The sequence below is a fragment of the Biomphalaria glabrata genome, chromosome 2, assembly GCF_947242115.1.
Source record: "Biomphalaria glabrata chromosome 2, xgBioGlab47.1, whole genome shotgun sequence".
Taxonomy (NCBI): domain Eukaryota; kingdom Metazoa; phylum Mollusca; class Gastropoda; family Planorbidae; genus Biomphalaria; species Biomphalaria glabrata.
This window is the reverse complement of record NC_074712.1, coordinates 15,525,334-15,644,965: the sequence shown is the minus strand read 5'-3', so window position 1 is coordinate 15,644,965 and position 119,632 is coordinate 15,525,334. Positions and strand designations below refer to the sequence as shown.

At 36.3% G+C, this 119,632-nt stretch overlaps 6 protein-coding genes across 11 annotated transcripts; all 6 read right to left on the bottom strand.

Annotated features, from left to right (window-relative positions):
• Positions 1-20,093: 20,093 nt before the first annotated feature.
• On the bottom strand, positions 20,094-30,421 carry LOC106076745 (epithelial membrane protein 1-like). Its single transcript, XM_056019334.1, has 5 exons — positions 30,268-30,421; positions 24,884-24,990; positions 23,158-23,273; positions 22,279-22,428; positions 20,094-20,788 (listed from the first exon to the last, which is right to left on the bottom strand). The coding sequence occupies exons 2-5, from the start codon at positions 24,964-24,966 to the stop codon at positions 20,619-20,621; spliced, it is 519 nt and encodes a 172-aa protein (XP_055875309.1). The 5' UTR covers positions 24,967-24,990; positions 30,268-30,421; the 3' UTR covers positions 20,094-20,618.
• A 5,409-nt stretch (positions 30,422-35,830) lies between these two features.
• On the bottom strand, positions 35,831-41,539 carry LOC106076757 (uncharacterized). Of its 2 annotated transcripts, none has more exons than XM_013237582.2 (5): positions 41,353-41,539; positions 39,821-39,917; positions 39,196-39,305; positions 37,606-37,755; positions 35,831-37,337 (listed from the first exon to the last, which is right to left on the bottom strand). In XM_013237582.2, the coding sequence occupies exons 2-5, from the start codon at positions 39,901-39,903 to the stop codon at positions 37,171-37,173; spliced, it is 510 nt and encodes a 169-aa protein (XP_013093036.2). In that variant the 5' UTR covers positions 39,904-39,917; positions 41,353-41,539; the 3' UTR covers positions 35,831-37,170. The 2 variants fall into 2 exon arrangements, with proteins under 2 accessions (XP_013093036.2, XP_013093028.2); XM_013237574.2 differs by having other exon boundaries at positions 39,821-39,925; positions 41,353-41,538.
• Positions 41,540-54,321: 12,782 nt separating this feature from the next.
• On the bottom strand, positions 54,322-62,770 carry LOC129924503 (epithelial membrane protein 1-like). Its single transcript, XM_056019335.1, has 5 exons — positions 62,614-62,770; positions 57,857-57,972; positions 57,378-57,496; positions 55,555-55,704; positions 54,322-55,330 (listed from the first exon to the last, which is right to left on the bottom strand). The coding sequence occupies exons 2-5, from the start codon at positions 57,937-57,939 to the stop codon at positions 55,164-55,166; spliced, it is 519 nt and encodes a 172-aa protein (XP_055875310.1). The 5' UTR covers positions 57,940-57,972; positions 62,614-62,770; the 3' UTR covers positions 54,322-55,163.
• Positions 62,771-65,792: 3,022 nt separating this feature from the next.
• On the bottom strand, positions 65,793-72,855 carry LOC106071171 (epithelial membrane protein 2-like). Of its 3 annotated transcripts, none has more exons than XM_013231213.2 (5): positions 72,716-72,855; positions 69,204-69,311; positions 68,317-68,462; positions 67,272-67,421; positions 65,793-67,103 (listed from the first exon to the last, which is right to left on the bottom strand). In XM_013231213.2, exons 2-5 carry the CDS (start codon positions 69,284-69,286, stop codon positions 66,934-66,936), a joined length of 549 nt encoding a protein of 182 aa, XP_013086667.2. In that variant the 5' UTR covers positions 69,287-69,311; positions 72,716-72,855; the 3' UTR covers positions 65,793-66,933. The 3 variants fall into 3 exon arrangements, with proteins under 3 accessions (XP_013086667.2, XP_055875304.1, XP_055875303.1); XM_056019329.1 differs by having other exon boundaries at positions 72,677-72,819; XM_056019328.1 differs by lacking the exon at positions 72,716-72,855 and adding an exon at positions 71,573-71,604.
• Positions 72,856-74,297: 1,442 nt separating this feature from the next.
• On the bottom strand, positions 74,298-99,839 carry LOC106071284 (uncharacterized). 3 transcript variants are annotated; one of them, XR_008776444.1, is made up of 6 exons: positions 99,697-99,839; positions 98,384-98,486; positions 97,636-97,733; positions 95,229-95,378; positions 94,207-94,447; positions 74,298-74,696 (listed from the first exon to the last, which is right to left on the bottom strand). XR_008776444.1 is itself a non-coding variant. In XM_056019336.1 (5 exons), exons 2-5 carry the CDS (start codon positions 98,464-98,466, stop codon positions 94,281-94,283), a joined length of 498 nt encoding a protein of 165 aa, XP_055875311.1. In that variant the 5' UTR covers positions 98,467-98,486; positions 99,697-99,839; the 3' UTR covers positions 93,797-94,280. The 3 variants fall into 3 exon arrangements, 2 of the variants coding, with proteins under 2 accessions (XP_055875311.1, XP_055875312.1); XM_056019336.1 differs by lacking the exon at positions 74,298-74,696 and having other exon boundaries at positions 93,797-94,447; XM_056019337.1 differs by lacking the exon at positions 74,298-74,696 and having other exon boundaries at positions 93,797-94,447; positions 99,667-99,803.
• LOC106075661 (uncharacterized) lies at positions 74,737-82,596 on the bottom strand. The gene is made up of 5 exons (XM_056019338.1): positions 82,453-82,596; positions 81,764-81,866; positions 80,811-80,908; positions 80,264-80,413; positions 74,737-74,927 (listed from the first exon to the last, which is right to left on the bottom strand). Exons 2-5 carry the CDS (start codon positions 81,844-81,846, stop codon positions 74,761-74,763), a joined length of 498 nt encoding a protein of 165 aa, XP_055875313.1. The 5' UTR covers positions 81,847-81,866; positions 82,453-82,596; the 3' UTR covers positions 74,737-74,760.
• Positions 99,840-119,632: the final 19,793 nt, after the last annotated feature.

Sequence of the window (119,632 nt, the reverse complement as noted above, 5' to 3'; positions counted from 1 at the left end):
AAAACTTTATAGATTTATGTCTGGTAGAACTTTATAGATATTTGGCTGGTAGAACTTCATAGTCTGGTAGAATTTCATAGATCTATGTCTGGTAGAATTTTATAGATCTTGTTTTGGTAGAATCTCATAGATCTTTAAATTACTGCCTAAGTATATCCATATCAATGCAATTCACCTAACAATGCTATAAAGAAATGACGATTCGCTTCTAGGATGTAATAAATTGAAAAATGTAAATAGAATTGACAACATCTGTTATTGATGTTCAAATCGAGTTGCAACAAAAAAAAATGTTTTTCAAAATGATGTCTTCAGTCAAAAAGAATGTTTACATAGGAGGCACACCAGAGCTATAGCTGCACTTTAATGTAAGGAGTGCAAGATTCCCATTCGTTTCATTTCCTTTTCAGTGAATTCAGCAGAAATAATATTTATTTAAAAATAAATTTACAATCAACCTTCAAAATAGAAAGCCCTAATATTCAATAAATTAAAAAGGAGTATTAAAGGATTTGAAAGAAAGTCATCAAATGGCTGAGCGGTAAAGCGCTTGCCTTCCGAACCGGTTTCTGGGGTTCGATCCTGGTGAAGACTTCTCTATTTTATTTTGGCATCTTCGGGCGCCACTGAGTCCACCCTGAGTCCACCCTGAGTCCACCCTGAGTCCACCCAGCTCTAATGGGCACCTGACATTTGTTGGGGAAAAAGTAAAGACGGTTGATCGTTGTGCTGTCCACATGACATCATCGTTAACCGTGGGCCACATAAACAGATGACAAATATCACATGAACTTATATTATCTGCCCTATGGACCACAATGTCTGAACGGGGAACTTTACATACATCTCAATGAGATTAGTTATTTGACATCGTTTGTGTAAATTAATTAAAAACTTAACCATTTGTTATTGACAGCTACAAAACAAAAAAACATTTTATTCAAATTTGTCTTCTCACGTTTCTTCATTAGTACTTTTCTTTAAATGGACACAAAAAGGGGGCGGTAGGCCAAAAAAGATTGAGGACCACTAGTTCCTAAACTTTTTTGTCTCGCAGACCCCTTACAAGTTTTTTGGTAGCATTTTTGAAAAATTCATCAACTTCAAATGTGTTTTTATCACTCATTTCTAGGTTGTATGTTTGTATTTGTGTATCCTGTTTTATGTGTTAAATTCTGACAAGAAATGCTGAGATAATAAGTTTTGTTTTGATCTGATTTAGATTTGTCACCTTGTAGATGCCAGTTAATCACATTCAATTTACGAAACAAGTGTGTTTAATAGTTTCGTTTATAAATTGGATCTTAAGCACACAAGAGCTCCGTAACAGTGTTCAAAAGAGAAAAAACAACAACACTGAACCATATTCTTCGAATACAAAATTTAATAAAATACTCAGAAAGACACAAAGATAAAGGCACATTCCTCGTTCCATATGCTAGGACAAATTTGTACAAATACTCCTTCCCTAGTGCTATTAGAGCATGGAATGGGTTGCATGAGCTGGCAAGGAAAACCGGTGACTTGGCAGAATTTAAGTCATTGGTTAATATGCATGACTGAATGCATGACGCGTAGGACGTAATCATCTTTTTTGAAGTAACGTCTGTATAAGATAAGATAAGATAAAATATTGTCAAAGTCTTTCGACTACCCGCGTACTTCAGTGTGAAGGAGCGATTAAATAAAGTTCTTGGCAAAGAGAAAGTTCTTCAAGGATTTCTTGATTGATAATAAAAGGAACATATGATAATGCTTCATTACCAGGCAAGGTTAGCTCGTCCAGCTTTACGGAGAAATTTGTTTGCAGCTTTCAATGTCGAAACTCATTTCATCAATACACTTTGTTGCTTACATGAATTCTTTGCGTGATGCCAGATGCAGGTTTGTGTAAAAAAGGTTAATAAAACTTCTTTGATGGCTGGCTAAATCAATTGTTCACCTATAGCAGGTGATTTTTACTGATTTTGGTGCAAGTAGAGATGTTGTAAGACGCACGCTAAAGCCAACATTTTATCCACAGTGGTTCTATTCAGAACTGATTGTTACAAAGTATTTCAAATCTTTATCTTATTTTTCAGGGCTCCAGGGTTTCAGGGTTCATCAAATTTAAAATAATCAACACTGTACAGTCTATATTTCTATTAAGATTCAACCCTGTTTGATATTAGTTCAGACACAATTAAAGACATTTCTATAAGATATTAACATAAAAAAATCATTAGGCCTACTCATTAGTGTTCATATGATTAACTAAAGTACAAATCATTTGTGAGTTAATTCCATTAATGGGAAATACAATTTAAGACTCGACCTGTTTAATTTTGACCCACTTTTGGAGACATCCCCCCCCCCATTTATATCTCAAAGACACTCAATTCCTTTTTTTTTCACTCTTGTAGACACCTTGGCTTAGCCCTCGGCACCAAAATCAGACTGATGCGCTCTCTGGTCATGGCCACATTTTTATATGCTTGCGAGTCGTGGACGTTGAATGCAGAGCTTGAGAGGAGGATCCTAGCAATGGAATTGAGATGCTACAGAAGGATCCTAGGCATCACATTCAAAGACCGCATCACAAACCAAGAAATCAGAGACAGGGTTACTGTAGCGATCGGAGCCCATGACAACCTGCTAACTATTGTAAAAAGACGAAAGATTAAAACCTTTGGCCACATTACAAGATCTACGGGCTCGCAAAGACCTTCCTTCAGGGAACAGTGTCAGGGAAAAGAAGAAGAGGCAGACAGAAAAAGCGATGGGAGGACAACATTAAAGAATGGACGGGCCTGCTATTGAGAGAGGTTCTAAACAAGGCAAAAAAATGGAGGAATGGAGAAAGACGGTCGACAAATCTTGCCTGGTGCCCCAACGGTCCAACAGACTAAGGGATAGGTAGGTAGGAAGGTAGACACCTTGGAAGTTGTCGTAGATCCCTGGGGAGGTCTATATAGATCTCTTTGGGAATCACTGGTCTGCGTTAATGGAAATTCTATATAATGGCTCCCATTGAGCTAATGGAATGTCTTTCCAATGGCTAGCTGCCCTGCCTCATCGTGGCGCCAGGGTGGAAACGGTCGTGAGAGGGGACGACTAGGTCAAAGGTCAGCAAAACAAGATTCTCGTGGAAGTATTTAAGAGGGTGCGAGAGCATCTTCATTCTTATCTTATATAATACAGACGTTACTTTAAAAAAAAGATGATTACGCGTCATGCATTTAATCATGCCTATTAACCAAATACCTAAATTCTGCTAGCTGGCTAGCTCAGGCAACCCATTCAATGCTCTAATAGCTCTAGGGATGAAGGAGTATTTGTACAAATTTGTCCTAGCATATGGGACGAGGAGTGCGCCTTTATCTTTGTGTCTTTCTGAGTATTTTATTAAATTTTGTTTTTGTATTTGAAGCTCTAGGGAAGCTTTCTAAATTTAGTGATTTTACTAAAGGTGTTACTCTAGTCAAATGTGAATATTAGTTGTTTTTTTTAAATCTCACTGCTCTATTTTGTGTCTGTTTAAGTTTCTTAATGTTTTCTTGAGTTGAGGGATCCCAAACAGAGAATGCATATTCTATTATTGGCTTAACCAAGGTTAAATAACATTTTAGTTTTATGTTCTTATTTATTTCTTTTAATAAACCCTAATGCTTTGTTTGATTTTTTGATAGTTTCATCAATATGTGGATTTCATGGCAGTTTTTCATTTAATATAACAAAGTATTTTGCGTTTTTAGTCTGTAATAGCTATGTACCATGAATAAGGTAACGAAAATTAATTTGTTTTAGTTTTTGTGTTACTCTTAATCAGTTTTTTTTTGTTTGTTTTTTTGTAAAATAAAATAGGTGCCGGTACTCAGCAGTTGATTGCCTGTTAACTACTAAAAATTAAAAATATACGTTAAAATACAAGAAAAGTACTATTTTTTTTCAAAACGATGCTGGTACGCCGTACCGGTGCGTACCGTCACATAAAAAAAGCCCTGCTCTAGCTGACAGAATTTGAATATAATTTAGTGGGGGGGGGGGGGGAGAGGGCAGCATGTCATTACCCTGGTCTCATGTAGGAATCTGACTTATTATATGAAATAATCCTTTATCGAAACAATTCAATGGAGGGGGGTTGAAATCATAATACTATACATACAATAATATAGTTTAAGTAAAATAAACTTTAATATAAAAGCTAAGTGTTTCTTAAATTATAGTCCGAATATCTCGTGCCAAAATGTACCTTGCGCCAAAACGTCTCGAGCCAAAACGTAACGTACCGGGGGTGTACACCGTTCATTCCGGATGGTGAAAGGGTGCTCTTGTTGCTTTGGGTTCCATGTGCTATGCACAACTGTGACAGGTTTGGAAATGTGATGTGTGTTTGGCGCGTTTTATGTCTAGGGGATGATTATTTTTAAGGCTATCACACACCAACCTATCAGCATATGAATCGGGAGCAGACACGCAACGAGACAAAGCAATGAAAGATAGATACAAAAGTTAAAAATTAAGAATATTTATTTACATAAATATACATATAAGAATAAAATGGGGGGGGGGGGTTTGCTTCTATCTCTAAATAATACTAGATTTAATCATCACTCTTGCATTTAATAAGAGAGTATCTCACTTTGTCCTCTGACTTAGCTGGTTGTCCTGTTGATGTCGCAGCTGGCTGTGTCCTGGCTTGAGGTTCTGCAGCTGGAGGTGGCGCTCTAGCGGATAGAGGGACGCCGGTGATATAGTTCTTGTGGAGTTTCAATCCCAAAATCTAATATCTGTAGTGGGCACAGTAGGGCAGGTGGCCGGCTACCGTGGGCACACGTGTACTGCGGGCAGAGCGGATCTGCCTGGGCAGCGTAGTGAACAGGATATGTCCAGTGAGTTGCAGAGGGTTGGCGTAGCTATGACGTCTCGCACAGATCTGAATCTATAGGGACGTCGCACCTAATAGCTCGGCAGGTGGGCTGACCAATAGGCGGGCAATGCCGATAGCGCCAAGTAATAGAGTTGAGTAGATCTCAGTAGGCAAAGGCAGTGCTGAATAGCACTAAGCACAAATGCAGGTAAATAGATCGTTGATCCAATAAATAAATAGGCAGGTCAGTGAGCTAGTGCAGTGCTGAATAGAAGGGGAAATAATAATCTCAAATAAACAACACAGGTGGATAGAGAAAGAAAAGGGGGGGGGGTTGAATTGGGCGGTGGTCAGCGACCCTGACGGTATGTTTACATATGACCGTCGATCGAGAACAATGGAGCGCGCTTGAATGGAGAGGGTGTCCGTTCAAGCGGCGCAACTCTCGTTAGAGTGAAATGGCTACAGGGGAGATAATTCAATACAGGGGTGATAACTCATAACTCTTTTCTAGACGCAGTGTTAGTGCGCTAGTAAAATTATCAAGGCGGTCAACCGAGATAAAGGAAATAGAATAAGATGTACAAATATATACATGGTTGCATCAACGATCAATTGAGCAACGTAGCATTAATAGATTAATGCAATACATAAATAAATACATAGGACATGTTTATGTTCTCTACTTACGCCAGTGAGAAATACATAATGCACTAATTAAATATAAATGAAATAATAAACTACACATGATAATATCCAGTGGAAATAGCACAACATAACTAAGATGGAACTTGTGATTAAGTTCGGCTTACCACCAGGTATTCCTCTAGGAGGGAGAATAAATGATATAGTCCAGACTCGATTGCTCAGATAGAATGAGAAATGAAAGAGGGTCTGATTTCATTTGGGTCTACTTTATATAGGCCTGGAAAATGCGGGCGGGAACAGGAAATGTCCTAGGCTTAGAATTATCTTACACGTGGGTGAAGTAGACTTGAGATGGGAGTCGCACATTTGAAAGGTCATTGGGCGTGTTTGTCTTCGTGGTCTCCTAGATCAAAGAGAGACATAGGAGAAAAGGGGGGGCGAGGAGTGACTTGCATTCCACACAAGGTGGTGTCCACTGCGGCGGTCAGACATCCTGCGATAAGATCAAGGAGTCTGTGTGTATCTTTGCCCCGGTCAAGGGAAGATAAATGAAAGGACGCGCCTTAACTATCTCCAATGTGGTCAACTAAGTCTGGCCTGGAGCGGAAAGGGTGTGGCGGGTGAATAATTTAGGGGTAGGATGGGGAAATAATTAAAATAATATAAATAAATAATGAAAAATAATAATTAATGCTGTGATAAATTTGAGTGACTCTGACAGCGAGTTTTTGACTTGTCACAACAACTCTACACGACATTTTCAAATATAATGGGTCTCGCTGAGCTAATGGAAAGTCTGTATAATGGCTATCATTGAGCTAATGGAAAGTCTGTATAATGGCTCTGATTGAGCTAATGGAAAGTTTATATAATGGCTCTCATTGAACTAATGGAAAGTCTGTATAATGTCTCTCATTGAGCTAATGGAAAGTCTATATAATGTCTCTCATTGAGCTAATGGAAAATCTGTATAATGTCTCTCATTGAGCTAATGGAAAGTCTGTATAATGGCTCTCATTGAGCTAATGGAAAGTCTGTATAATGGCTCTCATTGAGCTAATGGAAAGTCTGTATAATGTCTCTCATTGAGCTAATGGAAAGTCTGTATAATGTCTCTCATTGAGCTAATGGAAAGTCTATATAATGTCTCTCATTGAGCTAATGGAAAGTCTGTATAATGTCTCTCATTGAGCTAATGGAAAGTCTGTATAATGGCTCTCATTGAGCTAATGGAAAGTCTGTATAATGTCTCTCATTGAGCTAATGTAAAGTCTGTATAATGGCTCTGATTGAGCTAATGGAAAGTCTGTATAATGGCTCTCATTGAGCTAATGGAAAGTCTGTATAATGGCTCTCATTGAGTTAATGGAAAGTCTGTATAATGTCTCTCATTGAGCTAATGGAAAGTCTGTATAATGGCTCTGATTGAGCTAATGGAAAGTCTGTATAATGGCTCTCATTGAGCTAATGGAAAGTCTGTATAATGGCTCTCATTGAGCTAATGGAAAGTCTGTATAATGTCTCTCATTGAGCTAATGGAAAGTCTGTATAATGTCTCTCATTGAGCTAATGGAAAGTCTGTATAATGTCTCTCATTGAGCTAATGGAAAGTCTGTATAATGTCTCTCATTGAGCTAATGGAAAGTCTGTATAATGTCTCTCATTGAGCTAATGGAAAGTCTGTATAATGGCTCTCATTGAGCTAATGGAAAGTCTGTATAATGTCTCTCATTGAGCTAATGGAAAGTCTGTATAATGTCTCTCATTGAACTAATGGAAAGTCTGTATAATGGCTCTCATTGAGCTAATGTAAAGTCTGTATAATGGCTCTGATTGAGCTAATGGAAAGTCTGTATAATGGCTGTCATTGAGCTAATGGAAAGTCTGTAAAATGGCTCTCATTGAGTTAATGGAAAGTCTGTATAATGTCTGTATAATGTCTCTCATTGAGCGGATCTGCCTGGGCAGCGTAGTGAACAGGATATGTCCAGTGAGTTGCAGAGGGTTGGCGTAGCTATGACGTCTCGCACAGATCTGAATCTATAGGGACGTCGCACCTAATAGCTCGGCAGGTGGGCTGACCAATAGGCGGGCAATGCCGATAGCGCCAAGTAATAGAGTTGAGTAGATCTCAGTAGGCAAAGGCAGTGCTGAATAGCACTAAGCACAAATGCAGGTAAATAGATCGTTGATCCAATAAATAAATAGGCAGGTCAGTGAGCTAGTGCAGTGCTGAATAGAAGGGGAAATAATAATCTCAAATAAACAACACAGGTGGATAGAGAAAGAAAAGGGGGGGGGGGGTTGAATTGGGCGGTGGTCAGCGACCCTGACGGTATGTTTACATATGACCGTCGATCGAGAACAATGGAGCGCGCTTGAATGGAGAGGGTGTCCGTTCAAGCGGCGCAACTCTCGTTAGAGTGAAATGGCTACAGGGGAGATAATTCAATACAGGGGTGATAACTCATAACTCTTTTCTAGACGCAGTGTTAGTGCGCTAGTAAAATTATCAAGGCGGTCAACCGAGATAAAGGAAATAGAATAAGATGTACAAATATATACATGGTTGCGTCAACGATCAATTGAGCAACGTAGCATTAATAGATTAATGCAATACATAAATAAATACATAGGACATGTTTATGTTCTCTACTTACGCCAGTGAGAAATACATAATGCACTAATTAAATATAAATGAAATAATAAACTACACATGATAATATCCAGTGGAAATAGCACAACATAACTAAGATGGAACTTGTGATTAAGTTCGGCTTACCACCAGGTATTCCTCTAGGAGGGAGAATAAATGATATAGTCCAGACTCGATTGCTCAGATAGAATGAGAAATGAAAGAGGGTCTGATTTCATTTGGGTCTACTTTATATAGGCCTGGAAAATGCGGGCGGGAACAGGAAATGTCCTAGGCTTAGAATTATCTTACACGTGGGTGAAGTAGACTTGAGATGGGAGTCGCACATTTGAAAGGTCATTGGGCGTGTTTGTCTTCGTGGTCTCCTAGATCAAAGAGAGACATAGGAGAAAAGGGGGGGCGAGGAGTGACTTGCATTCCACACAAGGTGGTGTCCACTGCGGCGGTCAGACATCCTGCGATAAGATCAAGGAGTCTGTGTGTATCTTTGCCCCGGTCAAGGGAAGATAAATGAAAGGACGCGCCTTAACTATCTCCAATGTGGTCAACTAAGTCTGGCCTGGAGCGGAAAGGGTGTGGCGGGTGAATAATTTAGGGGTAGGATGGGGAAATAATTAAAATAATATAAATAAATAATGAAAAATAATAATTAATGCTGTGATAAATTTGAGTGACTCTGACAGCGAGTTTTTGACTTGTCACAACAACTCTACACGACATTTTCAAATATAATGTCTCTCATTGAGCTAATGGAAAGTCTGTATAATGTCTCTCATTGAGCTAATGGAAAGTCTGTATAATGTCTCTCATTGAGCTAATGGAAAGTCTGTATAATGTCTCTCATTGAGCTAATGGAAAGTCTATATAATGTCTCTCATTGAGCTAATTGAAAGTCTGTATAATGTCTCTCATTGAGCTAATGGAAAGTCTATATAATGTCTCTCATTGAACTAATGGAAAGTCTGTATAATGGCTCTGATTGAGCTAATGAAAAGTCTGTATAATGTCTCTCATTGAGCTAATGGAAAGTCTGTATAATGTCTCTCATTGAGCTAATGGAAAGTCTGTATAATGGCTCTCATTGAGCTAATGGAAAGTCTGTATAATGTCTCTCATTGAGCTAATGGAAAGTCTGTATAATGTCTCTCATTGAGCTAATGGAAAGTCTGTATAATGTCTCTCATTGAGCTAATGGAAAGTCTGTATAATGTCTCTCATTGAGCTAATGGAAAGTCTGTATAATGTCTCTCATTGAGCTAATGGAAAGTCTGTATAATGGCTCTCATTGAGCTAATGGAAAGTCTGTATAATGTCTCTAATTGAGCTAATGGAAAGTCTGTATAATGTCTCTCATTGAACTAATGGAAAGTCTGTATAATGGCCCTGATTGAGCTAATGTAAAGTCTGTATAATGGCTCTGATTGAGCTAATGGAAAGTCTGTATAATGGCTCTCATTGAGCTAATGGAAAGTCTGTAAAATAACTCTCATTGAGTTAATGGAAAGTCTGTATAATGTCTCTCATTGAGCTAATGGAAAGTCTGTATAATGGCTCTGATTGAGCTAATGGAAAGTCTGTATAATGGCTCTCATTGAGCTAATGGAAAATCTGTATAATGGCTCTCATTGAGCTAATGGAAAGTCTGTATAATGTCTCTCATTGAGCTAATGGAAAATCTGTATAATGGCTCTTATTGAGCTAATGGAAAGTCTGTATAATGTCTCTCATTGAGCTAATGGAAAGTCTGTATAATGTCTCTCATTGAGCTAATGGAAAGTCTGTATAATGTCTCTCATTGAGCTAATGGAAAGTCTGTATAATGTCTCTCATTGAGCTAATGGAAAGTCTATATAATGTCTCTCATTGAGCTAATGGAAAGTCTGTATAATGTCTCTCATTGAGCTAATGGAAAGTCTATATAATGTCTCTCATTGAACTAATGGAAAGTCTGTATAATGGCTCTGATTGAGCTAATGGAAAGTCTGTATAATGGCTCTGATTGAGCTAATGGAAAGTCTGTATAATGGCTCTGATTGAGCTAATGGAAAGTCTGTATAATGGCTCTCATTGAGCTAATGGAAAGTCTGTATAATGGCTCTGATTGAGCTAATGGAAAGTCTGTATAATGGCTCTGATTGAGCTAATGGAAAGTTTGTATAATGGCTCTCATTGAGCTAATGGAAAGTCTGTATAATGGCTCTCATTGAGCTAATGGAAAGTTTATATAATGGCTCTCATTGAACTAATGGAAAGTCTGTATAATGTCTCTCATTGAACTAATGGAAAGTCTATATAATGTCTCTCATTGAGCTAATGGAAAGTCTGTATAATGTCTCTCATTGAGCTAATGGAAAGTCTGTATAATGTCTCTCATTGAGCTAATGGAAAGTCTGTATAATGGCTCTCATTGAGCTAATGGAAAGTCTGTATAATGTCTCTCATTGAGCTAATGGAAAGTCTGTATAATGTCTCTCATTGAGCTAATGGAAAGTCTGTATAATGGCTCTCATTGAGCTAATGGAAAGTCTGTATAATGTCTCTCATTGAGCTAATGGAAAGTCTGTATAATGTCTCTCATTGAGCTAATGGAAAGTCTGTATAATGGCTCTCATTGAGCTAATGGAAAGTCTGTATAATGTCTCTCATTGAGCTAATGGAAAGTCTGTATAATGTCTGTCATTGAACTAATGGAAAGTCTGTATAATGGCTCTCATTGAGCTAATGTAAAGTCTGTATAATGGCTCTGATTGAGCTAATGGAAAGTCTGTATAATGGCTCTCATTGAGCTAATGAAAAGTCTGTAAAATGGCTCTCATTGAGTTAATGGAAAGTCTGTATAATGTCTCTCATTGAGCTAATGGAAAGTCTGTATAATGGCTCTGATTGAGCTAATGGAAAGTCTGTATAATGGCTCTCATTGAGCTAATGGAAAGTCTGTATAATGGCTCTCATTGAGCTAATGGAAAGTCTGTATAATGGCTCTGATTGAGCTAATGGAAAGTCTATATAATGACTCTCATTGAGCTAATGGAAAGTCTGTATAATGGCTCTCATTGAGCTAATGGAAAGTCTGTATAATGGCTCTGATTGAACTAATGGAAAGTCTGTATAATGGCTCTGATTGAACTAATGGAAAGTCTGTATAATGGCTCTGATTGAACTAATGGAAAGTCTGTATAATGGCTCTGATTGAACTAATGGAAAGTCTGTATAATGGCTCTGATTGAGCTAATGGAAAGTCTGTATAATGTCTCTCATTGAGCTAATGGAAAGTCTGTATAATGTCTCTCATTGAGCTAATGGAAAGTCTGTATAATGTCTCTCACTGAGCTAATGGAAAGTCTATATAATGGCTCTCATTGAGCTAATGGAAAGTCTGTATAATGGCTCTGATTGAGCTAATGGAAAGTCTGTATAATGTCTCTCATTGAGCTAATGGAAAGTCTGTATAATGTCTCTCATTGAGCTAATGGAAAGTCTGTATAATGGCTCTCATTGAGCTAATGGAAAGTCTGTTTAATGGCTCTGATTGAGCTAATGGAAAGTCTGTATAATGTCTCTCATTGAGCTAATGGAAAGTCTGTATAATGGCTCTCATTGAGCTAATGGAAAGTCTGTATAATGGCTCTGATTGAGCTAATGGAAAGTCTGTATAATGTCTCTCATTGAGCTAATGGAAAGTCTATATAATGTCTCTCATTGAACTAATGGAAAGTCTGTATAATGGCTCTGATTGAGCTAATGGAAAGTCTGTATAATGGCTCTCATTGAGCTAATGGAAAGTCTGTATAATGTCTCTCATTGAGCTAATGGAAAGTCTGTATAATGGCTCTGATTGAGCTAATGGAAAGTCTGTATAATGGCTCTCATTGAGCTAATGGAAAGTCTGTAAAATGGCTCTCATTGAGTTAATGGAAAATCTGTATAATGTCTCTCATTGAGCTAATGGAAAGTCTGTATAATGGCTCTGATTGAGCTAATGGAAAGTCTGTATAATGGCTCTCATTGAGCTAATGGAAAGTCTGTATAATGGCTCTCATTGAGCTAATGGAAAGTCTGTATAATGGCTCTGATTGAGCTAATGGAAAGTCTATATAATGGCTCTCATTGAGCTAATGGAAAGTCTGTATAATGGCTCTCATTGAGCTAATGGAAAGTCTGTATAATGGCTCTGATTGAACTAATGGAAAGTCTGTATAATGGCTCTGATTGAACTAATGGAAAGTCTGTATAATGGCTCTGATTGAACTAATGGAAAGTCTGTATAATGGCTCTGATTGAACTAATGGAAAGTCTGTATAATGTCTCTCATTGAGCTAATGGAAAGTCTGTATAATGTCTCTCATTGAGCTAATGGAAAGTCTGTATAATGGCTCTCATTGAGCTAATGGAAAGTCTGTTTAATGGCTCTGATTGAGCTAATGGAAAGTCTGTATAATGTCTCTCATTGAGCTAATGGAAAGTCTGTATAATGTCTCTCATTGAGCTAATGGAAATTTTATATAATGGCTCTCATTGAGCTAATGGAAAGTCTGTATAATGGCTCTGATTGAGCTAATGGAAAGTCTGTATAATGTCTCTCATTGAGCTAATGGAAAGTCTATATAATGTCTCTCATTGAACTAATGGAAAGTCTGTATAATGGCTCTGATTGAGCTAATGGAAAGTCTGTATAATGGCTCTCATTGAGCTAATGGAAAGTCTGTATAATGTCTCTCATTGAGCTAATGGAAAGTATGTATAATGGCTCTGATTGAGCTAATGGAAAGTCTGTATAATGGCTCTTATTGAGCTAATGGAAAGTCTGTATAATGGCTCTGATTGAGCTAATGGAAAGTCTGTATAATGGCTCTGATTGAGCTAATGGAAAGTCTATATAATGTCTCTCATTGAACTAATGGAAAGTCTGTATAATGTCTCTCATTGAGCTAATGGAAAGTCTGTATAATGGCTCTCATTGAGCTAATGAAAAGTTTATATATTGACTCTGACTAAGTTAACGGAAAGTCTAATTGTTCTTTTGATTTTCTTCACTGTCACTAAGCTGTGCCTCGATCAACTTAAACCCTTTTTTTTTTAAATAGAAAATTGTAGAGATCTTGAGGATTTATGAACAGTTTTATACGAAAACGTCACTTTGAACATTTCACTTCGTGGTGGCCGAATGGTAAAAGCGCTTGGATTTCGAACCAAGTCCATCCCATTCTATATCTAACCTGATCTGTCGAGACCAATCGTTATAGATGTCCTAAGTCTGACCTGCAACGTCGCATCCTGTGGGCAGTTTAGACCAATAGCGCGTTGTCACGTTACAGGTCGTGAAAATTCTAGATCTGCCACTTCTGACAGCATGTCCTGTTACTGGTTACTACAGATAAATAAATTATTGTAGACAATTAAACATAAGAATTAATTAACAGAGACATGTTTTAAATAGAACAGCCATTGAAAGCCATCATTTTATTACGTCACATCCTTTCAACTACTTTTCACAAAAGATCCATAACAAATAATGACGTAATATAAACATACTAGTTAGGAATGGGAAGAAAAAGCACCAATGTACAAATGGTAGTGGAAACAGGATTGCTTCTCAACTTAGCGTGAAGTACACAAAAAAGCAACAACTTTATTTCAATCAATCTTGCAAATGAATTACAATAAAAAGAATAGATCATTTAAGAACACTTAAAAAACAAACAAACTGGTTAAATCTTGACTGGAATTTTCTTGCAAAAAGTTTTTTTAATGCCCATTATTTGTGTAGCTCTCAATGTTGTCAACTCTTAAACATCACTTGGGGGGGGGTGGCATCTCCGTTTCGACGTCCACCTATAAGCATGAAGACTCCGCTAATAGCAGCCAAGATACCTGGAGACGCTGCCAAGATACCTGGAGACGCTGCCAAGATACCTGGAGACGCTGCCAAGATACCTGGAGACGCTGCCAAGATACCTGCAGACGCTGCCAAGATACCTGCAGACGCTGCCAAGATACCTGCAGACGCTGCCAAGACGAAGGAGTAGCCCAAACCGTAAAAAATCGCGATACCAAAAATGGCCAAAGAAATGAGCCAGGAACCAGCTGTAAGGAAATGTTATTATTTTGTTGGAAATGAATCGAATGCTCAATAATATTTAGCAAAACTAGTGTAAATAGTATATCCCAAAGCTAGACATCACTAAGAAATGCTCACATTAGAAACCAGGACCACGTGACCGAGCCTCGCTCGTTTGAATAATTTGTTGAGGGTGGTCACTATCGAAAGAGAAAATACAACCTCAAAAGGTTAGAAGTAATTCAGTTACTTAATGCTGGTTAGGACTAAAACTTCGCCCAGCCCATGGCAGAGTTTTCAGTGATTTCATATATGTAAAAGGTTTCCCAACGATTTCATGTGTAAATTTTTTAATTTTTTTTTTTTTTTTTTTTTGAGATTTCAAAAATGTAGAATATTTTCTGAAGATTGCATACGTGTAAATTGATTTTCGGAGATTTCAGAAATGTTGAATGTTTTTTTACAGATTTCCTCTGTATAAGAAGTTCTCCTTTGATTTCAGAAATGTAACAAACGATATTGATAATCTAGTAGCTGCAAACACGCGCTCTCTGGTCATGGCCACATTCTCATATGCTTGCGAATCTTGGACGCTCACTGTAGACTTACAGAGAAGGATCCTATCTATGGAATTGAGATGCTACAGAAAGATTCTAGGTATCACTTACAAAGACCGCATCACAAATGCAATGATTAGAAACAGGATTAATACAACGATTATACCCCACGACTTAGGTGGTTACTAAGAGATAGGTGAAGGTGTGTAGCTCCAATTTAAAATGGCATTCTTTGCGTTAATTATATTGAAACAGTTGTATAACCAAAATCGCTAATCGCTGGTTTTTTTTTTCGGCCACATAAATATATACCGACTATGACCATGACCACAATGCTAACTAGAACTTGATATAACTACTTACTTAACAATGTCAGCCAAGAGAACGACAAAGAAAGCTATTTTTAGTCGCGATGTTAGCTTCCCTGAATCCATCTGGGACTCCCATGTTGATTGTTCAATCTAAAATTCTGTGGATACAGTTGGAAAGTTGATAATCAACAAAGTATCACAGTCTGGTGTCAGGGTATGAACACAAAATGTAAGAACAAAAGGTCGGGGTGAAGTACAATCAGAAGAAAGTAGTCAATGTTGGTGCGTAAAACATTTTCATATCCCTCCTCCCCGCGCCTATATATGTGCGTTTATATGTTATAATTTAGTGCAAATTTCTGTTAAAACAATTACTGACAACTCAAATAATATCGTTTGTGCCGGAGATTCAAATGTAAACTATTATTTCAAGCAATGATGATCATACGATAATAAATACAAAGCTTGAATTCTGAAATCTAGAATCCCTTTAATAAAACATACACACCATCCAATGCAAAAGAATTCAAGCTCATATCTACAACTACAACTGACTTTGGACGTCCTTTCCGAAACTGTTTTATTATCTCCCTCAAACTATATTTAGCAACTAGAAACAAGCAAATCTCGCACCTTTTATGAAATTAACATCGCTTCTGTTGCAAGAATTTGTTCCAAGAACCCGTCCACAATCAACCTGGACGTTGCTTTGGAGATAGTTGCAGGAAACTAAAATAAACTTAGTGCAACAGCTGCTTTATGCTACATGATGCGCACAAACAGCATAGTATATATATATATATATATATATATATATATATATATATATATATAAAGTGTTCTAAATTGCAATTAGAGCTACATCTAGATCCCATAACCAGCCGATTTTAAGGGAGATGTTTAAGCTAAAAGGGAGACTATTTCATTCTTCCCGATTACGTCAAAAGGTTAACGTTATTACGTCACAACGAATATCGCGTGGTGTGACAAAGGTTTTCCTTATACAGAGACTTTGATACATCTCCCATAATTCTAGTGAATAGTATATAACCCATCAACTTTGAAAGTTATTTAAGGTTAATATATTGTTGTTACTTACCTTCAGTCTTAAGACGACCATGGCTCATCCGAGAATAATGGTCTTTACGAATGGTCAAATTGAAAGAGTTACAACATTTTTATCAAAAGTTAAAATCATCTTTGTAGCGTCTGCGTGACAGTTTGTGTGTGTGTGTGTGTGGTGTAAATGAAATAAGATAAATTCAAGCAAAGACTTTGAGGTAGGCTCAACGATGTTGACACCAGCTTTGACAGTCTTCATTTATATATTTGTTATTAGATCTTGGAGCATTATCAAGCATAACCCCAGGTCGTAGTGACCTACACTTCAAAACACAGCTCTTGGTATAATTGTTTTAAGAAATGTATGCATGTGTGTGTGTGTGTGTGTGTGTGTGCATGTGTTTAATTGTGTGTGTGTGTATTTGTGTATAAGTGATAGAGAAAGAAAAATCATTGTATATATATATATATATATATATATATATATATATATACTAGCCTGACATTACCCGCTGCCTGCGGGTCTAAGTTTGTGTTTACTAATCTAGTAGATTGCATTTAGATGTATGTTAAACTTAACTAATGATAGTTTCAAGTTTTTTTCTCTTTCGCTACGAAAATAAAATTAGTTTTGCGAAAATGGGTTTACCCAGAGCCGATACATTCATATCTATTACAATGAAAAGAGCGATAGCTTTGTTAAATGAATGGGATTATATAGTAAACAATTAAACGAAATCATTTTTTAGTACACGATTCATGAATGAATATAGGCCTATCTCAACTCGGCTTCGCAGCTTTCGTAAACGAATGTAGTCTCTTAAAAATGCTTTAGAAAACCCAATTTGAATGTTTATTTGATCAAAATATGAAATGAATGGACTATAATTAGTATTTCATGTGTTAAAGTATAAAAGAATCTGTGCGAAGAGAAGTTTTATCACAGCGATGCCCAAACTACGGCCCGCGGGCCAGATCCGGCCCGCGACGTGCTTCTATCCGGCCCGCCAACGCATGGGAACAAAATGTAAAAAAAACAATTAAAAATTTAAAAAATGTTAACAAAAAAAATTTAAAACTTTTTTTTTAAATTAAAAAATTAGAATGTTGAAAAAATATTATCTTTAAGTTAGGATTCTCACTCATTCTTTGATGAATTTCATCTTTATCTTTGGTATTCTAATATTCATAGTAAATATTTTTTTGTATTGTAAGAACACAAGTGTTGTTTTTTTTCAATGGCGATAAAACTAGACAGCTATTTTAAATTATTGAAAAATTCCGCCACTGTCTTGAGCTAGCCGTGTCCTTGACACCTAGTGTGTGCAACACAGAGATCATTGAGGCATCGTTTTGGGTCGTGTTCTTTTGATATCAAAGCGATTGGTACCGTAGTGTTTAACGTTTGTGATTTAATGAAATGGGAGAGCCTAAGAAACGAAAAGTGGACTCTGAATGTAGAAACTTTCAAGAAAAGTGGACAGATCTTTACTTTTTTGTGGAATATGATAGTAAGTCAACATGTTAGATTTGTAAAGAAAGTGTGGCTGTTTTTAAAGAACATAACATTAAAAGGCACTATGAAGCCAAACACATAAACACATATGGTGGCATTCTTGGTTTGAGTCGCGAAGACAAGATTGTCAAGTTACGACTAGAGTTTGGGGGATTGACAAGAATATTTAACAAAAAGAGACAAGAAATTGAGTCGGCGATAAGGGCCAGCTACAGAGTTGCTCACATCTTAAGTAGAGCAATGAAGCCTTTTTCAGATGGCGAATGTGTAAAAAAGTGCTTGCTAGCAGTGATGGAAGAAATGTGTCCTGAAAAGAAGAATACAGTAGAAGCTGTCAGCCTTTCTTGCTTGACAATTACAAGGCGAGTGGAAGATATGGGGGTAAATCTTCATTCACAATTAATGCAGCACAATTCGAAATGTTGTCTATTGCTGCTGAAGAGTTCACTGACATAATTGATACTGCGCAACTCTTGGTATTTATTCGCAGTACAATCAGCAACTTTGATAAAACAGAGGAGTTAGCAGCTATGAGGAGCATGCATGGGACAACAACTGGAGAAAACCTGTTCAAAGAAGTGTCAACCATCATAGAGGACCTTGTTCTTCCTTGGAATAAATTAGTTGGAGTGACTACTGATGGCGCTAGAAATATGGTTGGATGTCACAGCGGACTGACAGCAAGAGTTATTAAAACATTTGTTGAGTCAAATGGAACTGAACCCCTGCTGCTTCACTGCATCATTCACCAACAAAATCTCTGTGGAAAGGTTTTGAATCTGGACCATGTGATGATGATTGTACTCAACAATGTAAATTTCATCAAATCACAAAAGCGTTGAATCACAGAACTTTCAAAGATTTTCTGACAGAAATAGAGTCCGAATATGAAGACGTTCTATTTCACAGTGAAGTGAGGGGCTGGTTAAGCCGAGGAAAGGTGTTAAAACGTTGTTTTTTTTAAATCAAAACAAGTGCCACAACTGAACGACCCTTCATGGTTGTGGGATTTGGCTATTTTATGCGACATCACATTTAAATGAACTTAACACCAAACTACAAGGGAAAGACAAATTGATTTCGCATGTGTATGCAGACATATGTGCTTTCCAAACAAATTGCAACTCTTCATTCAACAGGCGGAAAGGGTGCATCTTGTCCACTTTCCTACCTGTAACACTCTACAAAATGATAAGCAGCTAAATATGTCTCTCCCAAAAGAAAGAATGATCCAACTTCTGAGGCTCTTGATGGATAATTTCAGTGAAAGATTTGTGGATTTTCAGAATTTAAAAAATGAAATCCGTCTTTATGAAAATCCGTTTGCTGCCGATGTATCAAGTGCCCCGACAGATCTACAACTGGAACTGATTGACTTACAAAACCAGACATCCCTGCTTGACAAATTTCAAGTGATGCAGACCATTGACTTCTACTCCATGTTACTTGCTGAAGCGTTTCCAAATCTTCGAAAACAAGCGCTAAGGATGATCACAATGTTTTCAAGCACTTATTTGTGGGAACAAACTTTTTCAATGATGAAACGGGTGAAAACCATGTTACGTAATCGCCTCACGGATGAACATCTAGATTCAGTGCTCCGAGTTGGTGTTTCATCTATGCAGCCAGATATTCAGAAGATGGTTTTGGATAAACTTCATGTATCACATTAATTTATGTAAGTAGGTCCACAAATAAAACTATTAAAAATAGCATATTGTATTTTTTTTTTCTTTTTGGTGTTATGGCCCGCGACACGAATGCCGAAAATTTCAATGGCCCGCAGACGGAATAAGGTTGGGCATCACTGTTTTATCATATTAGAGTTGAATTAGAGTTTTAGATCTAGGGATGGGATTATAAAGTAAACAATTAAATGAATTAATTTTTAGTAGGAAATCTGTAGTCACAGATATAAGGAACTAATTTATGTAAAAAAATGCTTTTAAACAAAATTAAAGGTTAATTTTATTATATAATGAAATCCATGGATCTTCTTTTGTATTTTCATGTGTCAAAGTAAAAAACTATCTGCGCAAAGTGTATTTCTTAAAATTAGATCTAGATCTAAATCCTTTCGATCTTTTCTCATGTCAACATTGTTAACCATGGCCTAGATCCATAAAATACTATAGCTGTACTAGAGTCGGACAACTTTATTTTTTTAGGGTCTTAAGTTTGTTTTAGGGCTACAATACATACACTACGGTCTAAGTTGGTACTCAAGAAACATTCCTGCCAAGTTTTATCAAGATTTGTCAAGCGGTTTTGATGTCAATAAGTCACATACATACACCTCACATTCTACTTTATAGTATAGAAGATAGAGAGAGAGAGAGAGAGACAGACAGAGAGAGAGAGAGAGAGAGAAAGCTAATGTGCGTGAAAGAGAAAGAGAGAGTTTGAAAGTGAGAAAAAAAAGGTTAAACATGAGACTTTATTTTCTCTTTTCTTTTTCTTATATCAATAATAATTTATTATATTAAAAAATGGACGGAATACAAATGACATGAATATAAATTTGAAAAAAAAAGACATTTCCAAATAATAGTTTAGAAAAAACTTTCAGGAATAACTGGTTGAAATGGAAGCGTCTTTTCGCTGATTTCTGAACTTCCTAGACGATGTATACAATATAATACATTCAACTAGCGATATTTTAGTTAATACATGAATTAATTTTTACAAACATCACCAATACATTAACTCATTCAAGCATCGTAACACTATCAACGAGTGACCTACAGACAGATTTGTAACAGTGTTATTTTTTAAATGCATGCATTCTCATTTTTCATTTCTCAAGAAGCAAGGCATACATAAAGTAAGCTATCACATGATTGGACAAAATATCAAAGTATAACGTAAGCTTTCCCATGATTGGACAAAATATCAATGTATATAGTAAGCTATCACTTGGTTGGAAAAAAATATCAGTTTATCTTAATCTTGGTGCTGGCTTTACTTCGAGCTGACAGAGCTGTTACCTCGGCCACCTATGATCATGATGATGCCACCAATCAGAGCCAAGATTAGAGCGCAGACGGCCAGGGCGTAAGAGTAGCCAAATCTGCCAGTAAAATCTTCGTATTCAGCCCCAAAGATGGCGACAGATATAAGCCAGCATCCAGCTGAAGAAATGCAAAGCAAAGTCAATTAAGTCTTATCAGTTTAAGCTAGTAAAAGAATTTAACTTTAAATAGCTCATAAATGTATTCACAAATGTTTAAAATCTTGGACTCTATAACGGAAAGAAAAAACAAAGTAAAATCGACCTTTCATACTTGGCGATCAATGGGGCAGAGGATGTAAAGGTCATATGTTTCTTTGGCCCTCACATAACGAGGATGTCATGTGGCCAGAACAACGCCCAACCGCCTTTACTTTTCCAACTAATGTCAGGTATCCATTGGAGTTGGATAACGGAGCCAAATAAAATGAAATAAATATCGGTACAAATATTTATGAACCTTGAGGATTCAGGAGACTTATGAGGGATGAGTAGTAAATTATTCTTACACAAGAAATGTTTTACTTCTACTTTTTATGTTGTTGTTTTTAAATATGTTAATTAGCCTTTTAATGTTCAAAATGTTTCCTATGTGCACATATTTTAAAGAAAGCTTAATCTCTCAATTGTCCCCGTATTCGGTCCGTGGCAGAGATATTGATCATCAAGTGCGACATGTTGGTCATAGAATCAAGTGCGTCATATCAGTCATAGAATCAAGTGCGTCATATCAGTCATAGAATCAAGTGCGTCATATCAGTCCTAGAATCAAGTGCGTCATATCAGTCATAGAATCAAGTGCGACCTATCAGTCATAGAATCAAGTGCGTCATATCAGTCATAGAATCAAGTGCGTCATATCAGTCATAGAATCAAGTGCGTCATATCAGTCATAGAATCAAGTGCGTCATATCAGTCATAGAATCAAGTGCGTCATATCAGTCATAGAATCAAGTGCGTCATATCAGTCAAAGAATCAAGTGCGTCATATCAGTCATAGAATCAAGTGCGACATATTGGTCATAGAATCAAGTGCGTCATATCAGTCATAGAATCAAGTGCGACATATTGGTCATAGAATCAAGTGCGTCATATCAGTCATAGAATCAAGTGCGACATATTGGTCATAGAATCAAGTGCGTCATATCAGTCATAGAATCAAGTGCGACTTATTGGTCATAGAATCAAGTGCGTCATATCAGTCATAGAATCAAGTGCGACATATTGGTCATAGAATCAAGTGCGTCATATCAGTCATAGAATCAAGTGCGACATATTGGTCATAGAATCAAGTGCGTCATATCAGTCATAGAATCAAGTGCGACATATTGGTCATAGAATCAAGTGCGTCATATCAGTTATAGAATCAAGTGCGACATATTGGTCATAGAATCAAGTGCGACATATCAGCCATAGAATCAAGTGCGACATATTGGTCATAGGATCAAATGCGACATATTGGTCATAGAATCATGTGCGTCATATCAGTCATAGAATCAAGTGCGACGTATCAGTCAAAGAATCAAGTGCGACATATTGGTCATAGAATCAAGTGCGACAAATCGGTCTCACAATAATCTGAGCAAGGAGTGGCATGGCTGAAGCAATTACCTGAAACAAAGAGAGTGATGGCTGAAGCAATGCCAGTTTCAGCGTTTCCTTTACAACTTCCCCAGAACATGTACAAGACAATGAGAAGAAAGCCGACGTTCAGTGCAATAAAGCCAAAGATTGCAAATGCTTGAATGGCGTCAAATTCATCTGAAAGATACAAAAAATATAATAGTTGTGAACAGTGGCGTCACTAGGATCGGTGTCACCCGATGCGGCCCGCACCCCCTAGTGACGTCACTAGTTGTGAATCAGAACAAACTCAATTAGTGCACAAAAACTATGACGCGAAGCTGCAGGAGCCTAGATGTTAGTTAACTTGTGGGACTTAGGTAACCAGTCAGTGTGACATAGGTAGTGCTTAGGTAACCAGTCAGTGTGACATAGGTAGGATTTCTCAATGATCTTGTATTTTAAGGGAGGACAAAATAATATTTAAATTACTCGGGTCAAAGGTTTTACCACTTTTAAAATATTACAGTATATGTATACATATATATATATATATATATATATATATATATATATATATATATATATATATATATATATATATATATATATATAAGTGTTGATATACAGATGTATGTATCGTTCCTTCTGTCTCGGAAGACAATAGTTGCGCCCAGATGAGTCACTGGCTTTGGTTTCGTCTTGAGACGGGGCAGAATCTGGAGTGACTGATGAAGCCAATTCTGGAGCGACAGAGTTTGACACAGTTCGTACATGCCTATGCATCTGTTCTAGGGCTGTATATATATATATATACATTTCAATGACTATTGAATATCTCAAAGAACTTTATTTATTCTATCAAATAAGGTTAACATTCAAGCTCTTGACGGGCAGAAAGAATAACTTAAAAGTGCAAACACTTACCATCGGGACTCCCATCCAGCATGGTACCGCAAGTAGCAGCCCCGCATTGCCTCCATAGTCCTATATAGCTAGTGCCACTGAAGACATACCAAGATGTGGTGCAGAAGGCTATCCAACTAGAGAGGATAGTACAAACAATGTGTCGTCAATGCAGATAGTTTGAGATCTACCAATAATTTACATTTACTTCCATAATAGAGATGTGTATAGATCTTTATAACGTCAGAAAAACAAAATTACTCCTATAATGTATATTCGAAATATCCGTGAGACTTGTTTGTGAATATAAACATGTTATTACATTATGCGCAATGAATTGATGACTATATTACATTGTCTCTTTACTTACACTCCGTAACACTGTTTTAACTCGTGATTGGGGTAATAACATTGTAGTCTTCAAATTGTTTTACTTATATACTTTACACTAGTGTTTCCCAAACTTTTTCTCTAGGTCAGTGTTTCCTAAACTTTTTCTCTAGGTCAGTGTTTCCCAAACTTTTTCTCTAGGTCAGTGTTTCCTAAACTTTTTCTCTAGGTCAGTGTTTCCCAAACTTTTTCTCTAGGTCAGTGTTTCCTAAACTTTTTCTCTAGGTCAGTGTTTCCCAAACTTTTTCTCTAGGTCAGTGTTTCCTAAACTTTTTCTCTAGGTCAGTGTTTCCCAAACTTTTTCTCTAGGTCAGTGTTTCCCAAACTTTTTCTCTAGGTCAGTGTTTCCTAAACTTTTTCTCAAGGTCAGTGTTTCCTAAACTTTTTCTCTAGGTCAGTGTTTCCTAAACTTTTTCTCTAGGTCAGTGTTTCCTAAACTTTTTCTCTAGGTCAGTGTTTCCTAAACTTTTTCTCTAGGTCAGTGTTTCCTAAACTTTTTCTCTAGGTCAGTGTTTCCCAAACTTTTTCTCTAGGTCAGTGTTTCCTAAACTTTTTCTCTAGGTCAGTGTTTCCCAAACTTTTTCTCTAGGTCAGTGTTTCACAAACTTTTTCTCTAGGTCAGTGTTTCCCAAACTTTTTCTCTATGTCAGTGTTTCCCAAACTTTTTCTCTAACGCATTACTTCGCACATTCTGAGAATTTAGCGGAACATTTAGCACATTCTGAGTATTTAGCGGAACATTTCGCACATTCTGAGTATTTAGCGGAACATTTCGCACATTCTGAGTATTTAGCGGAACATTTCGGACATTCTGAGTAATTAGCGGAACATTTAGCACATTATGAGTATTTAGCGGAACACTTTGCTTATTTTTGTAGAGATTAATTAGAGATTAATATGTGGGGGCATGGTGGCTTAGTGGTTAAGATTGGCTTCCGAGCCTGGGGTCATGGGTTTGAATCTCGGCTAAGACTGAGATTTTGAATTTCGTGATTTTTAAGGCGTCCTTGAGTCCACCCAGCTCTTGGAGAGGGGTGTCATTAAGTGTGTGCGACAAGTCTATGTTGTCCTGCTATGAAATAAAAAGTATATTACAATTAACTTGTTTATGAAAAGTAGAAAGGGTACTGATTACTGACTGACTACGTTGCGTTGGCCGGCGGAGGTGGGCAAACGCAGGAGTTCACACCCTACTAGATCAGTATAAAATAAAATTGATAGTCATTTTCCCTCATTTATGTGAATTCGATATATTTTCAATAATGAAATGGACAATACATCCGCAAACCGAATTTCACTAGTAATTATCTAAGAGCGGTTCTAAAATTTACACTGAAAGAAAACACTGTGGACTTACTTGACTACAACGGCCAATAAAACAACAAAAAATGCAATTTTTGTCAGGACGTTGGCTCCCATAAATCCATCCTTGACTCCCATTTTGTTTCTGTTTGTGATTTAATCCTGAACATTAAAAAAAAAGACTTTTATACATGGCAGTACAACAATAAATAGCCAGCTTTTTGGTGTCTACGGTGTACAAAAATGAAAAAAAAGTGTTGATAAGGTTTGCTTTTTAAAAGCTATACGATTAAATCTTGGCACTTTTAGCACCACAGAATCCATTTTCTCCGAGCTCTTCCATTTCTAGCACAAAATAAAGTCGTAATGGGGGAATCATTAGACAGTCACTCTATCAAAGTGGCACAACTCATGACTTCTGTGGCATTTTACGTATCGAGAGACGATCTTTTCCCTTTGCAACGTCTTGTGTGACTGAAGAGGCCAATCCTTGATACACAGCTGCGATCGCAGGTTGATTACTGTCAGAGATGGAGTGACCTCTCCATTGCTGGGGGAAAGCCTGGGCGGTAAATTTGCGAGTGCTGGGCTGCCCACAAGTCAGCACACGCCTCTCTTCCATACTGATCGGGTCCAAAGGGATGGCAAGCCATCACAATTTTGGGACAGGTGGCTGCAGACGTTTGCCAGAGAGCAGTAGTCTTACTACTGTCCCCCCGCCTACGGGGCTACAGGACCGGATTTTCTGTCAGGGTTTACTCCCTTAGCTTTAGACCTTACAGGGACACACACACACGGCAGTGCGGCTATTGACCTATAGCTAGGGGTTTGGTTTGTGGGTAGCAGGGCCATGCCTGCCCCACATCTTGGGGCCAAGCCTCCTCCGAGACCCTTGCAGTTTGGCCTGAGGCTTCACAGCTGGCTAGCATCTGTGAAAGGGGAGCAATTTTGTAAGTCTCTCTTGCCAGTATATAGCCTCTCCACAGCAAGTCCTAACTCAAAACTTAGTTGAAAACAAATTGGCAACTAACTAGCGGTAAACATAAAGCAGAGTTGATACGAATATCAACTGTGTTCAAATGAAAACTTCACAGGAATGTAAAGCTTAGTTTAATCATTTTGTCAATAAATTAGAATTAGATCGAGATCTAAATTATGTAGCTCTTATCTATCATTAAAAAAAAAACTACATCTAGGGATTTATTAGAAAATTACGAGTTAAGTTTTACATCTTCGGGCTTATAAAATATATTTGTCACCAGGATATATATATGTGCATTACAGATCTATAATCTATAGCAGGGTTTCACAACCTGTGAGTCGCGACCCGATTGACGATTTGCCAGGGGTCGCCTAAGACCATCGAAAATATGGATTGTTATTGTCTACTCTTCTATTGCTGTATGTGTGTGTGCTGGGGGGGGGTCGCGGCAGAGTGGGGGATTGTAGAAAGGGGTCGCCAGGCATAAAAGGTTGAGAACAGCTGATCTATAGGTTAGTGCGTTAATAAAAAAAAAACACTAAGAATTTTAGCACTTTTTTTTTTATTTAGTTGACAACATTGAGGGTCAACGTAGAGTCCTTGACATTTTTTAGTTGAACTTGAAAATCTCCAATAGCATCCTTCGTAAGAGTCTTCGTTATAATAATTAAGTATCTACGATCACCTAAAAAAATCATTTTGCTTAGGGTTTAGCTCTGTCTAAATATTTTGATGAATATACATTTCACAAAATCCTAGTGCTTTAGACAAATAAATGTCATTCTATCTCGGAAGACAATAGATGCGCCCAGATGAGTCACTGGCTTTGGTTTCGTCTTGAGAAGGGGCAGATTTTCCGTAGTGCTATTAGAGCATGGAATGGGTTGCCTGAGCTAGCCAGGAAAACCACTGACTTGGCATTAGGTCATTTGTTAATATGCATGACGCGTAGGACGTAATCGTCTTCTTGTTTGAAGTAACGTCTGTACCAAATAAGATAAGATGTCATATTTTGTTAAGTCTTTAATAGGAATACAATGTCCTAATTGTGAACATTCTTACACCGTGTTAAAATCTATTGGGTTGAAGTGTGGACCGTAAAGTGACGGGTGGAATGAGATCATGTTTATGTTTTACTTACTTCTACTGTAACTCAGACATAAGGATTTTGGATCTTACAAAGACCTTTCTTCAGGGAACAGTACCAGAAAAAAGAAAAAAAGGCAGACAAAGAAAGCGACGGGAAGACAACATGCCAATGAAAAAGGTTCTATCCACGGCAAAAGACAAGAGAGAAATGGAGATAGACAAATCTTGTATGGTACCCAAACGTCCCTAAGGGATATGTAAAGGTAAAGGTGTGATATCTAGTAAGGGCTTTTGTTTTGAAAGGCTAGTAATAATACAAAAATACATTTACACAAGAACAAAAAAAAAGAGCCATTATAATACTAATAATGTTATGTATAAAGCTATTAACAAACAAAATGTAGGCTCAAGGCGCTTTGATAGCGTTACAAACATAAACACCAGAGCTAAAAAGACAAACTAATCTACAAAAATTTAAACAGATAGGTCTTAGTGTTCTTCTTAAATGTTGTCTGTCAGAGATCAATGGAGAGTGAGTTCCAAACCTTTGGTCCGTGCAGTAAAAATCCCGCAGATCGTAGGGAGAAACGTGGCACCTCTAAAAGCATTGATCCCGTTGAGTCATAATTATTAGGGATAAATTAAACAACTGTTAATATATATTTTGAAAAAGTGATCATGTCATATTGACCTGTAAATCTTGCGCAAGACAATTAGTCCGAGAGGAAAACTTTTCAGTTATAAAAAAAATCCCACAAGAAAGACTCGTGTTATTAGGAACTTGACAACTATTTACCCTCATGTTTATTTACAAGAAAGGCAGCAGAAAAAAACTCTTTTAAATTTTCCTTGATCTTGTGAAAACTGGTGCTCAGGGGAAGGGGAACTAACTGAATGGATCTTTCAGTGCTCAATTTTTTTTTTTTGACGAATTGATACATTGATTTGTTGAAACATGACACTAAAGTGCCGGACCTACGACAGAGAAAGACTAGCCAGCGACCAAGGGCCTCACAATTAATGGGCCTCACAGACACATAATGGGCCTCCACATTTTCAAGAATATATAATTTTTATTTAAATATGAAAATAATTGAGATCTTGTGAATTGTAACTTTCAATACGACTCTAGTGGGAATATACAAAGAACTGTTATAGGACTTGTTATATTTCAAAATATGTGAAAATAAGTGACACCAGATTAATTTACCAATGGCCATATCAATTTCTTTCATCACAAATATGGGTCGTGCATTGATCTGTTAATATTTTAAAGTACATTTCTATTCAAGCTTGAAGCGAATAGTGTACTCCAGTGACTAAAATCCAGCACTTTGTACACCATAGTCTGTCAATTAATTATTTTCTTTTGTATTGAGCTTAAGTAGAGGCTGTCACGCTAGAATGCATTAAAAAAAAAAAGAAGTAATTGACTAATACTGCACCGATGTGAAACAGAGAGGATTCTCTTTGCTGGATTGTAAAGTATAGAACATTTATTTGTCAGTTAAGGCTAAAATCATAGGCTTTTTTTTATTATTAATTTTAATTAGGACACCGCCGCTATTGTGCCATTCAGTTTTAGCGTTTTCCTCCTAGGAATCCTTGGGCCTAAGGCCTCTGTTCTTGTTTCTTGCCTATTTATTTTTTTGGTGTTTCTTTCTCCTCTTGTATGGCCTTTTTTTTTAATAAATTTTATTTCAAAACACTCAACATATTATTGTATATTAATAATAATACAAAAGTAATTTTATAAAACAAATTCTTATGAAGAAAATATTTAACTAATGCATTCTAACATTTCCAGTACGACAGTGGAGTGGACTGAAGCATAAGTTTCTGACCTAATTGAGACTGTGTGAATTATAACTTTCAGTATCTTTAGTGGTAAAATACAAAGATTTGTTACGTAGTATTCTATATTTTAGATTATCAATCGATAGCCTTTAAGATGTATTTGCTTAACTGTCTTTAGGTTGATATTTAAAAAAAATAATTGTTAAAAGCTAAGCTTTTATGTATTTGTATAAATTAAAGGCTGATTCAGTCCCCTTATTTCTTTAGTTCTTTGCTCTCCCTATTTCGGAGACTTAATGCAGACGTCAGACTTGAATGATCCCTAAATGTTTTTCACCTTATATTTTTCTAATGTCACAAACTGTCCCTAGACGCTATAAAAATGGTTGGAGAAAGGTGCGTGTGTTAGGAGGGGAATTAGTTTATTGTTGCATGGAAGTTGTATGAAGTCCAGTGCCTGCGTTTGATACACGAGTTTTATGATAAGATATCTGGTTACATTTTTATCTTTCATAATAGTAATAAATAACACTAATTTATTTTATGTAGCGCTGTTAACAAACAAACAGAATTGAGTCTCAAGACGCTATGAGAGACAACAAAAAACAGATATAAAATCGACAGCGAAAAGGATCAAGTGATTTAAACAGACACGTTGTTAATTCTTGAATGTAGTGAAGCCTGGGAAGTGAGTTCCAAACTTTTGCTCCATGGGCTGAAAAAGGTTCGAAAACCCAAAAAAGTTTTGAGGGAAAAGCCAGGCACAAGTTCATTGGTATCTTACGATTTCTGTTTTAAAATGGTAAAACTAAGTTTTAAACAATGCTACAACATTATTGTTTAGTTTAAGTTCTGGCGGATGTTTAATTAATGTTGGATTGTTAAACAAACAAAAAAATTAAATGCAATCACATTAAAAAAGGAATAGAAATGGCTGAACGGTAAAGCGCTCGGCTTCCGAACCGTGGGTCCCGGTTTCGAATCCTGGTGAAGACTGGGATTTTAAATTTCGAGATCTTTGGGCGCCTCTGAGTCCACCCAACTCTAATGGTACCTGACAATAGTTGGGGAAAAGTAAAAGCGATTGGTCATTATGCTGGCCACATGACACCCTGGTTAACCGTTGGCCACAAAACAGTTGACCTTTACATCATCTGCCCTATAATGCCTTATAGATCGCAAGGTCTGAAAGGGAAATTTAACTTAGATATTAAATAATTATTACAGACCTTTTATTTACGCCTAATTAATGTATAGATCATAACATGTGCCTCATTAGTTTTAGCAAAACCATTTTTTTAAAAAATCTTTTTAGCATTAACTAAAAGACCATGTGAAAAAAAAAGAGTTGCTAATCGTGACCGTATCAAAACCAATGTGCAACATCTTCCCGGTACACCGAGTATAAGTACAAAGATGTGAAGCGTGTATGAGTTAAATAGAATGTATCCCTTTTAATCTAAACTAAACTGTATGGAAATAACAACTGTACATTATGAACAAACTCATTTACATCCAAAGCGAAACTTTGAAGAAAATATAAATGAGTACATAGTCCAATAAGAACTTACTTCAGAAGTAAACTCCACTATTCAAACAAGGCAGAATTGATGGTTTTCTTAACCCCTCCACTCTTTTAAATATCAACCTGTCGCTATTGATACTCCAGCTCCTTAGTAACACGACGAGAGAGGGTTAATATGTTTTTTACGCCACACCCTGCGGTAAACAGTTGAGAGTAACCGAATTGCTTGGCTTTCAATGTTGGACGCGAATGAGGCCCAGTAGAGACAAAAGCAATAGTCCTCTATCAAGTTGTGGGGATGGGGGGGGGGGGGGAGTTATAAATTGTCGTGAGCCTGCAGTAGGGAAGGCAGTTATAAAAGTCGACCTTGATCGTTATATCGTTCTGATAGATTTATACAATCTGGTTCAAGAGAAATAACATTATTAAAAAAAAACAACTATTATTTGTTTTCTTATTTAGCTAATTTTAGCGACAATAGTATCATTTAGACAGGCAAGGATGACCAAAGTTTATGCAAAGTAGTCAACGACTTTATTGTTGTGAGATGTGACAATATGTAAATCACGAATGGATCCAGGAAGCCATATGACACAATGTCCTTGTCGTAATCTTCTGACTCGGTGCCATTCGCCTTATTATTATCTTATGATGAAAAAAAAAAAAGGATCATTTTCAATCCCTCATTGCTAAAAGTATAGATCACAAAATGACTACAAATGAAGCTATTTTTATGTTTTTTCACTATATAAACCTGAGGCTGTTCTTACATGCTCTTATACGACCATTGATTGAATTGAAACATCAGAGTCTAAAAGCACACCCCCTTCTAAAAGTCGCAGTAAACAAACTCCTAGCAGACGACACGCGAGGAAAGCGTTCTAAAAGGGCGCAATATTTTTAGCGCTTGGCGCGCTACGAAAACTAAAGTGCACATAGTCTGTACTTTGTCAATCAAAACTTGTCAACAGAGTCACACACACACACACACACACACACTACAAGATACACTCTTACACACAAGTGTTATGTTGTTTGGTGAGCTCACTGATAGACAAAAATAAAGGAAAATCTTATTTTTAAAAAAGATGTTTAATATTTCACGAATCTGAAAAGAGAAATAAGCGATGATCTAAAACACTATGTATAAATAACAGTTGGATATAAGCGATGATCTAAAACACTATGTATAAATAACAGTTGGATATAAGCGATGATCTAAAACACTATGTATAAATAACAGTTGGATATAAGCGATGATCTAAAACACTATGTATAAATAACAGTTGGATATAAGCGATGATCTAAAACACTATGTATAAATAACAGTTGGATATAAGCGATGATCTAAAACACTATGTATAAATAACAGTTGGATATAAGCGATGATCTAAAACACTATGTATAAATAACAGTTGGATATAAGGGATGATCTAAAACACTATGTATAAATAACAGTTGGATATAAGGGATGATCTAAAACACTATGTATAAATAACAGTTGGATATAAGGGATGATCTAAAACACTATGTATAAATAACAGTTGGATATAAGGGATGAACACCATTTCTAAGAGAGAAAAAAATTACTGTCTAAAGAATTTTGACAAACCTTTTCTTAGCTCACTTCGTCTCCCCCCCCCCCCCCCCCCCCCCCATAGTTGGATCGCGTTGAAATTTGGCACAATCGTTTATAGTCCATGATAATACAGGAAGCAATTAAAAAAAAAGAAAGACAAATATTGTTAACTAATTAATTTTGTTTTATATCGATAAAGGGAGTTAAATCTTGCAGTGTTTAGATATATTGCAGTGGTTCTTCTCCAAAGATAAACTTTGTTGTTGTTTTGTTTTTAAGTAATATTTTATATTTTTCTTGTTATTCAAGCAGAAAGAGACTGTTAAGTGAGCTTGCATGAAGGACTAGGGACACACCTCTGTGTTCATGAAGAACTCGGGACACACCTTTGTGGCACAAAGAAAAGCTCTTGCTGAAAACAGGCGCAGAAGACGAATATAATTCTTTAAATAGGCACCCGGCGGATAACGACTTTGTCTGCATCAGATGTGCTAACTATGCAGGTCGCAAATGGGTTTGTGTGATCACTCGTAATACTACATTCATCCCTAATCATCGGGATAAAAGACAAAGCCTTATTACTATTACTATTACTATTACTATTACTATTACTATTACTATTACTATTTCTATTACTATTACTATTACTATTTCTATTTCTATTTCTATTTCTATTACTATTACTATTAATGCCGTTACAACTGAACTTCAGTTTCTCCAAACCTGTTTTGTATTAAATGTTTTGGATGTTTCTTCATATTTAAAAATTTTAAAAATTCCCAGCCCAAACCTCCCACAGGACGACCGGGGATATGGCGTTTGGCAGGGTTCGAACTCTGGACCATCGAGGCCATCAAACGACAGTCCAGAGCGCATACCACATTTGACAAGGCCGCCAGCCTATAGCAGTACATCTACTAATGATACTAAAGCGGACAACAAACACACCAGCGTGACAATTACAAATAAAGTCTACTGTCTCCAGGAAACAAAAGAAAATATTTGTGACATTGCACAAACCAAAACAACAGTTTCAGATCTAGTCAGCAATATTTTCAGCAACGCAATATGTTGTTTTAAGAAGCACTATTGCAAGATCAATAATGGGATCTATCATTCTCTATGAAACCTGTTGATCTAGTTCTGTAAATGTAGTTTGGAATAAGTTCTAATTTAGGATTACCAGACCAAAAGCAAGGGCAGGGCTTTAGAACAACAAGAACAACAGTTAAAAATATATTTTAAAACGTAACCTCCATTATACAACATAAAATAAAATATAATATAGAAATGAATATTTTTTAAAAAACATTTCAATAGAATAACGAACTAGTGATTTGGACACCGTCAGCTTCTTGAACGAACGATTCTATCAATTAGTCCAGCGGGCATTGTATATGAAAGTAATTATTTATTGGTACCTTCATTACACGTATCTGATTTAGAAGTGAGATCTAGAATCTAGGCGTAATCTATATTAGATTTATGTGCAAATAGAATCAGCGCTTAGATAATGTATCAATAAACTTTAAGCAACTTTAAACGAAATAAACAACTAAGCTATCGGTGCACTTCGGCTGACTACGTCATGTTTAGTTGTTTTTTACTCCAATTTATAGCAAAATTTACATTTATTTCTTTTATACTTTGAAAAATTATAACGGTCAAACTAGAGTTTTTCCCATGCAGTCAACGAGCCAAAAATTATAACGGTCAAACTAGAGTTTTTCCCATGCAGTCAACGAGCCAAAAATTATAACGGTCAAACTAGAGTTTTTCCCGTGCAGTCAACGAGCCAAAAATTATAACGGTCAAACTAGAGTTTTTCCCGTGCAGTCAACGAGCCAAAAATTATAACGGTCAAACTAGAGTTTTTCCCGTGCAGTCAACGAGCCAAAAATTATAACGGTCAAACTAGAGTTTTTCCCATGCAGTCAACGAGCCATTGGAGGTAGAAAGCTGAAAAGTGTCTGTCGTTTTCAATAGCTCGAGCTAGCGTCTCACGCGAGGGAACCAAACCTAAACTACTGGCCCGAATTGCACAGTCCACAGCAGCCCTTTCAAAACTCAAAATAATATCGAAAGACAAAGACATAGCCCTCAACACCAAAATCAGACTGATGCGTTCCCTGGTCATGGTCACATACTTGTATGCTTTCGAGTCTTGGATCCTGACTGCAGAGCTAGAGAGGGGGCCGTTTCTTTTTTTGTGGAAAATCATAGTTTGTGAACAAAATTTGTTAAATATCTATATAATATAAACTACATATTGATATGTGACCCATTGTATATTATGTCGTACCACACTCTAATCTCAAATTGTATCATTAGTAAATTTAAATGAAAAAGGTTTGTACCAGGTGGGAGGGGCGATACATGCAAACGCATTTCCCCCATCGGACAAATCAATACTTTTTCTTTTTGTATTATAGTTAAGAAATTACAAAATTTAAAAAATCTGCCACTAATATAATTTATATATACTATAAATTAAAGTGTTATATCGAGTTGCCCCACCCCTATTTTTTAATGCTAAATGCAATCTTTAGCAGAAATTATTAAAGGAGCGAGGATTAATCGTTTTCACTCTACCGCCCCTCCCATTTCCAGACAGAGTTTATGTAATTTCACATGAATTTATCATAATTATTTTAAGAGAGACTTTCCATTGGAAAAGTTAGAATTCAAACGAATTTTTTAAGTATAAGAGTCGTGATTGAGATGAGTTATAAACTCGAATAATTCTTTCATAGTCGCCTTTTCCCAACCTTTACTCAATCTGATATTTTTCTAGTTAAATAAATTTAGGACTATAACTCACTATTTATACCTTAATTTTCTTGAATACTATTTATCGAATAATTTTTTTTTTTCGGCGGCGATCCTCAAAACCAAAATCTAAACATGTGGGGTATCTTATCTTTTCAAGGAACAAATTATTAGCAATGTATTTAGGGCCTATAAATTCATATTTGAATATTTTTCAAGTACAACATTATTCAAAAGGTCCTATTTTAATAGTATGAATAATGAGCTTTAGCTAATGGAAAGGAGACAACCATTTCGTTCAGATCTGATGTAACAGTGACAGTGGTCTATTGGGTGCACAGCTCTGTCCATTCCTCTCTGCTTGTTGACATCTTTAGGTTCTCATTTCCTGCAATGTCCGTCTATCATCCAGTGTAACTCCTTATTCACCATACTGAGGAGTTCCTTCTATCATCCAGTTAAGTGCCAGTTAATTATCCAGTTAAGTGCCCGTCAATTATCCAGTTAAGTGTCCGTTAATTATCTAGTGTACAGCTCGTTGAAAATACAGTGCTAGTTCGCTCATCATACAGCTTTAAAGGACATCCATTTAGTCTTATGTCCGTCCATTGTCTAGCTTTCCAAGTGATCTTGAAGGCACAAGCAATAAATGAGTCTTTGGCTGATATTCAAGTGAATATATATATATATATATATATATATATATATATATATATATATATATAAAGTTCCTCTTTCGGACCTTGTGAGCCGAGGGGTAGATGATGTTAAGGTCATCTGTTTCTGTGGCCCATGGTTAACGAAGGTGTCATGTGGCCAGCACGATATATATATACGCACACACAAGTGCAGTGAGATAAATCACAATTTTTACAAGACTATTTGTGTGACTAAAGCAAATTTCAACACCAATGAATCTAACTCTAGAGTCTAGAATACAATGATTATGTTTTCCATGTGTCATGTTAATCTAAGAACTAAACAAAAAAGTCCCCAGGTTTCCGGTTGTTACTTTCTGAAAGGATGAGAGGAGAATCCTTCAAATCTTTATTTCTCGAGAAATGATCTTGTTGACATCAGCTTAGAATTTCAATGTGTTAATCTCTTGCAGGACTATAAATAAACTTGTAAGCAAGAAAGTTTTCAATGACAGATCGTTGCCACATTAAGATTTTCTTTGTCTCCAAATAATGTCACAGATTGATTGAATACAGAACGACATAATTTGTGTATAAATATTTATAGAAGGAAGATAATATCATTTATAGATATCTCATAGTTTATTGCATGATAATGATAATGATATGAAACATGTAATACAATAATGAATAAAGGTTATTTACAGTAGAATTTATTATGCATTGTGTATATAATGACAACACACTCAATAAATCTCTCGGAATTTTCTGATTGATATTGGGGAAGTTTATCTGAATAAAAACAGATAGTGGGGGCCCTAGTGTACGGTGCCCTAGGTTTGTGTTCTTTTTCAGAAAAAGTATTCATTCCTACTTCATTAAACTTATAGCTTTAGGAAGTTGTGCATACTTTTTGCAATCATATAATGTAGTAAATGTACTGATCACATTAAGTTTAATTTTGCAACGAGTGATCAAATCATAGAAAGTTAAAAGACACACCCACTCAATACTAAATATAACATTTAAAAAAACAAAAACTTGCGCCTTCAAATTACAAAAGTAAATATACGAACTATTTTTCTTTACATTTTTTTTACACTAAAAGATAAACATGTTTTCTACTAGAATAACTGAATACAACGTGTAAATATATTAGGATTGATAGTTAAATGCACATTAATTATATAAGATGTCAACAACATTATTAATTATTTCACAATACTTAATGTAGTAATGGCAACAAAGAATCACGTGATAGTCGTGGCCTCCTTTCCATTCCTACTTTCACTTCTTTTAAATGTACAGTATCCGCTTGATTTCATTCTCGAGTTTTGCTCTAGAAATAGAAATGCGCTGAGAAAGGAGATAACACTTAATCTCAACGAGACAAGAAAATAATATCGCAAAAATCTCTAAACAATGGACAATTTTAATGAAGTTCTCTTTTTAAGATTACAAAATTTAATTTGAAGTAACTGTGAATGTCTTATTCATGTACAAAGTGCAAATTTTGGGAACCCAAAACAAAACGCCGTTCACATTATTTTTATAATGCTAATGGTCAACACATCGGTGGCACTGACTATATAGAATAAATTCATATTCATTAATGCTCTGCTAACCTCTTATTGGGACCAATGTACACAAATCTATATTTAAGCCAATAAATCACTTTTCCAGAGAGACTAACTAGGGATGCTTACTAGTGAATGGGATGAACAAGGCTGTGATAAAATAAATGGTAGTGAAAACAGCAGTGCTTTTAAACATGGTATTAAGTACATAAAAAAAAAACTTTATTTAAACCAATTTTGCAAATGAATTACGATACAAACAATATCACATTTGTGGATACTTTCAAAAATTGGGCTGAAATCTTGACTGGAATTCTCTGCAATGCGTTTCTTGAAATGTTCATTATTTTGGTAACTTTTAATATTGCCGCCTTTTATGAAGATTATTATTTTGAGAGGACATCGTTTCCACGTCCACCTATGAGCATGATGAATCCGCTAAGCAGAGCCAAGATGCCTGCAGACACTGCCAGGGCATAGGAGTAGCCAAATCTACCCAGACGATCATCATACCCGGCACCAAAGATGGCCACAGAAATGAGCCAGGAACCAGCTGTAGGAAAAATAATTTTGTTTGAAATGAATCGAGTGCTCAATAATATTTAAAAAAATATAAAAAGTGTAAATATCATATCCAAAAGGTAGACATCAATAAGAAATGCAAACATTAGAAACCATTCCCAAGTACTAATGACACGACATTAGAGAACATGGCATGGCCAAATTAAATTGGACAAATGCAGTAGTCATTAGTCATTTATAAAAAAAATTAATTAAAAAGAAACAATTACATAAACATTAAATATGAACAAATAGATTACCTGAAATAAAGAGAAAAATGACGGAACCTACGCCCGTTTCTCCATTTCCTTTGCAGGAGCCCCAACACATGTATAAATTAATGAGAAGAAATGCAACATTCAAGGCAATGAAGCCGAATATGGCGAAAGCTTGAATAGCATTCATGTCGTCTGGGAAAAAAGGGAAAAAAAGATTAAAAAGTCGTTGCAGTACATTTAGAAAACAATAATGTAGTAGCGGTTTCAGTGTCATGTAGTCGCAGTCCCAGAGTCAGGTAGCAACGGTTTCAGTTTCCAATAGTAGCGGTTTCAGTGTCAAAAAGTAGAGGTTTCAGTGGAGATCGTAATGTCAGATTGAGTTAGTAGTGTCAATTTGAGGTAATGGTGTCAGTTTGAGGTAGTGGTGTCAGTTTTGTATTGTTTTTTCTTCTGTGTGTGTGCGCCTGGTGTGCTATATTGTATTCTATTATAATGTGTATCATGATTTGTTGTATTGTACTTTAATATACTGCATGTTCTTCTAGTGTACTGTATCATTCTGTGTCTTTTCCTGTACTATTAGATGTTGTCACGTATTGGTATTGGTTGTTCTTGCCGGAAGTGGTTATGGAAATAAAGATTCCATCAAATATAAAATGCGTCCAAAGGCATGCGCGTCAGTAAGCCTCTGACATCCAGTCCAACTCCTGACCTTCACTTGTGGTTCACAAATTGTGTCCAACGGAACTGTTTTCCCTGACAGTAAGGGCAATGGCGAGTAACTGGCGCCTAAACCAGGCAGATTCCTGCAGGAGTGTCTCGTCAACCTTGGCTGAGTACCCAGCTAGGAGAAGGATATCTCTAAATTCTAACCGATGTCGTAAAAGGTTTGAACCCATTCACCTCCCACACCCGTCCTCGGATCAAGTTGAAATTTTGCAGAATTATTCATTGGCGAATCAATCAAAAATATATTAAACAATTATTCAATTAATTACCGAATATTGATTTTTTTTAATACCAAAAAGAGGAAGTTATTTTTCTGTATTCACAGACATGGTTTAATATGTTGGGGTTGTCCCCTTGAATAATTGAACACTTTATTTCTCCCAAGCCAATTTTCGCGTGAAGTTAAAACTTTAAACAATTATTTATTGCATTTAACAAAACACAAAAATCAATTTAAAAATTAAATAATAAGTCAATCAATTATTGGAAATTTTTTTTAGTTTGTTTGATATCGAAAAAGGGAATTAACATCTACATTCTTTAGTGATATAGTGCGAAGTTCTTCCCCTTCTATAAGCTTTGTTGTTTTTTTAAAGGATTTTTCTATTTTCGCTTGTTTTATCTCTTTTTTCTCCACTGTGCATGAAAACTCTGGCGCTGTTCACCCATGGGCAGCTCGCAGTGCACAGTGCTTTCCTGCTCCGCTGATACTAAACTCTATCGGCACTTGCTGTTCCCATGGACAAATCCGATGTTTGGGCGACATCGTTTCAACCGTAGTTAATGCCTATGCATTTGTCTCATTTCTGTGAGATGATTCACAGTCGCTTCACGACCGCAAGGGGGTATATTTAATGTATTGTACAGTATTGGGTTTTAAAGTATGTTAATTTACCAACTTACCATCGGGAGTACCGTCCATATAACCACAGACTATGCCGTTACACAGCCGCCACAGTCCTTGGTATTCATCATTGTGAACCCACCAGGATGTGGTACAGAAGCCAATCCAGCTAAGGGGAAAACACGAAAGTCATATTAGTAATGTATGCACGACCTCAAAAAGAAAATTTTTAGAAGTAGACACATTGCTTAATAGGTATGAAATAAATTGCTTTCTTATTAACAGCTTTAAAAAACAAAACTCTTGATATTGGATATGAAACCGTGGAAATCTGGAGTCGAAAGAGAAAACCTACAACCCCTAGAACTAATTCAGCCGAAGGAAAGTGTAATCAAAGGAAAACAAAACGGATAACATTCCTTACATTAAGGTTTACTTAGGACTGAAATTTAGTCCAGCCTACGGTCGAGTTTTCAGAGATTTCAGATGTATCTTATGTTTCTCAAAGATTTCAGATTTGTCAAATGTTTTCCAGAAATTTCAGATGCTCCTGTTGTACACACCAACGCTAATCGCTGTTGCTGCATTTACAAACGCTAATTGCTGCTGCTGTACACACAAAACTATTCGCTGATGTGATGATGCAATACCCCCTTTTGACTAGAACTTGAAATAAGTACTTACTTGACTACGTCAGCCAATAGCACAAGAAAGAAAGATATTTTAGTTGAGAAGTTAGCTTCACTGTATCCATCTGAGATGCCCATGTTGATTGTTGAAGCTGAAATACTGTGGATACAGTTGAAAGTTGATAATTAATAAAGTATCACAGTCTGGTGTCAGGGTATGAACACAAAATGTTAGAACAAAAGGTCGGGGTGAAGTAGAATCAGAGGAAATTAGTCAAAGTTGGCCCCTATTTTGATGTATACATGTATCTCTATTTTCACAATACCTCTATTCGAGTCAGAACTTCACCGAACCTGGAACCAAAAAGTTTTAAGCTGCATAAACGCTGATCTAAAAAAAAAACCCCAGCTCTAACGATTTTCCTAGAAATTTAACATTTAGTTGTAGATCGCTGAGAAAAGAATTAATAGCTCTTTGGTCACGTGACGAACACTCTTAAGTTGGACAGTAATAAGTTTTCAAAGTCAAAAAAAAAATATATGTAAATTTGACTAGGGCTCTAGACTGAGATGTAAAACCATTGGTTTTTAAAGGAAGGACTGCCGCGTCCTTGAAACGACTATAGCGGTCGGAAAATTCCCAATCTAAAACGTTATTGATTCAATAGTTTAATCAATTAATGTTAATAGTTCAGGAAAAGTTTGCGCATCGTTTTCTAAGTCTTGATTTAAAAGTCCGGATCTATATCATTGGAATTATTGAATTTAAAAAAAAGTTTATTAAATTTAAAGTTGCTTTAATTTTATTGATAGATTATCCAAGCTTTGCTTTTATTTTTAGGTAAATTGAATTTAGATTACGTTTAGATCTTAAGGGTTCTTCGTATAATAAAGGTACCAATAAATAATACATATCGTATACAATGCCCGCTGGCCTAATTGATAGAATTATTCAATCGAGAAGCTGACGGTGTCAAGGTCACGAGTTGGATACTCAATTTGAGCTAATTTTTTAAATATTACTTTAAAGTCAATCTCAATTAATCAATCAATCAATCAATCTCTATCTATTTATCTATCTATCTATCTGTCTGTCTATCTATCCTCTTTTTTTCTTTCTTTCTTTTTATATTCTATTATGCGAATGCTTTTTTTTTTTTTAAATGCCATTCCAGATGTGAATATGACCTCAGAATGACTTCGTTCTTCCATGTTGTCAAGCATGAAATAAAAAATGTGAGCATGATCTACCAAGATTTTATCACCCTTTGACGTACTACCTTCTTTATCTCATTTGAGATGGTAGTGCCACTTATAAATGTTAAATCATTAAAGAATATAATTATGAAATCTTGTCATCATTTTCGGTTTTAAGAATATGAATAATTTTCCTATAAATCTTTTCCTATGTCCGTTTACTACATCCAATTATATAGAGAAATACAATCAACATAGAAACCATCCTGGACCAAAATATAAACAAACTATTAGAGGGCCATAAGGCCCTAATGCTGCAACAAAGAAGCAAACAGGATGAAGCTGATAGGTACAGCAGTGCATCTTTGTTTCTAGTAGTTCTCTGCTTACCTGTGTAGCAGAAGATCTTTATCTACTATATTCAATGACTGCTCTCTGCTAAATGCCTAAGGTAGAACAACAATCTGAACTAATCCTCACAAGAAAACGTATGCAGCTCTTGTGTTGACTTTGCTGGGACTTCAAAGCTTCAACTAGATCTGCCTCCTACCAAAATGATGAGTGCCAACGGAGTCAGGGTTTATAAGCTCCAACCGACCCGGACGAAAAAAATAATAGGCCACGCTTCACTTGTTGGATGTCAACTGGGAGCTCCAACCCCCTTCCATCCCAAATTAGTTAATTACTGTTACATCAGTGTGTGGGTGTATGCGTGTGGAGGAGCGTAGGTCTGTAGGTCTATATATCTGATTCCCCTCCCCACCCAGTTGATGAAAATTGAAACTTCCTTTAACCTTCGGAACTGAGGATGGTATGTACAAATATGTGGGGAAAGGTTGGGGTGGGGAGGCTGTCACCCGTGAACGCCTCTACCGTGTGGCCAAAGTGACGGTCTTAACAGTTGCAGTTTTCTGTTTCGCATGACCTGTTTTTTTAAGAAAATGAAGTTACGAAAATTTTGAGAAATTTTGTAAGCAGATGATACTCAACCTTTAGCTACATCCCTAAAAAGAAAATAATGCCTGAATCTAAAAATTATTAACAACTAACTGTAAAGAAAACCAATTAATTATAAATGAGAATAAAACTAAACATAATTTATTTGGTTCAACAAAAAGAAAAATAATAACACCATTAAAATTAAATGGCGCTCCATTAAAAATGGTGTCAAATTTCAAGTACCTAGGTACCTAGGTATCATTTCTTCTAATGGGTCATTTTTAGAACATGGAAAATACTTCAAAATGAAAGATGTATATGTCATGTATACTTACTCTAAATATACAATTCAACACTATTTTTAATGGATTGCCATCTGATTTTAATGGTATGTGCGAATGTGTTGATCGTTATTGTATTTGTGTTCAATAGTTCGTTTTATTTGCAATGAGTTTGCAACTTTGACAGCCTTTGTATCACTTGTGCTTTGTGGCAAAACAAAATATTGATATATAAATATTGTTTAAGTGTTTAACTCTACTGAGTATGAGAACACGAGATACAAATATTCTTTTCTTGTTCAAATAAAATATAGATATAATAGAACGACCTGAAGTGCTAAATAGTTTGCATGACCTGTTTTAGACACACACAAAAAAGAGGAAGCTACGAAATTCTTGAGAAATATATAAATAATCTCTACATTCTTTGATTCACATCAGTACATCCATTATTTTATCAGCATTATTAAGTGAACTATTCTATAGACCATTTGGTCTATCTTCTCATTTATCTATCTAAAGAGAGAGAGAGAGGGAGAGAGAGGTGGAGGAAGAAAGAGAGAGAGAAAGACATAGAGCGAAGTTGAGAAATAGAGGATGGAAGGGAAAATATAGTGAGAGAGAGAAGTGGAGGGATAGAGAGAGAGGGAGAGAGGAGAGCGCAGTGGAGAGAGAGAGAAAGAACTGGATAGAAGAGGAAGAAAGGGATGAAACAGGGAGAAAGAACAAAGTGGAGGGATATAGAGACAGAGAAGGGGAGGAAGTGAGAAGTGTAAGGGAAGAGGGAGGGGAGAGGGAGAGGGAATGAGAGCGACATTGGGAGAGAAAGGGACGAAGGAAGGGAGGGGACAGGCAGGGAGGAGAGAGGAAGGTGGAAGAAGAGAGAGAGGAAGAAAGACAAAGTGGAGGGATAGAGAGATAGAGGGAGAGATAGCGAAGTAGAAAGAGAGATAAAGAGAGGAGAGAGAGAGAGAGAGAGAGCGGAGAGAGTAAGGGAGAAAGGTAAAGGAGAGAGGGTGATGGAGAGAAGAAGTGAGAAAGGAATAGAGAGAGGAAGGAAGACGGATGAAAGAAGGGAGGAGACAGAAAGAGTGATGCCAATATTGTTCATGCTAAAACTTTCAAGGCATGATACACAAATGTTTCCAATGACATCTCGCCGAGCAGTTATAGAATTCATGGGCAATTATTCAGAAATTAATCTACACCCTATCTTCTGGTTGGGGGCACGGTGCTTGAGTGGTTAAGTGCTTGGCTTCTGAACCTGGGGTCCTGCGTTCGAATCTCGATGAAGACTTGGATTTTGAATTTCATGATTTTTAAGGCGCCCCTGAGTTCACCCAACTCTAATGGGTACCTGGCATAAGTTGGGAAAAAGTAAATGCGGTTGGTCGTTGTGCTGGCCACATGACACCCTAGTTAACCGTGGAAACAAAAGGCCTTTACATCATTTGTCCGATAGATCTCATGGTCTGAAAGAGAAACGTATCCTCTGTTTTATACATAACAAAAGTCACTCATACAATGAAAGAAAAAATAATAAGCATTTGCCTTTAATCGACTCCAGGCTTTACCAGGTGATCATGAAGATATATGTTTGTTTTTTGTTGTTTTTTTTTATTACAATTCTTATATCAACTCAATCTGTCGGTCTGGTAACAAGCGCACTTTATTTCTCCTGCTCCTTTTCTCTGGTCAAGATGAAAGCAGAGTTAGTTCTTTCACATGCCAACACAAGAATATATTTTAACAAAAAATTAACCAGTTAGTTAATGAACTATTAATTATTTTTTTGGGGTACCTCGAACAAGAGAAAGAGATTTTACTTGACTGATAAAATGGTAAAGTTTAAAGTAGTCTACTTCAGTGTTTGTAGAAAAATGTTTGTAAATAACTATAAAACTTATTTTCCTAAGCAGCTCTCTGTCACAAAGGTTACAGCATTGGCTTGAGGAGGCTGGGGAGGCATTAGCCCTCGATATTGAATTCAGGTTGCTGCTCACTTTTTTTATAAATACATTTTAAAAGTGATCACCCAGATACCACCCCCCCCCCTTTTTTTTTCTTTCTCCCCCTTTCCAACTGGAGATCATAGAGTATTGAGAAAGCTAAAAGCACGCAATAGCGCTAAAAACGAAAACAATTAGTAAAAAATATTTCTAATGACACAGATTTATTGTTAGTCTAGAGTCTAGATCTATAACAAATTTAATTATACGACTGATCCAAACTAATTGATACAAATATGCTTAAAATAACCTTTTTTTTTTTTCTTTTTATGGATTTTTTTTTTTATTGTAATTCCAAATTTCAAAGTCCTGGATTTATCCAACTTTAATGCATACCCAAATCACAAAGGGGAAGTAAAAATCCACTGGTCGTTATTCTGGTCACATGACACTCTCGTTAACCGTCGGCCACAGGTTAGCTTTACATTATCTGAAACCATAGATCGCAAGGTCAGAAATGGGTAAAGTTTTACAATCCCAAGAAAATGTGAATGGGGTGTCACAAGTGATCTATGTTTGCATCAATGATAAACTGCTTTAAAAGGTCGCTTTAAGAAACCTGATCTTTAATGTAAGTGTGGAGCCTTTAATTGACTGACATGCTTTAGCAGATACAGTGTAAGAATAGCTTTTAAAGTTATATACACGGAATATACGGAAATGTATACTACTACTGTTGCAGCGTCTATTGTGTAGGTGTCTCATAACCTTATACAGACTTAATGTTTCCTCTGGTTTTGATATTTACTTTATAATTTAAAAAAAAACAACAACTAACTAATAAGGCTTAAGTTATTGTTGCTATTGAAAAATGTACTCAGAGGTTTACTTGACATTAAACGTAAGATATCAATTCATTTAACAAGCTTGTTCATTCTAGTCGTTTCTAGGTTTTTGTGAGTTCATCTTGCTATTACCTATTACAGTCAGTATTTCTTTCTATACTTTCTATCTAATGAATATTTTGTTTCCTCTAACTTCACATAACGCATCTCGTATAGGTTAACACCTATATCTGAACAGACAGACCTGGACATAGGCGTAGACACCAGTTTTCCAGGTGGCTGCCTGGTCTTGCGGTATGCGCTCTGGCTGCCATCTCCAGTCTTCCTGCGAGAGGTTTGGACTAGGAAAGTAAATTATCTTTAAATCTGAAGGAACATCCGAAAAATGTAAAACATTTTACAAACAAACAAACAAACAAACTTGTCATGTAAAAACATTTACTGCTTGGTTATAATGAACAATTTGCTTTTGCTTTGCACATGATGGACTAGAGACATTGTAGTTACAATGTGGACTAGAGACACTGTAGTTACAATGTGGACTAGAGACACTGTAGTTACAATGTGGACTAGAGACACTGTAGTTACAATGTGGACTAGAGACACTGTAGTTACAATGTGGACTAGAGACACTGTAGTTACAATGTGGACTAGAGACACTGTAGTTACAATGTGGACTAGAGACACTGTAGTTACAATGTGGACTAGAGACACTGTAGTTACAATGTGGACTAGAGACACTGTAGTTACAATGTGGACTAGAGACACTGTAGTTACAATGTGGACTAGAGACACTGTAGTTACAATGTGGACTAGAGACACTGTAGTTACAATGTGGACTAGAGACACTGTAGTTACAATGTGGACTAGAGACACTGTAGTTACAATGTGGACTAGAGACACTGTAGTTACAATGTGGACTAGAGACACTGTAGTTACAATGTGGACTAGAGACACTGTAGTTACAATGTGGACTAGAGACACTGTAGTTACAATGTGGACTAGAGACACTGTAGTTACAATGTGGACTAGAGACACTGTAGTTACAATGTGGACTAGAGACACTGTAGTTACAATGTGGACTAGAGACACTGTAGTTACAATGTGGCATAGGGTTTCTCCAATCTTTCACCTGTTGCGCTCCCTTAATTAAAAAAAAATGTTTGCGCCCTCAGACAGATTAGGACCTGAAGGAGCGCTGTAAGCTCCCACATTAGGGTCAGGGAAGGTCTAAACAATGATAAAAAATGAAATATAAAGACATGATTATAACAAAATTTTCCAGTTGTGTTTTACATTAATAATTATATACTTTGTTTAGAATATAGATTTTGCATTATCGATGTTCGCGTATTCTTTTTTTTTCTCGCAAATATTGTTTTGTAGATAATTCTATTCAAGTCAAAAGACAGAGGAATGGAGAACAACGGTCCCTAACAAATCTAGTTCTTGTCTACAATACAATATAAAATAAAAATATAAAAATATAAAGTACCACTGACTGAATGACTGATTCATTGATCTCGAAATGTCTTAAACTGTGGTAAGTATCCGCTTGAATTTCCGTACACATAGGGCCGTTGTTACCTATTATGCAATGTGTGCATTGAACTCAGGCAGCCGAATTTAGGGGGTGGTCAAATAATTATTCCAAGGTTACTTTTTTAAAAAAATATTTAAATAAAAAATACTGAATATTTTATATACATTCTAAGTATTCCAATATCCTTTGAAAATATAAACGATATTCGTACATAAGAAATTATTTTGGAAACAAGAAAAAAAAATAGAGCAGCGTACGAGGAATTCCCACGGGTTTTTCCATAGGCGCCAGTTTCTTTCTGCCCTTGATTTTTCGCGTGTTATTTGTAATATTTGTTTTGAGTCGAATAGCCCTCCTTATCAGTAGATCTATTACAGATAATTAAAAAAGTCAATTTTAAAAAGCATTTTCATTGCTGCCGGGGGGGGGGGGCTAGTACCTCTCTTGTGGAGGGGAGGAGTGAAATTAACGTTCCTAGTGTAAATGTGAGACGATCTTAAGACATGAAAGAGTTTATTTCATTACTATTAGATCTATATTTCATCTCAAGTTTAAGTATGAATAATAACAGTTATATTGAGTTTTGTTCACAAAGAATTTGTTCAAGTCATGTAAAGTTTATTTGTAAAAATATAAAACGCTGACATCGGTTCAGTTGTACTAGCTGTTTGGAGCCACAACCGACCAACAACAAGGGGAGGGGGGGGGGTAAAACAAATGTTCAGCCCCCTTGCCGATTTGAACGGAAACCTGCCGTATCTTTAAATCTAGCTCCAGGAAGAACTTTTTAAAACTCTTAAATTAATGGAAATGAAAAATAAAATCTAAAAATCGTGACTAACTTTATTTTCTTTTTTATTACATTCTTTAAAAAAATAACTCACTGACCTAACTATGCTAGCCTTCACGGACCTCACTATGCTTGCCTTCACGGACCTCACTATGCTTGCCTTCACGGACCTCACTATGCTAGCCTTCACGGACCTCACTATGCTTGCCTTCACGGACCTCACTATGCTTGCCTTCACGGACCTCACTATGCTAGCCTTCACGGACCTCACTATGCTAGCCTTCACGGACCTCACTATGCTTGCCTTCACGGACCTCACTATGCTTGCCTTCACGGACCTCACTATGCTTGCCTTCACGGACCTCACTATGCTTGCCTTCACGGACCTCACTATGCTTGCCTTCACGGACCTCACTATGCTTGCCTTCACGGACCTCACTATGCTAGCCTTCACGGACCTCACTATGCTTGCCTTCACGGACCTCACTATGCTAGCCTTCACGGACCTCACTATGCTAGCCTTCACGGACCTCACTATGCTTGCCTTCACGGACCTCACTATGCTAGCCTTCACGGACCTCACTATGCTAGCCTTCACGGACCTCACTATGCTTGCCTTCACGGACCTCACTATGCTTGCCTTCACGGACCTCACTATGCTTGCCTTCACGGACCTCACTATGCTAGCCTTCACGGACCTCACTATGCTTGCCTTCACGGACCTCACTATGCTTGCCTTCACGGACCTCACTATGCTTGCCTTCACGGACCTCACTATGCTTGCCTTCACGGACCTCACTATGCTTGCCTTCACGGACCTCACTATGCTTGCCTTCACGGACCTCACTATGCTAGCCTTCACGGACCTCACTATGCTAGCCTTCACGGACCTCACTGTGCTAGCCTTCACTGACCTCACTATGCTTGCCTTCACGGACCTCACTGTGCTAGCCTTCACTGACCTCACTATGCTTGCCTTCACGGCTCCTCTGGGCTCCAGCTTCTAAAGAGGGCTCGAATGAAATGTTGTTATATATTGAGTCGCCCCCCGGGAATGTGAGAAACACTGCCTATGTTTTATTTCAAGTCATTGTTTAAGACTTTAAGTGGCTTGTACTTTGGATTATTTACCTTTTTTTTATACCTTTTACCTATCCCTTAGTCTGTTGGACTGTTGGGGCACCAGGCAAGATTTGTCGACCGTCTTTCTCCATTCCTCCCTTTTTTTTTGCCTTGTTTAGAACCTCTCTCAATGGCAGGCCCGTCCATTCTTTAATGTTGTCCTCCCATCGCTTTTTCTGTCTGCCTTCTTCTTGGATTATTTACTTTGTATTAAACTCAAGAAAAATATTTAGTGCTGAGTTGCTTCATTTGTTGGATACATTTGTAGGCAACTCTGAATCCATGTATTTCAGATGATTGTGGATACAATTCACATTTCTTCAAAATACAATCGTGATAATTACTATGAAAGTTTATGGAACGTTGAAAAATTTCCACTGTTAATGGCGTTTTGTTTTTCAACCTTTTTTTTTGGGGGGGGGGGGGGCGGGATTGCGCTTAAACGTACAATAACAATCAAGTTAACATATCCACGTCCAGACCATATAACACTGTTGAGCAGTCAAAGTTATCGAGAAATTGTATATAGATCATGATCAATTACACTGTTCATTGTGTTCATTGTAATATACCCGCCGCAGCTCATCAATTATAATCGTAGCAAATACAGAAGCATAAGCGAGTAGTCAGAACGAGATCAGTTTTTAATGTTTTATCACATAGAACCAAAATGTTAGATTTCTGAATGCACATAAATCCGAAACTGTGCATAGTGCATGGTGCATTGTTGTACTCGAGGGATACAACTGTATGAATATGAATGGAAAAAATGGAATGGTCTACAAAAAATGGATTGAAATCAAAGGTCTTTTTGGAACAGCGTCCAGCGCAGTCTTAATGAAATATTTTTTTTCTGGAATAAAAGGAGGAGGGCGGCATTTTTAATTTCGCACGCAGGCGGCCACAACCTTCGCGGCGGCCCTGTGTACACAGGTTCCTTTTGCCTCCTAGATGCTCAGTAAAAAGTGTTTTTGACAGAATCGCAACCCTGGGATTACTATTCGCTAAAAATTGCAAGCTTTCATCAAACCTTTGTATTTTATTTTCGGTATTACCCTAAAAGGCCGCAGTCTAGATAGAAAACATTTTTTAAAAATCCATCACAAAAATAGAACTTCCAGTTTATGATTTCTTTACCCCAAAGTGAACTTTTTAAACTTGCCTTACGTCATTTCCACTTCCTTGTAGACGCGGTCTAGATAATAATCAAAACCTATTCTAATAGCGTTAATAAGATACACAATCAATGAGGAGTGTCAGAACCGCAAATACCTACCACGATGGTTGGATGTGACCTGTTTAGCTTAAAGGAAAAAATTACGCTAAGAAACATCCTCCTATTCTGGAAGGGACGTCAATCCACTGGCGGATCCAGGGGGGGGGGCGGTAGGGGCGATCGCCCCCCCCCACTCGGCCGACCCCCCCCCCCGAAGGGGGGGGGGGGGCGGACGAACTTTAGTATAGGATTCACACAATTTGTATACGAATTTATTACTTATGTTAAAAATATATACTAATTATTTATATTTCAACCTATTTTTAGATTATTTCGCCCCCCCCCCTCTAGTATGTTGGCCGATTTGGTGGGGTCGGGAGGGGGCGGTGGTATCAATCCCGCCCCCCCTACACTTTCGAGTGGGGGGGGCGGTCCAATTTATTGGTAGAAATCACAGCCTGCTAACAAATCAATTAAATATCTATTTCCTTGTAACTTGTTATTGATATTTTAACCGATCTTTATATTATGTCGTTCCCTGTTTGCCGATTGGTGGGGGGGGGGACGAATACCTCTTCTGCCCTTCCCACCTAAACCCTTTGAGTGGGGGGGGGCGGTCCGTTTTTATGCAGAAATCATAGTTTGTGAACAAAATTAGTTGAATTAATATATAAATTTTATATTATGTTTCTCCCTTTCTGGTATTTTGGCCGATTCGTTGGGGTGAGGGGGGGGGCGATTGCATGTACTGCCCTCCCCACTCTAGTCCTCTGAGTGCTGGGGGGGGCGGTCCTATTTTTGTGGAGAATCATAGTTTGTGAACAAAATTAGTTGAATATCTATATAATATAAACTACGTATTGATATGTGACCCATTGTAAATATGTCGTACCACACTCTAATTTCAAATTGTGTCATTAGTAAATTTAAATGAAAAAGGGTTGTACCAGGTGGGAGGGGCGATCCATGCAATCGCATTTCCCCCATCGGACAAATCAATACTTTTTCTTTTTGTATTATAGTTAAGAAATTACAAAATTAAAAAAAATCTGTCACTAATATAATTTATATATACTATAAATTAAATTCTTATATCGAGTCGCCCCATACCTATTCTTTAATGCCAAATGTAATCTTTAGCAGAAATTAGTAAAGGAGCGAGGATTAATCGTTTTCACTCTACCGCCATTCCCATTTCCAGACAGAGTTTTTGTAATTTCACATGAAGTTATCATAAGTATTTTAAGAAAGACTTTGCATTGGAAAAGTTAGAATTCAAACGAAATTTTTCAGTATAAGAGTCATGATTGAGATGAGTTATAAACTCAAATAACATTTTCATAGTCACCTTTTCCCAACCTTTTCAATCTGATATTTTTCTAGCTAAATAAATTTGGGACTATAACTCACAATTTATATTAGAGTTTTCTTGAATAATATTTATCGAATTTTTTTTTTCGGCGGCAATCCTCAAAGCAAAAATCTAAATACGTGGGGTATCCTATCTTTTCAAAGACAAATCGGTTTTATTTGCAATGTATTATGGGCCTATAAATTCAAATTAGAATATTTTTCAAGTACAACATTATTCGAAAGGTAGTTTTTTAATAGTACGAATAATGAGCTTCAGGTCAGGAGAATGCGTTTCTGCAGTGAAGAATGCAAGAAAACGCTTTTGACGTCGGGGCTTCGCCCCGAACTTCATTTATGTGTAATGAGTTGTAGATGTCAGGAGAATGCGTTTCTGCAGAGAAGAATGCAAGAAAATGCTTTTGGCGTCGGGGCTTCGCCCCGAACTTCATTTATTGGTAATGAGTTGTAGATGTCAGGAAAATGCGTTTCTGCAGAGAAGAATGCAAGAAAACGCATTTGGCGTCGGGGCTTTGCCCCGTACTCCATTGATGAATAATGAGCTGTACTTGTCAGGAGAATGCGTTTCTGCAGTGAAAAAAGCAAGAAAACGCTTTTGGCGTCGGGGCTTCGCCCCGAACTACATTGTGAAGAATGAGCTGTATTTTTCAGGAGAATGCGTATCTGCAGTCAAAAAAGCAAGAAAACGCTTATGGGGTCGGGGCTTCGCCCCGAACTCCATTGATGAATAATGAGCTGTACTTGTCAGGAGAATGCGTATCTGCAGTGAATAAAGCAAGAAAACGCTTATGGCGTCGGGGCTTCGCCCCGAACTTCACCAGAGAACCTAATAGCGCTGCCCCAGTTGTTTTGTTTTTCTCCGAAGGTTGAGAAACGCTGCTTTTTTTTATTCTCATATTTATATATATATATATATATATATATATATATATATATATATATATATATATATATATAATTATATATATATATATATATATATATAATTATATATATATATATATATATATATATATATATATACATATATATCTGTCTGTGTGTGTGTGTGTGTGTTCACGTTTATGCGTAGGGTTAGGGTTTACTGGGCGTTAGGGTTAGGGTTTGGAAAAAAATCGCCCCCCCCACTCCAAAGTTCTGGATCCGCTAGTGCGTCAATCAGACTACAACTTCATTCTAAGTGGAAACTTTCAAAGCCTGGTTTATATAATATCAAAAGTGGAAATCAGGTTTACAGAAGAAATGGAAAACACATCAGAAAGCCTATGAGAAAGCAAATAGATTTGACTTTCCAGGTGACATCTCAGAGCCACAAATCTAGAGACTTCAAGAGTACAAACTGCGCTAGATGTAAAGCCGTCACTACACACTTCTTCTTCACCTCAGGACCAGACGTAACGTAAGGACTTTAATCTTTGAAATAGTTGTGTTAGTTGTTATTCTGATAAATAGATTTTATGACTTGAAGAAAAGAGATGTAATTTAGTTGCATTATATATACATTTGCACACTAGCGCGTCAGTGCAACACTGCTTGTGTTTACGTAATAAAGGCAGCTCTTAACATGTCTTCCTTCGTCAACACTTGTGCTGCTATTTGTAAATTACACATATTCTACACCAGTGATGCCCAAAATTCGGCCAGCGGGCCAGATTCGGCCCACAACGTGGTTCCATCCGGCCCGCCGTTCGGCATAAAGACAAATGTATCTTTCCCTACATTAGGTTCCTCAGTTTTTCTCTGATGGATTGGTTGTACCATGAATTTTAACATTCGTATACTTATAAAATGTGACTCTGAATGTAGAATCTACCAGGAAAAGTGAACGGATCTTTACTTTATTTGCGGAATGTGAAAATAAGCCAACATATTTGTTTTGTAAGGAAAGTGTGGCTGTTAAAAAAAAACTAATAATAATAAACGGCATTATAAAACAAATAATTAGTTTGTTAAACTACGCCTAGAGATTGGGGGATCGATGGGAATATTTACCATAAAGAGACCAGAAAAGGAGTCGATTGCAAAGTTAGCTACAATGTTGCTCACATATTAAGTAGTGAAATAAAAGCCATTACCCGACGCGTAAAAAAAAAGACAAACTTTAACTAGCCCATTATTTAGTATAACTACTAGATCCATGGGTTTCTAAAGAAATAGTTTCAGGTCAATTTCATTTCGTTTTTGTACCTTTTCATTCATGTGACCCTCGACACAAGTCTCGGAAAATTAAAATGGCCCGCAGGTCGAATTAGGTTGCGCACCACTTTTCTACTCAGTTATTTCATTTAAATATTTTTTATTTTGTTGCGCAACCATTCTTTGGACCCCCCACCCTTTCTTTTAAATCATAAGAAATGTTTATACCTCCCTTACCCGTTACGTAATATCAGAATGTTCTCTGGGGGTGGAGTTGTTTGCACAGTTAGCACTCTGATCATTAAATGTTTTCAAACATATTGGACTTCTTATCTTATATACATATCCTTCTCTTCAAAGAAATAGAAATAAACAGTTCATGTAAACATTTAGTAGCTTGTTTAACAGAAAACCTTTTGTTAATTAATACAAACTTTTTATACAACATTATTTAAGAAAAAAAAAAGCAACTACTCATATTGATATATTTTTTTTAATACCGGTCCACAGAAGAATGACGTCCCTTATTATTGTATTCTTCCCTGTTAGTTTTCTTCAGAGAATAGTGAATAGTTGTAACATTGGTGTATTTTTTACAGGGGAAAAAAAACTTCATACAAAGTTCGTTTTAAAAATTAAATTTTTCGATGTCAGAATGTAGAATTTTGTAAGATCTAATAGATCATGATGTTGATAATTGATTTTCAATATCTTTTCTAGTTTTTGCTATCTAAACCAGACAGTCAAGGAGATGGACGGACAGACAGACTACACAAAACTAATAGCGGCTCTTCCCCTATCGGGACGCTAAAAAATGCCCCATCAAAAATCCAAGTTTCCTCAAGGTAAAGAATGCTATCTAGCTATCTTGGTACAGGTTTTCTGGTCGTTATTGAACGCACAATGTGGGTGAATTACAACAAAGACACTTATGACTGGCTTGTTTTATCCTTTAGAAAAAAAGCTTTCCTACACACCTTGTGCTTTTTAGATTTCATTCATATCGTGTGTGTGAACAGTATGTGTGTGTGTGTTTTATTAATTTCCCCACACATCTCGTGCTAATTTTTTTGTTTAAAGTCCACACGTCTTACAGTTACTCTTACACCATTTTATGAAAACATTAAAAATGTAACTTTGAAAAAAGAAGAAAAACATACAAACATGTCATTTTAACATTCATAAACATTTTACTTTTGTTTTTAAAAATCGTAAATATTCAAGGCTGTTACATTAAATAAAAATACAATGCGTAGATAAATCTTTGTATAAACTATTTAAAAAAAGCTAAGACAGATGTGTAGCTTTTGTAGGCAAGTTTTATCAAATGAAATGAAAAAAAAAAAACAACATAACTAACTTCTTCAATTACTTGCATCGTTTTCTAACAATCTCCATAAACCTATTTATATCCTAGACATACATTTACTTCGATCCTAAACATCTAAATGCATTGCAATATAGATATATAATTGATCTCAAAATATATAGATCATTGTTTGAGTAATAAAATAAGGACGGAAAAGTTACAAAGTAAAACTGTACATATATAAAACTTTTTAAAAAGAATTAAACTTAAACCAATGTTTTGATTTAACTTACAATTTTTTATATTTAATAAGAAACTAAAGACGCTTGCTTAGGATGATGCTTTTTAAATCTGCCTCTTCGTCTGAAGCATTACTGATGTTTATATGTAAGTAAAAAGTAATGTTTGCCTGATGTTATAATCCATTATAATCAATCAGAAGCTAAAACGTGTGTTAGTTTGTCAATAAATAGCATGAATACAAATAAAAACAGACATAATGTACAACAGAGAATGCTTTTCGAATGTGTCTGTATATGAGATTCAGTACATCTATGTTTCGTTTGGTTCACATTGCGAGACTTTAGCTCGTAACATTTTATAGTGCTGCGTGTTAGTGAATGTAAATACTGGCTTCGATGGAAATTCTCTAAATATACAACAGTTTAGATCTCGTCTCATCTCTTTTTACATTTTCCATTTACTTCGAGCTGACAGCGCTGTTACCTCGGCCACCTATGATCATGATGATCCCACCAATCAGAGCCAAGATGAGAGCACATACTGCCAGGGCGTAAGAGTAGCCGAACCTTCCTGCCTCATCATATTTGTCACCGAAAATGGCCACAGAAATCAGCCAACAGCCAGCTTTAAAGTGGAACAAAATAATTATGAAAACATCTACTTATATCGACCGATCAATAAAGTATAATTATATTGAGATACATATTACAAACTACTATTTAGAATTGAGAATTCTGCATACAAACCTGAAACAAAGAGAGTGATGGCTGAAGCAATTACCTGAAACAAAGAGAGTGATGGCTGAAGCAATTACCTGAAACAAAGAGAGTGATGGCTGAAGCAATTACCTGAAACAAAGAGAGTGATGGCTGAAGCAATGCCAGTTTCAGCGTTTCCTTTGCAACTTCCCCAGAACATGTACAGGACGATGAGAAGAAAGCCGACGTTCAGTGCAATAAAGCCAAAGATGGCGAAAGCCTGAATGGCATCGAAGTTATCTGTAATTATAAAGAAAATAGTCTTATCAGAGCTTTTTGAGTTTTTTTCTTTAACCCTTAAAGTGCTGAGATGTTTTACAATGAGTGCATACAAAATGAAAATACAATTCTGATGTTTAGAGGCTAAACTACCAGACGCGTTTTAAGGGTAAAACTAATATTGTTGGAAAAATCAAAAGCTTCAATTATCGCTAGGCGATGTTGTCGTTTCCAGGGTAAAAGGTTCGAGCCTCGGTCGGCGCAGTCCCTTATTTTCGTATCATTTAATTCACTACTTTCTCTCTTAAAAACTTGGACCCTGGTGCTGCTATTCAGTTATGTCTAATATATGTATGTATGTATATAAACAATTTGATCCTTTTAATCCTCTAGTAATATATCGGTTAGCGTCAAATACTTTGTCGATTTTTTCAACAATACAAAAGCTAAAAAATGTGTGTGTGTCACTTATTAGCTCAATAGATTTTTAGTGCGCTGAGGTCAGGGGTATTTCGAAAATGGCTCTAACGCTTTTCCTAGAAATTTCTTTGGGGGGAAAATAACTACCTAATTGAACACACAGTGAAAACTCTGCTTTTACTGTTATAATTTTTTCAAAATATTATCACCATCTCATCTTGACTTAAATTATGAACACGGCTTAGCGGAAATTACCACACTCGACTCAAATGTTTCTTTGAAATCAGTAAAAAGTTGAATAACTCAATAGGCGAACTTTTTGTGCACCGTCTTATGTAGAAGTCAGGAGCTGGCCTGTTCATAGAAGACTTTAGTGGTGCAAAGCTCAGAGGAAAGACTTCCTGCAGTCATGAAACATTACAAGAATTAAATAGATGAAAAAAATGAGAAACACATCAGAATATTTATAAAGGATGGCTCGATTTAAAAAAAAAAAGAAAAAGACTTTATGTTACCTGTTTATCTTTATGTCTAGGAATTGTTGACTTCATTTCCTAGTGGGTCACATACTAAACTTAAACCTAAACTTTGTCCTACTGCTCTCAAATGAAGACATTTCTGATTCTCTGATTCTCTGATCACTTATCATGCGATTTATAGTCAATTGTTTAACCCTTTCAATACGCACGATTTGATTAACATAAAAGATACGCGTAGAACGCATTTATCGTTTATTTATTTGTTTTGAAAGAACGTCTGGTATTTATAAGATAATAAGATAATTGCTTTACATTTTTAATTAATTTGTAGTTAAATCTAGATTTTATTTGTGTTTTTCCTTGTAATATATAAAAAAAAAACCACACACATCAGTTTTAAATAAAGATACAGACGATCTTCTGGTGTTGAAAGTCTTTGTGAAAGAAACAGACACCGTGATTTCTTTATCATTTATTAACTAGAGAAAATATTTCAATAAATTGCTGACAGTGTCTTGTGTTTAATAATCTAGTGTTTTAGAACTGTGATAAGTGGACCTTATTGTATTAACATCTAAATAAAACATGAGCTAGTCAGTGGCGTACCAGGGCGACGGTCTATGGGGTAGCCGTCCCCGGGCACTGTTGCGTAATAGGGAGGGGCGTCAGAATGGGTATGAAAACACTTCAAAAATTATATATTTCTGTCTCTACAGAAAAGCTTTGTTGCAACAGGCGCTTGGCACCCTCGGCACGCAAAAGATAGACGCTTTCAAAAATCTGTAGGCATCTTACCGTCAGTTGACCCATCGAGCATACTGCATGCCCCTGCTCCGACACAGTACCTCCACAGCCCTGTGTACGATTTGGTTGACTCAATAACTTGCCAGGATGTTGTACAGAAAGCAATCCAACTGTAAAAGTGAAGGGAATGCCTTATAAGCTTTGTATCATCTCTTTCAAAAACAAAACAAAAAACTCTAAATCGCCTCTAAATTTTTTTTTTTTTTTTAACGATTGTATCATCTCAGAAACATGCGTGTCTGCTCTAAAACATCCATCTCGTATTTTAATTTCTTCTCTTTATACATATTTAAAATCTCATAAACATTTCTATCATCTCTAAAACATGAAGAATCATTGAATCATATCGAATCATAAAGAATCATATAGAATCATAAAGATGATATTTCAGAGTGTCTGTGTTAAATGTAGCCTATAACCACTAGTAGTTAATAGGTCGCCTTCGGTGTATTTTATTACACTGTACTTACTTGACGACATCTGCTAAGAGTATCACAAACAAAGCTATTTTTGTTGCGACATTGGCTGACATAAATCCATCCTTGACTCCCATGTTGAAGCTTCTGTCTCAGAGATACGATTCAACCTTTGATGATTATACAAATATATATATAGTGTTATTATGTAGTATTACTAATTTACTTTATATAGCGCTGCTAAAGAAACTATGTATGTAGGTACAAGATGCTTGAAGACTATAAATATAAAACATCACTAATAAGTCCAGCCATTCTAAATACATTTTAAGCATGTAGATCTCAATGGTTTGGTTCTAAATGTATCAATGAGTCTTAATATGCTAATGTTTTTCTTGAAAGTAAAGAAAGATGGGATAAGTTTTCAAGGGATCGAGTTTAAAGCGTCATTTCCTAACTTTCGTGGGGAAAGATCAAAAGAGTTGTAAGGGATGAAATTTAGGTTGTGTAAAATTTAATTTAAATGTTTAATTGATGATTTAGGTTAAGATAATAAGCGAATGCATCTTACGATTCCATGATAAACCATTTGACAAAGTTAATCACTCGCTTGCTTAAGAGGTACAACAAATTTGGCAAGTACAATCTTTTAGCCCAATTCATTTAAGAATGTCTTATTCACAGACCTATATATATTATATATAGACTGGACATGGAGATCTTTGAACACTACAAAAAATGTCATGAACGTTTTTAAAAAAGCTGAAAGAAGGCGTTGTTTTGTATAGTAGTTATAAGAAGTAAAGTTGTTTTTTTAAACCCCAACCTATGTAACATATAGATCTAGATCTAGTATTTGAACATCGAAAAAAGAGCACTCTTGTCTCATAAATATTATTTTGCAATTTTTAGGTACAGAATCTAAACAGATCTAGGTAATCAAGCTATTCAAATGTAGCCTACAAAAGATTAAAATCAATAGAATCTAGGATTTTCGAAACATGATCTTATCTTATCTTCTTATCTTATATAATACAGACGTTACTTCAAAAAAAGAAGATGATTACATCCTACGCGTCATGCATTCAGTCATGCTTATTAACTAATGACCTAAATTCTGCTAAGTCACTGGCTAGCTCAGGCAACCCATTCCATGCTCTAATAGCACTAGGGAAGAAGGAGTATTTGTACAAATTTGTCCTAGCATATGGGATGAGGAATGTGCCTTTATCTTTGTGTCTTTCTGAGTATTTTATTAAATTTTGTTTTTGTATTTGAAGATTATGGTTCAGTGTTTTATGTATAATTGCTACTTTACTTTTGAGTCTTCTGTCCTGAAGGCTTTCTAAATTTAGTGATTTTACTAAAGGTGTTACTCTAGTCAAATGTGAATATTCGTTTGCTACGAATCTCACTGCTCTATTTTGTGTCTGTTCCAGTTTCTTAATGTTTTCTTGAGTTGAGGGGTCCCAAACAGAAAATGCATATTCTATTATTGGCCTAACCAAGGTTAAATAACATTTTAGTTTTATGTTCTTATTTGATTTATAGAAATTTCTTTTAATAAACCCTAATGCTTTGTTTGATTTTTTGATAGTTTCATCAATATGTGGATTCCATTACAGTTTTTCATTTATTATAACACCTAGGTATTTTGCGTTTTTAGTCTGTGTTACTGGTTTACCATGAATAAGATAAGAGAATTAATTTTTTTTTTTATATGAAGTACAGAAATTGGAACTCAATCAGAGCATCATTCCACACAGGGGGAAAAAAACAAATATTAGAGTAATAAATGGAAAATAAAACAATTAAAAATTGCTCTCTTAAAAAGATTAAGTTTGATTAATAAAATGTATCGTGCAATAGCCACTTTATGATATGATTCAGAAACTAAGAGTACAAATGAAGTTTATTTAAAGAGATTTTTAAAAAAATTAAACCAGAAATATGTAGTTAAAATACTGTTTACAATACACATCCTCTGTTTGGGATTTTGCAACTACTGACGATAGACTAGAGCAGGGATGGGCAGCCTTTCTCTATCGAGAGCAGCATTAACAAAAATTGGGAACGGACGGCCACACACACACACACATATATATATATATATATATACTCACAACTGTAAAAAATACGATAGTAAACCATGAGTGTCTTTTGATTCATATTTATACTGTTATACTGTATTATAACATGTTTGATATTCAATCAAGCTTTACATAAGCTTTCCGATGTATTTGGTTAGGATATTGTTCTTTAATTTGTATTTAAAACCTATGCTTTTCTCAATCAAAGCACGGCCGCCACCAGTTGTTGCCATATTGTTCAATGCAGCTCAACACTTTGAACACAATTCTTCATAGCATTGAATCAATACTGGCCTGAGTTTGTGTCTTTGACTGAATGTTGTGATATATTGCCTATTAGAATAATCTTCGCTTTCTTTAGCCTCTTCATCCAAAGAATCAGAAGTTTCAATATTTTATAACAAAGCATTGTGTGTGTCTGTGTATATATATATATATATATATATATGATCTGAGAGTACATCTTATCTTTGTAAGTGCCCGCGGGCCGCATAAAGCGCTTCGGCGGGTTGCATGTGGCCGGCGGGCCGTAATTTGTCCATCCCTGGACTATAACATATGAAAAAAACCGAGACTTGATATTTTTATAACAAATAAATACTCACATTTGACTAGGTTAACACCAATGTTATAAATTCACTGTACTTCGATAGACACAGAGACTATACATGTAAAATTGCACTTATTCCTAGAACACTAAAGCATTACTTTAAAACAAAACAAAAAAAACACAAAAAAACTACCTAATAAAATAGTCTTGAAGACAAAGAGCTCAAGGAACGTTTTTTTATTCCCAATGCCTTCAAATATTTATACTAGTGCTTCTTCTCCTCTAGTACCATAAAAGCAGGTTGCCTATATCTGCTAGGGAAACTAATGACATGGTCGAGTTTGTCTCTTGCTAGCACGTTCAGTACGTTTTAACTATTGGATACACGCTTAGGTCATTTGGATAGAAAGTCTGTAATTTATAAGTCAATCACACAAACTTAATGCATCGATAGTCACTTTATTGTCCACAACAGGCTTTCTTAGTGTAAAGAATAGAGACCTGGTTTTGTATGAGTGTTATATGTTCTGTTTGCATGTACCTCTGTGCTACATGTCATGTGTGAGTGTATCTATGTGGTATATGTTCTGTAGGCATGTGTATCTGTGTGGTATATGTTCTGTTTGCATGTACCTCTGTGCTACATGTCATGTGTGAGTGTATCTATGTGGTATATGTTCTATAGGCATGTGTATCTGTGTGTTATATGTTCTGTTTGCGTGTGAGACTGTGCGTCTATAACTTTACGTACGGAAAAGATCTTGTCATATGAGCTACATTCTATGCTGGGTTGTTCAGTGATATTCTCTTATTCTCTTATTCTTCTTATCTTGAAACAGCACAAATAAGATGTTCCTTTTAAAGCGAAACATTTTCTTTCACATGTTTAAGAAATTATTAGAATTAAATGCAACGCTATTTAAAGTCTGGCAATTAACTTTTACGTTTTTATAAGAATGGAATGAGCTTCTTATAACGTCTAACAAATCATCAGAAATCATCTTTTAATGTCACATTAACAAAATATCTTTTTTTTTATTGCTAATGATCGATAGTTGGGGAAAAGTATAGGTGGTCGTTAGGGCCGGTCCTACAGATTGCGAGGCCCTATGCGAAACGGATTGAGCGGGGCCCAGTCTGGGTATGGATAAAGATAATAAGTCAAAATTAAGATTTTATATTAGAAAATAAATTCGTCTTTGCATTTTATTCATTCTTTACTAAGTACAAAATCACTGTCAAATTAACTTTGCGAGCCGTCTACAGTAGATAGTAGTTTTCCAACAAAAAGCCGAATGACATTCAGATCTGCCTTTTAGATTTATAATCGACTAGCAAAATATTGCTTTTGTTTATTTTTTAAAAGGTCGAGATAGATTTAAATCTATATCTGTACTCCAGTCACAGTGACTATTAAAGTAAATTAAGCATTGGAACTTCTTCTTGTAGTTAAATTCGCCTTATTATTACATTTTTATTGAAAGAAAGCTGACACTGACAAATTACAATTTTATTTGTTTTCTTTTTTTAGATTTTCATGAGTTTTCAATTGATTTTAATAATTTCAGGGGATTTTCATGAATTTTTCGTATATTTCGCTTTTTCAGGAGAATTTCAGGAACCCTTTAACATTAAATTAAAATGGGGCCTTTGAAAGTGCGGGGCCCACTGCGGCCGCATAGGTTGCAGTGGCTTAAGACCGGCCCTGGCAGTCGTTGTGCTGGCCACGTGACACCCTCGTTACCCGTGTGTCACAGAAACAGATGACGTTTACATCATCTGTCTTATAGACCTGAAAGGGAAACTTACTTAGTGTTCTATTATTTGGTCTAAAGGACACACTGATCTAACATTGCTATGAAATGAATTGTATTTAGATCAAGAAAATGTAAACGATGCCTCATCGTAATTTATATCTGCAACAAATACCTCGTTTCAGTTCAAAAACATTTTCATGGCTCATTTCTTTATCTCTCTCTTTTTTAATTTTTTAATTTTTAATTTAGAGCTAGACTAATTGTCAGTCCTTTGTGTACTAGCACATTTGAGAATTTGTTGAAACACTTATGAGAATAAAGAGCAAATGGATAAGTGTTTCAGAAATCACACAATAAGTTAGTCCTTCGAACAAAAATAGTTGCATTCCGTTATATCCTCTATGTTGTACTTACTAAAGGTCACGTCTGCTGTTTGACCACACTGGCGTCCAACTGGTGAATTGTGAATGTTTCCGAAGTCTAAAGTGGTTAAATATGAGCGCCCTGTTTGTGTTGTTACAGCGCTTCCTTGGTGACGAGTTAGAGCGACGAATTTGATCCGAAATATTCCCACCACTCTGTTCCCACCCCAGCCCCACATTCCCCTCCCAACAAACACACCTGACCCTACCCACACCCTCACACACAAAAAGGACAAAAATGTCAAATAATTGTCTAGCTACGCTACGCATGAGTGAAAGTACTACCCAAAACCCTTCTGACCCGCATTATTCGTATTCTATTGGCTACAGTGGACGTTGGATACATAGTCTGCTTTGCCCAGTGTCACGAGTACATACTCTCTGAAGTACCTGGTATCGTGTGTAGCTCATGTCTCTGATATAGCGGAGTACTTTCCAGTCGCAGAGAGAACTGTTATTAAGTCTAGATCTAAATCTGTTACACTTTCTTTAAGCTGTATGAACTTAATATACCTCATCGGCGTTGTCAAAGTACATTAGACATGCCATATACAAAACTACTTTTATAGGACTTTCAATGGCTTACATCCAGTGTTCCTGTATCCACTAAAAGCATAATAATGAATGCATTCGGACTGGAAGTCATTTTTTTTTATTATCACTACGTATTAAGAAATTTATTTAGCAGTTTGCTGCTCAGTGGTAAAGCGCTTTATGTCTTGGGTTTGAATCTCGATTAACACTTGGATTTTGAATTTCTGGATTCTTAGGACGCTCCCGAGTCCATCCAGCTCCAATTAGTTACGTGGTTGGTCGTTGTGTTGGCCACATGACACTCTCGTTAAGCGTCGGCCATAGAAACAGATGACCTTGACATCGTCTGCTTTATAAATCTTAAGGTTAGAAAAGAGAACTGTACAACTCTACCAGTAGTTTAGTAATATACATTGCGGTTCTTTAGAAACAAATGAGATTAAAGTTGTCAATTGAAATAAGCTTTGAAACATTATTTAAACTTATTGTTTCTCATTTCTTTTTATATTTATCATTTTATTTTCATCATATTCATAATTTTTTTTTTATATTCATAAAATGAGGGCCGACCCTAACAATTGCAGGGCCCTATGCGAAACGGATTGCGCGCGGCCCTGTCTGGGTAGCGATAATGATAATAAGTGAAAATTAAAGTTTTGTATTAGAAAATCAATTCGTCTTTGCATTTTATTCATTCTTTACTAAGTACAAAATCACGCTCACTGTTGAACTAATGTTATTTGGTGAAGTCATACAGTATATCATCCAAATTCTGTAACTTACTTAAATCCCGCTCACATTTCAGATAACGAAATGCTTTGACGCTATCTATTCCACATCCCCACCTTAATAGCACAGAAGTTTTACAGTCATATTACATTTTTATTATTTAAAAGCTGGCAGTGACGTTTTTTCTGTTTTCGCGCGTAGGATTGCCGTTTTCCACATAGAATGATATCCCAAAATGACAATTTTGTCTATTTTTCAGGAGATTTTTTATGAGATTTCAGATTTTAATAATTTCTGTAGATTTTCAAGAGCTCTGGGGCCGCGGGAACCCTGATATAAGTTATAAAAGTTTAATTTAATAATTTACACCTAGAATTAGCGCGGGGCCTAAGAAAGTGCGTTGCCCACTGCATTGGTTGCAGTGGCCTAGGGCCGCCCCTGCATTACGTTATAAAAAGGAGCTGTATTGAATTCTAATTTTATTCTTCACTGACTTGACGTAGTTGAATATTAACGACTATGCCAGCAGGATTTCTTTGTTTGTGTATTTACATAGGCCTATAGAAGTCCATTGCCGTCGGTAAACATAGCCTTTGTATGTTTGTAGCTCAACATGTCCCAAGATTAAGTCCATCTAAATGACATGCAGTGCATAACAAGAACAAATGTTTCTCCACTACGGGTTGTACGACACAAAGACTAAATCTTTTGGAACATTTTTTATTAATCACGTAATTCATATGTTAAATCCTATTACAAATATTCAGTTTATAACTTACATAGGAATATTGGAATCTGTTACATACTAGCAGAACCCACCGACTAAGCCCGGTGATTTGTTCCAAGGCTTTTTATTGTTTATTATTGTCGGATTATCCTTTTTTTTTTTAATAACCAGCTACATTTTAACGATCAACAAACATACTTTCTACTCTGTCTGTCATGCCAAAAGTTTGTACACGTTATTTCTCCAATATCGGATTAAGCTGAAATTCTGCACAAATATTTCTGTTACCTGAATACACAAGAATCAATAAATAAAACATTACTTAATTAACTATTGGTAATAAATTATTTTGATTGGTATTCGCAAGTAAAGGGAAAGAAATAGTATTTGACTGAAGTGGTAGTATGAGCTGAATTAGTCCCCTGTATATTAGGCTGTCTCTGAGGCTTAGTGGTTTAGTAAACACAAACATGAATTTGAAAAAATCGATGCAATCTCCCATGTTCGCTAGCAGAGTGGTTACCGCGTTGGCTTGAGAAGCCTGAGATGGTTTTAGCCCACAAGTTCGAATTCAGGTCGTTCCCTTTTTTTAAAAATACATTTAAAAAGCGATCACCCAGATATCCCATTCTTTCTCACACTTTCCAACTGGTCCAGCCAAGGGACAGGATCATAGAGTATTGAGAACGCTAAAAGCATGAAATTGCGCTAACCAAAAACAATTGGTAAAAAATATTTCTAATCTTTCAGATTTATTATTGTAAATCACTGTAAATGTAAAATATATTTCAAGAAAAAAGTAAGCCTATATTTCGAGAGATTTATTCGGCAGTAATCGGTAGAGTTGAAAGAAATGTTGGAATTTGAATGGTAACCGAATCTTTTGGTAGCTATTGATACTAGATTGCTTCGCCAGTAAAAGTTATTTTTTTCCTCCTCAGAATCTCACGATTCCTGTTCTCGAAGCTAACGCAAATATCAGTAGCCCTCATCCTCTGCTGTATTAATGAAGTACTTTATTTGCAAAACATCACCCCAAGTAATGCTGTATTAGTGTAGACCAGTGGTGACCAACCTTCTTCAAACCATATATACAAGCGGGTCGTAGTTTGAGCATTACTAATAGAGACAAATAGGCAGATAGATAGAAATGAAATAGAAAAAAAAACAACACATATACATTTATTTTATTTTTTACTATGCACATATATATGTTAATACGCTTACAGTAGTTATGCAAGTACAAGTTTTTGAGTATAAATATGAGCAAGGTGAAATCACAGACTCACTATAAACAAAACAAAAAGAAACACCTGAGAAACAGAATATGAATATCAAAATGGTGCATCCTCCAGCCATAAAGCTAGATACATTGTTATCATAGCCATGTTCATGGTTACTGGCATAATAAACGAAAATCACACATGATATCCATAGTTGAAGAAAGTGTAACAAACCGAGGTAACTAGAACTGTGTGGGTTTGAAAATACACGTTTTATGAGACTTAAATAATGAGACAAATAATGGACGGAGGTTTTTAAAAAATGTATGCAAAAACAAGACAAGAAGAAGAAGAAGATGATGATGAAGAAGAAGAAGAAGAAGAAGGTAAAGTTGTGAATCTTTCAACAATCAGGTCTTAAAACGTTACTGCAAAGGCTGCCTCAATGGCTAGCCTCTACAGCTATAGACGTGTTTAAGACCTGATCGGAAAATGGAAGCTGTTTAAAATGAATGTGTATCAGAATGTAGGCCTAAGTATCGATTGAATCATGTGTTACTGCTTACGCATTCATAAAAAAAAAAACTGACCACTTTAGATCAAGCTTTGAAATAACTCATTCACAAAAATTACATTTGTCATGAGAAAACAGTACAGTAAGATAATTCTGCAATAGTCAAGCAATAGAAGAGCGTTATTGACTAGTCTCTTTCATGTATAGCCTGGATTAATCAGAAATGTAGAAATGTATTCGTTTAGTATGTGGAAAAAAATCTCTCAACTTATTGAATAAAATAATTTATTTTAGACCAATATACTCGAAACAAGTTGCTGAACAGTCGGGAAAAGCTAATTTTTTTCTAAAACCAAAGTTTTTCATTTCTTTGCTTTTTAAAAGGATAATAATTTAAGAATCTTCATTGGATTTTTTTTCAATATTCATTTTATAAATTCAATCAGGAACGAAATCAGTTGATTTATTTTATAGTAAATTAAATATATATATATATTGATTCAAATGGACAAGGCATTGTAGGCGAAGAAATAGTTAGCTCTTCAACTTGGTTGACTCTGCTGCTACAAACCAGTCACACTGACATTACTTTGAGATAACAGAATTTTTACCTCGACCACCAATAATCATCAGGATTCCACCAACCAGAGCCAAGATAAGTGCGCACACAGCCAGGGCGAATGAGTAACCCAAATTCCCGCCTAGATTTTGAAATTTAGCGCCAAAGATGGCTACAGAAATGAGCCAGGAGCCAGCTGTGATGGAAAGAGAAACGTCATTTAGGTTAGTGCACACACAAAAAATGGGAATTTGTAGTTTTCAACAAAAATCAAACACAGACAACAACCTAGATACACCTATGTAAAATTGTATTGCCTGATTGGCCACAACTCTATACGTACTCACAAGAAACTACTAATTACCTGAGACAAAGAGAGTGATGGCTGCAGCTAGACCAGCTTCACCATTTCCTTTACAACTTCCCCAGAACATGTACAAGACGATGAGAAGAAAGCCGACGTTCAAAGCGATGAAACCAAAGATGGCGAAAGCCTGAATAGCGTCCAAGTCGTCTGAAATATCACAAGAAAAACATTTTTAAAAACTGTTTTATTTATTGCAACCTATTGAGCGACTTTTTCTCTGAAAGATTAATGAATATTAGATTAACAAACAATGGAACATTTTTTTTTAGCCCGCCCCTTCCCCCCCCCCTATTCTACCCGAGAAAGAATCCTGGTTAAGAGAATGTATAGATCTAGTACACTGGTGGCTATATATATGCTGTGTGGAGTGTGTCTATGTTTATACATGGGGTTAGGGTTTACTGGGATGTAGTGTGAGGTTTTGGAAAAAAATCGCCCCTCACTTACTCAAAAGTTTTAGATCCGCTAGCGATTAGAACCTGGTTCAGAAAAAAACCAAAGAGTTGAAGAGCTTTCAAAAGTTGAGCGACAGACAACGGGAAAAGAGAGCTGCCCTATAAAACGTCTTGGCCTCCAGCAACTATTGCATCTAAGACTAATTACGATTTAGAAGCAATAAATGAATGCACATAAAACTATATTCTGGTTTACTTGAATGCTGAGTGTTTCAATCTGTGATATATATGTATATATGTATATATATATATATATATATATATATATATATATAGAGAGAGAGAGAGAGAGAGAGAGAGAGAGAGAGAGAGAGATAGATAGATAGATAGATAGATAGATAGATAGATAGATAGATAGATAGATAGATAGATAGATAGATAGATAGATAGATAGATAGATAGATAGATACGACTATGGGTCATCTCAAGAAGAATGAGATGAATGCCTGGGTATTAGCTAAAGTCGGCCACACAGCAGTTCCACACTGTCAACTAATTTATCCGAAAGAAATGTAAATAGCACAATACGAACTATGTGACATGCTTTGAAAAAAAGGATACTATAAATTGTAAGTCTCAGATCTTACCGTCGGGGCTGCCGTCGTACACAAAAGAGCACTTAGCAGGAGAAGATGACGATGCTGTGCCACTGCATGATCTCCACAGACCATGGTATGTATAGGGAGGAGTTCCTTTCACCACGTACCATGATGTTGTGCAGAAGGCGATCCAGCTGGGGGGAAACAACACACACACAATTTTAACCTATAGCAATAGTCTAAATTATTATTGCTATGAAAATGAATACATTTTCATTTCCTGGAATTACCGGGGTCGAGCTTTGTTATAAGTATTAAAAAGATTTTAACCCAGAAAAACTTAAATTTTTATTCAGCGTTGTTGTATGAATTAGTTTGGATCTGCGATGACATGTAATGATTGTGTAATAGATCTTGACTGACACTAATAAATCTGTGCTATTAGAAATATTTGTATACCAATTGTTTTTGTTTAGCTCAAATTCATGATTTTAACTTTCTCAATACTCTATGATCTATATTCTTTCTCTGGAGCAGTTGGGGGTGGGGGAGGTAAGGTATCTCTATTTGTATCTTTTTGTAATCTTGTTGCTATACTATGAAACTTGACAATATATATACATTTATTGATGGACTCCCGAAAAGTCTTGTTTTGCCACTTTCATTTTTAGTTTGATGTCCCCGTTAGTTATACAATATCCCACTTTGTCCAAGTTTTGAGGCACTGTCGTAGTTTACCAGTTCAGAAAATCTCACAAGTTTAAGAAATGTATAAAATAACGAGAAACGGCTTAGTTCATATTTTCTAAGACTGTTGTTTATATTCATATACATGAAAGCATGTAAACATCTAAAACAATACATACATTAGTGTTAAACTTCTAAATCTATATAACCTACACAGAAATAGAACGTTTAAAACGTTCGCTACTCACTTGACTATGACTGCCAACAGAACCACAAAGAAAACAATCTTCACTATTGTATTAGCTGACATAAAACCATCCTTAACTCCCATGGTGATTGTAGCGGATGTTGTTTTCCTACAATAAAAAAGAAAACAAAAAAGCTGCAGCAAGCCAAAAGATCGTATGCAAAAATACCGATAAACAATTCAAGTGCACAAATACATGAAATATGGGCTCGCAAATGCAGGCACCAAAAATAGGTGCACAAATACAGGCAAACATGTGCATATAATACAGGTGCACAAATACATGTTCCAAAAATAGGTACACAAATAGGCAAACAAATACAGGTACGCAATGAAAGGTACACATATAAATTACTATTTAATACCTCAAAATTACAATTTTATTTGTAGACCTATTTATTTTTTTATATCTTAGATCCAGATACCACAAAGTACTTTTTACAAAGCCTAAATGAACTCTCTCTGTCTGTATGATTTAGTATTGTTTGTCCAGATCTATTACAAATTTGATCACATGACTGATCCAAACTTATGGATACAATTACACTTAATAGAAGCTTTGATTTTTGAAACAAAATATTATTTTGTTTTCTGGTAAATTCTAGAGTCTTTCAACAATTTTATCTATTCTTGATGTGAAGTCCAAAAAGAATAAATAACAAAAACAATATTCTTTATTTAAAAGCTGAAAATTAAAGACACGCGCCAACAAAATCAGTTTCCTATTGAGTCTATTACAATATTGAACCGTTGCATTATCGTTTGTTGACAGGAAATGAGACTTTTTTTTCTTTTACATCGGATAGATTGAGATATTTGGGTAGTGGATCGTACGCCAAGCTGTCAGCTTTTAAATTGTATTAGCTTATCAACGTCCACTAATAGAGGGTCAACTTACAAGACGCCCATGAGCAGAAGATATAGGCCTAAACATGTAATACTTTGTACAGAAATAGCAAAGATACACATTTTGGAATTATTTAGAAACATTGTTTAGTGAGAGACATGTGAGAATTAGGGGGCTATCCTAATCTTATACAAAGAGCATCAATAACCACACGCACAACGCTACTTAATTTAAAGGAACGTTTTAAACAAAAAAGTCTCAGAAAAATCGGAAAAATCTGGAAAGACAACAGCCACCCGCTCCATCATAACTAGGTCAAGTCGTTGCGAATTGGGCGACTTCCTTAAGACGATAACCGAACGATACAATAACTTGTTTGTTCCTTACTCAGTCAGACTGTATCAGCGCTACTCGTTGACTAGGAAACATGAAAAGGATCAAGACGTCTATGTGTAGTCACCCAATGAACTCCTTATGTTGTGTCTGTTCCATTTAGGTGAATGTATTTAATGTTGTTTTTATGTTTGTGAAGAGAGTCATTGACCTTGTCATCATAACAACTTTCTACAAGAATCAATAAAGCAATCTTAGTCTTAGACTCTGACTGTTTACTTACATTCTATCTGACTTTTGCTACAAATAAACACATTTCGATATTCAATCGTTAATAACAAATCGTATTATTCTTGGACTATATCTGTTCAGTTTTGACCTTCAAAAGTGTTCCACTAGCCCAAGGCTTAGAACTTTCAAAACATCGTAATAGTCAAGCAATAGTTTTCTCCCTTTCCCTTCCTATCAGTACAAAGTAGATTTGGTCGTACTAACGTTTCATTTAACTTGTAAAAACTGGCCTCTTCCAGTCTATAGGCTGATTACTTTCTGTAGGTTTCAATTTCTTCTATTAATATTGTAATAAATTTAAGGGAGCCAACTCAACTAAAGAAATGTCTATTCACAAGAGGACATAACAAACACATAAAACAATGTCTGCATTGAGCACAGCCTCTTTGTAAGTCCTAGACCTGGGCGGAGCTCCGTTATCCTCTACTGTGTCAACATTCCTTCTCAGCCTAGTCTTTTTTTTTTTTTTAATTTTATTTTAAAGTTATTGCCCACATAAGGACTCCCAAATCATTCTCTTTATGTACTTATATAATTATTCAGTACTACTTGGAAACATTAGCAATTATACTCAGGACCGGATTAAGGGGACATAAGACGGGGCTACTGTCCAGGGGCCGAGACAAGAGAGGCACGTTCACAGAAACCTTTACGCTTATTCCGTCAAATATTTTTTTCGCATTTTTACCGACAATACTTAAACCATACGGTTGTCCACTTAGTAGCTCCAGATCTGCGTCAGTGCGTAAACTAAATGCTTTACACTCCACAAACAAAAAAGGAAAATGATTTAATACTCTGTTTCTTCCTTGTAAAATGTGGCGGCATTTAAAAAAAAAAAGTATCACTAAATGTTTAAAAAAATATTTTGATTAAAGCTTTCAAAAATGTGAATGGACCTCCACAATAAAATCATGCTTCGGTGTCTCCTCTCTTTGTTAGTTTAAAACTATTTCTCCAATATCTCTATTCAAGTCACACTTTCTGAGTGGAACCTGGGCAAAGGCTGGATGGATCTGATTCTCAAAAACGGCTTTAACGATTTTCCTAGAAAGTTTCACAAATCATGTTTATCTTTGAGAAAAGAATTACTAGCTACACTTACTACTCTGAGAAAACTCTAGTTTGGCCGTAATAATGTTTCAAAATATAACAAAAGTAATTTAAAGTTGGCTTACATCTTCGGGTATTTCCGCATGTAGTTTAATAAATTCCGCACCGCATTCTAAGTCTAGAGTCTAGATCTATAAGCCTATCATTAGAATAATATAAAGTCTATTGGATTCTTGTACATTTACTAGGGTGGATGGAGATAGGGCGTGGTTAATATGTATTCATGTTTTAAAGTTTAACTCCATTCATTAGTTATTAACAGTAAAATAATCACTCTATAAGTTTTACACAGGAGGAATAATCTTTTCTTTTTAATATATTTTTTTTCTTGGTGACTTATGCTACACGATAAAAGCAAGCCTACTCGATGTCTTCCATAGATCGCATTGTTGTTTTCAAAAACAGGAAATTTGGCAACTTACACATTAGACAATGTCTATTTGAATGTAGGTCTAAACAACGAAAAAACATTGTCTCACTGGAGGGCTAACAAATGTGATCATTTACTTTCAAGATAAATTCTGTAAATTACAAGACAATGTCAAGAGAAATAATTGAACCTAACTATACATAGTTAAACAGATTTAGTTCTATTAATTATATTTGAGCAATTATTAATTATTTGATACGCAAACTATGAACTGTTCATTTCTAGTTCACATCTGAAATATATATTACGACAATGTCTTCCATTCCGAGACTGAAGGATGAGTGCAGTACATGACAACGCAAGCCCAGTTGTGACCTGCGACTTAAATAGACCGCAGGCAGACAGCGTCTTTGCACTAGATGCGGGAAAAAAGTATATATATATATATTAATGTTGAAAACAAACTTTTTTTTATAATCCAAAAAGTCATCAGCTATTCCACAACTAATAATGTAGCTACCAGCAGTAACACTTAAATCCACCAAGAAGCTTTACTTACGACAAACTCTGCTTTCTAACACTTTACAAAGAAACACAAGTCTGACTGTCTGATTATATCTTGGCATTTTATATTCGTTCATCTCTGTGCAAGTTTCGGAAGCCTTGACGACCAAATGACATTTTCCATTCAGAAGATCTCCCCAACCCCTCACCCTCCCACCTGCATGTCAGAAGGAAAATCTTTTCAAAGCATTTCTTTGAATCGTTCTTTCAAACATGTTTGCGTCATGTGTCTCAAGTCTGCTTATGCCATTGCTTGTTTGCATAAGACGTTTGATTGATTTGACCTTAGGGTGTATCATGTATGAGACATTCTGTGGCTAAAGTAGGTTGGAGAGCAGATAAAACGATCTGTCTATGTAAAGAATATTAATGAATCCTATATAATTCTTGTATGTATGTCTATATGTATAAAAGTAAAGTTTCCCCTTTCAGACCTTACGATCTATAGGGAAGATGACGTTAAGGTCATCTGTTTCTACAGCCAACGGTTAGCGAGCAAGGTGTCATGTGGTCAACCGCCTTTACTTCTCCCTGACTAAAGTCTTCACCGAGATTCGGAGCCAGGTTCGTAAGCCACTTAGCCACCGCGCCACCCACATATTTATATATAAATTTTATTTCGAAAACGGGTCTAACTATTTTCTTTAATATTTTAAGGTATAATATAACATTATTATTTTTAGCTCTGTCATTTTATTGGTCATTTATAAGGTAAGTTTTTTTTTATATTTATTATTGCCCTGATAAGGCATAACTCCCATAGCTCCCATAATACATGTACATATTTATGTATATAAATGAGAAATGCGAAAAAAATTCTCAACCTATTAACCACATCGCGAAAACTCGAAGTCGACAGTTATATCGGTTTGAAAATGTTTAATTAAAAAAAAAAAAAGAAAAAAAAAAATTTTTTTTTTGGCTAGAATATCACATCAAAGGGAAAAAAAACTTGACTTCGCTTACATCATTTGGCCTACAGCAAGAAAGGAAAAAAAAAACTTGACTTCGCTTACATCATTTGGCCTACAGCAAGAAAGGAAAAAAAAAACTTGACTTCGCTTACATCATTTGGCCTACAGCAAGAAAGGAAAAAAAAAACTTGACTTCGCTTACATCATTTGGCCTACAGCAAGAAAGGAAAAAAAAAACTTAACTTCGCTTACATCATTTGGCCTACAGCAAGAAAGGAAAAAAAATTATAATGATTGTAAGTAAAAACTTTTTACAAATAAACTTTCCTCGGCATTAGGCCTATAGTCTTGCTTTGTCGATTAATTAGTCGGTATAAAGTTTTGTTTCATTTCTTTATAATAGTGTGACAGTATACAAATGTTATTGGTAGGTCACTAACTCTAATGGTGGTATCTTAATGTTTCTGTAGAACTAAACTTGTGGATCAAGAGAAGACAACGTACTGACAACGTACTGAAAACGTACTGACAACGTACTGACAAAAGCTGGAGATTCAAGACCACTTTGAAGTGTTTGAGATGTCTGTGTACACATTTGTTGGGTCCTGTCTTGAACATCCTAAATGTCTTGAGAGAAAAAAAAACAACACATTTACTTCAATAAAAAAAAAGAAAAACTTTATTCTTCTAAATCTCATCAGCATCAATGCAGTTACAGGCAGTTAAAATAATAAATAAATAGTGGAATGAAGATGACTTTACATAGTTACCATAGTGATATTACCATGGAGACACCATGATGTTATGAACTGATGCTATGAGAAACGGAGACAGACGGCACTAGCACAATGCTAAAAGTTTAGAAGTAGGTGATTTTCTCAAATTGAAATATGTTTAATTCTAGAAATCTAGCTCTTACAATTTTGAACAAGAGTTTTAGGTTTAGAAAGACCAGAGTTTATTATGGTTTGACGAGGGGTAGCTCAGAATTGAGTCACGTGATCTGCATGTTGTAAGATAAAAATATAGCGAAGTTTTAAATTTAGACGGCTAGTTCAAAGACTTTGGGTAATACAGATTCAGGCATAATATAAACATTAATATGCATGTTTTCCCAGTGGTGATACTACTTCGAGCTGACTGAGCTGTTTCCTCGGCCACCAATTATCAAAATGATTCCACCAATCAGCGCCACGATAAGAGCACACACTGCCAGGGCGAAGGAGTAACCGAACCTTTCAATTCCATCGTACCTAGCACCAAAGATGGCTACAGCAATCAACCAGCTACCAGCTAGAGGAGGAAAATAAAGACCATATCAATTTTATTTATTAACATATTCTCAGATTTGTTAAAACAAAAGTATATCTATTTCACTGGCGGATCCAGGGGGGGGCGGTTGGGGCGATCGCCCCCCCCACTCGGCCGACCCCCCCCCCCTTCGGGGGGGGGGGACGGACGAACGTTAGTATAGGATTCACACAATTTGTATACGAATTTATTACTTATGTTAAAAATATATACAAATTATTTATATTTCAACCTATTTTTAGATTATTTCGCCCCCCCCCCACCTCTAGTATGTTGGCCGATTTGGTGGGGTGGGGGGGCGATGGTATCAATCCCGCCCCCCCCTACACTTTCGAGTGGGGGGGGGCGGTCCAATTTATTGGTAGAAATCACAGCCTGCTAACACATTAATTAAATATCTATATCCTTGTAACTTGTTATTGATATTTTACCGATCTTTATATTATGTCGTTCCCTGTTTGCCGATTGGTGGGGGGGGGAGGGGCTAATACCTCTTCTGCCCTTCCCACCCAAACCCTTTGAGTGGGGGGGGCGGTCCGTTTTTATGGAGAAATCATAGTTTGTGAACAAAATTAGTTGAATTAATATATAAATTTTATATTATGTCGCTCCCTTTCTTGTATTTTTGCCGATTCGGTGAGGTGAGGGGGGGGGCGATTGTATGTACTGCCTTACCCACTCTAGCCCTCTGAGTGCTGGGGGGGGCGGTCTTATTTTTGTGGAGAATCATAGTTTGTGAATAAAATTAGTTGAATATCTATATAATATAAACTACGTATTGATATGTGACCCATTGTAAATATGTCGTACCACACTCTAATCTCAAATTGTATCATTAGTAAATTTAAATGAAAAAGGGTTTTACCAGGTGGGAGGGGCGATACATGCAATCGCATTTCCCCCATCGGACAAATCAATACTTTTTTTTTTTATATTATAGTTAAGAAATTACAAAATTTAAAAAATCTGCCACTAATATAATTTATATATACTATAAATTAAATTCGTATATCGAGTCGCCCCATACCTATTCTTTAATGCCAAATGCAATCTTTAGCAGAAATTAGTAAAGGAGCGGGGATTAATCGTTTTCATTTTTACCGCCATTCCCATTTCCAGACAGAGTTTTTGTAATTTCACACGAAGTTATCATAAGTATTTTAAGCAAGACTTTGCATTGGAAAAGTTAGAATTCAAACGAAATTTTTCAGTATAAGAGTCATGATTGAGATGAGTTCTAAACTCAAATAACGTTTTCATAGTCACCTTTTCCCAACCTTTACTCAATCTGATATTTTTCTAGCTAAATAAATTTGGGACTATAACTCACAATTTATACAAGAGTTTCCTTGAATACTATTTATCGAATAAGTTTTTTTTTCGGTGGCGATCCTCAAAGCAAAAATCTAAATACGTGGGGTATCCTATCTTTTCAAGGAACAAATCGGTTTTATTTGCAATGTATTATGGGCCTATAAATTCAAATTTTTCAAGTACAACATTATTCGAAAGGTCGTTTTTTAATAGTATGAATAATGAGCTTCAGGTCAGGAGAATGCGTTTCTGCAGTGAAGAATGCAAGAAAACGCTTTTGGCGTCGGGGCTTCGCCCCGAACTTCATTTATGGGTAATAAGTTGTAGATGTCAGGAGAATGCGTTTCTGCAATGAAGAATGCAAGAAAACGCTTTTGGCGTCGGGGCTTTGCCCCGTACTCCATTGATGAATAATGAGCTGTACTTGTCAGGAGAATGCGTTTCTGCAGTGAAAAAAGCAAGAAAACGCTTTTGGCGTCGGGGCTTCTCCCCGAACTACACTGTGAAGAATGAGCTGTACTTGTCAGGAGAATGGGTATCTGCAGTCAAAAAAGCAAGAAAACGCTAATGGTGTCGGGGCTTCGCCCCGAACTTCATTGATGAATAATGAGCTGTACTTGTCAGGAGAATGCGTTTCTGCAGTGAAAAAAGCAAGAAAACGCTTTTGGCGTCGGGGCTTCTCCCCGAACTACACTGTGAAGAATGAGCTGTACTTGTCAGGAGAATGGGTATCTGCAGTCAAAAAAGCAAGAAAACGCTAATGGTGTCGGGGCTTCGCCCCGAACTCCATTGATGAATAATGAGCTGTACTTGTCAGGAGAATGCGTTTCTGCAGTGAAAAAAGCAAGAAAACGCTTATGGCGTCGGGGCTTCGCCCCGAACTTCACCAGAGAACTTTATAGCGCTGCCCCAGTTGTTTTGTTTTTTGCCGAAGGTTGAGAAATGCTGCTTTTTTTATTCTCATATTTATATATATATATATATATATATATATATATATATATATATATATATATATATATATATATATATATATATGTATACATATATGTGTGCGTGTGTGTGTGTGTGTGTGTGTGTGCGCGCGCTGTATGCACGTTTATGCGTAGGGTTAGGGTTTACTGGGCGTTAGGGTTAGGGTTTGGAAAAAAATCGCCCCCCCCACTCCAAAGTTCTGGATCCGCCAGTGATCTATTTTCAGTCAACCAAATGTTATGGAGTGTGTGTGTGTGTGTGTGTGTTTCCATGGTGACGGAGGGAAGATGTGCGCAATTCGTTCTGAATGATTCAAGATAGGTGGCATCGTCGTCAAGGGTCTTAGTTAGGGGAGATTACTCCAGAACGTGATATTGAACAGGTTTTGTTATTATAGTGAGCTAGGTTTTGTTAAAAAATATTATTGCTTAAGTCTAGTGCATTTATTGAATCTCAATCAACTTGATTTTGTCTACATTATAATAAAGTTAAATAAAAGTTATATTTAGTTTTGATCAAAAAGAAGTTACTCAAGCTGTTTCAAGTTTTAGTAGCAACGATGTAATACTAGTTCAGCGGATTAGTTGTCAACCGGTGCCAATTTGTGATACGCATGCGACCGTCAACAAAACAAAATAGTTTCAAATTAATCGATGGTGTTTTAAAACCGCTTGTGTAAATTTGTATAAACGTAGACGACAATTTAAATAAAAGTAATAAGGCCTAATTTATGAACAGTTGTAGTTTCACTTAGAGTTTTTTATGTCGCATAATTTTACCCCACCCGCCCCTTTTTTCCCATTTATATTTCTTTACATAAGCTGCCATCTTGATTTCGCTATTTTATTTATTAGCACTTCGGGAGAGGGGTGGGGTGAGATCTTATCGTCGCAGACGGCCTGAACACTGACATGCAACGTCGCAACCTGTGGGCAGTGGAGACCTATAGCTTGTTGCCACGTCACAGGTCTGTGCCACATATCAAAGAGCTAATGGTCTCCACTGCCCACAGGTCTGTGCCACATATCAAAGAGCTAATGGTCTCCACTGCCCACAGGTCTGTGCCACATATCAAAGAGCTACTGGTCTCCACTGCCCACAGGTCTGTGCCACATATCAAAGATCTAATGGTCTCCACTGCCCACAGGTCTGTGCCACATATCAAAGAGCTAATGGTCTCCACTGCCCACAGGTCTGTGCCACATATCAAAGAGCTAATGGTCTCCACTGCCCACAGGTCTGTGCCAGATATCAAAGAGCTAATGGTCTCCACTGCCCACAGGTCTGTGCCACATATCAAAGAGCTAATGGTCTCCACTGCTCACAGGTCTGTGCCACATATCAAAGAGCTACTGGTCTCCACTGCCCACAGGTCTGTGCCACATATCAAAGAGCTAATGGTCTCCACTGCCCACAGGTCTGTGCCACATATCAAAGAGCTAATGGTCTCCACTGCCCACAGGTCTGTGCCACATATCAAAGAGCTAATGGTCTCCACTGCCCACAGGTCTGTGCCACATATCAAAGAGCTAATGGTCTCCACTGCCCACAGGTCTGTGCCACATATCAAAGAGCTAATGGTCTCCACTGCCCACAGGTCTGTGCCACATATCAAAGAGCTAATGGTCTCCACTGCCCACAGGTCTGTGCCACATATCAAAGAGCTAATGGTCTCCACTGCCCACAGGTCTGTGCCACATATCAAAGAGCTAATGGTCTCCACTGCCCACAGGTCTGTGCCACATATCAAAGAGCTACTGGTCTCCACTGCCCACAGGTCTGTGCCACATATCAAAGAGCTACTGGTCTCCACTGCCTTACAGGTCTGTGCCACATATCAAAGAGCTAATGGTCTCCACTGCCCACAGGTCTGTGCCACATATCAAAGAGCTACTGGTCTCCACTGCCCACAGGTCTGTGCCACATATCAAAGAGCTACTGGTCTCAACTGCCCACAGGTCTGTGCCACATATCAAAGAGCTACTGGTCTCAACTGCCCACAGGTTGCGACGTTGCAGGTCAGTGTTCAGGCCTACTGTAACGATTGGTCTCGGCTCAATGAGTCACGTGGCTCACGTGCGACCAATCGTTGCATCAATCCGAAGTCTAGCGGAGACTTCCATAGGCATTTCATTAACATTTATGTTCCAGCAAATATTTATTGTAGAAATGTAACCTTACTGTTATTACCCCTGTATTATATTTTTAAAGTATTTTTTTTAGGACACAAAAAACGGAGGGGGGTATTTAGTGAAAGATTAATTCAAAGAAAAACAAAAGACCTACGAGAGTTTTTTTTTTCTTTTTATTTCGTTGAACGCCACAGGTAGATTCAATTAATTGACCTAAGCACCTTAACCCAAGGGCCCCAGAGAGACATGTTGACATGATTAGTGAGATGGGAAGTAACTGTCGACATCGCTGGTGATATGTCACGTGGTGCAATGTACTGCCCTATGCACCGGGAAAACTAAGTAAATACCAACGAGTAGAGTATATGTATAATTGAACATTTTAAAAGTTCATTTAAACAATAAAAAAGTAAAACGTCGGTACCAAATATAAAATGAACTTATAGTCCACATGTTAATATCGGTCTTTACACTAGTCATGGCCTAGCCTCACTACTATCGTTAGTGGTGGTGTTTTTTTTTCTTCTACAAAAAGATGGATTTGTACTTTCAGTTCTTTCAATAACTTGAAACAGAAGGATAGCTACTACAATTATTTGAAGCAGAGTGATAGTTTAAGCAGGGTGGCTGATGGGCTGAGTGCTTGCCTTCCGAGCCTGGGGTCCTAAGTTAGGATCTTGGCGAAGACTGGGATTTTGAATATCGGGATTTTTAGGGCGCTTCTGAGTCCGGCCAACTCTAATGGGTACCTGACTTTAGAAGGGGCGGTTGGTCGTTGTGCTGGCCACATGCCACCCCTCTAGTTAACCGTTGGCCAAAGAAACAGATGACATTAACATCTTCTGCCCTATAGATCTCAAGGTCTGACAGGGGGAACAGAGTGATAGTTACAATTACCTGATACAAAGAGAGTGATGGCCGCTGCAAGATTTGTTTCACTGTTTCCCTTACAACTTCCCCAGAACATGTACAAGACGATGAGTCCAAAGCCAACATTCAGCGAGATGAACCCGAAGATACTGAAGGCCTGGATGGCGGTGTACTCGTCTGTAACAAACAAACAAGAGTTTCTGAAATTACTTTGTGTTTTTTTATTATGAAACTGTCTTGTGCAGTTCTAATGATTTAATAGTTTTAAACATTTTAATGAGCTAATTGATAAGGCTTTATGCCTTTATCTAAACTGACAAAACAGTTAAAATGGGCCCTAGTTAGTTTAATAAATGTCTAGGGGTTGATCTGCAGCGGGTTGTCTTAGAAATAGCCAATCCTATTATAACCAAACAAAACATATTTCTTTGACCAAATACATATGTCTGTAGTCTTTCTGTGTGATCCTCTTGCCATAGCGTTTTTTAATTCGTTATATAATGAGACTGCCAGTATTGACAATATAGTTTTTAAAAAGTTAATATTAATATTCAATTAAAAAAAAGACATTTACCGTTGTAAGCACCATCTAAAGGAATAGTGTTAAATCTCCATAAGCCTATGTAGCCAAACGGTGAGACGTGCCATGAGGTGGTACAGAAAGCTATCCAGCTGTTAGTGTTATTAGAAATAAAGAAAATAAGTTATATAACGTATAAGTCATCTCCCAGAAACAGTTATTTGATGTTAGGTAAAAATAAACAAGGATTTAGGTTTTTAGTTGTTCTTTTTTTAATTATCAAAACCCCTAAAAGAAATAAGATTTTATATTTGACAAAGAAATTGACTAAGTTTGTGTTTTTTAGTGGCCCCCGAAAGGGGAAAAGACGCTATTAGTTTTGTGTGAAATGTCTGTCCGTGTGTCCCTCTGTCCGTCCGTCCCGTTTAGATCTCGTAAACTAGAAAAGATAGTGAAAATCCGACATCACAATATTTTAGACAATTCAAAGTTCTGATGCAACGGCTACTTTTTTCTTTACTGAAAGCGAAAAAAATAATTTTGTAAATCACTTATGCAAGCAGTTTTTTTCATAAATTTACACCACTTTTACAACTATTAACTATTAAACACTTTATCACTTGAGACCCTTAATTAAGGGAGACGACAGTTTTTTATATTTTTAACACATTTATGCAAACGGTTGTAGATTTTTTGTCAAAAATGTTTGTTTTTGTATTTGTATTGTTAAGTTATGTAAGATCTGTTATACTAAGTACTATATTTACACACGAACAAATGATTATTATTTTTTAAAGACAAAAAAAATTATTTAGAATTATTTCAGAAATTCGGGTTTTAAATATCTTTTCTAGTTGTTTTTTTTTTTTTTTTTTTTTTGAGATCTTAAATGGACGGACGGATGGACAGACTGACCACACTAAACTCATAGCTGGGACCGCTAATAATTTTGTAACGTAATGATAACTAGCTAAAAATTCTTCTATTATCAATTATTTTTGACTTACTTGACAACATTCGCTAAAAGTATGATAAAGAAAACTAATTTCGTTGCCAGATTGGCTGCCGTAAAGGAGTCCTTGATCCCCATGATTTGTTTGGTTTGACTTCCTATAAGAAATATTGAAACATTTATGTTAAACCACAGAACTAATATAATCACGTAGAAACTCAAGGGAGGCCCCTAGTTCAGTCGTAAATACACATTACAAATGACACAAACATCTGCTTTAAAAAAGTTCATGATCAAAAAAAGTTCAGATCCCCTTTTAGACCTTGTGGTCTATAAAGGTCATCTGTTTCAGAAACAGAAAGTTCATGGCATGTGTTCGTAAAATTAGGAAAAGTAAATGTGGATGAAATCGGACCACACAAAGCCCTCTTTAAGAAATAACCAAAGAAACTTTATCTGCCGTTTCGAATCGATAGATCTCAAAGAAAAATAAACTTTTGATGTGCTCGCATTAAAATTGTTACTTTTTTTTTTTTCTGCAAGCTGAATGTGTCTTCATTTTCAAGCTATACACATTCATAGGATGTCTCTAATTTTTATTGGATTCAGCAGATGTTTCTTTGCTCTGAGAATCTGTGGAAGACTGCATTGGGTCCATAAAGTAGACTGTTGTTTAGTTTAATGTAATTGACATACACTAGTGTATACTATGATGTGCAGTGAGGATAAACCAAATTTGCTTACTTTATTGTCCTCCTTTAGTTATGTTTGGTAAACGAACATCTACATGACGGCATGCAAAGATAACTCTGTAACTCCACCTCTACTATTTTGTTAAGGTACACCAGTCAATCAAATGTTACTTCCTTGTATATCGCTGTTAGATAACGCAAGTGAGCGCCTATGAAACAAATAAACAGAGCGCCCTGCCACACATGCACATATCTAGTTCTGTCACTAGTCACTAGTAGCCTTTTGTAATCTTTTCTTTGGATTTATGATTCAAAAGTATTTTTACAACAACTCTGTCGTCATAGTGGGTTTGACCTTCAACTTTTTATTGTTCTCAATCAAATAAAAATTAAAACATAGATCTACTCGCGTTGTTTAGTTGTCCCCCTTGTTTGTCCAACCTTGTTATTACTTGACATCAGTTTCTAAAGTCATTGACGAATGGTTCAGCCAAGAAGGAATACGACCCAAGGGATGTCTGTCCAGGCGTGTGGCAAGCGCTTCGAACTGTCAAATGGTCCCGAATTCAAATCCTTCACTCAACCATGCAGATCTGCTTGACTTTTTGGACTAGGATTCTTTCACTCCTGAGGGGGCATCCGAAACATGTAAAAACAAAACATGTATTAGAGACAATGAGTTAGAGATGTCTGTTTTATGTTTGAATGAAAATTTAAGGACATTTATCAAGCTTTGAAAAACGAAAAAAAAACTTTTGCAGTTGGACTTAGCTACAAATAAAATTGACATGGAAGTCATGACTATGCTTGACGTAAGGAAGAAAGAATGGAGAATCCTCTTGCACAGACTGCTCCGTGTCACATTGTTTCTACCAATGCTATGAATGGGTCATAGGTACTGAATCTTTTCCTCGGAAATTATAGACACCAGATACTAGTCACTTCTCAGTGATTTCATCTTTCCTTGCTTTGCTGACTTTTAATCAGATGTAAAACTGGAAATGTCAATAATACACAAAGATACATTAAACCAAAGAGTTATCTATTGACAAACTATAGACAAAGTCTTCTCAAATCAAGCCAATCTTTCAAAACAAAAACAAGACAAGAAGAAAATGTCAGAAAAACAAAATCTCAAGATGCCGGACTCACTATTCAAGAAAAAACGAGAGATCAAAGTTTATTTGCATTGGTTGTTTTTATTTGCTTAAAATTGTTGATGTTTGTTTCCAAATTAGCAGCTCTATACTATAATTTACAAAGACAATATTTTAATAGAAATATTAAGTCTGAGAAGACTTCTACACGTAGCAAAAATTGGCCAGTATTTTTCCTAATGCAAATTATGTGTCTTTTGGACCTCAAAGAATCTCTACGATGACTTAAATTAAGCCTGTAACATCATTGAAAAAAAGCTTGTCAAAAATGAAATTCAAAATTCAAATCGAGAACTATTTCAGAATTGACGATAAAATCAGACCCGATATTCAGATATTCTGTCTATTGAAAACCAAATCGTAGAGAAGACATTGACTCTCATAAAGTTTGTTAGTTTGAAATTCAGAAAATTGTAATTTAAAAAATAAAGTTATTTGTAAAAGTTTTTGAACGATTTTTATTGTAATTTCATTGACATTTTTATGTTGTTTTTGTACCTTCTAAAGTTAAAATTATTTTAATCGTTGTTGAAAATCAAGTCGATGAAAGAAAATATGTTTTAACTCTTTCTCTCCGTAATTATTGTCTACGATCAGACGGAATTATTTCTTTTATTCGTTTCAGTTCACTTCCCTGTTAGGGTTAAACTTTTAGAACTCTGGTATCAGGGGACGTTTTAGTGGGTAGAGAAGTGAAAGGGAATGCCCGCTCTTTTCATGTGACACAAAATAATGTTTATAAAAAGATAAAAGTATTTAATGGGGTCAAATCAACGATAGTATCATCAAATAGGATAGAAAGCAGGGACGTAGCTAGGGATTAGGGGGCCCGGGGGGGGATATACATCTTTGGGGGCCCCTTGCATTTTGACATTCGACATCATGACATGAGATAATGTACTAAATAAATACAGAAGCCTACATTCAAATTGGTACAGTATATCAGTGAAATTAACAAGAAATAATCATTAAGAATCTTTTAATGAATAATACCGTTGTTTATTGGCGAAATAGAACACAAGCGACTAATCTCAATTCATATCTTTTAACGTCGTGCTTTCTGTGTATCAAAGGTATCTATGACATCATCGATACTGTCTAGCATGGGCGTAGCCAGGATTTTTTTTCGGGGAGGGTTTTTGGGGGGGGGGGGATTCCCCCTCCCCCCCCCCCCGCGGAAAAAAATTACATATATATGTGTGTGTGTACATAATTAATCTTTATTACATTCTGACCCTTTCGGAAGACGTTTATTGTAGACTCCCCGCCCTCGCCAGCAAGGGGGTCTGGGGGAGCTCGCAGCGCTCCCCCAGCGCGGGGCGAAGCCCCGCCGCCGAGCACTATTTCTGGTATTGAAAGCCAACAAAATGCATATTCTGAGGTATCTACAGTGCATTATCTTGCTATTAAAAAGTTTTATTTCAAAAACCTAATGTGCTATTCTTACTGACTTAGACCCTCTCGCGCCGTTCGGCGCATTTTCCGGCAAGCTGTTTCCGCAACTCTTATTTTACGTAATTCATTTTGTCGGAGAACATGTCCCGCAAAACCTCATGCGACGCTCTGTCACAACCTTACTAAGGATTCGACTCACAGTTCGGCATATGATTTCTTTGATTTAGACCCGATCTCTAAAACTGACTCCTAAAATCTGTCTTTGTTGAGCCACATTTAATGTTTTTCAATTTCGGCAGAAGACTATTCACACTTTAGGCCTATTAATGGAGCCCAAGCCACTGGTAGAAATTTGTAACCTTTCTTGACTACGCTCTTGGAATTACATGCCTGTATTTCGCTTTAGATTTTATATCGAAAAGGAAAGTTTTTTCGTCAAATCATCTGTTGAGGGGTTTTAAAATAAAAAATCTTGGAGTTTTTTTGTGGTTTTTTTAATTCAAAACCCCATTTAGCTACGATCATAGAATTTGGTGACTGTAGTTTGCTTTAAAATAATATTGAAGAGAGAGGTTTTCAACTCTAAACGCTCTGTAGGGGAATTTTAAACTCAAAACCATCTGGAGGGGTTTTAAACTTTAAAGAAAAAACCATCAACTCAAAACCCCTTTGGCTACGCTCATAGATTTTATAGTGTGTAATTTGCTTTTTTTTTTATATTGAAGAGGTACTTTTTAGCTTCAAATCTCAACTGGAGGGGGGGGGTTAAACTCAAAACCCCTTTGGCTACGCTCATAGAATTTTAAATGTGTAATTTGCTTTTTTTATATTGAAGAGGGGGTTTATCGTAAATTTTGGAGGGGGTTTTAAAATCAAAATCTTCCTTAACTGTGCTGTTGGAATTTGGAGATTGTGGTTTGCATTTTTTTTGTTTTGTTTTATAGAAGAGGGGGATTTAACTGCAAAAACCTCTGGTAGGGGGTTTAAAACTCAAAACCCCCTGTAGGGGGTTTTAAACTCAAAGCCCCTGGTAGGGGGTTTTAAACTCAAAACCCCCTGGTAGAGGGATTTGTATCTCAAAACCCCCTGATAGTTTTTTTTTAAAATTTCAAAACCCCATGGTAGAGGGTTTTTAACTCAAAACCCCCTCGGCTGTGCTGTGGTAAGTGATGATTTAGCATTAAAATCTCACCTAAAATAAACAAAATGAAAGCAAAAATCAGTCACTTAATTCCGTTCCCCCCCCCCCCCCCCCGCATAGGGGGATTTCATTTCGGGGGGGGGTTTGAACCCCAAGAACCCCCCCCCCCTGGCTACGCCCATGCTGTCTAGTATCCATTGACATTAAAGCCATGCTGCTAAGCCTTTCTTGCGTCATTGTGCTCATGGGATAGTTTTTGATGAACATGAGCTTTGAGAATAATCTCTCACATGACGCAATGAAAGTGGCCTGAGTTAGCGATATTCGGATGGAGGTATCAAGGTTTCAGCACACATCATTACCACCAGTTTCCTCAATATGTCAATTGGTGAATGTGGCCCTGATTTGTTGATGAAAAGTGCTCGTGCATCAATGACACCATTGAACAAGCGATATGCCTGTAATTCATCAAACAGGAAAAAGTAGAACAGTTTTTCATCAGCGTGTTATCATCCATAGACTCCAACGGGTCTCTTGGTTCAAGAAGAAACCCAAAGATGTCCACGTGGTTTTGCAGCCTTTGGAATCTGTCCGTCATCTCCAATATGAAGTCTGTCCAGCACTTTTGTCGCAACACGTTTGAATTTCAGTTCTATTGACATTCCTACATCAGAACTAACTCCTCATCAACTCTTTCTTCTGGTTGTTTTGATTACAGGAACTCCGTAGCATTCACTACCTTCTTTTGCTTTTTCGATGGATTGGGTGATCAGTTTCGTCCGCTTATCATTTTGCAGAAAGCATGAAAGGGTTTTAATGTCTTCAGCAGCTCCCTTATGTGCAGTCCAGACGTTTATTTTTCTTCTGAACTATATTAATTGAGCGAATTTCAAAGATGCTAGGAAGTTCCCAGAATAGTGTGAATTCAGTTTTTCGTTGTGACCACGTAAGCTTGAGTTTGTTTTTGCTAAGTACTTAATAGCTGCTGCTACACGCTTCAGAATATCTCTCCAATACAACTACTGCTGATTTTTCTAAATTTGCGCATGAAACATATGTGACTGTTCATCTGGTTCTGCCTTAAGTTTTTCTTCTTCTAACTTCCTCTTCAAAAGAGCTTGTCTGTGGTGGACTTCTTCATGTTTTTTTCAGTCTCTTAGGTTTCTTCCATACGGTGAAACCAGCTACTGGCTCGATCAATGCACTAGATGTCTTTTCTAATGCCTCAGAAAACAGTACACATGCAAAACAAAATAGACATACCAAGTGTGGAGAGAAGTTTAGCCAAGATCGGTTTCCAATTTCTAGTGAACAATGATGTCAAACTTCGTGATTTATTTTGGGTAAAACCTAATGGAAACAAATACCGTTCATCTTTGTTTTGGAAAAATAAGTTACCCTTTAACAGAATCTTTGCGCTCGCAGTTCCTTAGGTAACATTCCAGGCTGGATCTATCCGAAGTCTATGTACTTAATTACAGCTTCTTCCACTTCTGGAGAAAGTGATTTTGGAAGACCATCACTTGACTCATCATCACTTACTTCAGATGTTTTCTCTGACTGTTGTAAACATTATTGCACTAGAGTTTCTTCAGCACTACTTCTCTCAGCAAGAGATAGTTTCACTTCTTCCACTACTGTATCTTTGTATGAATAATCTGAATAGTGATACTTTTTTTCGACACGTTCATGGTCTCCTTTGTTGAGGAGGAAATAAACTACCCTATATACCAAATTTTTTTCCTGATAGTAATAAGGCACTAGTCAACGCTATGGAAGTTACTCCTTCAAATTGAGAGTAACCCCGCACGGAAAGAGTTAATACTCTGCGTGGAATACATCCAACAGGGTCACTGACTTATATAACAACGTAAAAACAAGATTACATGACAGTGACGTCATATTTAATTAATTTATTGATTTATTTCGGACACTCACTTGGGGACCCCTCTCAAGTCGGGGCCCGGGGATCTTCAAATTCTCGCACCTCCCCCCCCCCCCACCCTAGCTACGCCACTGATAAAAAGAGTTAATTGATGTTAAATCTCTTTCTAATGTTAATGAACTTATTTTAATATAAGCCCTTTGTAATTAATAAAGAAATTTTAGAACAAAATCGTCACCCATTGTGTCGTTGTGTATCGACCAATGATTGCAAGGAATTATCTCCCTGGATTGGACTGGAACAAAAAGAACAAGCCAAAGTCAGTTTTGTGTGTGTGACATTTTTCGTATAAAGTTTAGGGGAGGGAGGTCAACACAAAAGGCGAGCTTATCGCATGGAGTGACGCCACGGATTGACATTCTTAAGTGAAACACTGTTATCTGCTTCTTGTTTATATTTTTTTCTTAGGTTCCTGTTACGTTCTAAATGTATATTTGGGATTTTGCACTCTAAGCTAATCATAGTGATCTTTCTCTTTCTTTACATAGAAGTCCTTTACATAATAGAATACAGTAAAAGAGCGCAACAAGACCCCGTAGCACAACATGATGTGAACAAATGTGGTGGCCGTATAATGGAATCTAAAAAAAAACAAGCAAATGAAGGAGGAAAAGAGTAGAAAACAGGCATACAGACAAAAATAAACGACTCAGTGTGGAGAAATATGGCGATATAGAATGGAACCTTAAAAAAAAATGTAAGGAAATGCAAAGAGAGAGAGAGAGAGAGAGAGAGAGAGTGGTAGATTTTAAAATAAATAAACAAAATAAACAAGGACACTACAGTGAAACAAAAAATCCCCGTTGCCAACTACAAGATGTAAACTGCTTGGTGCTGCAAGTGGAAACACGTTTGATTGTGGAGTGCTAAATAGTGCTAACTAATTATGTTGTTTTATACATAACTTATCAATAGACTACTTTCGTATAATGTACACCGTTTAAACCAAAAACTCTATCTGTGAAACTCATGTTTTGTTTTCACTTGGTATTAGACAATACAATTTTTTTTTTAAAGTTGATATGAAATATTAAAAATCAAAATATACTTTGAAATATTTGTCTTCAGCTCTAAACCTTTATCATAGTGTTTGCTTGTTTTTTAAACTGTTGGGCGCGCACCCCTAGGTGGTGCGTGACCTGCTCTCAAGGGGGACTCAACGTCCTGACAAAACAAGTGGGGGGGAGGGAGGCAAAGAAGATAGATTGTTTTTTGTTTTCTTTTTTCAATGGACAAAATTTTTGTATCAATAAAATATGCTTAAAATATTGTAAGTAAAAAGGCGTCGCTTCATCCTCTAATGTGAACCTTTAAAAGGGGAAACAGTTTTTGCAAGAGGCTTCTGCAACAAAATTAACTCAAAACGTTTTCTAGTTGGCTTGACGTGATTCATGTGTCAGGATGGTCCAAATGCTCACAACTCTTGTACATCGTTATGCAGACGACTTTTGTGTGACCAAATATAAGAAGGTCCTCGGCAAAACGTCTTATGTAACTTAAAGACGATCTTACGCAGATCACGAAGATTGCAGACGTACGTGAGCGATATTATCTCGAACGTCCATCGTATAATAATATTAACCCAATTAGACCTCCGACCGTAGGATAACACTTAAATATCTGCGAGCCTCACTCCAATTTTTTTTTTGGGATACGCTCTTCTTACTACGAAGATAAGATGTAAACGCCAGGAGAAAGAATATGTGAAGCTGAAAACGCAGGAAACCTTTGTTGTATATTGTAAGTATTTGTCAAGAAGTGTCAGTTGTAGGAGTCTAAAATGTCACACAATGTCAGCTGGAATAGTCTAAAATGTCATTCAATATCATCTGAAATAGTCTAAAATGTCATACAATATCACCTGAAATAGTCTAAAATGTCATACAATATCAGCTGAAATAGTCTAAATTGTCATACAATATTAGCTGAAATAGTCTAAAATGTCATACAATATTAGCTGAAATAGTCTAAAATGTCATACAATATTAGCTGAAATAGTCTAAAATGTCATACAATATTAGCTGAAATAGTCTAAAATGTCATAAAATGTCAGTTGGAATAGTCTACGTTGAAATGAAGAGACTAAGCAAAAAAAAAAAGAGACGAATTTCTCGCTACATTGCATGTAGCACAACAAGAGCATGTAGCACAACAAGAGCATGTAGCTGTAGCACAACAAGAGCATGTAGCACAACAAGAGCATGTAGCACAACAAGAGCATGTAGCACAACAAGAGCATGTAGCACAACAAGAGCATGTAGCTGTAGCACAACAAGAGCATGTAGCACAACAAGAGCATGTAGCACAACAAGAGCATGTAGCTGTAGCACAACAAGAGCATGTAGCACAACAAGAGCATGTAGCACAACAAGAGCATGTAGCACAACAAGAGCATGTAGCACAACAAGAGCATGTAGCACAACAAGAGCCTGTAGCACAACAAGAGCCTGTAGCACAACAAGAGCATGTAGCACAACAAGAGCATGTAGCACAACAAGAGCATGTAGCTGTAGCACAACAAGAGCATGTAGCACAACAAGAGCCTGTAGCACAACAAGAGCCTGTACCGTTTCCAACCCAGCTCAGTAAATAACGAAGTGGTCTGCGGTTTCGACCGTCATCTCGACCTTTCGACCTATTTGTCATGGGTCAAGAATCAAAGAGAATGTGTAACTTAAAACCTCTCATATGTTTGAATATATACAAGGTAAATTTATGGGGCCATACCTATATAAGACCATGTGACTATAATGTTTATTGATAAAGATTTGCTTAAATTTAAACAACAGCTTAGAAACTAAAACATTGTTTCATTGTGCTTTCTATAACTATCATCAAATTTTATTCACAAATGGCCGCACATGTACGAATGTACATTGATTGACCAAACACTATAGGTAGGCACATGTACAAATACCATGCTCACGCCAAACTCTATGACATTAACATGGAAAGCTGCATGACTGAAAATCGAAACAATACAAAAAAAAGTTTATTAGAACAACTGAGAGTTCTGAATGCCGCATAACTGTTTACTTTCTCTCCAAAAATGCTCAATACTTTTTTTTAGTTGCTCCTAGTTAATAATCATATATATAATAATCATACATGGATAAACAGATATACAGACATATATATGTATAGCCTATATATATATATATATATATATATATATATATATATATATATATATAGACTATATATGTATATATATATATATATATATATATATATATATATATATATATATATATATATATATATATATATATATATATATATATATATAGACTATTCGATTCTTTGAATAATCAGGCTTCTGAATCTCAAAAAAGATCTGTAAAAGAATATATAAAATATTTTAAATCACTCTGGGCCAGTAGCGTCACTAGGTGGGTACAATGGGGGAGGCTCGCTCTGGGTGACACCCTTTTGGGATTGACACCCAAGTGAGAAAAAATTATATCCTTGCAAAAGCAGACACATTGGAAAATATAATAATAATAAAATATCTAGATAAATGCCCAAATATGCCTAGACACATCTAGATGGTAGTTTAAGTTAAGTTTAAATAACACAGCACAACGTTATACCAATTCTGTCTAAAAGTATAACAAAAGAAACCTGTTCAGGTGATGTTAGGTCTGTTTCTAATTTTAATTAAATTTCATTGAAAAATGTGCAATAACAATTGAATAAATGTCATAAACAATCGGATTTTATAATAGAATCTATTCTAATTTTTACATTTGAGTAAAAATCAATAAAAGTAGGTAATTAGCTCACTATATTGGTTCAACAAACAGGACTAACTAGCCATTGTGTTTATTAAAACATATTTTAACAATGTTGATGGGGGGGGGAGGGGCGACACCCTGAGCTACCACACCAGGTGACACAGACACTGTCTGTGAGGTTTCAATGCTGTTCTTAGGGGATCAGTTAAGGCCACACTGCTACTTATTCCAGAAGATTTAGAAGAGTTATGAAAGACGACGTGTTGTCCTGTTTACTTTAATGTGAAAAATAACGCAAAATGATTTTTGAGATTGTATTCCTGGTCCATTGGTGAATTCGATGGTGGCCGCCTCTGAGTTTGTGTGATGACACAAACTCTCTTTGTAATCTTGTTAGCGGCCCCCGAAAGGGGAAAAGTTGCTATAAGTTTTGTGTGAAATGTCTGTCCGTCCGTCCGTCCGTCCGTCTGTCCCATTTACATCTCGTATAGTAGAAAGATATTGAAAATCGAACATCATGATATTGTAGACCTTTCAAATTTCTGATGCAACGGCTACTTTTTCTTTTTTGAAAGTGAAAAAATTATTTTTTAAAATCAACTATGCAAGCAGTTTTTTCATAAAAATACATCATTATTATAGCTATACACTATTAATAGTAACAAACACATCAGGCTATTTAGTAAGGAGATAAGTATTTACCATATTTTTAACACATTTATGTAAACGGGTTGAATTCTTTGTAAAAAAAAAATTATTGCCGAGTTAGATAAGTTATGTCATACTAACTACTACATTTACAAAAAGATGGTTACTATTTTTCAAAGAGAAAAAAATCTATTTAGTATGCATATAAGTTGGACATAACTTAAAACAACAATTAATAAATAGTTTTTCATAATATCACGTGAACTGCCTCACTTCCATTTACACATAAAGCACTGAAGAAAAAAATATTTTTTACGGAAATGTTAGTTTTTTTTCCTTGAGACTGAATAATAAATTGACCCTTTATAAAACAATTAGATCAATTAGATACTCATTTAAAGTCATCAGTTAGGCCAGGTTCATATCTAACTTTCACATTCACTTTCACCTATCCCTTGGTCTGCTGGACCGTTGGGGCACCACACAAGATCTGTCAACCTTCTTTCTCCATTCTTCTCTGTCATTTGCCGTTTATAAAATTTCATTCTGATATTTTTTCTGAAAATATTGAAACCTACCTTTTTACCTGCCTGGATGGACCACTTCGGTAACCGATTTTGAGTTTGTTTTTCCACACAAACTGTCTTTGTAATCTTTTTTTTCTAATAAACTACCTAACAAATCAAGTTTGTATCATCAATTTATATCCACGTGCATTCAAATATAATGATTGTAAGTAACAGCTTTTTAAAAAAAAAGTTCTCAACATTAGGCCTATATTATAGTCTTTAAGGCTTAGAATTACATATTGACTTGTTATTCATACTTTGTCCATTAACTCTTTATCTCTGTAATTATTGTTCACGTTCTGACAGATTTGTCCATTTTGAACAATTGTACATTCTATCTTTTTATGTTTAAACTTTAATAACATTTTTGTTGGTAATCAGAAAACTTAACCAATGGTATTGAATTATAGGAGAATGCATGCTTTTTTTTAAATTTCAAGTTTATAAATCCAAAACTACATTAAATGTAAGGGGTCAAACAACGATGGTATCGTTAATTAGGAGAGAGAGAGTTAAAAAGTCGGTATAAAGTTTTGATTAATTTTTTTCTTATCAAAGAAGGACAGGATAAAATGTTACAATAGGCCCTCTAACTCCAATAGTGGTAGTCTAATGTTTCATTATTTATAATTGAACTTGTGGATCAAGAGAATACAACGAACAGACAACGAACAGACAACGTACAGACAAAGCTAGAGATTCAAGAACTCTTTGAAGTGTTTAAGATTTCTTTGTACAAAATTGTTGGGTCCTGTCTTGAACATCCTCATTGTTTTGAGAGAAAAACAATAAATTTACTTCAATAAAAAAAAAACTTTATTCTTCTAAATCTCATAAGCATCAATGCAGTTACAAGCAGTACAAAAATAAATAAATAGTGGACGGATAATTTACATGGTTACTATGTTGATGTTGCCATGGAGACACACTGATTTTACAGACTGTTGATATGGCAAACGATTCTTAAAGACAGAGGCAGATGGTAACAGTACAATGCTAGAAGTTTAGAAGTAGGGGATTTTCTCTAATAGGATTGAATTTTTTTTAATTCTAGAAATTTAGTTCTTACAATTTTGAAATGGATTGAATCTTAGGTTTAGAAGTAGAGTTTATTATGGTTTGACAATAAGTAGCACAGAAGAGAGTCACGTGATCTGCATGTTTTAAGATAGAAATATAGCGAAGTTTTAAATTTAGACGGCTAGTTCAAAGACTTTTGGGTAATACAGATTCAGGTATAATATAAACAGAGGCAATAATTAATATACATGTTTCCCCAGTAGTGATCCTACTTCGAGCTGACTGAGCTGTTTCCTCGGCCACCAATTATCAAAATGATTCCACCAATCAGCGCCAGGATGAGAGCACACACTGCCAGGGCGAAGGAGTAGCCGAACCTTTCAGTTCCTTCAAACTTAGCTCCAAAGATGGCTACAGCAATCAACCAGCTACCAGCTAGAGGAGGAAAATAAAGACCATGTCAATTTTATCAACATATTCTCAGATTTTTTAAACAAAATTATATCTATTTTTAGGTGGCACTGTCGTCAGCGTTCTTAGTTAGGGGAGACGACTCCAGAACGTGAGACTGAACGGTTTTGTTATTGTAGTGAGTTAGACTTTGTTAAAAAATATTATTACTTAAGTCTAGAATATTTATTTTATCTCAATATAAACTTGATTTTGTCTACATTATAATAAAGGTTCTATTTATTTCTGTTCTCAAGGAAGTTACGCAAGTTATTTCAAGTTTTAGTAACAAAGATATAATACGCCTACAGCGGTTTAGTAGTCTACTAGCTATCCCGGAGACTGCAACATTACTATAAACAACACCAAATAATTTCAAATTAATCGTTGACGTTTTAAAACTGCTTGTGTAAATTTGTATAAACTTAGACAGCAATTTAAATAAAAGTAATAACTCCTAAGTTATGAACAGTTGTGGTTTCACTTACATTTTTTATGGCGCATAATTTCAAACCTATCCCATTTTTTCCTCTACAAAATCCGCCATCTTGTGTTCACTGTTTAATATTTTAGATCTGCAGCAGAAGTGAGGGGGGGGGTGAGATCTAATCTTCCTAGACGACCTGAACACTGACTTGCACCCTGTGCGCAGGGGAGACCTATAGCTAGTTGCACGTCATAGGTCTGTAAGACATGTCAAAGAACTATCGTCTGCCCTATAGATCGCAAGGTCTGACAGGGGGAACAGAGTGATTGTTACAATTACCTGATACAAAGAGAGTGATGGCCGCTGCAAGATTTGTTTCACTGTTTCCCTTACAACTTCCCCAGAACATGTACAAGACGATGAGTCCAAAGCCAACATTCAGCGAGATGAACCCGAAGATACTGAAGGCCTGGATGGCGATGTACTCGTCTGTAAAACAAAAAAAAATAGTTTCTACAATTGCTTTGTGTTTTTTATTGCGAAACTGCCCTGTGCAGTTCTAATGATATAATAGTTTTAAACATTTTAATGAGCTAATTGATAAAGCTTTATCAAAACTGACATAACATATCAATTGATAATTAAATTAGGCCCTAATTTAATAGATTCAAGAGGCTAATCTACGGTGGGGTGGCTTGATTAGAAAGGGCCATCCCTATTATAACTAAACTAAACAAAAATTATTTCTTTAACCAAGTACACTAGTTTGTAGTCACCAAGTCATGGGCGTAGCCAGGGGACTCTCCCCCCCCCCCCCAAAAAAAAAAATGAAATCGGAATCTAGTGACTGATTTTTTGCTTTGATTTTGTTTATTTTAGGAGAGATTTTATTACTAAACCATCACTTGCCCCAGCGCTGCCAATGGGGTTTTGAGTTTAAAACCCCCTACCAGGGGATTTTGCAGTTAAATCCCCTCTTCTAAAAAACAAAACAAAAACAAAATAATGTAAACGACCATTCCCTAATTCCAAGAGCATAGCTTAGGGGGGTTTTGAATTTAAAACCCCCTCCGAAATTTACGATGAAACCCCCTCTTCAACATAAGACTATCCATACATCAGTCACCTTCGATGAAGTCCAGTAGGGAATCGGCGCCGGAGGCGCCATTATCCCGTTGATGGTTAGAAAGGCTTTCATCCAACCACCAGGCCTGGACATGGGGCTCTTCACCCCTGTCCTGTCTGAGGGCACCCAACGGTAGGCGGCCATATTGGTTGACTGAATGGGAAAACCGGGCCGTGCCGTCTACACAGCGCACCGTCCCCGATTCTTAAGTCACCCGCTATAAGTGTCAGGGACAGCGCTAACTATAATGTAACCGCCACTGTTCCGTGCAAGGGCCGCCAATCCAGCAATCCGGAACTGATGACGACTCCCTTTGTGGAACGGCGTGGCGGACTTTATGGACTGGGTTGCAGGTTACTTGTTCCATCCCCACCCCGAGTGAGATAAAAAAAACAAAAGCTCACCCAGGGAGACCTGCTAGAAGGCCTGGTTCGCTACTCGTTCTTAGCCTGTCCAGATCCACCTCTGGATGTTTCCACCGGAGGGCCACGCTGAGGCGACGGGTAGCTGGAATTTCCTCCGGTACATCAGTCACCAGATTCAATGAGCGTAGCCAAGAGAGGGTTTTGTTTAAAACCGCTTTTTTAAAGTTTAAAACCCCTCCTGATTGTTTTGAGTTTAAAATCCCCGTACAGAGAATTTTGAGGTTGAAAACCTTTCTCTTCGATATTATTCTAAAGCAAACTAAATTCACCAAATTCTATGAGCGTAGCTAAGAGGGTTTTGAATTTGTTAAAAATAACTCCAGAGATTTTTTTAGTTTAAAACCCCCCAACAGATGATTTTGACCTTTAAACTTCCCTTTTCGAAATAAAATTTAAAGCAAACTACAGTCACCTAATTCCAAGAGCGTAGCCAAGAGAGGTTACAAGTTTCTACTTGTGGCTGGGCTCCGTTAATAAAGTGCAGTGAATAGTCATCTACCGAAATTTAAAACTAAGATGGCTAAGACGGATTTTAGGAGTCAGTTATAGAGATCGGGTTTCAATCAAGGAAATCCTGGGAGTCGACCCATTAGTAAGGTTGTGACAGAGCGTCCCATTAAGTTTGCGGGACATGTTCTCCGACAAATTGAATTACGCATAATAAGAGTTGCGAAGACATAGAGGCCATCACGAGGCAAACAGTGACATCCTAGAACAACTTGGCGCCACACTTTCATGGAGGTCATAATGTAATAAAGATTAATTTAAGTATACACACACGCACACAACACACGAAAAAAATCCTGGCTACGCCCCTGCACCAAGTACACTAGTTTGTAGTCACCATGTACACTAGTTTGTAGTCATCAAGTACACTAGTTTATAGTTACCAAGTGCACTAATCTAAAAAAAATTATTATTTCTTTAACCAAGTGCACTATTTCGTAATCACTAAGTGTATTTGTTTTGTAGTCACCAAGTACACTAATTTGTAGTTACTTAGTACACTAGTCTTTAATCACCAAGTGTATTAGTTTATAGTCACCAAGTACACTAGTTTGTAGTCACCAAATCACGCTATTGCTATAGGGCTTTTTAATCCGTTATCTAAAGAGACTTGGAGTACCGACAATATTTTATTTACAGCATAGCATAGAAAAAGTTAATATTTTTATTAAATAAAAAAAAAAGTTACCGTCTGGAGTGCCATCTAAGGGACTAGTGTTATATCTCCATAAGCCTCTGTAGTTGAAGAATGAGACATGCCATGATGTCGTACAGAAAGCTATCCAGCTGTTAGTGTCATTAGAAAAAAAAATCCAATAAGTTAATTAACGCCTAAGTAATCTACCAGAAACAGTTATTTGATGTTAGGTAAAATTCAACAAGGATTTAGGTTTTTAGTTGTTGATTGTTTTGTTTTTTTTTAATGATGAAAGCCCCAAAGAAAAAGAAAATTATATATTTGAAAAAGAAATTGTGTAAGCAATTTTTTTTCACTTGACTAAAACTTTCATACTCTTTAAAAAAAAAAAAGTATTCCACAATTTGATTTTAACTTTTTTAACTTTATGAACCATGCCCGTCAGAACAAAACAAAAATCAAGATTACAAAGAGCGTGTGTGTTTTACTACTACTTTGATGAAATCCCCAATGTGTCCGCCTATGAGTCCGAGATAGTCTCACATGCACCTCTACCATATAAATCTTTTAGAGGCTATATATTGTAGGACTATGAAGGACTACTGCACCAAAGTTTTGCAGGCTGCATAATATCATGAACTCGTGTTTTCAAAAGCTTTTTAGTTTTTGAGATCTAAAAGGACGGACGGACGGATGGACAGACTGACCAGACTAAACTCATAGCTGGGACCGCTAAACATTTTGTAACGTAATGATCACAAGGTAGAAATTCTTCTATTATCAATTACTTTTGACTTACTTGACAACATTCGCTAAAAGTATGATAAAGAAAACTAATTTCGTTGCCAGATTGGCTGCCATAAAGGAGTCCTTGATCCCCATGATTTGTTTGGTTTAACTTTCTAAAAGAAATATTGAGACATTTATGTTATACATTGTTAAACAAGCTCTACTGTTAACTGTTGTAAGTCATTACTATTAAAAAAAAACAATTAAGAGCCTAGTTCATAAGAACATTGAAAAAAAAATCAGAAATAATAAAATCATGTAGAAAAAAAAGATACTAAAGGGAGTGTGTGTTACGCATAAACTCGAGGGAGGCCCTTAGGTCAGTCGTAATAAAAAAAAAGAATTACACAAACATCAGCTTCAAAATAAGTTCATATGTCCATAACATTAATTGATGTGCTCGCATTAAAATTTTAACTTTCTCAAAACATGGCTGCCAGCTGAATGTATTTTTATTTTCATGTTATACACATTCATAAGATGTCTCTAACTGTATTGGATTTCACCAGGTGTTTCTTTTTTTTTTTCTTAAATTGCGTGGAAGGTACATTTGGCCAACAAAAGAGATTGGACGGCAGTTCTCTGAGCATACGATAAACCTGAAAGTCGTGCTATATAAAAGCTAGTTTTAAAAAACACAATGCAGGAAATGCACAGCATAGTCCTCCAATCGGAAAAGCTGAACGTTTTCAAATATCTTCCGACGAGAACGAACACTATCAGAATTTGTAATGGATCATTATGAACTGTTGTTTAGTTGATTTGAATATCTACTACTCTGCCATTGTAATAAGTGTTATCTATACTCCTACTGGTTAACACTCAATAAAAGAGGCAGGGTACGATACTCTTGCGCAACGTTGACAAACTATGGACTAAAACAGATGAGCTGTATTCAGTATTTATCTACACCTAAAGCAACATGTCAAAAAGATCGTTGAGTCGAGGCACCACTATCGACTCTCGCACATAATCTACTTGGGATTTCTTCGTGAATATGTATAGAAACTATTCTAAAACCACATGCGCACAAACAAATTCCCGGCAACAGTGGATGATCCATTGGCCACATTTATTCAGTTGTTTTTTTTAATATCCTTTTTTTTTTTACTGAAAATGGGCTACAATTAAAACATTTATAAATATGTGCTACTATTAATGTTAACTGTCATGTATGAATATTTCAAAACGCAAGTACGCTTAAGCATACAAAACTAAATAATTTGAAGTCAATTTTGTAGTTCTAAAACAATCGCTGTCAGTAAAAAAAAAGGCTACAATTACTCTACATACAACTTTTTGTATAAGGCCCAACACATGCACCTGCTACACTTAAGTCTTGTACTTTACATACACTTGTGTGTTACTATGATGTGCAGTGAGAGTTAGAAAATACTTTGCTTATATCTCCATTACCCTCACTAGTTTCTTTAAGTAAACAAACAACTCCATGACGACATGCAAAGATAACTCCTCCTCCAAAACTCTAATATTTTTATTTTTTTTAACCTACACCAGTCAATCTAATCCTTGTAAATCACAGTTGGAAAACACAAGTGGGCGCCTATAAAACAAATAAACAGAGCCCCCTGCCACACATGCAATATCCGGTTCTGTGTAGTCACTAGTAGCCTTTTGTAATCTTTTCTTTGGATTTATGATCCAAAAGTATTTTCACAATAACTCTGTCTTCATAGTGGGTTTGACCTTCAACTTTTTGTTGTTCTCAATCAACTAAATATTAAAACATAGATCTAGTAGTGTTCTGTAATTGTCCCCCTTGTTTGTCCAACCTTGTTAATACATGACATCAGTTTCTTAAGTCATTGACGAATGGTTCAGCCAAGAAGGAATACGACCCAACGGATGTCAGTCTTGCACAGAGAGAGGTCAAAGTTGATGTACATTTGTTTTTTCTCATTGCCCTACACGTCTTGTTTCAGATACCGATGAAAAATTATTAAATGTTTGTTTCAAATCTAGTAGCTCTGTACGTGAATTTACGAAGATGACATTTTAATAGAAATAATAAAAGTCTTAGAAGACATCTATATGTAGTAAATAAACAATAGTCAAAAAACTGGCCAGTACTTTCTTAATTGCAAATCATATGTCCTTGGGACCTCAAAGAATAATAATGTTAATAAACTTGTGTCTGTAAATTAGAGATGTCAGTTTTGTGTTAAAATGAAAGCTGTGTCTGTAAATTAGAAATGTCAGATTTGTGATGAAATGAAAGCTGTGTCTGTGAATTAGATATGTCAGTTTTGTGTTTAAATGAAAGCTGTGTCTGTAAATTAGAGATGTCAGTTTTGTGTTGAAATGAAAGCTGTGTCTGTAAATTAGAGATGTCAGTTTTGTGTTTAAATGAAAGCTGTGTCTGTGAATTAGAGATGTCAGTTTTGTGTTGAAATGAAAGCTGTCTTTGTAAATTAGAGATGTCAGTTTTGTGTTGAAATGAAAGCTGTGTCTGTAAATTAGAGATGTCAGTTTTGTGTTTAAATGAAAGCTGTGACTGTAAATTAGAAATGTCAGATTTGTGATGAAATGAAAGCTGTGTCTGTGAATTAGAGATGTCAGTTTTGTGTTTAAATGAAAGCTGTGTCTGTAAATTAGAGATGTCAGTTTTGTGTTTAAATGAAAGCTGTGTCTGTAAATTAGAGATGTCAGTTTTATGTTGAAATGAAAGCTGTGTCTGTAAATTAGAGATGTCAGTTTTGTGTTTAAAGGAAAGCTGTGTCTGTGAATTAGAGATGTCTGTCTTATGTTTGAACGATAGTTCCGTCATGAAGAACATTTATCAAGCTTGAAAAACATTTTGGCAGTCAGACTTCTCTACAAGTAAAATGAACAGGGAAGTCATAACTATGAAATAATGGAGAGACATCTTGCACAGAGAGAGGTCAAAGTTGATGTACATTTGTTTTTTCTCATTGCCCTAAACGTCTTGTTTCAGATACCGATGAAAAATTATTAAATGTTTGTTTCAAATCTAGTAGCTCTGTACGTGAATTTACGAAGATGACATTTTAATAGAAATAATAAAAGTCTTAGAAGACATCTATATGTAGTAAATAAACAATAGTCAAAAAACTGGCCAGTACTTTCTTAATTGCAAATCATATGTCCTTGGGACCTCAAAGAATAATAATGTTAATAAACTTAATTTTAATATAAGCCCTATGTATTTAATAAAGAAATTTTAAAACAGAATCGTTCCTCACTGTGTCGTTGTGTATGAACCAATGATTGCAAGTAATTATCTTCTGGATTGTGCTGGAATAAAAAGAACAAACCAAATGTGAGCTTGCGCTCCCAGAGCTAGTTTTATATGTATTTTTGTTGTATAGGTTAGATCTATTTTTATATATTTTATTTTTATAGGTTAGTGTCAGATTTTATAATTGTACTTCCGCATATTTATATAGGTTAGTGCGGGATAGTATAAAAGCGATGTACTACATGCTGTCTTAAAACAGTTGAGTGTACATTTGACCAGTGGTCAGTACCATATCTGTCTGTGTGACAGCCGAAGATCTTTGTGGTCTGTCGTCTAATTATTTTATTATTCGGTACCTGGGACGGCCTGTAAGTTTGTAACTATTTTATTTTTTTTACTAGATCTATGTTACACTATGTGTAAGGACAGTAAGGTAGTTATTTTATTTTCTACTTGGACTATTTGTCATAATAGTTGGCAACATGCTGTATTGAAGATGGCGGCGTCCATCAGTCCTAATAGAATATAGATCTAATATAGTTTTGCATTTATGTATTGCAGGCTATTGTTACTGCTTTTAGCTGCTGCAATTACTCTGCTGAAATAGCTGCTGTTTATAACTGCTGTTGTAGATCTATTCTAATTCTAGATAATCTAGAATCTAGTGTTATTTTGTTTCTGCTATTGATAGATCTAGTTTTAAAGTTTTGTTATTGTTTCTGTAGATCTATTCTAATTCTATCGAAGCTAGTGTTATTTTGTTACTGTAGTGACTAGTGTAGTGTTGCCTAAGTGGCTTAGTTATAGTCTGTTTCGTGCTTTAGCTAGTTAGTAATTAGTTTAGTCTAGTTAGTAAGGTGCTAAGACTTAAGGTGTTCTTGTTTTAGTGTTAGAGTTATTGGTTGAGATTGAGTGTAGTAGTAGAATATTGTAGATCTAGACTAGTTTATTGTAGTGATTTAGTTCTCTTTAGTTAGATAGTTGTTTTGATCAGTTTGTGTTAGATAGTTAGTTTGTTGGTGTTTGTAGTGTCGTAGACTTAGAGGATTAGTCAAGTTAGTGTATATATTATATTTTATTATTGATTTATTTTTGTATGTAAATAAAGTTTCTTTTTGTTTTATTTATCCTAAAGTAAAAGTTTCGTTATTGCTTTCTTTTAGTTAGTTTAGTTTAGTCTAGTTGTCTGGTTACTTAGGTGACTCTAGCCCCTTGGTTGTAGACTGAGGTGTCACAGATTGAGAAGAAAGGGGGGCCAGCTTACCGCACCGAGTGACCCCGACCCCTACAATACGGATCTGGTATTGAAATTCTCAAGTTAAACACCGTTATCTGCTTCTTGTTTGTATTTTCTTAGGTCCGTGCTACGTTCTACATGTATATTTGGGATAGTACACTCTAAGCTAATCGCAGTGATCTTTCTCTTTCTTTACACTTTGATATCTGAGATCCCATCGAAGTTCTTTAAATAATAAAATATTTATATAGAATATAAAATACAGTAAAAGAGAAAAAGAAGAGAAAGTGATGTGAACAAATGTGGAGGCCATATAATGAAATCTAAAGAAAAAAAATAAAGAAAATGGAGGAGGAAAAGAGTAGGAAATATGGAGACAAAAATAAACTATCTCAATATGGAGAAATATGGTGGCATAGAATGGAACCTTAATTTAAAAAAAAACTCTACTTATTCCAGAAAAGTTTGAAGAGTCTAATCATAGACGACGTGTCGTCCTGTTTGCTTTTTTGTAAAAAATAACGCCAACTGATTTTTGAAATTGTATTCCTGATCCATTGGTGGATTCGATGGTGGCCGCCTCTGAGTTTGTGTAATAACACAAACTCTTTTCGTAATCTTGTTAATTTTGTTTCTGTGAGTGTATGTGTGTGTGTTTTCATTTGTAAATTGTGTTTGAGTGTTTTAAGTAATATACATTTTAGTCTTCTGTCCTGAGGTGTCTCTAAATGTATTGATTTAACTAATGGTGTACCTCTAGTCAAAAATGAATATCCATCGGTTATAGATATCGCGGCTCTATTTTGCGTCTATTCAGGTTTTATCTGTATGTTCATCGCATTTTCTATGTTCCAGGGATTCTCATTGTGTGTCGTTTTTTTCTTTTTAGAGGCCCCTGAAAGGGGAAAAGACGCTATTAGTTTTGTGTGGTCTGTCCGTCAGTCCGTCCGTCCCGTTTAGATCTCGTAAACTAGAAAAGATATTGAAAATGCAACATCATAGTAGCAACGGCTACTTTTTTCTTTTCTGAAATTGAAAAATCTAATTTTTTAAATCAATTATGCAAGCAGTTTTTTTTTCATAAAATACACCATATATACAAATATTCACTATTAATAGTAACAGTAATTAATAGTAATAGTAAAGGGGCTATTTAGTAAGGGAGATAACCATTTGCCATATTTTTACCACGGTTAAAATTTTTGTCAAAAAAAAATATTTTTTTTACAATTGTATTGCTAAGCTAAATACATTCTGTCATACTAACTACTAATTTTACAAAAAAAAAAAAACAAACTTTTTTTTTAAATAGAACAAAATCTATTTAGTATGCATATAAGTGTAAAATAATTTAAAACAACAATTAATAAGAATTTTTTCATATTATCGCGAGAACTGTAGAGTTGCACTGTACTTATGGAACACCTAACTAAAGGATTTTTTTTCTCTTTAGGCTATGGATAAGAGATTGACCCTTTACAAAACAATTAGATAATCATTATAAGCCATCAGTTATGCAATGTTCATATTGAACATCACATTCGCTTTCACCTATCCCTTCGTCTGCTGAACTGTTGAACCCAAGATCTGTCAACCTTCTTTCTCCATTCTTATTTGTCTTTGGTAGAATTTCATTCTGATTGAAAATATTTAAACCTGTCTCTTTACCTTTACCACTTCGGGGGCTGAATTTGAGTTTGTGTTTCCAGACAAACTGACTTTGTAACGTTGTTTATTCGGGATTTTTAAAATGTTAAAATTGAAAGTTTTTCAAGACAAATCCACAATTCAAAGCTAAAAATTCAAATAAAAATTTCGTAAATTACCGTGGGGTCTATAAATAACGTTCACACAGCAAATTTTTTCTAAACCTACTTTCCCCCACTCCCCTCTCCCTCAACATGCCACAGGACACCCACCCCACAGCCTATCCGCCCCAGTGTTTGACGTTGAAAAGTAGACTGTTGGAATACTTCAACCCTGGCTCAATCATAATAACAGCTCTTGGTAGATGGGGGAGGGGGGGTATGATTGGCTGAAGGGTACCTGGTGGGTAGGTGTGGAGTCATTGTGGAAATTAATATCATTTCTGAAGTCAGTCACGTAGGTCATGGGACTTATAGCCTCTCCCTGCTGAGTAGGAAATAGGTCAAAGTTTAACCTGTCCTTGCCATTCTGAGGCCAGTGGACCGTGACGACTGGCTTACAAAAAAAAAAAAAAAACTGTACTACGCATTACATCTTTGGTCGTGTAGTAGTTGGAGAGAGCGATAGAGAAGTTTGGAAAGAGAGAAAGTGAGATTGAGAGAGAGGGAAAGATTAAAGAGATCAAGACAGAGAAAGTTAGAGTGACAGTGGCAGAGTTACGGAGTGACAAAGAAAGACACAGAGAGTGAGAGAGAGAGAGAGAAAGAGAGTGGTGTCATTTATTGGTGTCATTTATTAATGTCATTTAGTGATGCCATTTAGAATATGTTTGATTTTGTGTTGTCATTTAGTACTGTCATTACGCGATGACATTTAAATAGTTATTATTAACGGCTACTTGAGAAAGTTCCTATGTATTAAAATTAGCTGCCCATTTGACTCAAATATTTGGACTTGTATTTTTGCCTAATATATTTATACTTTCCCCCAATAAAGAAATGTGTTTAGATGACATTGCAGTCTCTTCCTATTCACACTGTCAAAGTTGGCAGGAGATCCTCCAGAAACACGCGTTGCACATTTTTAGCTATGCCTTGACATTTCTTTCAACTTAGGCCGAGCCCAAGAAGAATGTTTTGAATTGTGAATAGCCGAAACACTTTAAATTTTATAGCAAAGTATGCAGCGACACGTGACCTGCTTACAGAAGCTTCTTCATTGGATATTTTTTTCCTTTTTAAATTCAACCTTAAGAATTCTACGATAGTTCCATTTGGATTTGGGACAAACAATTACTTTGTGTAGGGTAAGTAGGAGTGGTCCTGACCCTAAAAAAGGATAATTGGATTGATCTCCAAAAATAGAATTATGTGCAAAGTCTGTATCTAGAATAATCTAGATCATTATCTAGAATAATCTAGATCATCTAGACCTGAACTATTGTTGTCTGTCCAATAATGAGGAGACGCAGACCTATATACAGTATACTGTTGACGGGAATTTACATAAGATCTATGATAAGTCTGCTGTTTGTGACTAGCTGCTTCAGAGAGTACAGTCCCTTTGAAAATGTGTTATGCTTATGCGATATCTATATGTGTTTTACATGTGTGCGTCATGTAAGGGCTAAGAATATCGGTCCATAATAAAGTAAACAAAATTTCCTCCAAATACGCAAAACGGTCTGCCTAAGATCAGAGAAACTTCAAACTATCCCTATGCAAAGGTTACAATGCCAATATTGCCAAATAAACTACCCGTATTCTCTTATTTGTGTGACCAGAAATGTCACCTCTAAGTGGTCAGCAAACAATCGTTTCGAACCTTGCTATCTAACAGGTCAGCAGACCATTAGATCTAGCCCATACCCAGCCATGCAGTGTACATGTTGTAAAGTGTACAATAAAAGAGACGCCCATTGTCTTGAAATTTCAACGTCAAAATATATTAAAACTTATTATCTGGTTATAATATAAACATACAACTTTTAAAAACATTGAAAAGATTTATTGAAAAGCGTAAATATTCTTCTTTACCCATACCAGTGTATGCGCGCGCGCACGCACACGCACACACACATACACACACATACATACACACACATACACACACAAAATACAATTCCTTTTAAATGACAAAAAGATTGTTGCCTTCTGTCTACTTTTGTATCGACGCCTCTATTTGTTAGGAAGAAGTCTACCTTCCCTCTCCCATTCCCCTCTCAGTGTTACACCTTACTCCAGATCTGTTTCTTATGAATTGTCCCGCCAGCAGGAGGTTAAAGTCTGAGCCTGTCTGTGGTCACGTGATGTTGTGTGATGATGTAGCCGAGGCAACTTCTATTTTTTTTTCCTATCAAAAGTCACCCCACATGGCCTTCAAAATACCAACACACACACACACACACTAAAATGTTAGAAAGAATGAAAGAAAAAGCAATTTATGGCCATCAAAACGTCTTTCAGCACCGCCCTCTACCGGATAGGCGAGTCGTGCACGTATTTATAGCCCTTGGTGTGGTACGAAAGTTGTTACCTGAAGAATGTCTATTGCTACTGTCTAGTTGACACCCAGAGTATCCCCCCCCCCGCGCCTAAACTATCCCCCTATTAGTCCTCCCCTGCCCACCCACTCACACACGTTTTTCAATGTTGGAAGCTGGTCAACCGTGTCAAAGGACACTGATATTGGTAACCAAGCAAAAGTCACGCGGCTGACAGCGACCTGTTTTGATTTGTCCAGGTCTCCTGTTCAGTATCAAAGCATAGCAACCTATTGTCGTCTGCTGGTCAATGTTATTTCCATAATAGGAGAAGCATGTTATAGGAGCCACTCCTCCAGAAATGGTCATTTGGTGAACTGGTTGGTTAAATGGTTAACATCCATTGTGCTGATTGGTTAAAAGTGCATGCTTTTTTTTGTTCAAGTCTGCTGGTTATGTAAGACAAAAACAATTAGACCTTGACATTTTGCTCTTCTTTCCACTGTGAATCAGTGAACCTGCTGCAGACAGGAATTTGGGTTGTCTAAGTTTTAAGTTATTAGGTCAATCTGTATTACAAAGTGCAAGGCTACTCATTAGACTATATAATATAAAAGCGAGCTATATGTATGTGTTCATTAAATGCAATGTAATCCAGTATTCTGTGTACATTTGTTCATGACCTCACATAATGACAAGTAATCGGATGTTCAGACCTACTCTCACGAAAGAGTAGCACGCCTCCTCTAACCAGAAGACGCCTCTGACTTGGAGGAGGCCGTGTGGAAGACAAGCAGTCAGCTTGCTCATTCTTCATGGGTCAAAGGTCATATAATGCAGAGTCAGTTATAGGCTATGTATTTTTACCAACTCTAAGTTACAGAAATCGTCGCCTCTCTCTCTCTCTGACTCTCATTCTCTCTATCTTCCTCTCTGACTCTCTCTTTCTCTGTGTGTGTGTGGACGCGCGCGCTCCTCTATCGAAAGTAAAACTTGCTTGATCATGCAGAGTCTGAGTAATGTCAAGTTTTAGTTCTATGTTACTGTCATATGATACGGTTATATGTTACAGTCATATGCTACAGTCATATGTTACAGTCATATGATACGGTTATATGTTACAGCCATATGCTACAGTCATATATTACAGTCATATGTTACAGTCATATGTTACAGTCATATGATACGGTGAAATGTTACTGTTTTACGTAACATGTATATGTTATAGTAGTACATCTGACGTCATTATCAGGAGTGAGTACGTTGTCCTGTGTGCTCTCCGAGTGTGTTGAAGTTGAAAAAAAAAAGGAAACGCTACTGTTGTCAGTGTGTCAGCGCGTGCTCTAACCTGCCTCTTCACTCTGACGTAAAGAAAGCAAGATGGCAAACATGCCCAGTTGGGCTTGACAGGCCGTTTTGTGTCAATAATGGCAATAATTAAATCGATTATTCTTTGTCGATAGATCGATCGTCCTATTTTCTTGTCGAATCGGCTTGTAATGGTCAAGAATTTAATTAGAATATGGCTCTTTTTTTTTTCTTCTTCTTTATAGATTGAGATTCGATTTTCAATCAACAGTTCAATGAGCGGTAAATAGGTTCACTAGTTAAGCTACAAGACATAGCCATTAGGGCGTTGACATGATGTTTGTGTTGATGCACATGGGCAATTGACACCTAAGGTAGTGATCGGTCAACACATGTGTACACAGAAATGTTTCTGCGTGTTACGTTGTCAAAAGCATGGCTCAAAGACTATATATTAGTGATACCGACGGCAACTATGTTGAAAGAAGATTAGGCCAAAATGCGATTGGAGTTATAGGATAGGTTTAGAACTATATGCATAGACCTTGTTCAGTTGCCCTATCATACCTTATCCAAAACAAGATGTGAGTGTTTTCTGTTAACAATGTTACAATGATTTGACTACTTCTTTACATTGATGTAACAAGTTGAGCAATTAGTGTATCAGGCTAATAGTAATATTCTGTTTGTAAGCAAGGATGGATGTAATTTGTACCTATTAACACCGTTGGACTAACCTCCATGAAACTATACATGGAGCCCGTAGGGCATGCCAGAAGTCTCAGAAACCGGTTCCCCGACAAAATAGCGCGGACTAAATAACGCTGACAAAATAGCGCGGACTAAATAACGTTGACAAAATAGCGCGGACTAAATAACGTTGACAAAATAGCGCGGACTAAATAACGTTGACAAAATAGCGCGGACTAAATAACGTTGACAAAATAGCGCGGACTAAATAACGTTGACAAAATAGCGCGGACTAAATAACGTTGACAAAATAGCGCGGACTAAATAACGTTGACAAAATAGCGCGGACTAAATAACGTTGACAAAATAGCGCGGACAAAATATAGCGGAAAAAATATTTTTCAGTTAATTTGCAAGAAATACTTTAGATTTCGTAAAAAAAATGAATAGAGCCAATATTTTTTAAAAACGTTTAATGTTATCATAATTTATCAGTCAATTTGGAGGAAACAGTTTAAAAATCTTAAAATATAAATATGCAAACATTATGTAAACATTAGAATAAGCTACAATGAATAATTTCAAAATATAGTCACCCATTATTGGATCAAGTTGAAAATTTGCATAATTATTCAGTGGCGAAGACAATACATGAATCAATTTTTAAAAATATCATTTAGTCAATTAATTACTCCTTAGTTATTATTTTGTTTGATAACAACAAGGGAAATTAATCCTTAAGTATTTAGAAATCGCTGAATATTTAGTTTTTTCCTTTCAATAATTGTACACGTTATTTCTCCCACACCCATTCTCAGATCATGTTGAAACCTTTGACGATTATTTATTGTTCCTAACAAAACATGAATCCATTTAAAAAAAAATATCCAGTCTGTTAATTATTGGTAATTAATTTTCTTGTTAATTTTTTTTTTCTAAAGATTTTGGTTATCAAATTTACTTCCGTTAGCAGCTACTTCCGTTTCTGTTGACAACTACTATACACAGGTCTGGCTCCGCCCACTCTGGAGAAGCCAGCTACACCACTGATTATGCCCTGCTGTAAATACACTTTGACTGCTGGCTGACTAAATATAGAACACGTCCAAAGTTTTACGTTACAAATAGCTACTTTTTGAAGTTGGCACCATATCTGTTCCACTGAAGTATGCACTACTTTCTCCTTCACTGTGTCCCAGGAGGGCCAGATTGACTGCCACTTGACCCGTTTTTGTTTGTTTTTTTTTGTTTTCTTTTGTTCACACACACTCACACACACACATACACAATTTATCCTGCAGCTTAGAATTCGATCAGTTTTCTTCTAACGATACAAGATATTTGTATTAGCCGTTGTGACCCCGGGTCAACATTTCGTCAATCTCAGGTTGAAATCTAAGTCCTGTAGTGTTGAAGTTACGTTGAGGTTTTAGTAATGAGTCAAGTCCTACTCCAGCGTGAATCAGATGTTGGCTTGATGGTCGCTGAAGTAATATCTAATTAGATCGAGCTAAAGACTGGAGTACTGGCATTATTACTAGCTAAGATAGATCGGAACAGCCCCTCCATTCCCGGTATCTTCACCGGAAATGTAACTTCGATCTCTCATCTTATTATCTAAAACTCATTGGAAACTTGACCAACCTTTACCTGCTGGCAGCTGTTGTTGAATATCCGGAAGTTAACTGACTTCCGCCGCTCTGTTCTGCCACAACTTCCTTTCTTATCTTATCTTATAAATTACTGACGGTCTCTCAAGATAAGAAAATAATTACGTCCTATGCGTAGGCATGTGTAAATCAAGTCTTCCGATGTTAATTAGAGGCTTAGCTCTTTTATAATTTCTTGCTTTCCTTGGCTGAATCATGCCACCCATTCCATGCTCTAATGGCAATAGGGAAGAAAGAGAACTTTTATAAATGAGTTCTAGACTATGGAATAAGAAATGCGCCATTATCTTTGTGTATTTCTGAGTAATTTATAAAGTTGTGTTTTGGTACACTTAAGCTTTGATTAAGCGTTATGTTTAATTGCTAATTTACGTTTTAAGAAGTGTGATTTAGTGAGTTACACAAGAAAAATTGTATGATGTAACGAGTAACTTGACACAAGAAGTGTGATTTAGTGAGTTACACGAGACATATTGTATGATGTAACGAGTAACTTGACACAAGAAGTGTGATTTAGTGAGTTACACGAGACATATTGTATGATGTAATGAGTAACTTGACACAAGAAGTGTGATTCAGTTACTTTGAGATAGCAAGTGTGATTTAGTTTGTTACTTAAGAAGTAGGATATAGTGAAATAATTAATATAAAAAAAGGGGGAGGGGGTCCGGAAGCCACTAATATAGAGTTCATTTAGGTTCTGATGATGTCATCCTCACGTGACCTCGGTCGTCTGCTATCTGCTCTTCAAAAGTTGGTAAACAAAAGGTTGTGTTGATATAATCTAACATTAAAGAAAAGTTTGATGTTTGTATAAGGAACGTGGTTGAATGTGATACTTGATCCAAGGATAGAAATATCTTTTTTATTTCTTATTGATCTCCAGTAAGGTTAATGTGCTAAACTGAAGGCTAGGGTAGTAACCTCCTCTCTCTTGTATCACCTAAGCGACGCTAAAAGCAAACAAACAGACAAACAAATGAAAGTACACACAATGCACACCCCGCACACACACACACATCTACTTACACCCCCAAGAAAGAAAAAGGCGTGTGGTGCAGTCAAGCTTGACCTCCTGATCAGATCGCGAATAGATCAATATCATGGGAGATAATCCATTTTTAATTATACTTTGAAGTGTCGATGAAAAAACAACTTTCTGTTTGGAGAAGGGAAAAAAAAAGTTAAAATGAAAGTACAATCCTGACATTTTGACTTTTGAAACATGAACTCTGCCACAGAGGGAAAGGAAACGTGGCGGGGGGGGGGGGGGTCGGGGATGGAGCATGATTGTTTTTAAACTCTCCCCCGAGCTTTATTAGCTGGTGGCATTCACAAAAACGAAAATAGAAATAACCATCGTTATTTATAAAAATGCTAACGATTTTAAGACATGAAAGCGAAAATAAATCGCAAATGTTTATCACAATTATGAGTAACATACAAAATAAATAAAGCCCACCACACTGTACAGTGTTAAGCATGTATGCATTATTTTCATTATTTCGTTATAATATTCATTTTACAAAGCTTATATCAACTGACTTGTCTGTCTGGTCAAAAGTTTGTACACGTTATTTCTCCCACACCCAATATAGGATCAAGCTGAAATTGGGCAAAGTTATTTCTTTTACCTGACAACACAAGAATTAATAAAAAAAAAAAAACAATAGCTAATTAGTTATTAATTATTGGTAATTAATTATTTCATTTGGTATCTCAAACAAGAGAAAGAATTTGTACTTGACTGAAGAGGTGGTATAAGTTGAATTAATCCCCTTCTGAATCTTAATGAACACAACATGAGAATTAGGACAAGAGTATTGAAACAATAGATAACTATACAATCTTCCATGATCCTCTAGCAGAGTGGTTCCTGTGTTGGCTTGAGAAGCATGAGAAGGCATGAGCCATGAGTTCAAATTCGGGTCGTTCCCCCTTTTTTTTTATTAGTATAAATGCACCTTTAGATAAGATAATTTTATTGGTCCAAAAATGGAAATTCAGTTTTACTACAATTGACAACATTGTATATAACAATATAGATGAAAAAATCGAACAATGGAGGTTAGTCCAACGATGTTAATAGGTACAAATTACATTCATCTTTGCATACAAATAGAATATTACTATTAGCCTGATATGAAACACATACACATTCACAACCAGCGCTTTATGAATTAGACTTCTATGTACTTCTCGATAACCACAGCTGATCTGGTAACACTCTGACTGAAAGTGGGATAAAGGAATTTTTAAGTCTTTCTGTTTTAGACCTAATAGAAAGGAGACGACCACTTCGTTCAGATCTTATGTAGCAGTGGTCTAGTGGGTGCAGGTTGTCCTTAAGAATCGAGAGTGTTTTGGAAAGGCATCTTTCATGAAAAAGATCTCCAAGAGATGGTAGCTGTATTCGAGTGATATGCGATTCTTTTTTAATTTGTCTATTTAGTCTAAGTCTTTGTGCCAGTGAAGTATTACCATACCAGCAGGTGATGGAAAAGTTAATTAGACTGCTGATGGATGCTGTATAGAAAAGTTTAATAATTGTTTTGTCGATGTTAAATTTTCTTAGCTTTCTGAGATAGAAGAGTCGCTGGTGAATTTTTGTGTAGAGATTTTGACAGTGTTCACTTCATTTCAGTTTGTTGTTGATGGTTGTTCCTAGATATTTATATTTTTGTACTTTTTATTGTTATTCTAGATCTATTCTTAATTAGCTTTCTTAATATAAGCTTTATTGTTGTTGTTTTTTTAAAGTATTTTTTTGTTTTTCTTGCTCTGTATATGATTATAGTTGGTTTGTTGTTGTTTTGTTGCTTTTTGGGTAGGAATACTGATAATAAGTGAAAATTAAGAGTTTGTATTAGAAAATAAATTCGTCTTTGTACTTTATTAATTCTTTACTACGGACAGAACTACTTTACAAGCCTTGCGTGTAGCGAAGTCATACAGTATATCATAAAAATTTTATTTCCTACATAGATCACGCTCAATAGCAAACATTACCAAATGTTTCAATCTATCTTCGAGAATTGTTGACCTCAAGTAATTCTTCATTAGCATGAGGCGCCAGAAGCTTCTTTCACCAGATTCCATAATTACGGGTATTGCATAATGCAGTTGTTGTTTTTTTAACGCGAGTAGGATTGGCGTTTTCAATTTTGAATGACACGACAAAATTTCAATTTTTGTCTATATATTTCAGGAATTTTTTTTTTATTTTCAAAAGCTTTTAATAATTTCCAGAGATTTCCATGACTTTTTCGTATATTTTGTAATTTAAGGAGATTTCAAGGAGCTCCTGGTAAATCAGGAGACTGCGGGAATTCTGTTATTAGTTAAAAAATGATTTAATTTAATAATTTACACCTAGAATTAGCTCGGGTCCTTTGAAAGTGCGGGGCCCACTGCGGTCAAAGCCAAGGAAAAAACGTCTCACTTTCGACATCGGCTTATAAAAACGTTTATGGTAAAATCAAAACAATTATTGAACTAATTGACCAATAGAAGCAGAGCTTTCCTTCTCTCTCTCTCTCTCCCTTTCTCTCTCTCTCCCTCTGTACCTCTTTCTCTTTCTCCCTCTCTGTCTCTTTCTTATCTTATCTTATCTTATATAATACAGACGTTACTTCAAAAAAGAAGATGATTACGTTCTACACGTCATGCATTTAGTCATGCATATTAACCAAATGACTTAAATTCTGCCAAGTAGTTTTTCTGGCTAGCTCAGGCAATCTCTCTGTTTATCTACGTAATAATTAGTGGTTAGTCTTTCTATTCCATATTTAACAAACATGTTTAACAAAGATAAACTGTCTAGGAAGTAAAGAACTAGATTTAAGATCAAATCAACCCAAACTGGATCAATAATTGATTTCACTTCTCTCTGCAGTCTCATTTACACACAAAAGGGATATATAGTAGAAGTACTCTATAACAAATCATTCTGAACACCATGTTCAACAAAAGTGCGTGAAGTAGACAGCGTTGCACTATAAGGCCAGTGGCCTCGATCTCATACCTGTGTACACACACATGCACAAAGTGTCGCTGTTGTTACTGAACACGCAAACTGAACGAACTGTTAACATGGACAATTCTTATCAATACGTAAACAAAACAAAATTTATTATAAATTCAATGTTAATCTACGAAATGCTGTTTCTTTCATTATTATAAGATAAGAAATATTATTTCACTCAGTAATTAGAGATTTTTATAAACGGCGAAAAAAAACAACTATTAATAGCTTTATATTCGGTGTTCGTAATCATGAAAAGAAAATGGTTGAAAGTTTTTAGGTAATTTTTGTGCACTTTTCAGAACTGCAGAATGAAAAGTTTCCAAGCTCTTCCGTTTTGTTTTTTTGTGGATCAATTCTCAATTGAGTTGGCAACATTGAAGTTTAATTTTTGAAAAAACCTCCTTGACATTGTTTAGTTTTACCATGAGCATCTCCAATGGACCGATACACTGGTTCTAAAAGTGGTTCTGGCCTGGGTTCTTACACTTCAAAGGCATTCACTGTAAAGTAACAAAGTCAAAGTGTTCAATAGTTATTTGAGGACACCTGAAAGTTTCTCATTTAGAACGACCATCTGCTGGATTCAATGCTTCCAAATGTACAGATTTACTGACAGAGTGATTCAAGATACGTTTACTGACAGAGTGATCCAAGATACGTTTACTGACAGAGTGATTCAAGATACGTTTACTGACAGAGTGATCCAAGATACGTTTACTGACAGAGTGATCCAAGATACGTTTACTGACAGAGTGATCCAAGATACGTTTACTGACAGAGTGATCCAAGATACGTTTACTGACAGAGTGATCCAAGATACGTTTACTGACAGAGTGATCCAAGATACGTTTACTGACAGAGTGATTCAAGATACGTTTACTGACAGAGTGATCCAAGATACGTTTACTGACAGAGTGATCCAAGATACGTTTACTGACAGAGTGATCCAAGATACGTTTACTGATAGAGTGATCCAAGATACGTTTACTGACAGAGTGATCCAAGATACGTTTACTGATAGAGTGATCCAAGATACGTTTACTGACAGAGTGATCCAAGATACGTTTACTGACAGAGTGATCCAAGATACGTTTACTGACAGAGTGATCCAAGATACGTTTACTGACAGAGTGATCCAAGATACGTTTACTGACAGAGTGATCCAAGATACGTTTACTGACAGAGTGATCCAAGATACGTTTACTGACAGAGTGATCCAAGATACGTTTACTGACAGAGTGATCCAAGATACGTTTACTGACAGAGTGATCCAAGATACGTTTACTGACAGAGTGATTCAAGATACGTTTACTGACAGAGTGATTCAAGATACGTTTACTGACAGAGTGATCCAAGATACGTTTACTGACAGAGTGATCCAAGATACGTTTACTGACAGAGTGATCCAAGATACGTTTACTGACAGAGTGATCCAAGATACGTTTACTGACAGAGTGATCCAAGATACGTTTACTGACAGAGTGATCCAAGATACGTTTACTGACAGAGTGATCCAAGATACGTTTACTGACAGAGTGATCCAAGATACGTTTACTGACAGAGTGATTCAAGATACGTTTACTGACAGAGTGATCCAAGATACGTTTACTGACAGAGTGATCCAAGATACGTTTACTGACAGAGTGATCCAAGGGGTCCAGGTAAAAACCCATACAGATACGTTTACTGACAGAGTGATCCAAGGGGTCCAGGTAAAAACCCATACAGATACGTTTACTGACAGAGTGATCCAAGGGGTCCAGGTAAAAACCCATACAGATACGTTTACTGACAGAGTGATCCAAGGGGTCCAGGTAAAAACCCATACAGATACGTTTACTGACAGAGTGATCCAAGGGGTCCAGGTAAAAACCCATACAGATACGTTTACTGACAGAGTGATCCAAGGGGTCCAGGTAAAAACCCATACAGATACGTTTACTGACAGAGTGATCCAAGGGGTCCAGGTAAAAACCCATACAGATACGTTTACTGACAGAGTGATCCAAGGGGTCCAGGTAAAAACCCATACAGATACGTTTACTGACAGAGTGATCCAAGGGGTCCAGGTAAAAACCCATACAGATACGTTTACTGACAGAGTGATCCAAAGGGGTCCAGGTAAAAACCCGTACAGATACGTTTACTGACAGAGTGATCCAAGGGGTCCAGGTAAAAACCCGTACAGATACGTTTACTGACAGAGTGATCCAAGGGGTCCAGGTAAAAACCCGTACAGATACGTTTACTGACAGAGTGATCCAAAGGGGTCCAGGTAAAAACCCGTACAGATACGTTTACTGACAGAGTGATCCAAGGGGTCCAGGTAAAAACCCGTACAGATACGTTTACTGACAGCGTGATCCAAAGGGGTCCAGGTAAAAACCCGTACAGATAACTAACCAACACTCTGCCAAAGGGGAGAGAGGGGGGCGCTTCACCGACTCCTTTGTTTAAAGAACGAAAGTAAAGTCTTAAAATCAAGGAATGAAGACATTCCTAGTCCTTGTCTCTACCTACACTAGCACTGAGAGCCCAGAGTTCAAGTCCACTTCCTTGTTGTCTGTCACCGAGGACTCAAAAAGTCAGGGCCACACAAGGATACTTGCTTCAGAACTGCAGGAGATAGTGTTGAATGGATCGCTAAGGTCAGAGAGTTTTTCCTCGAAACTTCAACGTCAGTAGGGCAATATTAGAGATAACGTTGGGGAGGGGGGGGAAGTAGATATAACAATGTTTTATGACTTTGTTCTTCCCCCTTCCTTTTCTCCCCCCTCTCTCTCTCTCTCTTTCTCTCTCACTCCCCTCCTGCTTTCTCTCTCTGTCTGCCTTTGTATCTCTCTTCGCTCTGCTTCTCGCTCTATGTCTTCTTTCTCCTCCTGTCTCTTTCTCTCTTGTTCTCTGTATGTTGGTGCTAATACACACACACACACACACACACACACACACATATATATATATATATATATATATATATATATATATATATATATATATATATATATATATATATATATATATAGGTATGTGTATGTTTGTTTGTGAGTGTGCTAAGATATTATTCTCACTTTTAAGTGAATAAAATACAATCTATATTTTCCAAGAAAATAAAATGTTTCCCTGAAAGATATGCTGTAATAAAGGAACACTCCTCTTAAAGCCTACAACTCGTGACTTGTTAAAACATATATATACAGCTTCAATGACCGCGTAAATATTGGACTACGCGTTCTGTTCATATCTTTTCATTCAAATAAATATTTATATAATTTTACTTTCCCTCCCCCCCCCCCCACACACACCTAAACGCACGTTATTGGAATGTCCTGCAGTATATTTGCTTTGTTTAACACACACAAAAACCGTGAAAGTAAATCAACTGGAAGTAGGCATCGGTTGAAACATGTCCAGGCTATCAAAGATCAACTACGTATTACATTATAGACATTGCAGACTGTACACAAATCTATCGTACTGTTGTCTGTTTTGTAGCATGAGAAGAAAGCTCTGTCAACACTTTCCTTTCAAAAAAAATATAAAGTCGAACTTCAAAGACTTTGCTGTAAGAGCTCAATGTCGATAGTATGAAGGGTTTGGTAAGTAATCTTTTGTTGGTGTTTTTATTTTCGTCATGTTCCTCAGATTTCTAAGCCAGTTCCTGGAATCCCATTGAATCTCAAGGAACCAGTGTCACGAGGGAGCGCCATTCGACAACTGAACATTTTCTTCACTCTTTCAATTTTTTTTTCGCTTTAATAGCAATTTTTCCATTTCCGTAATTCTTTTCAGAGCATTGGCAAGTGACAGTTTATGACCCCACATGTTTTCTCGTTGGTTAGCGAGAATTAGGCAGTCCCGTTTTTATTTGACGACTTCTGTTTGAATCTGTTGGAGAGATTGGAAACAAAAAGTTCATCAAAGATTGCGCGTTATTTTTTTTTTAATTTCATTTCAGTTGGAGATTATAATTTAGCTTTTATTTAAAAAAAAATAATAAACTTTTGAAAGTTTGGTGTGTGGCTGAGTGACATAGACATCTTGGCTACCTAACAAGAGGATCAAGTTCGAAAACAGATTGCTTGTAGAAAACTGAGTCGAGCTGATTTGAGTTTTCCAGATACTCCCAAGAGAGAGAAAGAGAGAGAGAGAGAGAGAGAGACGGAGAGAGAGAGAGAAACAGAGAGAGTGACTGAGGGAGGGCGATGTAGACATTTTAAATTTAACAAAGTACAAACTGTTGCGGTTGTGCGATTTATGGATTATTTTGTTGTTGTTTTTTTTTGTCCCTTGGAGGCGCTCCTGGACTATCAAACCACCATACACACCTCTCTAGTATTATCCTCATTTTTATTCAGACGTGGATCAGATTTCTATGGTTAAAAAAAAGATACATTTATACTCAAAACTATACATAGAATTAAACTTTTTATTCTTTGAACTAAAATGTGGACTATTAAGCACTCGTCTTGTAACGTCAAGCATTCGTCTTGCTAAGTCAAGCACTCGTCTTGCTAAGTCAAGCATTCGTCTTGCTAAGTCAAGCATTCGTCTTGCTAAGTCAACCATTCATCTTGCTAAGTCAAGCATTTGCCTTGCTAAGTCAAGCACTCGTCTTGCTAAGTCAAGCACTCGTCTTGCTAAGTCAAGCACTCGTCTTGCTAAGTCAAGTCTTGCTACATAAAACATTGAGGGCGTATTGGCCTTCGAACTGATTTGTCTCGGGTTCCAATCTCTGTGAACACCTCGACTTTGAATTTGCTCCTGAATCCAGGATCTGATCTATTCTTGGTTAGCAATAAAAGTTCATGTCAATGCTTATAATGTCCTCCAGTTGTGACCCCATACATGTAATCAATAGCTGTAGCTAGTGATTTTAAAAATGGCTATTTTCCATATCTCTTGATGTCTTAAAGACGTCCAGTGGGTCGGTCTTCACCTTCGTTCTCATGACGTCATATTATTGATGAGCCACCTGTCG

What these genes read in the sequence shown, in the direction of transcription:
- LOC106076745 (XM_056019334.1), bottom strand. Translation starts at nt 24,966, where the DNA reads ATGGGAGTCAAGGATGGATTTATGGGAGCCAACGTCCTGACAAAAATT. An exon ending in GCTGGATGGGAGTCCCGATG is followed by an intron (nt 22,429 to 23,157) that starts GTAAGTGTTTGC and finishes TGTATCTTTCAG; the next exon opens with ATGAATTTGACGCCATTCAA. An exon ending in CATCACTCTCTTTGTTTCAG is followed by an intron (nt 20,789 to 22,278) that starts GTAATTGCTTCA and finishes GCATTTCTTCAG; the next exon opens with CTGGATGCTGGCTTATATCT.
- LOC106076757 (XM_013237582.2), bottom strand. Translation starts at nt 39,903, where the DNA reads ATGGGCATCTCAGATGGATACAGTGAAGCTAACTTCTCAACTAAAATA. An exon ending in CTATTGGCTGACGTAGTCAA is followed by an intron (nt 39,306 to 39,820) that starts GTAAGTACTTAT and finishes TTTTCCCCTTAG; the next exon opens with CTGGATTGGCTTCTGTACCA. An exon ending in CATTTTTCTCTTTATTTCAG is followed by an intron (nt 37,338 to 37,605) that starts GTAATCTATTTG and finishes TTTTTCCTACAG; the next exon opens with CTGGTTCCTGGCTCATTTCT.
- LOC129924503 (XM_056019335.1), bottom strand. Translation starts at nt 57,939, where the DNA reads ATGGGAGTCAAGGATGGATTTATGTCAGCCAATGTCGCAACAAAAATA. An exon ending in GCTCGATGGGTCAACTGACG is followed by an intron (nt 55,705 to 57,377) that starts GTAAGATGCCTA and finishes TTATAATTACAG; the next exon opens with ATAACTTCGATGCCATTCAG. An exon ending in CATCACTCTCTTTGTTTCAG is followed by an intron (nt 55,331 to 55,554) that starts GTAATTGCTTCA and finishes TCCACTTTAAAG; the next exon opens with CTGGCTGTTGGCTGATTTCT.
- LOC106071171 (XM_056019328.1), bottom strand. An exon ending in CTGTTGGCAGTCATAGTCAA is followed by an intron (nt 68,463 to 69,203) that starts GTGAGTAGCGAA and finishes GTTTCCCCCCAG; the next exon opens with CTGGATCGCCTTCTGCACAA. An exon ending in GTACGACGGCAGCCCCGACG is followed by an intron (nt 67,422 to 68,316) that starts GTAAGATCTGAG and finishes GTGATATTTCAG; the next exon opens with ACGACTTGGACGCTATTCAG.
- LOC106075661 (XM_056019338.1), bottom strand. Translation starts at nt 81,846, where the DNA reads ATGGGGATCAAGGACTCCTTTACGGCAGCCAATCTGGCAACGAAATTA. An exon ending in CTTTTAGCGAATGTTGTCAA is followed by an intron (nt 80,909 to 81,763) that starts GTAAGTCAAAAA and finishes TAACACTAACAG; the next exon opens with CTGGATAGCTTTCTGTACCA. An exon ending in CATCACTCTCTTTGTATCAG is followed by an intron (nt 74,928 to 80,263) that starts GTAATTGTAACT and finishes TTCCTCCTCTAG; the next exon opens with CTGGTAGCTGGTTGATTGCT.
- LOC106071284 (XM_056019336.1), bottom strand. Translation starts at nt 98,466, where the DNA reads ATGGGGATCAAGGACTCCTTTATGGCAGCCAATCTGGCAACGAAATTA. An exon ending in CTTTTAGCGAATGTTGTCAA is followed by an intron (nt 97,734 to 98,383) that starts GTAAGTCAAAAG and finishes TGACACTAACAG; the next exon opens with CTGGATAGCTTTCTGTACGA. An exon ending in CTTAGATGGCACTCCAGACG is followed by an intron (nt 95,379 to 97,635) that starts GTAACTTTTTTT and finishes TTTGTTTTACAG; the next exon opens with ACGAGTACATCGCCATCCAG.